The sequence below is a fragment of the Poecilia reticulata genome, chromosome 2, assembly GCF_904066995.2.
Source record: "Poecilia reticulata chromosome 2, P_reticulata-male-v2, whole genome shotgun sequence".
NCBI lineage: Eukaryota > Metazoa > Chordata > Actinopteri > Cyprinodontiformes > Poeciliidae > Poecilia > Poecilia reticulata.
Genome location: NC_088831.1, coordinates 42,157,202 through 42,301,380, shown reverse-complemented (window position 1 = coordinate 42,301,380; position 144,179 = coordinate 42,157,202). Strand labels below are relative to the sequence as shown.

Genomic DNA, 144,179 nt, shown 5'->3' with positions numbered 1-144,179 from the left:
TTTCCACACAGGCTGAAAACGTGTCGCAAAAGGTGGACAAAACATCAACTAATCACAAAATATTAAATGAATCAATATTAAAAGGCCTGATTTTGTTTTTTTTTATTTCTGAAGCACATTAACTTCTAGCATATTAAAATCAGATGAGGTTTCCACCAAAGCATCAGCTGGACGGTTTCTCTTTAAAGATTAATCTGGGTAAAGTGGAATCGGCTAAGAAAAACCAGGAATTGATATTAGCCAAAGATTTATTTTTACCTTTTTTTCTAGCTTTTAACAAAAATAGCAGCCTGGGTTATAGGCAGTGCTACCTTACTGGTTTCTCTGGGAACTCTGGCTTCAAAATGTTCCTGCATGATGCTGCCAGGAGATTCAGAAATAATCACTTCCTAGCGAGCGTTCTCGTCAATAAACGGGAATTATAACTGTTAGTGCAGCAGGTTGTTAAATGTTTCAGCAAAATGTTTCACATCTGCACCATAATTTGGTGCAGATGTTTGCAACAAGTTCTTCCAGAGGCTTGATTTAAAAAAAAAAAAAAGAATAACAAACATAAAAAAAAATCAAAATGGCCGCCAAGGTCTTAAAGGACAAATCATACATAATTGGACCCATAAAAAAGTCACATATATGTGACTTTTTTTGACGATTATTTAAGATGCACTCCATGGTCGTCTTCTAACTAAATGAATATGTTTGGTGTAGATATTTTGAACCATGTAGATCATATATATTGATCTTATTTCCTTTATCTGACTGCCATTCTTCAAAATGGCTGCCGGATTTTGAAAAATTTCACATTTTTTTGTTTTATTTCAAACCATTTTTCAAAATGGCTGCCACCATGATAGTAATGGAGAATATATGTTTTTACTCAAACTAGCTAGCTGTGTTGAGCGCAGCTAGCTAACAGGAATCTTAGCTCTGCTAAAGCTAAACAGCTAAACATAAAAACTAGCATAAGCTAATGCTAACATGAAGACAGCTGTTGCTCACCCTGTAAATTTCTACATATTATCACTTTAACGGTGAATAGATATGACAACTAAAGTTCCTCAAGTTGTGAATATTAGTAATATTTTACGCCATTTTGAAAAACGTCTGTCATCCTGAAATTTAATGGTAAAACTGAAAAATAAATGAGCATGTAGACGTTTATGCTTGGTTCCACATTTGAAACATTTTCTTTTCAGTATGTTTTACAGTCACATTCATCCTGATCAGCTCCTGGATTTGAATCTGTCTCATTACTGGAGGCTCGATAAGCAACACAGACGACTGTTTGGTTTGTGGATTCCTTTGTTGTGATCTCCTGGTGTTTTATGAAGGTTTTCACATTTTTAAAAATCATTTTTATAGCAGCTTTTTTTTTTACCCTTTTCGGCTCCTTGTTAGTTTTTTCGCCTGCTCCTCCCCACATACCTGGTAATCACACTCCCTGTGTGTCAGTTGTGATCCGTCCTCATTAGGAACAAACCCTGGTTTTCTTTGCTTCCTGTCAGATTCCTCCTTTTCCTCTCAGCTCTTATCTTGTGTTGTTGAGCTCCTGTGCTTTTTGTGTCTTTGATTTTCTGTCTTTGCAGCAGTCCAACCATTTCTCAACTGCTTCTTGCATGTGACGGTGTCTGTGGGCCCTTCGCCGTTTTCATGACGACGACTCAAGGGACAGGCGGCGGCGGTGGCGGCGTCGTTCCTCCTGCTAAACCTCTGCAGAGTTTTCTTCAGTGGCATGAGCATGACGCTTTTCCTGTATCTGTCATTGTTGGGCTCCTTTCTATGAACAAAGATTTCATCTTTCCATGTTTTTGAGACTATTTGATGCTGGTCCAACTAACCAAACATAGTGGGAATTGAGACAAAACAGAAGTAAGGATGCGACATTAACACTGTGTGTACATGAGTCCACACCAGCTGGTGTTAAAATAACATTTGTGAAAGTGTTAAAAGATTGACACCCATTATTTTTGTTAAAACCAGACATAAAATATTCAGCAATATTTAATAATGTGTCACATTAACATTACTCTGAGTTAAATATAATGTTAAAAGTAAAGCATCAGTCAGGGTTTTGGACTGTGGGAGTAACTTGGTGCAGATGTTCCCAGAGGTTTGCTTTAAAAAAAAATCCCTGTGAGCCACTGAAAATTCAAAATGGCCGCCATTTTTTGCAAAGGAAAATTTCTACATGCACTAAAACTGCGAATGTTTAACACAGATAAATACTTTTGGTGTAAATTCATACATAATTGGACCTATAAAAAATTAATCTATCATAATTTTTTGATCTTTAATTTTTTTTGGGGTGAAGGATTTTTCAAGATGGCCGCCTTGGTGTCCTGGAATTAGATTAATGTATTTCGTGTCCAATATGCATATTAATACATATTTTGAACCTTATAAATACATATATTATCTTGTGTTGTGTTAAAACAACCCACACATGCAGAAGATAAACCATTCCAGGCCGGGAATCGAACCCTTGACCTTTTTGCCATAAAGCAGCAGAGCTCTGGCTCTTTGTAGCTTACCCTGAATGTGGAGCGTGCTACTGATGACTGTCATTGCCATGATGCTTTAAAAATCCTTTTTTTTTTTTACCTTGTGTTATAATTATCTGAAAAGTATCATTGGAGGTTTTATCAGCCAAACATTTTAAAATAAAGAGAAATAAAATTTAGACATATATAAATGTGAGTAAGCTGGAGCTGTGTGATGAGTTTCTCTAGTTTTTGTTGAATTACTGCAACAAATTATTTTCTAGATCATATTCTAATGCCGTGAGATGAACTTAAACAAAGCAGTTTTTAAAAAATCACATTATTAGAATATCTGTCCAGAAAACAACCAGTTCTCTTTGTTTTATAAAAAAAATACTGCACCTAAAGGCTTAATTCTGTGGTAATTTCCAAAAACAAACACTTTTAATGCCATCTAACTCCCATAAAACATCCAAAGATGTGTAAACAGTCTGTCTTTGCAAACAGGCCGTAATGTTTGCTGAGCACATCCCTGTCTTAACTTTGACTTTACAAAATAATAATCACAAGGACGGCAGTAACCTCAAATATGCACGCAGTCGGTTGTGTGACAGCTTCAATGCTCCGCACACAACAAACAGCAGATAAGAGCTCCATGTTATATGAAATGAATCTGTTATTGTAGGGGAGGATTAAGAGAAACATTAGCGTGAATGGAAATACCTCCCGCTGTATTCATTTGGAGCAGTCCATGCAGACAAAGACGGAGTCATATATTAAGGGCCGCGTTCAGACGGATGATTTAAGACTTTAATTAACCAGCCGTCCAATCGGCCGCCGAAGCTGAGAGGAAACCGGAACGACTTTTATCCGTCACAAAGTGGTAAAAAGGACGACGAGCCCTCCAACCCGGTCCATCCTCGGCGTTTGACCAGATTCAGCGCCGCTGTGGTTCAGGCTGAAAGCAGCAGAGAGACGCCCACCCCATCATTGTCCCACTTTGGTCATGCAGGCAGGGCAGACGCTGAAAGTGAGCCAGCCTGTAACTGAAGCTCTCCCTGCTTTTAATTACGGTGAGAAATTGAGTGCTAAAAGCAATTTGCAGCTCCAGCCTGCCTCGTCAGACGAATGTGTTGAAATAGTGCTGCGTTTGCTGCCCTCCAACTCATTTCTCTCTACTGTTTCACCTCCTCATCCTCTTTTACTCCTGGGCGTTGGGAAGCTGTTTGAAAACAGCGCTGGAGATATTCAGAGAGGCGTCTGGCGGTTTAATTAACTCCCACTCTCCTCTCGCAGTTTTTCCTCTGTTTGTCTCCCACTCATGAACGCAGTGTGTTTCCTCTTACACTCTGAACAGAAACAGATGAGCTCAGCTGGACGGCTGCATGTCACTGGAGCTCACTGCTGTGCAACCTTTGCTTTAAATAGACAGGATTTTTAATCCCACCCTCCCATCCGACAGCTCAGCTCGATAGCTTTTATGGTTATTGCACATTGATCATAATAAATTTGGAAGTTTGGGAGATGCTACTCCGGTGATTGAAAAGTTATGTCTCTGACAGATCAATGGGCATTAGCATTCAGCCGAGGACGGAGCTGCGCGTCTCGTTTCTCCTGCTGCCTCCTCAGAGACGCATTTGGCTGGAGAGCAGATTGGAAACAACACTGGGCTTTGCATACCGACGCCCTGTAATTTGTGTTATTTCAATCGTTATTTATACCTAATAATTTTCAGAGTCGGCTGCACAGTGGCGCAGTTGGTAGAGCTGTTGCCTTGCAGCAAGAAGGTTCTGGGTTCGATTCCCGGCCCCGGTCTTTCTGCATGGAGTCTCCATGTTCTCCCTGTGCATGGTGGGTTTTCTCCGGGTACTCCAGTTTCCTCCCACAGTCCAAAAACATGACTGTCAGGTTAATTGGTCTGTCTAAATTGCCCCTAGGTGTGTGTGTGTGTGTGCATGGTTGTGTGTCTCTGTGTTGCCCTGCGATAGACTGGTGACATGTCCAGGGTGACCCCACCTCTCGCCCGGAACGTTAGCTGGAGATGGGCACCAACAACCCTCCTGACCCCACTGAGGGACAAGGCTGCAGGAAAATGGATGTATATTTAGAAGGGTGCAGAAAAATTCTAATATATTTAGAATTTAACTTTTTCTTTGGTTTTTCTTTGGTGGTGGTTATTGCATTAGGTTGTTTACTAATTTGGGTGCACACATTTAGTAAACACCTTATGTTTATTTAAGATCATGAACATTTTGTTTTGCTGAGTTTAAGACTGGCTGGCAGAAGGTGGTTGGTCGAAAGAAAAACCAGGAAGTGGAACAATCCATTAGGCTGCTGGAAGCAGGGGACTGGATGTGAAACGATCTGCCTCTTTCCACTAATAGCATAATTGCTAAAACCTTTTTGGTATTAGGTTATGTTGTGTTAAAGTTAAAAAATGTAAAATGTTTTAGTTTAAATTAGTCATTTATGTTAATAATTATTTGTCTTTGTCTCCTTCCCTGCCCCTCCTCGTTTGTGTAGACTAGCCTGTTTGTATAAATTCCTCTGTGTTCATTGTTAGGTCAGCTTTTGGTTTGTTATGTTGCCGTAGTTGATTTCTTTTGGGCCCATTTTGTTATATTTTTTTATATTTGTCGTTGAACCTTTTTGTTAAGATATTCTTTGGACAAAATATTTATATATATATATATATATATATATATATGCCTTTGTCCCTGTCCTTCACTGGTCGGACCATCAGTTTCCATCTCCACTTTGGTCTCATCTGTCCAAACATTTTTGTCCCAGAAATCATGTTTTTTTTTAAGTAACTTTTTCTTTTTTGAGAGCTAAAGTGTTTTGAAACAAATTATCTTACGTCACCTGTTTTGTAATAAACTTAAACATTTAACATGTTAGCTGAGTCAAAATTGCTTCAAAATGACTTTATTGCCTTTTATGTTTTTCATTTTGACACTTTGTTACCACAAACCTGAATGTGGTGATAGAGATTAACCTGCTTTATGCATGAAGAAAGGTAAAATATCCTTAAAGTATCAAGCCTAGACTGAAAACAAAGAACAGATAAAATCCTTGACATGTATCAGAGTAGACGGATAAAAAAGCTAACCGGGTCTAGAGTTAATCAACTCATAAATAAAAACACACTGGGAGGATTTCAAGTCCAAAACACGTCCGACAAAAACATACATGTATTAAAACTGAAGCTGTATTTACCTAACTGTAGCTTAAATAAATGTTCATGTTGTGAAAATAAACATTAAAGTGAAAATGCTTCTTTCTGTGACCTTAAACTTCAGTTTAACAAATTAAACATAACAAAGGAAACAATTTTACTCTGTTGCAAAATCAGAACTGAGTTATTGTCACAAATCAACATAGTAAAAGAAACTCGATAATAAAACCGCATAAAGAATCCGTGAGCCGGTTCTAGCTTCTTGCTGAGAGACCGTCAAGGACGATTTCATCTATTCCCAACATTTCCCCTCCTTTGTGTTTTATCAGCGCGGTCCACATGCGTCAAACAGGTCGTTTGGGTCATTATGAAGCTGTTTATGCGTGTGGCACTCAGCCGGATCACGTTTTCTCCGTCCTTGTTATCTTTTCTCCATTACTCCAAACAGTTTCTTCCTTCTCTGTGTATTTGTCCTTCTGCCACCAGCAGCATTTGTGGTGTTTTCCTTGACTTTTTGTGTCATTAGCTAACAAACACAAACATAACTCCAGTTCCTCCCCGACCCGGTGGAGATCCAACCAACGGGTCGAGTGAAGGGTTATAATAAGCTTCCTCTGCTGCGATGATGAGAAACACTGATGCCAGCGCAGAACGAAGAAGAAACTTAAAGATTCAATGATCTTTACAGTGTGAAGTTTTATTAGTCCAGTTTCAATGTCTGGCTCTAAAAACACAAATATTACCAATTATTTCTGTCTGGTTTTGAGTGCAAATGTCTTAAAATAAGACAAAACTAACTTGGCATCATATCAGCTTGTTTTAAGTCAACAGTTCTTCTAAATAGATTTTACAGAGCACCAGTTCCACTGGCAGATTATTTTCCACTTAAAGCAGGAAAAATGTCCCAATACATCTAGTATATTTTTATCTATAAATGAATTATAGACTTAAAACAAGTGCCTATATCTTGCTGAAAAGCTACTTTTAAGTTATTTTTGTCTTATTTCAAGTGTACTAAGATGTTTGAACTAGAAACTAGATGGTTGTTTCTGTGGCCCAACAGAACCAGGGCTGTTCCTCAGCACGCCGTGCCTGCAGCCCGGTTGTTTCTGTGGCCCAACAGAACCAGGGCTGTTCCTCAGCACGCCGTGCCTGCAGCCCGGTTGTTTCTGTGGCCCATCAGAACCAGGGCTGTTCCTCAGCACGCCGTGCCTGCAGCCCGGTTGTTCAGAACCAGGGCTGTTCCTCAGCAAGCCGTGCCTGCAGCCCGGTTGTTTCTGTGGCCCGTCAGAACCAGGGCTATTCCTCAGCACGCCGTGCCTGCAGCCCGGTTGTTTCTGTGGCCCAACAGAACCAGGGCTGTTCCTCAGCACGCCGTGCCTGCAGCCCGGTTGTTCAGAACCAGGGCTGTTCCTCAGCAAGCCGTGCCTGCAGCCCGGTTGTTTCTGTGGCCCGTCAGAACCAGGGCTGTTCCTCAGCACGCCGTGCCTGCAGCCCTCCAGGCCAGCCGCGGTTTTCTCTGGGCTTCGTCTCAGCTGACCTGCTCAATTTATAACCGGGACGTCGCTTTCGCTGCAGCAGGAGGGAATTCTCACGAGCTGCTAAACAGGAAGGAGAATCATATTTTGTCCAGCTTCCTTAAAAATAAACATCCACTGCTGATTACAGCTCAGGGAGAGAAGCTCCTCTGTGAAACCTCAAAGCTCGGCCTGCTGATTGTGGAGCCTGGATCCACGCTGGCAGCGAAACAAAGAGCGGCTCCGGCTTCACATGTGGTCGAGGACGGCTCAACTTACCGATTGTCCCGACCAATTACAGCCACGCATGAAAGGGCTTTTTAAAATGGCCGCTTTTCGTAGGTAGACGCTCTGATTGATGTTTATTTTAAATGTTTTTATCCCATAGATGAAAGGTCAAGAAATCCTGAATGTGTGACTGATGGCCAAAAACGTAAAACAATAACGGAGCGATCCGCCTACGCCCCGTTTCTGACAGTGATTGTTTATTTTCCCCACATTCAGTTTGACATCAGAACATCGGAGGAGGTTTGAAAGAATCCCTAAAAGTATTTTCTCGTGATTTAAACACGCAGTGACAACCCTGCAAACGCTGAAAGAAACCTTTAAACCACCACGGGGTCCCTTGTCTGTTCTTCAGCTTCCAAGTACATATTTTTGATGATGTTTCCATTGTTAACAACAAAAATCGTTAGCAGCAGCCCGAGGCGAGCAACAAGACTGATTTGTTTTCTTGGAAAAGGTAGCTTCAGCCTTAATGATGAGGAGAAGAAAACAGCCAGAGTGTTGTGGTTAAAGACTTTTGGAAAAGTAGTGTGCAGGTCTGAAAATAAGCTTGATCTCTGCGGCTTTTTATTTTGGGTGAATCTGTGTCTGCTTGCTGAGTTTGCAGGTTTCTCAGTGGGTTTTCCACACCTGTGTCCCGTCTCCACTCAGCTCACCTGCCACCGTCGGGAATCACCTCCCAGAACCAGCAGCCTGTTCGTTTTCCACTTAGTTTCCTGTTTCTGTTGTTCTGTGGTTTGTTTCTGGAGTCGGATTTAACTGTTTATCTTTTCATAGAAAGGAGTAAATTTTCCTTTGGCTCTCCAGCCATGACTTCAATCACATTCAGCATTTTGTAACCAAACTGGTTTCTTTACTTTTCAACCATCCAACCCAGGTAAGACCCAGGTATTGATTCTGAATGTCTTTAATGAACTGATAAAACACAAACAGACCTCTAAAAGCTGAGTGCATACATAAAACTGCATTCAGTAAATACTTAAAGTGAAACGAGGCTTAACATAAAGTTCAGATTGACGTAATTTGGCAGGACACAAACACAGAAACTCTGGATTTAATCTGTGATTAAAAGTCACATTTCTGAGGAAGGATAACAATTTTGACTTTTTCTTACAGAATTCTGAATTTTTTTCTCACATTTTTTTATGTTTTTCCTCAGAATTTACTTTTTTTTCCCAGAATTCTATCTTCTCAGAGTTCAGACTCCATTTTGAACAATCCGACACCTTCAGTCGTTTTAAAGTCCTGATCAGAAATCGGATGACCGTGACGCCGCTCAGCTGCTGAGCGTTTCTACTCGGAGGTTCTGGTGTCGCTCCAGGACTAAAACGTCTCTCAGAACCATCCCGGTTGTGATTCTCCCCCATCTGCTCTGCGGTTTCATTCGTCACACCTTCAGACCACCGGCTGCTGAATCTTTTAACCCGCCTGTAATAAATTATGATTCTTTGTTTTCCGCCGCTGGCCCGATCATCTCCGCCGAGGAAAAACACGGAGCTCAGCACTGCAGGGAGAAGAAGAAGAGGAGCTAAAAGGAACAATTACTCCGATTTCAAACTGGGGTGTTGAAGTGAAACGTTCATGAGACGGCAGCACAAAACCAGAAGGGCTTCCCGTCTGCAGGAAGCTGCACCGACGAGCGCAGGAGATAAAATCCACCTCGTAAATCTCATGCAGAAAAATAAATAAATAAAACTATCCTGGCCTTTGAAGCCAAACATCCGCTCTTAAGCTCACAACGGGTTTGCTGCAGCAAAGTATTTTGTATGAGTGGTCGTGCTTGGCTGTTCTGTTCTGATGGGTTCTGATACCGGGACAAATGGTAGTCAAGTCTGGAGGAGATAAAATCAGAGATAACCTTCAGCAGAGCCTCAGCGGAATATCAAACAGCCGCTGGAGGAGACGGGGAGTTGTTCCCGATCTGATGCTGCTCCTTCAGAACCACGTGGAGACCAGAACCGGGCTTTCTGCGCCTGTTAGCCCTCGCTTCCAGGAATTAACTGTTTTCATTTCATACCAAAGGAGCTTTTTAGCTCTCAGACTGCAGATGGTTTGGAGCTTCCAGAGGATTTTAAAAGTAGTTTATAGTTTAGTCAGTCAACCTGCAAACTGCAACTCAAAGAAATTCAAAAATTATTCATTTAGTTTATGAAATATTAACAAAATGCACTGAATCAACAACGTGAAGAGAATCAAAAAGTTTAAAAAGTGTGTAAATCATCTCATGAAGGTTTCAGTCAGATTTCAAATATTCCCTTTAAAACTGTTATAACTTATTTAAGATCTTCTGGGAAACTATTCTGCAGCTTGACCTCAACAAAAGAGACAAACGTAATATTTATACTTGGTTGTTTCTGTAAAATTGTTGATTTTTGTGTTTTTATGATTTAAAGCGGGTTCTACAGTGGCGCAGCTGGTAGAGCTGTTGCCTTGCAGCAAGAAGGTTCTGGGTTCGATTCCCGGCCCCGGTCTTTCTGCATGGAGTTTGCATGTTCTCCCTGTGCATGGTGGGTTTTCTCCAGGTACTCCAGTTTCCTCCCACAGTCCAAAAACATGACTGTCAGGTTAATTGGCCTGTCTAAATTGCCCCTAGGTGTGAGTGTGTGTGTGTATGGTTGTGTGTTTCTGTGTTGCCCTGTGACAGACTGGCGACCTGTCCAGGGTGACCCCGCCTCTCACCTGGAACATCAGCTGGAGAGGAACCAGCACCTCCTGACCCCACTGAGGGACAAGGGTGTAAGAAAATGGATGGATGATTTAAAGCTTTTTGATCTGCTTTGTTGCTGAAATGTTCTGAATAAACTTGATTTGTTAGATCATATCTCCCCTCATTGACTTAAGCTTTGTTGTGGTGGTTAAATGATAAACCACCACACTGATTGAACCAAAGCTAACCAGAGTTTTCCCTAAATTATTTCATTGTCGGCCATTTTGACTGCCAGACAATGAAAGAGGTGGGAATGAGTTTGTTCAGATCATTGTGGTTTAGAGGCAACTTGTTCAGTGGTTTATAAACTAGCAGCAGCATTTTAAAGTCTGTTCTCTCTGTGATGTGCTTTAACTTCCTGGTTTTAGTCAGAACACCAGCAGCAGCAGCTGGAGGATTGATCTGTTGCAGTGATCAATAAACACAGGATGAGTTTCCATATGTCTTCCTGTGACATTAACCCTTTATAATCCTGGAAATGTTCTTCAGGTGATAGAAGGCCGACTTTGTGACCGTCTTTATGTGGCTCTGAAGGTTCAATGTTGTCATAATCTTCAGGAATGTGTGTGCTTTCCGAGCAAGTTACAATCTGAGCAGATTTTTATTCCATTTGCAGTTAATCTGGGATCTTTTCAGCCTCACCAACATCATGGTGTTGGGTTTGACCAGGACAGTGTTTGTCTGGTCTGACCGTCCACTCAGCTCTGTGTGTCTGTCTGGACATCAGGTGTTGAGCAGCTCACCTGCCAGGTGTTCCCTCCAGTTCTCAGCTATCCACAGTCTGTTTCCTGTTTCTGGACTGGTACTTCCTGCAGACCTGCAGCCGTACCTGATTGAGCTGTTGACGAGAAGTCTTCACTTTTCCTGTAGCAAGTTTAGAAAACATTTCTCAGCCAGATTCTGAAGCATAAACTGTTCCAAGACTCTCCTGGTTGTTAATGCAGCTGCATGAATGCCAAGCAGAGCTGTGTGAAAAAGAAGCTGCTCACTCAGCAACTCTTCCCTGCGTAAAGGTTGAATTACTTATTATAACCTGAGCTATTATTTCCTTTCCCTCTGAGGCCAATTCATCTCAGAGTGAGACTCGTACTGGGGATTCGTTTTCCAGGGCCGATGAATGTGCCACCTTCCTCTTCCTCACTCCTCAGCAAGACACGCAGTCAGCATCACACCTTTTGTTACGACCCGACAGGATTCAGGTGAGATGAATCCAGAGACGCGTCGCCTCCTCAGACGATCCCTGCAGCTTCATGTTCTGATCCAGTCTGAGGTTTTAACTCTTTAATGTTGTTTTGACTCTAAACTGAACCAATTCAGTTCACTGAAGTTATGATCAATAACTTCAGTTTATTAAGGTTCAGTAACTAAATATGTAGTTACTTTTACTTGAGTACCGTATTTTCCGCACTATAAGGCGCACCTTCAATGAATGGCCTATTTTAAAACTTTTTTCATATATAAGGCGCACAGAACAGATGCTTCAGTTTGCCGATTTGTTACGTACTCTATTACTAAACATCCACAAAGCAGTGGTCCCCCAGTACTTTATATAGTAGGCTGCCCCAGTCATTGTTTCACTCACGGTGTTGGTGTTGCGATATTGTGCCCAACTGCATTCTGGGTAACATAGATCAACCGACACGCTGCCGCCGCAGTCTCTGTCCCCTCCGCCCCCCTTTTATTATCAAACTTTATTAACAAACCAGCGTTCTGACAACTATCCCAGCATGCACCGCGCGGTTCTTCTTCTACGAGGGAAAGTGAAGTAGGCGGCTGCTTACCGTAGCTGCTAGACCTGTTGTGGCTCAATATTGGTCCATATATAAGGCGCACCGGATTATAAGGCGCACTGTCGGCTTTTGAGGAAATTGAAGGTTTTTAGTTGCGCCTTATAGCGCGGAAAATACGGTAACTTTATGATGAAGCCTTCTGTTAAATTGAAACAGAAAGCAACATTTTATTTTGCCTGATTTTGTTATTTTTTGTTACTTATTTCAATTATTGTCATTTTTGTCTTTAAAATACCAAAATTCCAATTTAACTTAATATTTTGTTCAGCCTGATGACATTTTTAAGCATTAAATGGTTGAAAATCAGTTACTCAGCACTTTTTATCAAATACTTTTTAAATCTGACTTGAGTAAAACGTTTGGGTTCTCTTCTCACTTCTGTAAATATGTCACACCAATAATTGCCCTTGACGTAAAATGGAAAATAAATCATAATTTCCATTTGTTGCTTTCACAAATCCTCTAAAACGACTTTAATGTTGTTAAAACTTTCTGTATCTTTGTATTATTTTGTCTTTAGCCATTTTTATTAAACGGAAAATTAAGTCTGACATCAGTTTTATGTGAATATTGAACGAAACAGATAGACGATAATTATGCTTGCATGTTTTTCTCATGCATGCTGTGAGGAGCAGATGGTTCCAATGTTACCTTGTAAATAAAACCACCTCCATGTTTAGCCGCTTCACACTCCACGTCTATCAAATGTGACCATGAAAATCAGAGCAGATGGAGAAACTATATGTTAACATGAAAATGTGCTGAAACAATAAATAGATATGTGGCTAAATTAGCTAAACAGGCTTTATTTCAGTTAAAATAAGTTTAATTTGAACAGCAGCGATCGGCTCAAAAGTTTACTTTTAACTTCATCTTATAGCTTTTCTAAACTTTTTAAAAATAGACGAAGGTTCTTGTTACTTTACTTTGAAGTTATTTTTTCTTATTTGCACTAAAAGTTAGACCGAACTTTTAGGGTTTAGTGTTTCTGCAGGGATCTGAACAGGAACACGTTGTTTTCTCTGCAGAACGTTTTGTTCCCATGATCAGATTAGTGAAAAACAAGAGATGAATCATTCAGCTTAATAACAATCGCAAATAAATGGGATTATTGAATTTACTGACTGTTTCACAGCCTTGAAATCCTGTTGGTGTGACTTCAATAAAAACTAAAGCTGCTTTCAGGAAATATACAGCATCGTTTTCAACTGAGGTGAACATTTTTATTGCAAAACGCCAGAATGTGTAGAAGAGAAGCAGGTAGATGGTCTCTTCAGTTTAATAAAACTAATAAACTGCCGTGCAGGGCAGCATCCACATTCATTCTGCAGTATTTTCTTTATTTCGGGCCCGACAGTCACGTGTGTGAAAGGAATCAGGCCGGCGCTGAATCCGCTGCTAAATCACAGATTTACAGAAAAGCTCAGTGACTGACATCTGTTCAAAGAGTATCCACCAAGTCAGAGCCGCATCCTGTCCACCAGAAACGTGATCGGTGTGGCAAAGCAGCAATGTGTGAACAGAAACAAACTCCCAAACCTGATCCGCTCTGGTTCATGCCGAGACTGCAGACTCATCTCTCAGGCTGTTTCTGTTTCGTCTGCAAACTAATAAACCAATAACATTAAGAGCAGTTTTGTTTCTGGCACCCTGACTGACAGACATACTTCACGGCTGGCTACCGTTTGCAGTTAAGTGGATACCAGGAATAAATGCACGGTGAGTCACAGACACTGCAGAGTTATTTGTTCCCGTGCTGCCAGCTTCGCGCCACCGACAGGACGGGCCTGAACCTGTTACCTCCACAAGCAGAGCACACCGGCTCCCTGGAAAGAAAAACTTTCATTAAAACTGCATTAGTCGCAGTTGGGATGGTAGACAAGAGCAATATTTTCCAGCCATGCAGCTGAAGAAGTGGAACTAATGTGTGGGGTGCAATTAAAATGCAGCTCAGAAAGTTTCATTTGTTCTAATTATTGCTGCATAAGGAGGTCACTGAGGAAAGACGACTTCTGCAGCAGCAGGCGCCGTCGTTTGGCTAATTAGTGGGTTATTATTTAAAATATTTAAATTTTATTTCTGGTTTTTATTTTTTGCAAGATTTAAAGCGTAAAAAAATTTTTGAAATTCAAAAGAAACATTTAAGCCAATTAAACTGCATTCAGATTGTGACGTTACTAATTAGGTTTGTTAAAATGAAAGAAATATGGAAGTTATCGTTCTTTTAGCTCATCACATTGAAAGGCGTGCAGGGGATAAGCGCTCTCTGCATGCACAGATTTAAACACCGTAGTGAAGCAAAACATGGTCATGAATATAGAAAGGATTTAGTTTTACTGCTTGAAAACAATGAATAAATATTAAAATAACAACTGAAACCTTATAGAAAATCATCTTATGAACTGGAAGCGTTCTCTGCATATTTTCTTTCCCTTTCCACAGTAAGACTTTACTCGCTCTCCCAGGCAGCACAGAGGTTTGCAAATATCGTCTCACTGCAAAAACACAAAACCTTACCAAGCATTTCGGTCGAGTTTCAGGAGCAAAGACAAAACTAACTTACTGAAGTGACTTCTCACTTGTTTCAGGTGAATAATTCATGACTATCGATGAAAAGGTTCTCGTTCTGTTGGAAGATCATTGTCACATGAAACAATTCATCACGATTAATCAGGCCTAAGTGTAAGTTTGTTGAAGATAAATAAACTGGAAGTGGAAGAGATTTTAATTGGCCAAAATAACAAATAAAACTAAAACGGAAATAAAAACCACAAACAACCCAAACCATAAATGAAATGGATTATACATGTTTGCCCTGTAACAAATATTAATGATCAGAATGGTTTTAAAACTATTCCTGTGATTAATTGATTAGTTGATTAATTGCTCACTGATTGGCTGTAGCTCAAAGGAAGCCTGTAGATATTAGCTTCTATGCTAGTGCTAAGATCAGTGTTGCTGTGTGTATTCATGAATATTAAGGCATATTTGGTGTTTCAACTATTATAAGAGTTTTTTTAATCTCATTTGTGTCACATAAAATACCAATAAAACTCACATTTCCAGCAGAAACATGACAACATTGCGGCAGCGTTAAGCAGGCGCTTGCAGCAGGTGCTCCACCTGTTTGCTGCTGGTATTTTCACAGAAATAAAACAGAGTTTCACTCTAATGTGAGTTTGCAAACTTTGTTTCTTCCTCCATCCTCTGCCAACCAGAACCTGCTGCTAGCCTCTAAAGGACAGCAGCAGTAAGAGAACCTTAAACCACACGCAGGCTTTGTGAACACGACAAATGTTTGTGTTCTCGTGAACTTTTAGGGTTATCAATCAACTCCTTCTTTCAATTCACGGCCCCTCCGCTCACACTCCCACCTCCCCTCTAATCTCTGCGGCTAACCATTTCTTTGAAAAATAGAGAGAGAAAATTTCATGGTTGGTGGCAGCGCTGTGAAAATGTCACTCTGTGGGTTATAAATAAAGAAGTATGTGTTTGTCTCTGGGAGTCATTTTTTTCCCCCACTGGGATTTGTTCTGCTGTGGCTTTTCTTATTTCCAAGCTGTGAACTCTCTGTTTATTAATGTTCCCAAATATCTAATGTGCCCATGAAAAAAACACGCCCGCTTTTTTATCCCACAGTCCCACTGCAGAAACGTTTGAGTGCCTGGATTTCAGAGTCTGTATACAAAGCTTTCAATCACGCGCTCAATCGATGCGAGTTTTGACACACCAATAAAACAAATCGAGTCACTCTGGCGCCTTTCCTTCGCTCTGAAGTTGGAGTTCAAATGTTTAGGTGGGGATTATGTGTGGCCCAGTGACAGAGGGAGGGGAAAACTGGTGAAAAAATGATAACCTAAACATATAAATTCTCACATGAGCATAAAGGATGTGTGCACCCTGGGTCAGTCCAACAAAAGGACCTGCTGATGTCATATCCTTTCGAGAAACTTCCTACAAAAGAAATGTCTGCCTGCCTGATCTATCCAGATGATGGATTTATACAAAACCTGTGTCGTGTGTACTCACAGCTGCAGTGGACTTTGTATGTTGGCCAAAGGTTTGTCAAAGTGAGACTTAGGATATTTGCAGAGCTTTGTGTCGGCGCTGGGAGTGAAATGCAGAGTCAGATGTTAACCTGAAGCAAACAAGACTCAAGACAACTTACGTCTTAAAACAAAGAAGCTGAGAAAATCATAATTAATATTCTCTTTATGCAGAGACCAATATGTCAAAGGTGGTGAGAGAGAGGCTTTATCCAGCCATCTGTTCTGGTTCCTGCATAAACAAGACAGAAGAAAAAAAAACAAGTGGTGATGAATAGCTCAGTGTTTTGATCGAATGATGTGAAAAATATGCACTTCAAGCTGTTTTGGCGATTAAATTTGGAGAAAACAAATGTCTCCAGCTACTTTTGATGTTGCAATCAGTTGAATTTGTGTTTTGACAAATGTACTAAATGCAACACAAAAAGAAAAAGTCAAATATAAGTAAACTGTCACACAAAACGTGCAAACTCCAGACAGAAAGACCCCGGCAGGATGTCAGCCTCATTCTGCTACACAGTGGCCATATGGGACGTACACGGCAGGGATTTTCAAAATAAGATGCTGAATTCAAGTTGATCAGAGAAAAAAAAAAGATTCTGAAATTAAAGTCAGAATTCTGAGAAAAAAAATCTAGATTTTGAGATCGTAGTTTAAATTCTGAGAAAAAGTTCTGAGATTACAAGTCAAAATTTTGAGATTAAATTTGTAATTCTGAGGAAAAAAATTAAGAAATTTGAAATGACAGTCAAAGTTACAGCAAAATAAGAAAAAAGTTAAAATTCCGAGATTAAAGTCAGAATTCTGAGAAAAAAATCTAAATTTTGAGATCGTAGTTTAAATTCTGAGAAAAACGTTCTGAGATTACAAGTCAAAATTTTGAGATTAAATTTGTAATTCTGAGGAAAAAAATTAAGAAATTTGAAATGACAGTCAAAGTTACAGCAAAATAAGAAAAAAGTTAAAATTCCGAGATTAAAGTCAGAATTCTGAGAAAAAAATCTAAATTTTGAGATCGTAGTTTAAATTCTGAGAAAAACGTTCTGAGATTACAAGTCAAAATTTTGAGATTAAATTTGTAATTCTGAGGAAAAAAATTAAGAAATTTGAAATGACAGTCAAAGTTACAGCAAAATAAGAACAAAGTTAAAATTCTGAGATTAAAGTCAGAATTCTGAGACAAAAAACTTCAAAAATCTAAGAGAAAAAAAAAGAATTCTTGGAAAAAGTCAGAATTTTGAAAAAAAAAAGAATTCCAAGATTAAAGTCAAAATTCAGAGAAAAAGGTCAGAGTTTTCTTTTATTTTGCCATTAGCCCTTTCTCCTCTTCTGCACTATCTGCCTCACTCTGTGCAAACGATTAGAAATCCAAGCTTCCAGCCTCTCATAGGAAACGACATTGTGAAAAATACCTGCTTCCAAAAGGCCTTTAAAATCAAAGCAATTGGTTGTTTGTGCATGAAGAATGTCAATAACATCTGAAACCCACAGAAGAGTGTGACGCCCCGTGTTGGAGCCAAACATTAACTAAATGCAAAAAGCAGAAACACCAAAATGTAGAACAAGCTTAACCCGGAGCACAAATCCTTCCCTCTGCATGTTCTTGTCAGTCACTCCATTCCACAGTAATGTGCTGTGACAGTAATATCCCACCAGATATAAATCGGAAATTATCAGCAATAGATTAGTCCATACTATTCGTTCACGGCTGTTATCCATGCCAATATGTATAAATCGAAACTCTGAATGCCGTATCATTGCATTTCACGCCCCAGCCCAGCATTTAGCTGCTTTATCCTGGTAATCAGCCCCTCCCACTTCACCCCAGCTGGGGCTGAGATGCTGATGATACCGTTTAGCCTCAGTGGCATTTTCCCCACCCGTACTTTGATCCAACAGCCAACATTGTTCAAGTCTGGCCCCTACACGTGTCGAGGGGTTTGGACAAGCAATTGGCAGATGCCGTTGCTGGCTGGTCACAGCCTAACAGGAAGTCTGGGATGAACATGGTGCTTCGCACGCCAAGCTGGTGCAAAGTGTTTGTGTCTGGGAGAGAAGGACTTCATGTCTTCATGTTCATTCACCCTCGCATGTGATCAAGGGTCTGAGAAGTTCAGTAATTATGGAAACATGTCCATTTTTCTGCTTTCCTCGCAAAGATGAGTCGAGTTCATTTTTACAAGACAGACATGGGCACCGTAGTCGGCTTCCGATCGTGGCTTTGCCAGTGATGGACTCGGGCCTGAGCCTTCAGAGACACATAAAGACAGTAACAAAGTCGGCCTTTATCACCTGAAGAACATTGATTTATGTCATCCGTTGTCTTCGCCTCGGTCAGGTATGAAAGTTACTGTATCAGGCGTCAAAACCAAATTTCCCCTCAGAGAGAATAGACTTTAAAATACTGTTAGTTTATAAATCACTGAATGGTTTAGCACCACAATACATTAAAGATCTTCCAGAACCGCTCAGGTCTTCTGGTTCCGCTCTGCATCAGAACCAGAACCACGCGAGGAGAAGCAGCATTCAGCTTCTATGCAGCACAAATCTGGAACAAACTTCCAGAAAACTGGAAAACAGCCGAAACACTGAGTGCCTTTAAGCCTAAAGCACACCTGCTTAGAGCTGCTTTTGATTCATAATAAATGAAACATCGACCAACATATTTGATATTTATTGATGGAACTTGACAAAAATACAATGTCTAACGTTTTTAGGTTTTCGTGATGTAAAGCAGTTCAAACTGCCCTGCTGCTTAAATGTGATACACAAACATATTTGATTGACTGACTGGTTGCCAAAGACCTCCAAGAGAACCAACAGATTTTGAGAATTGTGTGTACGAGCGTAAATTTTCCTCGTTTCCTGGACAACCGTCCAGACACGACATGGTGGAAATGCTTTGTTTTGAATCCCCTCAGGTAGAATCCGTGGACGTATCGCCTTTCATGGCACTTTTCTGTAAAGGATACAGATGTCTGGCAGGACGGGGGGATAGCAGAGGCTTCGCCTGGGCTTGTCACACCTCACCTGTTCATGCAGTCTTTGGGTGTTTCACTCAATCTTCTGCTGAGACTAAAACAGCATCGGGAAACTTTCATCTCTGGAAAATTACCGTCACTTACCCCCACTGTCAAAACCATTTATCAAATTTGTCTCGTTCAACATTTCACAGAACTTACGAGCCGCTGCCTTGGAGGGTGGATGATGCACATCGACGGATACTTTAATAAAGCAGAAGGAAATCTGATAAATTTACAGCAGATCCCTGAAGCTAAAGCTTTTACAGATGTTTAGTTTAGGTGCAGCTCTAAACAGCTGTCCCCTTTGGCTTCTTTCTGAAACTGGTGCAGATCTGAAAGACTAAAACAAACTGATGTATTTCACTCCCGTCCCTCATTATCTGGCAAAGACATTGTTATTTACAGTCCTAATGCAAACAGACAACGATAAATCACCTGACGGTGATCTACCTCAGTCACAACTTTACCTGCAGTTTTCTGAGTTCACTGCAAAAACACAAAATCTTACCAAGTATTTCTGGTCCAATTTCTGGTGGAAACATCTAAGTGCACTCAAAATAAAACTAATTTACAAGTAACTTTTAGAGATAAAAATGTTTGATTTCACTAAATTCCTTAACCCTCCTGTTATGTTCGTTTCTGAGGTACAGCAATAATGTTCGTGGGTCAATTTGACCCGGGGAGTGTTTTATCATGCAATAGTGTCAGAAACCAAAAGGCCAACGGTTGATCACTGGACTCTGGATGCCAATGGCTAGCCTCTCTCTCTCTCTCTCTCTCTGGCCGTTGGACTCTCTAGATGCCAACAGTTGGACTCCATTGCTTGAAACCCACCATTCAGTCCTCATTAAATATCTCCCAACAATGAAAGGCCCTTGATTGTTACTCAGCTTTCTTAAATTTCTTCAAACTGACTCAACCCAAAGATATAAATATTGAAACTGCTTAAAAGTTTTGTAACTTTGTACATTTTTTGCTGCCAACTCCTGATCCTGAAGGCAAGCCTTACCAAACCGCCCACTCTCATTGAGACAACTTAGAAAACTGATTGTAAAAATGTTTATTTTAGAAACCACAAAGTACTAGTCAATACAAAAACGTATAAAAGTACAAAAAAAGTTGGTCTAAAAATATCTGAGATGACAATATTTAAGGTGTACTAATGGCACTGTGGTTATGAATCTGGATACAAAAGTTGGTGCAATCAAAAGAAATTCACATTGTAGCAGTTTTTTTTTGCAACCATCCTCTCAGGTCTGGAACATCAAGCTCCAGAAAATTAGCACTTAGCAGATGGTGAAGTGGCACACAGCTTCTTTTATTATTAAAAAAGATAAAGTATTCTTTCCACCGGCAGACATTGTTTCCATATTAAAGGTGGAATAATCTGCCAGTGGAACTAGGACTTTTGGATTAACATTAAGAAATTATTGGCTTAAAATAAACACATTTCTTGCTGGATAGTTACTTCTATCTGCACTATAAACTAGACAACAATTCTTGATGAGATTTTGCGTTTTTGCAGTGTGTTAGTTTTGTTTTTTCTTCCTCCACTGCACAATGCAAACACCTTTGTTTTATAAGGTTTGAAAAATATGCTGCTAGTGACCTGAAATGTATTGACATTGATGTTTTTTCAAAACTATTAAGCAACTTTTAAATCATTAGAGTGACGTATGTAATGTGCCAGTTTGATGCTTTGAAGCTTATCGGAAATAAGAAAGAAATCGAACAAGATGGCTGTTCGTGTTGATTCACTGTTTGGAAGAACACAGACTGAACCGCTGCTGTTGCTAAAACAATGCAGAAAATCAACATTATTGCTCACAACTTCTCCTGTTCGCTGATCGGCTGGGTAGACATTTTACCAGAGAAATCAAACTCAATGGGAGAAATCCCAGACGGAGCAGTAAAGAGAGATGAGAATTGCATTGGACAGGCTAGCAAATATGCCACGTCGTCTGGTTTTTGATCTGTGCCTACAGGTTACGTAACCTTGGACACATTCAGAAGGAGTAAAAACTCCAGTCTGTGTTTTGCAGGGATCCAGCTGACCAGACATTTTGTCTGTCAGTTTTCTTACATTTATTTGAGATCTAGTCCCGTCTTATGGAACCAGACTTGGGGACAGTTTGCCATTTGGTGTGTGGGGGTCTCGCCTTACGATGCTGAGATTTGACTCTTGGCATCATAACTCCAGCTTGTTGCAAATCAGATCATTTTCCTTCTTATCCAACGTCTACATGCGGAGCAAATTATCGCAGACTCAGCCCATTCTGTCTGAGTGCTGAGCTGTTTTTCCCAGCGACTGTACAACACAGTGAGCTGCACCGTCTCCTCAGCATGCCCTTTGACCCCTGGCTCAGCACTCTGCAAAATCCCATTTAAGTAATAAAAAAATGAACGTAAACTCTAACTTGGCCCACAACCCCGAGGTGTGTTTATATTCTCATTAATCATTTTGTGTAGGACTATTAATTGTCTTGTTTTCACGTGAAACTCAGAAATCGGTGAACTGACATTCCAAAAACATCAAAGACTCTTTATGGTTAATAAAAGTGGAACTTTTCTGAGAAAAAAACAGATATAAAGTGACGCCAAGAGGGGAGGAGGAGGAGTCCTGATCAATGCTCTGCAGGAGACAGAGAAGAAGAAGAAAAGATGTTCATAAATCAGCATTGATGGGGGTGTGGAAGAATCCCCTGCACCCACCCACACTGCCTTCCTTCCCTTATATTACTTTAATTGAAGTTGTTTAATAATTCTGAAGCTATTCTGCCCTGAGCGTGCACCCATAAATCCCCATTTCTGTACACACACTTAAGCTACACTTAACATTCCTCCATGCAACTTAATCTTTCATCTTCTCATCCATCCCTCTCTCCCCCCTCGCTCTTGTCTCCAATGGCCTCTCTTCCCTCTTGGATCCTCCAAGTCTACCTCCTCTCTGTGATTCCCACCCTGTCTGTCTACCCCTTCTGTCTTTTTCCTTTAATTATCCAAGCCTGTCGAAAAGTCTTCATCTTATTTGTCTCAACCTTTTTATTTCTGACGCTCCGAGGGCTCGTACAGCCCCGGTCAGAGGATTAAATGCGCTCATCATTAGCATAAATATAAAATCTGGTGGGTTTGAACTGCTGCCTGTCTGCTGGTTTGATTTTACAACACTAACAATGAAAATGTTAAATATTACACCAAATCCTCCCCAGTACTTTTGGTCTAGTTCCAGTGGAAACATCTTATTATAAGACTTGAAACAGGACAAAACTAACCTTTCAGTAAGACATAGGAGGTGTTTTAAGTCAATAATTATTTTAAAAAATGAGTTGTTAAACTGGCAGATTATTTCAATTACAGCAAGACATTTTTCCCCAGTTATGAGTTAAATAATCTATCAGTGGGATGAACACTTTTTCAATTATATTAAGGAAATATTGACTTATAAAAAGCTTCTATATCTCACTGAAACGTTACTTGTAATTCAGTTTTGAATTATTTCAGGTGTATTTTGATGTTTTCACTAGAAACTAGAGCAAAGAGACTTGGTAAGATTTGGTGTTTTTACAGTGTATTGTGAATCATCTCCACTCCAAAGAGGGTCAAAAATATAAATGCAGCCTCAAATATATGTGTATCCACTAATATTTGGTTATATTTCCTTTAATAAGTTGCAGAATTACACACAGTTTTATTAAATTAGATCTCACTTTCAAGCATATTTCCTACGTTTTCAATGGGTTTAACATCATCCACCCCATAACATGTTTATTTGTTTGTTTGTTTGTTGGTAGAGGAAATGTCGTCAAAGTTTTAGCCATCTGTCTGTGGAGTGAAGGTAGATTAGATCTGGCGATGCTTCATACTCTGTGTGATTTACCAGTAACATGACCGAACATAATATCAGATTCCACGGTTCCCGACACAATGATGTCAAGATGAACATTAGCGATAAAGCCCCACTCATTTTCAGCCCGTGGCTCCCAGATATGGCACCAGTACAAACAAAGCCAGCTCTGGTATGCTGCTGTTACCGCCAGAGCTGGCATTAACCAGGCTGCTGTAAACAGTACTTCTGGAAATTCCTGTCATCCAGAGAGCAGGACAGATAGGTGTTTTAAATAGTTCCAAACCTGCTTCCAGCCAGGTGCAGATTTGGGGTTTCGGCGATGATAACTCCTGGCTGTGGTCTGTCTGGCACAGCGGACCACAACCTGAGGCCCCGGAGCCGCAAAAACTGGAATGATTCTATTTAAAATTACTTTATTGGTCCCCAAAAGGAAAATAAATGTAGTTGTAACCATTAATTAAAGATTGGTGGGAAAGCTCTCCTGTAGCAGTCTGTATTGCAGTGAATTTGAAGAAGCCTCTGACTGAGGACACCGAGTAACGTTTTTAATTATAGGCATCACAACAAAGGCAGGTTTTTAGGGGCTTTTTTCTCTTTTGTCATGGAGTAATCGCATTGAATTTCCAGAATTCATTTATTTTTTTGTCTTTCAGTTGGAAACTGTGATTTTTTTTTTTACATCATTTACATGAAAATTTTTATTTCTTTTTTTTTTGCAAAGTTGAATTTTGTTCTTTATATAAAAACAGTGGTTCATTGGTTCGTAGGACACTGCAAACTTTTAACCCTGAATGTGTGCTGCACTATTATACGTTTATTTGTGTGCGTGCAGGTGTGTGTGTCGTTTTGGGAACTGACTGTCTGACGGGATACAGTCCCGATTCCCCAGTTCTGACCTCTGCCGTGACTTTGTTTTAATTTTTCAGTTTGTTTCTTAGTTTTTATCATCATCATCATCATCATCATCATCATCATCTCTTTATTCCAGACACAAAAAAGGTCCATAGTAAAAAGGTAAAAGTGAGCAAAATAAGAGAAAAATAAAAATAATTATGTCTTTTTCATGTATATACACACTTGCTGTCACATTAATTGCCCATTTGAATAAATCTGAATCTGAATTCTCCTGCGTGTTGTGCTAAGATCAAAACATCTTGGTACTAAACATGTTAACTGCGCTAGAAATCTGACTGGAAAGGGAAGAATTAAGATAAAACTGAGAGATTTTTCCAAATATGCCCCTGGAAGAATATTCCTTCCAGTTCATTGTTTCACCATTAAATTACAGCCAAATGACTCTGTCAGAACAAAATGTTGCCTTAATTAAATCAAGCGTATCCTCACAATTATAAGAAATACACAATACGAACACACGTTGTTCTAAAAACTCAGTTTTATCAGCATTTGTCTGGATAAATGAAGTAACTCTGCTGAAGAGGTGAGAGTGGTGCTTTAGCATGCTAATGTGGGAACGTCAGCTCCATTAAGGAGGTCCGCCGTGGCGCTGCTACCCCGTGCTCCAGAACATGGCTTTTCTGCAGGAAGGCCAGGTTTCCTTTTGATCAGCCGGCGCAGATGTGGCTGAGCGTGCATACATTACGTCGCATTGGGGCCCATTAGGAATATGTGTGCTTTCAGGTGCAGCGCTGCCTAACAGGCAATTACGCCGAGGAGCGAAGAGAAGTGGAGCCTGTGTCGTTTAGTACCGTCAGATGCTTTAAAAGTGCACATGTTGGCAATATTTTTCATGTTTGTATTCCAGTAAGTGACATATTTATTTAAATGAGTGTCTCATAATCTCATCTGTCCGCATGGGAAACCTTGGCTTCTGCCATCAGTGAGAACATTACCTTGACACGTAACACTGACCTAAGACATTTTCCAGCCATTGCACACCGTTTATGGAAACGGCCGTGGCTTCTTTCAGCATTCCTCCTGACAGAAACCAAATTCTGCAGGATTTCAGTCCCGTCAACCATCCGTGGGATGTTCTGGACAAACAGGACTAACCCTGGAGGTCTGTCCTTGCAACTTTCAGACCTTAACCCTCCCACGGTCTCAACAGGCCCAGTCATTCAGACCCCACAGGATTTTCACTCTGTGCGCAGTCCAGCAGGGTCGCACCGACCTGCTGTGTGCTAGTTTGCATGTGTGTGTGGTTTTGTAAACTGACCGTCTGACTGGACAACCTCTCCTCTTCCCAAATGTTCCGAGAATTAAAGGTGCAGTATGTAACTTTTATAAAAAATATGTCTGCCTTCTCCCAGAGCAAACTGCAGAAATACAAACTCAGTCAGAAACAACCAATCAGAACCAGGAGGCGGTTCTTAATGCCACCAATTACTCTCATGCTCCTCCCATGCCGGTTGCTTTTTACTGAGCTACAGCTGATTCACCACAACATAGCCTGCTACGAATGCTAAAGCTAGTTAGCAGAGTCACCAATGACAGCAGATAAACTTTTTTTCCGGAACAGAGAGTTTTTTTTCTCCACAATTAGCACATTGAGCAGCATACAGGAGGATGATTGACAGCGCTAAGACCCTCCTCCTGGCTCTGATTGGTTGTTTTTGACCCGGATGGCAACAGTAGCCCTCTGAGGAGGTGGAGGAGCTCAATCTTTCCACAGATTATCTCTGTCATATGACACTGGGACAGCATGGAATTTGTACTAAAGGTAGAAAAAACTTATTTTGTAAAAAGTCACTGCAGCTTTAAGGCAAGACTCAGACACCCTGTGGAGAGACTAACCCTCGTTCCTCTGGCCTCCATTCAGACCTCTTAACCATAACTGTTAACTGGAACATAGATTTTCCACTTATCCAAGAGTTTCGCCTTTTTTTTGTTGTTACCAAACTCTGAGCGATACAGCACTTCCATCAATCCGTCTAAACCTGCAGCCCACAGAATAAGTTTCATGATATGAGTGGAGAAAGTGAGCTTTTGCACTCCAAAAGCTAATCTCTCTTTCTGTATGCTGAAATAAATGGTTTTCTTTAAACCTCACCCTCAGGTACGCCACACACTGCCTTTAAACGTGAATAAAAACCACTCATAGCAAAAGTCCTGCAAAAACTCACGTTGTGGGCAGAAGGAAAATGGCAGCTAAACTGAAGTTAAAAGATATATTTTCTTCCAACATAGAAACAAATCAAATATAAAGGAAGGTGATTTTAGAGGTAGTGTCTCCAACTGTGTTGACTTTCACATAAAAGCCATTTTTTATTAAAGCAAAAAGGACTCTTTAAGATCTTTATTTTTGTGTAAAGTGTTTCTGAGAAAAGAGGGGAAAAAAAACAATAATATTAAAACCCTTTAGATGAAATGAGCCTCACTTATAGGTTGAATAAAAATAGTTTCACATCACCCCAAACTGTGAAGAGAAACACTCGGACTGGAGGCGCCATTTATCATAAACGCTTGGTGCGTTTGTGCATTAGTCCTGCCGCGGCGGCGAAGTGTCAGGAACTGATGAATAAGTCACAGCAGTCCTTCTTAAAGCCCATCCTCTGTTCCTCTGTGTGGAGCCGTGCATTTAGTTCACAGCTTCACCTGAATGCACCGCCGCCATTATTCTCTGACATGTAAAGACGGCTGGAAAGAAAAGAAAAATGGACACTTCAGGAGGAGAATGGGGCTGTATCACGGAGCACGGCATCAGAGATGCAGGGAAAATGGCTCCTCTGTTTAACCAACGCCTCTGAAGGCCAAACCCCTCCATCGTTTTCACACCTTTTCTGCCTGGACTCTTCGTCAAAGTGCTTTGGGAGCAGAAAACACGCCGAGTTTTTAAGGAAAACAACCCCACCTGCGAGGAAGACAGGTGGGCGGGTCATGGACAAATAAATGCGTAAAAGTTTTATTTGGTCAGAGGAAGTGTAAATAGAAAACGTTCAGATTTTAAATAAATAAATACTAGAGCTGGCCAAACTTTCTCCAACCATGATCAAAAAGTCGAAAAAATATTGGCAATTTATAATGACTTAATTAATGACAATATTTAAAATTACTTAATCATTAAAATATATTTTTTTTACATAAATTTTTTTAAATGCAAATAGAAAAAAACTTATTTTTTAAAATTAAATTAAAAAAATAAATTAAAAGCATTTTTTACTTTTATTTAGTATTTATTTAGTTTCATTTTAAAAGAATTTAATGTTAATTTAATTACATTTTAACTGATTAAAATGTAATTAAATTACATTTTAATTGTAATTAAATAAAAATGTAATTAAATTACATTTTATTATACTTAAATACCAGAGCTATAATTAAAATTTTAAAAAATGTACTTAAAAAAATATTTCACAAAATTGTTATTTTAAAAAAAAATTAACCAAATCTCTTAGTTGATTGAATAAACAACTTATTTGTATGATCTCTAGCATTTGCTTCATATATAATTCTCATAGCTTTAAGTCACAAACAAAGGTTTAGTGTTGGCTTTATATTTATTGCATCTATACAATTAAAATTCCAGTTTTCTTCGGATTCAGCAGGTATTGAATGTTTCTCCAGTCCTGCAGAATCCAAAATGGATGAATAAAATCTGTCACTTCATGAGGATCTTGAAGCCGTTAGCAGCTTTAACCCAAAGGGAATCTGTGTCTAAATGATGTTTCAGGCCAGTAAAGCCTGAAACATGACAATAAGGCCTTGCAGCTCAGACATGCTCAACAACCAACCTGTTCTCTTGTCAAAATGTCCCTGGGCAAGACGAGGAGCAGCACATCAATGCAGGAATGCTCAGAGGGATGCAGAAGAAGCAACTCATAAACGACGGCACAGAAAGAGTGCAAGGTATGAAAGTAAACGCAAAGCAGTTTTTAGACCTTAAAACAAAGTTAAAAGTTTGTCCTACAAGAAAAGCTCCACTAAAAGCATTAGATTGCTCCAAGGCCAAGCTGAGATGGGCTGGTAAAAGAATACTGAAACCTCTGGTGGAAAGACGTCAAAAAACGAGAAAGGTTTCCTCAAAGGAGCTGCCAAGGAGAGCCAAGAGGCCCGGCGATGATCTCAGAGAGTTGCCCCAATGTTGCCGTTTTCTTATCATGTAATCTATCTGAGCTTTTAAAGTGGTTTCTATTCAACCCTCTTTCTTCACCTCGGTGTCTGGATGCCAGTCAACTTCCAGCGCAGACAGTATGTGTCAGCAGGCTGCTGAGAACTGGGATCCTGTATTCCCCTGTAACAGATGGGGGCAGATAAAACACAAGTACCCTGCCCCATTACCACACAGGACAAACATCCACCATCTCCTACCGTCACCTCTTCGCTTCACATTTATTTGTATGCCTGTGTGGGAAACTGCAAAGGACATGTTTGGGTCTACATTGGAGATTTACTGTAAATATTTAGCATTTTTTTATTCTAATTAGCTGGACGTACAAACAATATTTTAGTTTTCTCCAGTGTTACACTGCAAAAACACCTAATTTTACAAAGTATTTCTAGTGGAAACATTTTACTACATAAGAAATAAGACTAAACTAACAAACAAGTAACTGTTCAGGAATATATATATATATATATATATATATATATATATATATATATATATATATATAGGAGCTTTTCAAGTCATTAACTCTTGAATATAGATTCACTGAAAGATTATTTCGCAATTTTCCCATGAAATAAGTGAAATAATCTGCCAGTGGAACTAGGACTTTTATATTGATTTATCATCTATATTTTGTAGATGATCTCAAAACAGATGAGTTTCCTAAAATCCAAAGTAAATGGATCGGTAATCGTATCCTGTAAGGCGTGGGCACTTGGGGTGCACAAAGCATCTACTTTACCCATTTTCATGTTCCGCCAAACACCACTTACCTCCTACTCAAAGCTAAAGGAAGACTAAACACGACAGAAGGTAAGATTTACTCTTCAGAAGCCAATCAGACAACACCCAGTCATTTTGTGCCAAGCAAAGTCCCAGCATGTAAACATGTGCAGTTTACATTAGTCGTCTTTAATCTCCATGTCACCACTGCAGTCAAAAATACAAAAAAAAAAAAAACTGTTTTACAGTTTGTCTTCACAACCAATGTGGGGAAAAAGACACATTTGGAACATTAAAGGGAAGATATTTTCCATCTGCCACAGTTTCTGAGGAGAACCTGAAAACAGTCCTGTCATTATGCTCAAGTCACTCAGGTCTGAAAACATCTTGTTCATCTCTGCAGGCGTTGGTTATGCCAAAGAATCAAACCATTCACGCTGCTTTTCTCCACCTAACTCCACCTTTTTCCTCAGGCTGCGTTCGTTCGCCGGCCCTCCAGTTGGGACTCATGCCCTTTAATTCTCATTAGCTTTGTTTGCTTATGTAAGGTTACCTGGTTTTACTGGAAACCAGAGGAATTTAGGTTCTGGAAAATCTGATCGGTTTAGTTAGTGCCATTTCTTGTAACCTTTGGAGTTACAAGAAATGGCACTGCTCTGATGCTAGTAGTTTTAGCATCAGGCCACGCCTCAATGATTATTTCCCACCAGTATTTTTATACTTGGCAGTCTTTGTCTCACTCGTTCAACCCACTCACTCTTTCATTTCTGATCCACACTTCCAGGGTTTCAGCTTTGAGCAGTGGAATACAAGCATTTTAATTTTCTGCTGCAATACGTCAAACTATCGCAGCAGAACTGGGTCTCAAGCTCCAGGAAAGTTTCAAAGTTGACAGGTTTCATTGGGAAACGATGGAGGCTAAGCTAGTTTTATCATGATGCTACGGGTTTATCAGCACACATCCAGGTGGGTTTTGTCCCGTTGAGACCGAACCAGGAGCTGTTCCAGGATGATTAAATGGAGCCAGGTCCTAGTTCTGGTCTGTAAGGCAGACACCCTGTTTACTTTTAAAACTAGACTGAAAACGTTTATCCTGACCCATTTCTGTATTATGCTGCCACTTTTTCTTACTTTCTTCTTCTGCTACTCTCCAATTTGAAGCTACGCCTGGTGTGGCGTTCTGTTTGTGCCGAGTTTCCCATCTAATGCATCTACAAGACAGTCGTACGTTTCCATTAACAATAAATCTGCGCAAATTGAAATTACGTAAATAAATTTGCTTAATGGGATCACAGTACTTTCTAAATAAAACATTTCTACGCTAGAATGAGGTGGACATAGATGTATTTCACAAAACTGCAATGGAAACACTTTTTTCACATCAATTGAGTCACATGATCAAATGCTTGCTGTTGCTACTGGTGGAAACAACAAAGAAGACAACAGGAAGTGGTAGTTGATGCTTTTCTGGACGATGAGCAGCTGGCTCCACCATAACTCTCACAGTTGTGTTCAATCCATAGCTGTTCTGTAAAATGGCTTTTTAGTATTTTCCTAAAATGCCATATACGTAGCTTCTCCCAAGTTTAAGCAACTTGTTGCTCCAACACCTGAACAAAATGCCAACGTCTCGTCTGATGTCTGAATTTTGAATGTATCTCATGTAACTGTTTACATTCGTCGCTCCCATTATTTTTAATGACTTATTACGCAAACAAGCTGGATGTTACTACTGGCGGAAATGACAAAGAAGACGACAGGAAGTAGTTATCTATGTTTCTGGGGGGTGTGGGGGGGTTGTCATTTGATTTTTTTTTTATTTATGGAAACACCACAATTTCAATTATTTTTTTACTTTAGCAAAACATAGACAAAGATTTGCACACATTTGCATCGGAAACACAGCTACTGTTTCTGTTTGCTGGCATTCACTCAGTTTTTCAGACGCTCGGGTAGCTGCTTGATAATCTCATTCCTGAGACACTGGATCCTTGAAAATCAATATTATGAATACTCATATAAACTGGTCTGCAAGTAAAACAAAATAAATTTAAGTTGAACCATCCCTCCACTTGAAAAATACCAAATCTTACCAAATATTTTTGTTTTTCCTAATACAAACTTGAAATAAGACAAAACTGACTTGTAAATAACGTTTTAGCAATAAAAAGTAGCTTTTTTATAGTTAATATTTATTTTATATCGATGGAAAAGTACTAGTTCCATTGGCAGATCATTTCACTTAGAACATGGGAAAAATCTCTTGTTACAAGTGAAATAATCTGCCAGCGCAACTAGTAATTTCTCATCAATATTGAGAAATGATTGACTTAAAACAAGCTCCTATATCTTGCTGAAAGTTACTTGTTAGTTTTGTCTTATTTCAACTGTACAAAGATATTTGCTTTAGAAATACTTGGTAAATTGTATCTGTAGTGAGCACATTGCAATCAACGTAAGCATGAGATCATGTTACTGTCAACACGTGTGCAGGAAATTGTGAAAATAGATGTTATCCATAATAACGAAACGTGAGTATTGCTTTATCTCAGGTTTGCATGCTGAAGTTCCTGGTTCCTTGTTCCGTTTGTGTTTCAGTCAAACTATTTAAGCCGGATCTTGTTATTATCCCGCAGCAAGATGATAACAAAAACTCAACAGTTGGGACTTTATCTGACATTTCGACATGAAACGACATAGAAACAAACGTCACAACAGCAGTGCGCCTTGATACAATTCATTCTGCCGTTCGACGATCATCCGTAAGACGCAGGCTCAGATTTTCATACAACAGCATGTCTAACCTGCTCCCAGATGCAGCAGTCGTGCCTCATAAATATTCAGGATACAGCGTTTCTTATCTGATTGCTCTGGTGGAGCAGTTTATTTCTTTAAGCCTGTTACTAAGAGCTTAAAGATGCAAAGAAAGATACTGGCAATCATAAAACAAGCACTCCCCACGCAACATCACTTCAAGTGCTGATTACTTTCATTACAGGGGAGTAATTAGCCCCTGAAGGGGAAAAGGTAGCTTCAGAGATTTGATCCCATGGTGATTTTTAAAGCATTGGTTTAATCTCACAAGAGTTAGAATAAATTAAGACTTCTCACTGGGGGAAGCGCTCGTTATCAGAACAGACACTTATTGGTAAAAGCAGTTTAAATCCAAGCATCCAAAACAATGCCCGGATTAATTACACACTCTCTAAATTTATCACCCAAGCACAAAATTCCTCCGTGATGAAGTCCAGGAACGGTAAAATCCAGTTAATGTGATTTGGCACCAAAACTGCAGCAGAAGATCATTTCATTCCCGTGAGCTTGGCCAGCTGGAATCGGACCTCTTCCAGAAACTTCTCTAAGATGCTGTAGGTGGTCCATGTTGATTTGCTTCATGGCTTTTACCAGTGTACTCTGTGAAAATCATCACTTTCAGTAGGAACAAAAAGTCATTTTATTCGACCAGAAAGAGGAATAAAATCAAACAATATCAAACAAAGGCTATTTACTGAAAAAAAAACATATTCAGAGCAGTAATAAAGCCAAAACTGTACAAAAATATATACATTTTGCATGTACAATGAAAATAATTTGTTTTCTGCAAATATATTTGAACAGAACTCCTCAAATAGCAGATTTAGCTTCACCTGTTTAAAAAACTCCTATTAAATGTTGACATCCACACTGTAGGAAAAAGTATATTTATGCCGTGTAAATACGGCATAAATATACCGTATTTATATCAATTTCTGGCAACCACAGCTGCTGGTATTTTACCATAAATTAGAGACGTTTGTTTTTTTTTTACAGTGCATTCATCTAAAAAATAATCCATGCATTATTAGACATCAAAGTAGGTGCAGATGCATCATTTGAGGCAAATAATTGAGCTTACTAATGCTTAACATGCTCAAAATAATCTAGAAATGAATACAAATTTGTAGAAATTAATCACACTCAGAAAAAGTTACCTCCTATTGGCCATCAAGTTACTTAACTCCAATGATCTTCCCACTTATACTGTCTGAAATGCAAAGATATGTATTTAGCAATATATTCTTCTAGTTCTTTTACCTGCTGTATTGATCCGTGTTGATCAAATTACCACCACATTGTCTGAATTCACACCACGTGATTCATAAACAGCCTTAAACCGGAGCAGCAATAAAAACGTACGGAAGACGAGATGCTAACCAGTTTTTTCCATACATGCTAGGCTACATGACGGTGCAACATTGTCTCCATGGTTACCAATGGTTAGACACGGACCTTCTCCATATTGCGACATTTTACATCTTTCTAATCATGCCTACATATGAAGTATATGCACTTTAACCTTCTTACCGTGTAAAAAGTCTTTGCTGTAAATCCGTGATTTCTGTCATTATGACTGACAGCTGTTTATCCATCGCCGCTGTATCTTTCCTCATTAAAAGTTAGAAAATAAATTGACAAGTCATTGGTTTGCGTCCCTGTCTGTTTCCGACCTCGCAGCGTCCAGTGACCTGTTTTAAAGTTAAATCAACTAAATAGAAGCGATTTTACATGTGTCTGTTTTTAGACGAGCTTTAAAGGAGCGCGTTCGTTGTTTCGACGCGCGTCATGGCGGAGTGGGCGGAGTTCTAGAGAGCATGACGTCACATGCAAAGGGTCTACATATGTATTTACACTTATAGTTTTTGAGTAATTTTACTGTGTATTCTGGTAGCCAAGAAACATTTCCTTGATTGTTATGTTTTTGTGCAAGAAATAAAAAATAAGTCTTTACAAATTCATTCATAATTGTCTTTATTCCAAATCCGATCCTAAAATTAAAAGGTCCTGTAGAAAATGCCTGATATTTTCTGAACCTGTGACTCTTACCAGTTCATTCTGGGGCAGCCCTCAGTGTTCCCAGCCCAGAGGGGATGTGTAGTCTATCCACCGGGTTCTGGGTTTGCCCCAGGGTCTTCCCTCAGCATGAAATACCAAGAAAACCTTCAAAGGGAGGCGTCCAAATCAGATGCCCACGCCACGTCAGCTGTGGCTTCGCTCTGCGTTCTGCCTGCATGACACAGATCCTCACCTTATCTCTGATGTGGTATTTAGACCAAACGCAGCGGGAAGCGGTGAGCTCCGTTTCTCAGTTGCATTTCATGTGTTTAGAGGAGAGAAGAGGCAGTAGCATCATTTCCATTACAAATGTACACAAAACGTTGCCTAAAAAAATACATTTTGTAATTCAGGGGTTTCCATTAAATAAGAAATTAAAACCATAAATAAGTTTGTTCAGGTTATAAGACACTTAAAAACATGCCATGCATTCATCCTCCAGCGACTTCCTGTTTTCTTCTTTGTCGTTTTTGACAGAAGTAACAGTAACAGTTGTTGGTCACATGACTCGTATGATGTGAAAAAAGTGTTTCCATTAATCAACATTTTGATCCTTAACAACAGCACTTGACAAAATGTTAAACTTCAAATGTTGACTGTGTGACGTGTTTATAATGTAAAGCACCAGGAAAATAAATAAATTTAAACTTCATTGATTGATTGCAGTTTTGCAAAGTACACTAATTTTGATACAGCCAAAAAACCTAGTGCAAAAATGCTATATTAAAAAAAAAAGATGTAACACTATCAGGGATGATTAAGTGTTTTGTCAATAGAAGGCCTTCTGCAAATGTCATAAGGGAGAAAAACCAATTTTAACTCACCTTTTATTTCTCCAAGATTCAGGTCATGAAAGATAAACACTCCAAGCTTGGGACAAATTATACATTAAAGCTCATCTTTATGAGCGCTGACAGAATAAATGCTCACTGCACATGTAAGAGGAAACATAAATAAGTTGGCTTGAAGCAAATGTCAGGTTTGTGTACCCTCAACAGAGAGTCAAGTTTCACTTTTAATAAACAAAGACTGTAAAACGATGCAAGAAGCGAGCAGATGCAGGGGCTTGTCGTGTTAAAGCAGAACTACAAAAGTATGTGAAGCTTGAATCTGTTGGTTTATTTATACCTAAAGATCCATGGTGCTGAGACACAGAAAAAAAATGAGACAATCTTTACCAGCCTTTTGCTTGTGCTTTTCAGACATTTTGATAAAAATGTCTCAGATTAACTGTCTCTGGAAAACAAGGTGCATTTTCACAGAATAAGATGCAGCAAAAAACCTCAGAGGAAAACAACGAAAGAAGCAAAAGATGGAGATGAATGCTACCGATCAGCTCATCTGCTTCATGTTTAGTGGATTTTTAAGTGTTGGTTTATAATAACGACTAAATAAAGATCTATTCAGCTGTTTAAGAATGCAAAGTGAGTGTAAAACTCAGCTTTAGGGAAGAACAGAGCAGCAGGTGATTCCAGCAATCAAACCTCTGAAACAGACATAAAACGCTGAAGTGTTTATGCAAAACAATGTTTTTCTGCAAATGAGGCCCAGCAACCTGTTTATATTCTCAAGACGCTCGTTTCACACCATCACAGCAGAGAGGTGCTCATCATTTCTGTTTTTCAGATTCAAACAGTTTCTAAACTTCCCGTTGACCACAGCTCAAACGAAAAGCCTCACTTTGCTTTTTCTGCTCCACTGCAACACAAAATAAAGCTTGATTAGGTTTTTTTTTCTTTCTAATCTTGCGCCTCATTGTGCTGCTTTTCCAGGCTCTGTGTCGCAGTTAAACCTTTTAATATTGTGTTTAATATTTGCTGATTTCATGGACAGGCCACTTTAAGAGATGCGTAAAAGTAAATCAATAAGTTAATCACAAAATGCTGCGTTATGATTCAGACTTTAGATTTGGGGTTATCTGTATCTTGCTAAATATTTAACAACCATACATATTGGTTCAGCTTATATTTATATTGCATCTAAGCTCTTTATATTTAGTTTATTTCATGAAATTTGGTTTGAATGGTCTCATGTCTCCACCATAATACCCTTATAGTCATTTTTTGTGAATTACTTAGATTTTTTTTCTGCTCGATTCAAGATACTTTGACAGTCTGAAACATGATCCTAATGAAATAACTGGACGTTTGTGGCTGTAATGTGACAGAATATGAGATTTAAGTGGACAATGAATATTTATATGGAATCCTGAAGGTTGTGGAAAAATAAAAAAAGTCAAACTGAGCTGCTGCTATCGATACCAAATCATTACCAGTTTAGTAAAAGTGACAAACCTCATTTCAAATACACCTCTTCCTGTGATTAACTGTAACAGGAAGTCGTGTTCATGCCAATCTGACCAATTTAAGTTCAGCGCTCCCGTGGTAAAAATGGCTAATTTTTATCAGCACCGGCTCATGGAGGAAATATTTTCCCGTTTAGCTGCTAAATGCTCCACTAGGTTCAGCAGCTGCTCGTTAGCTGTGTTGCTGCTCGGCGCTTTGAGGCCAGTGTGCTGTGAGTTTATTGCAGCTGTTCTTAAAGCCCTGCATCACACAAATTAGCCCTGCAGGAAGAACCTGATTTGGCAACAACAGCCCAGTGTAAACATGATGCTCATTTCTTTAATATTTCACTAAACACAATAATCAGGGCACAGAAAGTAGGTAAAAGTTTTATCTTTAATCTACAGTAAAATTATCAGTTGAAATTAGGAAATAGATTATGTAGTAAAGATTTTAGAGAGGGTTTCCATCACCAGCTGCATGTGCTGCTGCAGTAGTTTTGAAAAAACTGTAGACGTTTCTGGCAAAAATCTTTTTGGCAAAAGACAAAAGTTTAAAATGTCACAAAGGTTTTCAAATTGTGACCCTACAGCAAAAATGTTCAGGATGTGAAACATTATTATGTTTCTTATGTGCAAGAGAGATTCAGGAACTTCCATGTTTCCTAACCTTTTTCTTCTGTAAATTATCATAACCGGTTCCAATTAGACACATTATCAACCTAATCACATATCCTGTATTCAATAAAAGCTTCTGGCATTTAAAACGCCTGCTCTCATTTTTAAGCTTTTGAAAAGTTCTGTTGAATTATGATGATACAAATTATTGGTTTCGTCTTCCTAACCATAAATATCTCAGCTTAATTAGAAAAAATTCAAATTTACTGACACATTTAATACCATTTCTCTTACAAGTTTTAAGTAGTTTGTTTTTTGAAATAGGAGAAAAAAACTGGTATGAATAAATAGTTAAAAAATGACTTTAGCATTAGGTTTACGGAACATTTCGGTTTTAACAATTAAAGCTTTTGCTATTTTCAGCTTTTTGGCAACACTGCTGGCTTAAAAAAAACATGCAGCCACATGCAGGCTCGCTGCTGAGGCAGTTAATCGGTGTAATTAATTAGCTTGACATCAACATGCTATTTTACAAAGAGCAGAATGTCAGAAAAGGGATAATTTTCTGCACAACAAGTACCTTCAATTTAGAACTACAGCTAAATTTATCTGCTGTTTGTTGGCTGGTTTTCTTGCCACAGTGTGTGTGGCTCAAACAAAACAAAATTACAATGTTTTAGCTTCGTCTACTGATACTGGAGGTATTAGAGGCATTAACTTAAAGTGGAACTTAAGAACAAGTCCTGTGAGGACAAGAAAAAGCAAAATCCAACAAGCAACAACATTATATCTTGTCAAATGCAATCATCAAAATAATCAAAAATAATCTGGTTCTGGGGATTCAGAGCCGACCAGAACCAGAACCAACAACAACAGATCTTTCCATTCAGTGACTTATAAACTAATAAAAACAGCAACAGCTTTCTGGATTTTTGTGAGGACACTTTCAATGCAACTAAAAATAAACATTTGATGAGTTTCTCTAGATGTCGTTGCAACATTGACCCTTTAATCCTAAAAAATATTCTTCAAGTGATAGAAGGCCGACTTTGTAACCGTCATTATGTGTCTCTGAAGGTTCAGGTCTGGATTGTTCCTCTTTAGGTCTGAAGATAATCATTTAAATGTAGTTTCTGTTCAGCTGGAGAAAGCTGTGGCTCATCCACACAGTCAAAACGTTTCTCAGTTCAGAAACCAAACTGAAGACGTCAATGCGGTCGGCCATCGTTAAAATTTAATTGCTGAAACAGCTTTTTAAATCAATTTACTGATAAATGGCGGTTGGATATTGGCCTGTAATTCTGAAATGCTTGTCTAAGATTGGTCTTTTATATTAGTGGTTTGACAAGAGGGTTGAGGTTAGGTTAATCCTAACTCTAATAACCGTTCAATTCACCACTAAACTGCAAATTACTCCAACGCAGCGCTCTGGTCCAGTATAGCAGGATTCAGTGTAATAAATTAGGATAAATAAAGGGAAATGTAGTTTATAGCTGAGGAAACACCCAAATCAATAAAACTTGGTATATTTTGGAAGGCCTTGGATTTTATTTCCAGTATAAAGCGTCTCAATAAACTACCAACAACCTCTGCTGAGCAGGAAGTTACAATCGGTTGCACTGTTAGCAGATGAACACCAAAAAGCTGTGGTGCTCTAATAAATATCTGCCCACTTTTTATTGGGAATGTGTCAAAGGCTTTGTGAAAATAAACAGATTTCTATTCATTCAGAAAAATCTGTGTTTCTGCTTTAAACCCGATTTTCCTCCCTGGGTTTGGAAGCCATTTTTATTTGGATTTGAGTCGATCCAAACCTGAGGCGAGGCTGAACAGTCAGACCAAGGCAAATGCACTTAGTTTATCAGTAATAATGTTTTCTCCTTTTTGTGTTTTCATCCGAACAGAGCATCTGCTCATGTCCACAAATTATATTAAATCCACAAATGCTGCTATTAAATGAAATCATTTATAGTCAGATTATTCCTTCTGGATCTCTTGCCTGTGGGTGAGTATTTGTTAGTGTTGAAGGTTATTTTTTTCTCTCTCTCTCTCTTTTTTTTGCAGGGAAACTGAGATTCTTTGTTTCCAATCAACACACCTTATCTTTACCCGTGCAATTTTGAAAAGCGACAGCCTATATTTTCTATGCGGCCGAGAGAATCTTGGTTTAAATCGGAGCCAAAGCACAGATTCAGCGTTGAACTAAATTCTGCTTCTCAGTGGGAAGTTGCAGTTTTTCTCCACATTAAACTCTCCAAGCTGCCGGTAAATTTGTCCCAGCGGAAACCAGGCCGCTGCGGACCGCAAGACGCAGGATGAAAATGAACTTTCTCCGTCAATCAGTTTCTCTCCAGAAAGACAGCAGTCTGCAGTGTATGATTTCTGGAAGGGCAGGGAAATAAATAAATAAAAAAGCACAGATCATGAGTGTTTGTATTCATGAATGTGGCAGCGTGGGCGAGTGAGTCTCCAGAAAGTGACAAAGATAACAGGGCGAGGAAACTGATAGACAATTGCTGGGTGACTTGGCTCCTATTTCCTGCCTGTCCCCGGTGATTACCTCGGCCTGCTCTGTTTTTCTCTCTATTCCTGTGCACATTGTCAAACAGCATCATCTTGCAAAGCCTCCCTGAGCCCAGATGAGAGATGGAAAGATTTATGTAAACAACATCTAACACCTCGACATGCTGGAGAGGGACAGAGGAAAGCGGGGCGAGGTAAAAGGAAAAGGCAGGCTGAAGCACATAATTCAGACGTGGAGGTGTGACAGAAACAAACCTGCAGAATATTGCACATTCAATTGATTTCTTTTCACTTTTTCTCTCCTGCGTCTGTCGGTGCAGAAAGTGCTTATTGTCACTGCGTGGAGATCAGGAGCTTTGGATGCACGGTAAAGACAGACCACCTAGTGAAGCAGACAGCGTCCTGGACTTTATGAGCGGTTCGAGTGCTGTGTGAACGATCTGGGCGAGCTGGGCCGGCGGCCAGCGCCGATGACACGGCAGACGCTGCGCACGGCATAAAACGTGTCTGCTGCAAAACTGTTTTCTTTATCTGCCAGAAAGTAAAAACTTGATTGGGAACAGAGGTGCCTATTACAGTCAGAAGTAATAATAGGGTCGGGTGACGGCGTACATGACAGAAGACTGGGAAAGAAAAAAAAAAAAGGCCTTCTGGCAAGCATTGTAGCCGAGCAGGGCGTGTGCAACGGCGGGAGTCGCTTGCGCTGTTTGGGTGCTTATTTACTGCAGGAAATGGTAGCAAGGTATGCAAAAAATGAAGAAGAAGAAGAGCCAGAAGCTTTACAGACAGACAGACAGAATCACTGTGATGATTGTTCTGTCTTTTGTCACACACACAGCAAGCCAAGAAACTGTGAAACTGACGTCTCACAAGGGAGGTTTTGAAAAGAATAATGCTGTTTTTGACGGATCTGAACTGGTTATCATCGAAGCTTTTAGAGAAAAAAAATGGCTGCTGATGCCGTCCGAGGTGAAAAACAAATATGCATGTAGAAATAGTCAATTTAGTGAAGCTCATTTTCTTTTGTATGGTTCAAAACTCAACCACAGACATGTGGCCCGACTCCAGTGGTTCTCCATGTTTGCGGGCCACACCCCACTTCAGCGGCAACAAAACATCCAGACCACACCGCGTCAAGAAAGCGGATCAAGAAACGGGTCGTGTATAATTTCTGATTGGAATTTATTCACCAAACACTTTCCCCTCCATTTAAGACAAAAATGTCTCGCGTCTAAAGCTGGCGGACCGCTAAAGAGCGGACCCGGCTCTGCCGCTTTGACGCTCCCAGGCGCCGCTCTTCATACCATAATCCCTAATCCTAACCCTAATCATAAACTACGCTTACAAGTCATAGAATATAAACTGCTTGTTTTCCTGTTTACTGTGTGTCTCAGAAGCCACCTACAACTGTTTAGGGCTGTCACCATGGAAACAAGATTGGTCGGTTCAACCCTTTGCACGTGACGTCACGCTCCTTTAAAAACAGACACCTGTAACCTCACATCTCTTCTATTTAGTTGATTTCACTTTAAAAATTATCACAGGACGCTCGTTTTGTTTTTTTTTTTGTTTTTTTTTACAAGGTAAGACAATTAACGTTCATATACTTTATATGTAAGCATAATTAAAGATATCAAATATCGCATTATGGAGAAGGTACGCTGCGTCTAACTATTGGTAACCATGGAGACAAGCCGCACGGTCATGTAGCCTAGCATGTATGGAACAAAAACTGGTTAGCATCTCGTCTTCTGTACGTTTCCGAGGCTGCTGCGGTGTAACAGGAAACGTCGTTTATGACACAGTGATACAAGTCATGTGGTGTGAATTCAGGCAAAGTTGGTATTTGATCAACACGTCAGGAGGGAGGAGGAAAGGGTCGGTGTTTGAACGCTAGCTGCTCCAAACTGCGTTCACAGACACATTAGCTCGACTCGAACAAGTAGAGGCCATGAAAAAACTGGCAAAAAACAACTTTGGAAAACTATTTCAGTCGCTCTGTCCAAATATTTCCCGTCCCTCACTTCCGGTGTCCTTCATGGCGCCTCCAGTAAATCCACATCATTCCGACTCTCAGGATTCTTTATGAGCTCCAGAATACAGAAGTTGCCATCCTTCCAGTTTGAGCAACGTTTTTCACCAGTGATTGTTTCAGGCCCATCCTTAGTCTGTAGCTTTATTTCAAACCCAAAAGGTGGAATAAAAATGGTTTTGACAGCAGCGTAGCACTGCAGACTTCCTGTTCATCCTCCTGCAACATCCAGGCAGCTTGATTTCTACTCTGGTTTTCACATCACTAAATAATTTATAGACTTCCAGGTGGACTTTGCATTTACGTCTGTGGTTCCAACATGACAGTGAATGTTTCTGCACTGCAGAAACCAGACATCCAACTCAGAGGCGTCTTCATTTGTTTGGACAGCATTTCATAAATGACCTAATGAGAAATGCTGCAATATTAAAACACAAGAGTAGTTCCTGTCAAATACAAGCTGTCTCTCAATGGGTTAGTATGTTACCGCCTGGTGATATAAATATTGGAGATGAAGCTTGACATATTTATGTCTAAGGCTCTTATTATGAAGTAGGACAGGAAATAGTACTTGAGTTGGGTTAATAAAGCTGGTTGGGCAACACGCCAGCATTTTAAATCATTTTGGTTGCAGGATTTTGAGGTCCCAGTAGAAAATAGAGTTACTGTACAGATGAGAAATGATTTATTTTAAAGCAGTGTAAGGAAATATTTCAGCTGCCTGGTGCATAGTTTAATTTAAAGGACTATTTCACTGTTTTTAGAAAGCTGGAGTACATTTTATACACTCTAATTAAATATTCAATTGATTGAGATGTTTAATTGCACACAGAACAGATTGTTAAAGGTTAAACTGAGTTTAATTTAACAAAAGACCATTTTTAATGCTTCTTTGGCAGAAGAACCGACCTGCATGTAGGCCGACACAAGCGTGAAAAGATAAGAATATTTAAAACATAAGTTTGTAATTTGAAAATCCTCTTCTTCATTTAATGATTTTCAAAACAAAAACAGAGCAGAACAGCAACAGAAGCTGAATATGTTGTTCCAACCCTATAATCTGTCATTTTTTAAGAGTTCTTCAGGTTTATATCAACAAATAAAGCTGAATAAATAAAGCAATCACATCGCTGAAGGCCTCACCTTTGAGATGTTTTATGAAATGTATAAATGAATATAAATACTTAAAAAGCCTGTTTTTTAGAATGAGAAATACACTTTAAAACACAAAATCCAGGTTTAGAATAAATCTGGTTTATTTATGTCACATCAATATGCAGCAAATGTCTCCAATCAGATTTATATACAAAAAGATATACCTATAATAAGATCAGGCTAATTATATGGACAAAGTTAATTTAAATACATCTATTACAGTTTGATCCGAGTGATAATATGACACAGTTATGATCATTTTCCCAGATTAAATAACTAAAGAAACAGTCAAATAAAAGTGATGTAATTCCTTTCTGCAGGAGCATTTAGCATCAAGCTTACTGTTCATTTATTTGATAGAAATAATAAATCTAAATGTTCTAGATTTATATCGGCAGCATAACCCTGATGAAATCTGAGTTTTCCTGCCGTGTGCTGAAACATTTAGCACTGCGTTGGCTCAGCGCCTCTCAGACGGAATAAGGACAGAACATCCACAACACGGTAATTAGTCGCCGTGCAGCTGTGTGTGGTCTGTTTACATGAGCCCGTAATGTATTGTTGAAACGTACCTGAGCGATGAGAGTTTCTCATGTACAGCGCGACACGCCGCTGTGAAACGTTGGGCTTTGATCCTTTAATGCGGCCCGGTTTTAGCGGTAAGCTCCTCGTTTATCCGCTGTGAGAAAAACTCTGAGGCGCCTCCGACCTTTGACCCGCTCAGGTTGGCTCAGGAAACCCTCCGGTGTGCAGGCATGAGCGCAGCGCAACACAGCGAGCTATCAAACAAAGAGTGAGACCAAAACAATTACACACAGGTGTCATAAATAATGTCAGTGACAGCCCAGATGCTCAGCCATCCCTGCTCCACTCAGGCCTAGTCAAAGCACATTAAAGCTGCTTTGTGTCGCGGCACAAGGCTGAGCATTGTTCTTTGTTCAGTGCCGTCAAACTGGAGGTGTAAACAGAAAGGTTGGCTTACAGCTGGGCTCAGGTGTTCAGGAACAGAAACATGCGACTCTGTCACCAGCAGACTTTATTTATTCAGAACAAAAGTAAAACTGTTTCCATCCGGAGGCGTCAAGGAAAAGCGTTAATTATGTGTCATGAAGCTTGAGATCAAAAATAAACAAATGAAATTAGATTTTTATAGCAAACATAAAACATTCCTTCAACCAGAGCTGGAAGTTACATTTAGTTGAAAAAAGTAACTTTTAGGAGTATTTTATACGTGTTTTTAAGTATCTCTGCTCTTACTTGAGTAAAATTTCTGGATTTTCTACCGACTGAATGAAAAACAAACATGTTTTAACCAAAAATCCACCAGACAGACACAGACACACACCTGCAGCTTTTATTAAAGTTTCATCTTTACTGAAAGAAACTGATTTGATTTGCCTGATTTTAATATTTTTTGAATTTGTCATTTCTGTCCTAAAAATGCAAAAATTTCCACTTAACTTTATATTTTGATGATATTAAATGTCTGATAATTTCATCAGTTACTCAGTACTAGAGTAGATTTTTTTCACTAATTTCTTGGTACTTTTTACTTTTACTTGAGTAAAAATATGTTGAAGTAGTTCTAGACTTACTTAAGTATAGTTTTAGTTACTCTGCCTTCAACCAAGACTAAAAATATCCTGACATTTCAAATAACAAGGAGCTAAAATTGCCCCAGTTAACTTTTCCCCTAGCAAACATACTTCTTGACAAAACCCCCCCAAACCTTCACAGCTGTAGTTTTTGTAGTTTCTGCTGTTTACCAAATAAACTGACTCGCATCAGGACTTTATGACGGTTACCCGAAGCCTAACTTTTATTTGCTCTGGTTTCCAGTTCGCTGCTCCAGTAAACATGCTTTGTTCTCATCTGCAAAAACAACCGTGTCCTTCAGGAACCATCTTTGAGTTTAATCAAGTCCAATAAATGGGTGTGACCAAGGCAGCTTTAGGGTAAAAAAAAAAAAAAAAAAGCACTAAATGTTTTAGATTTTAAATAAAACTAATCAAAAACATGGCTAATAAATAAAAGGAAAGCTCTTTGTGTTTCTAATGTTTTCCATTTAGGGAGATCTAAATACATTATGAAACGTTTTCATCTGCATCAGCTCCATTGGATGAAGTGCTGAATTCTTACATTTCAGCCACACAAATTATTCATAGGGACACAAAATAACAAAAATAATTAAAGCTTTTCCATTTAGACGCCAACAGTTTCATCTTTACATTTACATTTCATACATGAAAACCAATTTCACACTCTGTCCTCCTTTCACCTTCCTCTGCTAAAATACCTCCAGTTTTCTTACAAACCATTTTAAAAGGCTGACTGAACACAAATGAACTCCGTTTGACTCCAGTTTTCCATTCTGAACAAAGTTTTCATGTTTTCTCACATCCTTACATTCTTTACTTCAGTAGATACGTTTATGAAAAAATGCTCCAGTAAAAGTACAGGATGAAGTGTTTTAATGAAGTAAAAGTAAAAATGTTTTGAACTAATTTTCACCTTCAAGAATACAAAGTGACTGAAATACTTTAAGTTCTACTCAGGCAAAAACATTATTTTTCCTTTTTGCTGGTAACATCTGTGTTGGTATAGAAATAAAAATAAACACTGATATGGTCCAGTTGCATCCAACTGAATGGAGAATTACTGACACTATTACATGTTTTTTGTGCAACCTGTGGCTTTTTACTGTTATTAACGAGCCGTGCCTGAAAATAAAAGGAGTAGAAAGTACAGATATTTCTCTTAAAACGTAGAGAATAAAAGTAAAAAGTCACCAGAAAGACAAATACTCAAGTAAGGTGCAGATACCTGAAAAAACCACGGTAACAAAGTACACTGGTAACTTAGTGTTTTTAATAGTTTTAATACCAAATAAACCTTTAAATGAAACGCTGGCTCTAACGCAGGAGCTAACATTCGTCGTCTTCATCACTTTTTGGGGCGACAACCAAAAAGTGTAAAATCACAGGTGAGAAAAGTTGAATACTTCTCCTGGATCGGCTGTTTTTCAAACGATAGCCAGTAAGAATTTCAGCGTCCGAAGCTGAAATTTCTTTAAAATATTTTTTTATATAAACTGCAGAGAAATTCATGAATCTGTGAATCCACAAGCAGGTGAGAGTCGACTGGAGTCGGGTAGAAATGAAGAGTCAAATCTCCTCCATGCTGTAGATTTATGAACGTTTACGTGGCCACCTGACACTTCTGCCCTCAAAAAGCAGTTTGTAAGTTTTTAACTGGCTGGTTGGTTGAGAGTTTACCTGGTTTCCCTCTGAGTAATTTAAACATTTCAACAACAGAGCTAAATTCCTGACAAGCTGCATGTTTTCAAGATTTCTTTTGGTAAATTTATAGGTTGTGATTTTAGCGATGTTAGTTACGAGTTTGGAAAATGTAAGTAAGGATTTGGATTATGTATTCAAAAGATTTAATAGTTAGACACTAATCAACTCTCCCTCAACATTGTGAGGATGTTCAGATGCATGCAGGATTGTTTGTTTTTCTTTAACCTGAGGACATTTTACGCCTAAAAATCAACCAAACAGAGACAGTTTGAAGCAGAAAGAGGTTTAATAAGCTGAGCTTCAAAGCTCAGCTTATTATTAAACCCAGAACCAAACCGATGCAACCTTTTCTTTTTCCTCCATCCTACAGCTGAAAATTACTTCTTTTGTCAAAGTAAAATGAAGTCCTGGATTCTTCCATTAACTCATTTTAATCTCCAAGTTAAAAAAAAATTCTAATCCAGTTTTGGCAAACTTTTTTGAACTATTGGGGATTGAGATAGTTAAACAAAAATAGAACATGTCCAGCAATAATGTAAGGCCTCACATGTGCAGCAGTAATGTGATGCCTCAGAAACACATGTGCAGCAGTAATGCGCGGCCTCAGAAACACATGTGCAGCAGTAATGTGATGCCTCAGAAACACATGTGCAGCAGTAATGTGATGCCTCAGAAACACATGTGCAGCAGTAATGTGAGGCCTCAGAAACACATGTGCAGCAGTAATGTGAGGCCTCAGAAACACATGTGCAGCAGCAATGTAAGGCCTCAGAAACACATGTGCAGTGTGTGAGTACTCAGACACATGTGCAGCAGTAATGTAAGGCCTCACATGTGCAGCAGTAATGTAAGGCCTCAGAAACACATGTGCAGCAGTAATGTGAGGCCTCAGAAACACGTGCAGCAGCAATGTAAGGCCTCAGAAACACATGTGCAGCAGTAACGTGAGGCCTCAGAAACACATGTGCAGCAGCAATGTAAGGCCTCAGAAACACACGTGCAGCAGTAATGTAAGGCCTCACATGTGCAGCAGTAATGTAAGGCCTCAGAAGGACATGTGCAGCAGTAAGGTGAGGCCTCACATGTGCAGCAGTAATGTAAGGCCTCAGAAGGACATGTGCAGCAGTAATGTGAGGCCTCAGAAACACATGTGCAGCAGTAATGTGAGGCCTCAGAAACACATGTGCAGCAGCAATGTAAGGCCTCAGAAACACATGTGCAGTGTGTGAGTACTCAGACACATGTGCAGCAGTAATGTAAGGCCTCACATGTGCAGCAGTAATGTAAGGCCTCAGAAACACATGTGCAGCAGTAATGTGAGGCCTCAGAAACACGTGCAGCAGCAATGTAAGGCCTCAGAAACACATGTGCAGCAGTAACGTGAGGCCTCAGAAACACATGTGCAGCAGCAATGTAAGGCCTCACATGTGCAGCAATATAAGGCCTTAGAAGCACATGTGCAGCAGTAACATGAGGCCTCAGAAAAACATGTGCAGCAGTAACGTGAGGCCTCAGAAACACATGTGCAGCAGTAATGTAAGGCCTCACATGTGCAGCAGTAATGTAAGGCCTTAGAAGCACACGTGCAGCAGTAATGTAAGGCCTTAGAAGCACATGTGCAGCAGTAATGTAAGGCCTCAGAAACACATGTGCAGCAGTAATGTGAGGCCTCAGAAACACATGTGCAGCAGCAATGTAAGGCCTCAGAAACACACGTGCAGCAGTAATGTAAGGCCTCACATGTGCAGCAGTAATGTAAGGCCTCAGAAGGACATGTGCAGCAGTAAGGTGAGGCCTCACATGTGCAGCAGTAATGTAAGGCCTCAGAAGGACATGTGCAGCAGTAAGGTGAGGCCTCACATGTGCAGCAGTAATGTAAGGCCTCAGAAGGACATGTGCAGCAGTAATGTGAGGCCTCACATGTGCAGCAGTAATGTGAAGCCTCAGACTCATCTTTCCCACAGATTGGCCTTAATGACCGAATGATTGACACGCCTGTTGTCTCTTTTTCCACTGACAGAAGTGCTGAGCGGACGTGATTTCCTGGTTCCCAGCGCTGGTTCTGTCCCGGAGGCAGGAAGAGAGGCGCGCATGTTGCAGCACATCGTCACCAGGTTTCCCTCAATGGCTTTATAATGATCTTAGGCAGGAATTCTTTTGTCTATCCTTATGGAAACAGTGTCTGTTGGTGTCTGACGATGACAAATGACCCGCATACCGGCTCTTCTCTCTTTCGGAAACTGTTTTGAAACTTCACACCGTCTTGGAAAAATATCCTCTGCTTTGTTTACAGTTTGTGATGGTGAGTTAAACAAAACTTAAAGTAAAACATAACGTACGAAGAAATTCTTTACGGTATTTCAGTGTTTTAGATAAACGTTCAACTAAAATGAAGACAAAGGGAGCAAAAAACGAAGCACTTAGTTTTGTTGAGTGAAAACACAATAAAAATTAGTTTGACTTTAACCATTGTTTAGGGTCTTTTGTGGAAATAAACAAAAGTGACTCAGAATCTTAATTTAAAACCAAATATTACTTTTAAATTTGAAAGAACTGTCAGTTTACGCACAGCATCATTCATGTGCCAAGAGTTTTGCTTTGCTCAAATGAAAACCGTTGCCTGTGGCTGAGGAGTTCAAGTGCCTTGTTGTGTTGCGATACGGCGAAGCCACACAGATCCAGGTTTCATCTGAAGTAATGAGGAAGCTGCTCCAGTTTGCTGTGGCGAAGGAGGAAGGAAACACTTTTGATTTCCTGAACCATCTGCTCTGAAACCCTCACTAATGGTCATGGGACTCTGAACATCTCCAAAAGAACAAGATCTCAAACACAAGCAGCTGAGAATAACGTTGAGAAGTGAAGACCTCCATCATAAAGGAGGAGCTTAAAGAGGAACCACCGATCTTTCGGGATTGTTGAGGGGATTCAGACGTCTGATTGGGTCGACTTTATTTGGAGGTTTTCAAAACAAGACTCTAAAAAAGCTCCTAAAGTTTCCTGAACAACCAACAACAATGCAGCAACTGGTTTCTGGATGGTGATTCTACAATAAAACACTTGTCTTTTCCAGCAGCCGTTGTACAGAGTGGTTGTTTGTTTGCAAACACAGCGGATGGCGTAGGCCATCCGACTCTTCCTGCAGTCAAGCTGCACAGTTGTAGTTACCTAAATGTATCTTGATGTTTTAGCATTAGCTAGCATGTTGTTAGCATGCTACAACTGTTTATCACCATGTGATAAAATAAGTTAAGCTACTAAATGTATATTTTTAGCAACCCGTAAGCATTGAATGCAGGTGAGTCGATAAATGAGAAGAGAAAATAACCCTAACATTGGATTAAAAAAAACAAAATCCATATTTAGCAGGGCAAATAAAATAAAATAATTTATTTCTATTTTGGTCACAATTAGAAGGAAAATGAACATGTAGCTGCATCCGTCAGGGCAGCTAATCTTTCAGAAATCCTAAATGGAGCAGGTTGAACACGAGGCAGCGTGAAGTACAGAGACGATGTGCTAAAAATAAAATCTCTTAACAGCTGGAGACGCCGCAAAGCTTCATGAGGGAGTTACGCTGGACGAAGAGAGGCGATCTGCGTGGGCTGTGAGAGCTAAATGATTTGATCGTTCTCATTGTAAATAGTTTAAATAGAATAATGTGTTCCTGCCTGCTTTCTGAAGGCGACACGCAGCAGAACGGCTGTTGACGCAACATGTCATTAACTGATAATCCCTCTACAGCGCATACGGCGGTAAAAACACCCCCCATAAAAATAGTGGTAAAACCAGCTGACCAATCGTGCTGGAGTTCCACTTTGGTTGCTAGGTAACATTGGAGAGCCTGTCGGTTGTGACTTTACAATCAAGAAGTTTTTGAAATGGCATATTTTCCAGACACCAAAAACATTTTGGCAAAAAAAACTGAAATATTTGCATTTTTTTGCACAAAAATGCACAAAAATTAATAATTTGATTGTGTGTACACAATCAAATATTCAACATCCTGAATATTCTTTCTAGTTCCATCTAAATTGCGCGGGTTGCTTCTGAAAAGTGGATCCAAACTCTCCGGTAACGTGACGTGAAATGGCTCCAGGTGCGAACACCTGCATCTGCCTGTGCAGCAGCTCCGTCTGCGCTGCTGCTGTCAGATCCAGGTATGGCTTCATTTTCTCCTCTGCCCTTTCCCCCTCAGCACGTCACTTCAGCATCGCACTTATCTCTTAACTTCAACCCGTCTCTGGCTCTTTTTTTGCCTTCCCCGCTCTACCCGATGGTTTGACATTTCTGTCTGTCTGACAGATAAAATAACCTCCTTCCTCTCTCCCACTCCAGCTCATTTTATTCTGCTCTCTCTGTGCTGCCAGGGCCAGTCAGTGTCACTGCTGCCTGATGTTTTCTGACTGTGCCTTATCTCGTCTCTCTCTCGCCTGCTTTAATCTAATACTGCACAACATGCACGCACACATGCAGCCACCAAAACACATTGTCCTTTTGCTCCCCAGTGCTGCAGGCAGATCCGTTTTCACACGAGGCCACAGCCACATTGTTCTTCTGGGCCCGAAGAACAACTGGGGCCCATCCGGCGGCCCGCCTTTCTGTAACCTTGTTTTCTCGCGCAGGTTAAAATATTTTCACACCAGCTCTGAGCCGGGGTAGATAGAGATTCACGGGGCAGGAGGTGAGGAGCGTTTCCGGCTCTCTGGTCGGAGCGGCGGCGCAGCGGGGCCGATAACAGACACCCCGAGGGAAAACAGCCAGGCGGCGACCGGCTGTGTGATAGTGAAAAAAAAAAAGAAAGAAATAAAATAAAGATTCATGTGCGCATGTGTGGGAGTTTGGCATACTGCACTGCAAAAACCATCAAATCTTAGCAAGTTTTTGTCTACTTTCTAGTAGAAATATGAAATAAGACTCGAAACAAGACAAAACTGACTGACTTGTAACTTTTAAGGAAGAAACTCGTTTTTAAGTCAATAATTCTTAAAAACTCTGCAAAAACACCAAATGTTAGAGTGTTTTGGTCCAGTTTCTAGTGCAAATGTGAAATAGGTTTGAAGTAACTTACTGTCAGAAAGGGAAGAAAAACCTTTTTATTTAAACTGTGACGTAAAATAATGTTCATATGATGCAGATTGTTTCTTATCTTTTCACTTTTTACATAGAAAATCCTCCTGACCCCGTGTGTCTGTCCTCTCCTGCAAAAACACAAAATATTACCAACAAGTTTAAAATATTTTAGTGAAATGAGAGCAAACTAACTTACGAGTAACTTCATCAAGACACAGCAGCTTGTTTCAAGTTAATAATTCCCAATATTGATGAAAAAGTTCTGGTTACGTTTGCAGATTATTTCATTTATAATATGGAAATAATGTCTTGTTGTAATTGAAATAATCTGCTAATGTAACCAGAACGTTTTCACCAAAATTAAGGAATTATTTACTTAAATCAAGCTCCTACATTTTGCTGAAACGTTATTTCTGGTTCAAATGTCAATAATATCACTCATAAAATAGGAAAAAAAAAATTAGTCCTGTCATGATTATTCTTCTGGACAATAAACCATCCAAGAAATGATTGTGATGAACAATAATAATGTTGTTTTGAGACAATTTTCATGGTATTATAATGCAAATTCACTCTCAAAGATACATAAACTTTAATTTTATGGAAAAATACTTAACACTGGAACTGGAAGAAATTTAAAATTACCACAAAAAAAAAAAAGAAAAACACCAAAAATAATAAATAAAACAAATAAAAAGCACAAACAACCACAACCATTAATGAAACAAATTATGAAACCTCTCCAACCAAAATGACCCTTCAACAAATATTAATCATCGGAGTGGAAATTACTGAGCTCGGTGATTAATTGATTAATTACTTATGGTGACATTTTATCAACAAAAAGAAAATGTCAGACTAATTGACTTAAAACAAGCTCATATTTCCTGCTGGAAAGTTTCTTCTAAGTTAGTTTTGTCTTATTTCAAGTATTTGATCTGGAAAATAAACAAAAATACTTGGTGATATTTTGTGTTTTTGCAGCGTTCGCCATGTTTCTATCATTACCTTCTGCTTCGTGGGAGATTTTGTCACATCTGGGTAAAAAGCTGCTCTGATATTTTTTTTTTAAAGACATTATTTTGAATAACTGATGCAATTGAAGTTTAATTTCCATCTTCAGTCGCGTCGTTTTTCTTATCTGGTATCGATTCTTGGAAAACTTCATTACATCCCAGAGATTCTCATTGACGTTTCAGTCCCATCCACCGAGTCGCGTTGGAAAACGATCTTCCTCTCCGCTCTGCGTTCCCAGATGAAGTGAATCCTGGCTTCGGATCAATCCCTGCCACCCTCGTGTTGGGAAAGACAGACTGTCCCGAGTGAGGGAGTTTGTCAAGGACTCTTGTTCATAACTGGACAGCACAGAGCAGCAGATCGATCAGAGATCAGTGGAGCTGAAATGAAAAGGTTTATTCCTCAACCTGGCCTGCATCCCAGCTTCCACCTCAACTCAGAAGATCATTAAGCAAAACAAGATGCAGGCAAACGTCAGGAAGTTAATACTCTAATTTGATATATCTACGCTGGAAAACATCTGAAGGAGGCTTAACTTGAAAATGAAACTTTTCATCAATGTAGTTTTACTCAATAAAAGCTCAATTTCTTACTAAAAAGTTACTTATATGTCAGCTTTGTCTTATTTGAAGTGTAAGATGTTTGCTTTCAGAACTAGACAAAAATAAGGATTTTGTGTTTTTGTACTCTAGACACAATTAATCACTATGCTTAACTTTGTACGCTTGAAATATAAATATGCACAAAGTTATGTTTCTTTCAGTAATGTTGCCTCCAACCAATTAAAATGGAAACAATTGTCAGATGTTTTTGTAATATAATCTCCCAGCACTCAGGAAAATTTACTCCACTGCGCACTTTTATTTTTAAGCTCTGGTGTGCCTCCCCCCTTTCTGATACCACCCTGGGCAACTGCCCATATCATGCACATTTTCAAAAAAGCTTAAGAAGATATGTCTGAAGATTGTCAGTTTTCCAGGTTTTAATATTCATTATTATTTTTATTTTTATTTTTGCAGAAGTGTGGCTGTTGACTCCCTGGCAGGTTGCCTCTCTTCCCCTTGTTGCCAATAAATCAGCACAGACGTTGAGAAACACATCGGAGTGATTCTGCTGGCTGTACCGGTCCACATTAAAGACGGAAGGACCGGTGAAAAAGGACGGCTGCTTTTTCACACAATCCAGTTAGCACAGGATGAGAGACTGACGTCTAAATTACCCACAAAGTGGTTCAGATTAATCATTCATTCTCCTGCAAGCCCCGACAAGAAGGCACAACAGATTATTCACACACACACACACACACACCAACTGCAAGTGTCACCAATGTTACACAGCTACAGCAGGCCTTCAAATACGAATATGTTAATAGTTTATGTCCATATGTGGCAGCAGAGACTGAAGGTCTGTGGAAGTGGTTGGTAAATCACTGTGATCCTTTTTATGGTCCAACATAAACAAGAAGTCAAAGTGGCGCAGTAAATCAGCAGAAAACACGCATCTGTGTGATAATGAGGTTTATGTTTTCTCATGATTACTGCAGTTTAAATGGTGTCAACAGCTCCGAGGTTTGGGCAAGTACAAGCAGATACTGTTCAGTTCGACGAGATAATGACTCACGTTATTACGCTTTAAAGATGAGGAGCATCAAATAAGATCAGGATGAGCCAAACCAGGCGCCCACTTCCCTTTGTTTACCTCCATCAGGCAGCCCAGTGTTCCCAGTGCGCCCATCTGGTCAGTGAATGAGAGAGAAAATGACTGAATATGTTCAGAGGGATTCTGTAAATTTAACTCCAAATCTCTTCATCCCTCCACAAACAAAGGATTTCACCTGATCCTGACAAAAACTTATTTATCTTCTGCAGGTTTGTTGCCGTTTGGTTTAAATTAAATCATCCAGCCTGTTAGAGCAAGTAAAATAAAAAAAATTAATTCAAATGATTTCACTACAGATTCTGAAACTACTGTTTATATGATTTCTAACATTTTCTTTAAACAGTTTCTTAATACTGCAGTAAATGTAAAAAAATGTAATGATTTGGAAGAATTCAACACCTGAAAATCTATTACAAAATCATAAAAATGAAACCTGTTAATTAGCATATTTAAAAATAATAATTCTAAAATAACCCTTATTTTCTGTGAAAACAGAAAAAAGACAGAATTAGATTAAATGACTACAAAACAAGTTACAATAAACATTTTATTATTTGTTTGTTTGCTGCAGTAATTCAGTTTAAATTTAACGTGTAAAGTTTTGACATAATGAAAAAGGAATAGTTTGAAGAACAAAACTCAAATAAACATCAACCATCCATTTTTAAACAGGCAAAGTATAAAGATAATAATAAATAAAAAACGTATATTACTAATGTATCGACTCAATACTTCATTACACCTTGGTAGAGAAATATATTTTATTTTATTAAAAGTAAAAACTGTCTTTGGTTTCTGTGGACAGATCGTTAAAACATTTCCAGGCTACGTCAACAAAGCAGAAAACCCAAAACAAACTAATTCCTTCCTTCAAAGAAGCTTCAGTTTCCCCACCAAACATTTCAGTCCTCAGAGTTTAAACATTTTCCTGCCTGTATTTATTTCTCCGTTTGTGTTTCTCCTTTCTCTGCCGTCAGGCTGTTTCCAGCTTGTTAACACTCGCTGTCGACTCGGCCCGTTTGCCCAGCAGGCACATGAGCGGCCACCTAAAACACGTTAGGCAGCCATCAGTCGGCGGCCGGCCTGCTGAGGAGGAGCGGCGGGGCCAAAGCGGCGGCTCCTGGGCGTCGACTTGGACCTGCGGGCGAGCGACAGGGACGCAGACAGACGACACGACGGGCTGCGAGGTTTTCTGTTTCATCTGAACCCAGAGGAGCTGAAGACACAAGGAATTCAGATAAACAACCTGTTAACACCAAAAACAAAAATAATTCTTAGCAATCAATCAGCTGAAGTTACTCCAGGGTTCAGAAAACATGTCGGTTTTTATTCACCTTCACATCTCAAACGTCTAAAATGTTCATGAGGTTTTTAAAATCCTCTGAGATGAAATCATATCGCAGCAGCAGATTCATCAAGACTTTCTTTTGTTCGGCTTTCACAAATCAATACTTGATCAATTATAGATGACAGTTTGTCTGGAACAACCTTCAGATGTCCTGTAAACATCTCGTCTGCATTTTAACCTCCATCCTCTGCTGGGTTTTACAGGGACAGTTTTCATATGAGCCAAAGTAACAAATACTAAACAAAGATTAGTATTTGAACAATATTTAAGTAATTTAAGCAAATTGTTTATTCATGACAAAAATGAAAGTAAAATTAGTAAAAATATTAAATATTGTTTTCATGTGCAGTCAAAGTAAAATAAAGTAAAATTAAAATAATAAAAGTTAAGTTTAATAATAAAAAAGGAAACTCAAAATTAACAAAAACATAAAATACTATGGCATTTTCATCTGCAGTCAAAAGTAAATTAAAATTAGCTAATATAATAAATTAAGTAATTAAACAAATTAAGTGTCTTCATAACAATGAAGAAACTCAAAAGTTTATTTTTGTTCAATTAAAAAGCTCAACATTAATAATTGATGAGATTAAGATAATTATTTTTAATTAAATAAGAGACTAAAAAAAATAAACGGCTTTTCTGTTGAATGTTTTTTTTTTTTAGCTGTTTTGACATTTTATTAGTTATTTCATTACTTTTCCATGTAGTGCTTTGTGACACTTCTATGTGTGAAAAACTGAAATCAATCAAAAAGGATAATTTCCTGGTGAGGAAAAATAAACCAGGTTATGTTTAAAGGGGGAAACCGGATTTGCGGTGAAGTGAAACCGGCTGCTGCTGTTATGCAACGTTTTCTGCTGCTCTGCGGTTTAACAGTCGTTTCTGTTGAAGTTCATCTGAATGTTTGCAGCAATAAGACGAATCGCCGCTGCAGCAGAAAACGTCTCCGCGTGGAAACAACGGAGGCTCAGACCTCAAAAAGGTCTTCAATTTACCTCCAGTTAGCAGATTTCATCTCCATATTCCTGATATTTGCCGTTTGTTGCTCAAGCGATTGATGGAAATGAAGAGGAATAAAGTCGAGGATCTGGATGTTTTAGTTCCTGCTCTCTAATAATTCATTAAATCCAACAGCTTGAGGTACAAATGTCATCAGTCTGGGTTTGAACAATTTGCTCCACAGTAAAATTCAAAGGCTTTTCAAATACTTTCAAGGTAACTTGGAGATTAAAACAACATAACTTAACCACAAAAGACATTTATTACTTTTATTAATAATGCCTTAAGTATGTTCTGCAGCAGGGATAAAGTAAAATAAAAAACAAATATGTCATGTTTTGAAAAGTCTCACCATCTACACTAACAAATAAAATCCCCCAATTTCAGTAAAGTTTAACGTATAAAACATAAGACAACCTTTATTTTAATTACACATATTAATAAGATAGTGAGAAATTAAGAATAGTAAATATTCCAAAATAAAATAAATATTTTTGTTACGTTTTCCAGCATTTAGCAAATATAAATAACTCAAAATAAGAAACATTTTGTCTGATTTAAATTCAGTGAAGTAAAAAAAACAAAGCCTGTATTTTTTCATTGTGTGTATGTAAATATATGATCCCAACTGTAAATAACTTTTTCCAAATTCAGGTTTCTAATCAGACGTTAGATTTTACGTTACCAAAAAAAAAACCCTCAGTTTGAATGTGACGCTCTTTCCAAACCTTGAGAACATGGAATCCAAATTCCAGATTTTCAAGGATTTCAAGTACCAGTAACAATCCTGTTTAAAGAAGTTAAAGGGAGATATTATGATTCTGTTACAAGAATACAAAACTCTCAACAGTAACTGGAGAATAGTTTCTGAATCTGATCAGACAATGTTTGTGACAATTTAAAAAAAAAGAGAAAATAATTTTATGATGTTCATCCAATTCTTGCTTTTAAAAATTCTTCCAACCTGGAAAAAACACATTAAAACCAGTTTAACAGTATAAAACCTGGTCACGCAAAAACACCAGAGACTTCCAAGTGGAAACTTTAACTAGGTCACAGATGACTTTGATAAGTAATGAGGAGGACGACAGACAGACTGCAACACGAACGTTAACCAGGAAGACTGAAAATATCTTCCCTACCTGTGAAATGAGGTGAGTTATTAGGCTCCAAATCTGTGGAGATGGAGTTTCTATGAATAGGCCCCCACATGGATACACATCAGGCTACAGCCACACTAATTAATGAACCAAATTCATTATTATCATTGGCTCCAATTGAGGTTAATAGAGAATTAACACTGAGGAAGAGGGAGATTCACTGGAAATAATCTGAATACTATTGACTGGTTTTGTTCAATTGCCAAGTTGTTGCTGATTTTTATGTAAAACTTGGTACTTGGGGTTAATTTTTATCTCATATTTATGAACAAAAGAGGCCAGGAGATTTGGATTATGAAGGTCAGAAGGAGTTTGGCCTCTTCTGTCGTCCGATTCCCAAAACCTGAGCGACCACCAGAGAACCAGCAGCTCTACTTCAACACGTTTTTACTGTTAAAAGTGAAAAAGTCTACTGAGTAACTGATCAAATTATTTACTATTTAAAAATTGCATCATCAGACGGACCAAAATATAACGTTGAGTGGAGATTTTGGTGTTTTAAGGACCAAAATGACAATAATTCACATAAATAACAAAAAATTAAATCAGGCAAAAGAAAATCTTTCCAACTCAGTTTCTTCCAAACTTTAACAAAAATGTCTGTCTGCTGAATTTTTGGTTAAAATATGTTTGTTTTTCATTCAGTGGGTTGAAAATCCAGAAATTTACTTGAGTAGAAATACTTCATAATAATAAATTACACAAAGTACAGCATAGTGAAAAGACTCCTAAAGGTACATCTTCTCACAAAAGTTACTCAAGTAAATGGTAACTAGTTACTAAAGTTACTCAAGTAAATGGTAACTAGTTACTACCTAACTGGCGGTCAGACACAAGCCTCTGGTACAACAGGTTTGGTTGTACAGTGCGTGGCAGCAGCAACACACAACCTGATTTCATTCATTCACATCCATCAAGACCAAACCTGAGTTCAGAGTAAACAAACATGGCCGACCGGGAGGAAGCCATGGCGATGGTTAGAGGACTAAACGTAACAGAGACGTCTACAACATCCACCGGACTTTCTGGCTGTTGTTTTGTTTTCTGTGTATTTTTAATTTCTCTCTGTATTTCCGTCACTTGGTTTTCTGAAGCTGCATTCACACCAGTTCGGTTAAGGAGAAAATCCTACAATCGCTAAAATCCGACTTCATTTTTGTTTACGTTTTGTGAAGAAGGAAGTTGAGCTCAAGCGTCTTCAGTGGTTCTTGGTGCAGCGCCCCCACAGGTGAGGAGGGGAACAGCTCTACTAAAGGGTTTGGATCATTTGACACGTTTGCTGATATTAGCGTTGGGGACATACTGTCCCCGTTTGCTGCAATAGGTTTCAGATGGTTTGAATAGATTTGGTGATGGGCCAGCTCCTTTTTGCATAATGTGATCACATTAATAGTCTTTTCCAGTGCAGTGTGAAAGCAAACCGAAGCAGCTGAGAATGTGACAAATGTTGCAGCTTTGCTCCCCAATCAAACCGAATCCTCTGGACTATCTTTCCTCAATCTCCTTCGGGAAACCACACGCTACGATGAATATCCCAGATGTTAGATCGGAGTGGTCCCGACGTTCTTCACACACGGCAGGAATATCCGACCTGAAGAGTCATCCTGATATCTGAGGGCCCTTAAGGGAGAAATCGGCATGAAAATCTTGTTTACGTCTGTCGCTGCCATGATGTTTAATAATTTAAGAGAACAAGCTTAACCACTTAACATGATTTTAATTTAATTTCCGATTGCAAAATTATAGGGATCTTTACATGACGAGAATATAGACGAAAATGTTCCTATATGTGTAATGAAAGCGATGATCAGAGTATTGAAGGAGAGCAACCCAAACGAAGTGGGCTGACAGCAGCAGACGGTAAATGCAGCCAGATGGCGGCGAGATTTTATTTTTCTGAGGTAAAAAACTTATAAACTGTTTCCTCCAGTGCTTGTTGCAATAAATAAAGCGGTAACTGACTCCATCAACCTTTTATCACTGCTTCCATTACAGCGAGAACAAGCATCTTCACACCGTTCAGAGGTTCTGGCACGCTCCAAATGATTCCAGCAGCAGAACAGTAGGAGTGAATGGATCCTTTTCCCCCTCCTGTCTTCCTCTGAGACTAAACACCAGCAAACCGCAGAGTGGGATTTTTCTGAGTCAACCCCCCACCACTACCACCTCCAGTTGGCACAAACACACACACAAACACACACACCACCCTGTACACAGGAATCAATCTCCCCAGACATTTTTACTTTTATTACTCCCCTGCAGCTACTACAGCCGGCTCCGCCTCGCTCATATTTGATCAAACCAAAGAGGAATATTGTTTTTGTTTTTACCTCAGTGCAGCCGGATTCCTGTCTAATAAGGTGGAGCTGTGGGTTTGTAGCCATGTGTCACCGTGAGGGAGGGCGAGGAGCAAACATGCCACATCATTCACGCAGAAGCAGTTGGAAACTTTATTGAAAGCAAAGCCACAGTTGTGTACACACAGCCGCTTGTAAAACTCTTGTTTGGGGTGTTTGCAGGAGTTTCTGGAAGCTTAGAAACTTCCTTAATCTGCTGACTCACAGCGCCTGGGTTTGGACCCGATGTGGCGCAGCCAGGCTGACATGTTTTATTTTTAAATCACAGCGCATAAGCATTTTCTGAGGAGCAGCAGGCCCTGCAGGATAATATCCCACAGAGGAGCAGGAGGGCGCATTTTCCATCGGATAAACTCCACTTGTCGTGTCCGGATTGGAATATTTCGCTCAGCGCTCAACGTCGTGTTTTACAGTGTAAACGGAGGAACAAACGGAGTCGTTTCCACCGTCTGCTGCGTCCAGACTCTGGACACAACGGACATAATTACGTGTGAGAATCAGGAGATTACAGGTTTTTATTCAAATCATGAGGGTTTTAAACGAAAAGTGAATGTGTAATGGATTTCACATAAAACTGAAAAATAAATGTTTAATTCTGCGAGGATAATATCCATAAATCAGAGTCAGTAAGTAGAGCTGGAAACTAGAAATCAGGCCTGAAATCTGGCTGACCTGAACCTTCAGAGTCACATAAAGACAGTTACAAAGTCAGTCTTCTGTCACCTGAAGGTCATTTCCAGGATTAAAGGACAAAAAGAGAAACTCAAGTTACTGTCAAAACCTACAAGGAATAAAAAAAGTATTAAATTTAAATAACTGAAGTCTAAAACTGCAACACAAATCCATTCATGTATTAAAAATGGCCGCTGCGTGTCGACATCAAACACTCATGAACTTCATTAAACACGTGATTATATTGACTCGTTACACTAAAAGCTTCTGGTCTGAAACTATTAATCCAGAAGCTTTATGGTTCATAATCTCACAGATTATGCAGCAATGATAAAAGAGCAAATTCTATTGAAACAATTGAAATGATTTCACCATATTCATCCTGTCTTCTGCTGTTGGCAACAGATGAAAACTGAAACATTCTGATTCACTCTGGGTTCAAACCGCACTGACCAAAACTTCACAAGAACTTATCCTGTCATGCTTTTTTGTAACTAAGTGGAAAAAAATCAGTTATATGAGTTTAATGAGTTTCTTAAGAGAACATCTTGTTACAGTTTCTGTCATCAAAACAAATTTATTTACAGCCACTATTGATTCAGTCCTACAGCAACACGACCGGGAAAGAAAGTCGTACTCAGATTAATCCACCGGGATCTTAGACAACTTTAAAACACATCAACATGTTTTTAAAGGAAGAGAGTTTCTGCTGCTCAGGTGACTGGGTTGGTTGGTGAGCCATCAAAATGCTCTGTTGCCTCTAAACGAGGAAACTGACCAAAAAAGAACAGAAGGGAGGAAAACAGCACAAGTGAAAACCTCCAATAAAACCAAACTGCATGAATGTTTCAGTCAGTAAACGTGAATCGTTTTTTCCTCTGTCAGCGATGAGTGGATAGCAGCCCTGATGCGACGCTTACGACGCTTTGTGTCTTTAATACAAAGGAGGCAAACAGCTGAGAGGAAAGGTTATGCTACAGGAATATCCGGGATAATGAGCCCCAAAACACACACACACACACACACACACACACACACACACACACACACACACACACACACACACACACACACACACACACACACAGCAGCCGATCCGCTGACACAATGCGCTGCTTTTTACACAGTAAAGACTCCTAATACATTTATTCAAGATTTCAGATATGTGCATGAGCCAACGCCAGCCTATTATCTGGGTGTCAGATTAATGCTTTCATTCCTCCCTCTCTCTCTCTCTCTCTCTCTCTCTCTCTCTCTCTCTCTGCCGCCGCAGCTCAATGGCTGCATTGTTCTGCCATCAGAAGACAGATTATAAAACGGGTTAAGTGGCTCCCCAGTCACTGGGGAGCCCATCTTTGGCTAAAATCATTGTTTTCGTGTAATTAATATAAAATGAGGTTTTCAATAAGAGAGCGCAGCAGAGATAAGAGGTGCTGCTGTTTGTGACTTCCAGGTAGGCAGCGTGGCGGTCGGCGGGCGAAGCGGAGCGGGACGGAAAAGGTTCTGCCAGGTCGACCCGACCGCGACGCTTCCTCCTGGGTTTCATGTCCTCACTGAGGGGAACCAAAACGATACTAAATGTTTTTGCATGATGGGTTTTTTTTTAAAAAAGGGACAACTGCAGCGTTTTTCTGGTTTCTGGTTCAAACATTTCTTTAACGTTTAACTCATTTCATCTCTAGAAGCAGAAACCAGGCTGACGGTTTAAAACGTGAAACAGAAGGAAGCCAATCGGTTTGAAGTAACAAAAATAGTTTTCCTATAAAGACGACATGATTACAGGGTTTTTGTTTAGATTTGAATAAAGAGCTAAAACAGTTTGATATGTAAATCATCCTGTAAATTTACCTGACCTGGAAAGTAAATCAATAGATAGTTAATGTACTTTACGTTGTACAAAGTTAATGTGCGAAGAGCTTTGCCCTGTAAAGTTACTTTAATGTGGTAACTTTACATGTTGACATTAAAATTACCATGTAAAGTAACTTTACATGTAACAAGTAAAGTTAATGCAAATTACACAAACTTTACATAGTGACGTTTATTGTAAACATGTACATGTTACATTGTAAAGTTAATGTAAAACATTTACATGAACTTTATGGTGGAAAGTTACTACATTAAAGTATCTTTACCCTGTAAAGTAGCTTTACAGAGTAAAGCTACTTTAATGTAGTAACATTACATGTTAACATTAAAATTACCATGTAAAGTAACTTTACATGTAACAAGTAAAGTTGTTACATGTAAAGTGAAAACATGCAGTTTTTTTATGACTCCATGTTTTTGTAAAATCACAAATAAGAATCAAAACCTGGACTTGTGAACTAAACTGCAACTATTTTCACCTTTTTTCAGATATTATATTACAATAATTATAATTTATGTTATTCTTGTTTTAGGATAAAACAGAAAAAGACAATAAAAGTAAAATTGGTCATATTTGAATTGTTATTGTGCAGGAAAACTAACCAAACTGCATGTAAACAGTGAAATGTACCAGATTTAGAAATCAAACAAAACGCCTCCAGGAAACCACAGCGGAAAACGGTTCCACAGTCTCAGATTACGGAGATTTGAAGGAAAATTAATAAAATCCAGTGTGGATTATGAAGTTGTGTTTTCTGATTATGCAGCTTAAGGCTTAATGATAAACATATTGTTGCTGAGTCAGATCCATGACTTTCCCACTACTTCAATGTTTATTTCTGGCTAAATTAGATTCATATTTAATCCAAATACCAACCACCGACATCCTACATGTTTATAGATAGTTTAAATTGAGATCTTTTAAAATCATTGTTTTAGAAATCATTGTTTTTTAAGGAGCTTTGACAGATAATCTAAAATAAAGTCAGGTGGATTCATTCAGGAGAAACGTTTAAATAAAAGAGCCTCATCTTTTATTCTTTATTTGTCTTTCAAATCTGATTTACATTAAAATGGTTCTTGCAGAACTAAACTGTTTAAGTGTCAAATTTAGGATGTAAAAGAAAATGTTTTGTCTCGTTTTCAACAAAAACGAAAAGTTTTTCCCACCAAATTTTGAAATTAGTAAGTAGGAATCTTAGATTTTTGTCCCAAAACAATGTTTTTATTTACAAATGTTATGAAAAATATAACTTGAACTGATCCTTCAAACAAACTAGGAGGATACCTAAATATAAATATAAAGCCCAGTAAAAGCTCTCCAGCATTTGAGCCGATCTTCACGTATCAGTTTGTCTCCTAGATGATCATCATAAAAACACAAACAGAGAAATATTCACCGTTTTGCAGGAGCAGCTGCTGGATGGACTAAAAACACTTTGCAAAGGAGGAGCTGAGGATGCAAATCAGGAAACACGACGACGTTTCTGGCACAACTGTAAAGGTGGAAAATTTACAGCGGCCATATATTTGGCAGTAATTGTTCACCTGACAGTGATATATCTTTTATTTTGATTTTAATTACCATTTTACACGAGTTTTCCTCTTTTCTCTTCTTGACAAGAGGCAGATTAGCAAGGTGTGCTGACGTAGGGCAGAAACGGTGGTGCTTTCAGGTTGGCTCCGACGTCAGGCGCCTCATCTGGCATCCGACTCGCTTAATGAGACTCTGTCATTGTGCCGCTTTAAGCCGGGGGACTTTCCACTCTCTGCAGAAGTTGGAGCAAACAGAAAGAGAAGAATGCTCTCACGTCAGCACACGCCTCGCTCTTCAAAGACACATTCGACTGCAAGTGTAAAATGATTGCTTCTCAGTTTGAACCAATTATGGTTTGCATGATTGGAGCCGTAAAAACCTCCCGACACCAACCTGCGGGGCATTTTCTCTTCTGGTCCCGTCTCGGCGCTTCGCTTTGAGGGACCGCCTTTTTCTCTCCCTCCTTGTTTGACTTGAACAAGTAAAAACATAAATGTAATCCGCACTTTCTCATGCAAACAAACGGAGGTTTGGAGGATCAGAAAGCGGCGCTATAGATCACCCAGGGATCCCTCCCAAAAGCGCGTTGGTCTCCTTATCTGACTCACTACACGGATCTGGGAATTCAGATAATGGCTGTAAAGATCAGGCTGATTACCAAACCTCTGTCCTGCAGATCGCTTATACCATTTATGTACAAACTGCCAGAGTTAGACTCGGTTCAACACGAGGTCAGACAGTTAAACTAATCAGGCCAGCTTATATGTAAGTACAAGTCTGCTGAGTGCGAAGTTTACACACACTGAAATAACTACTGTTAACCTCTGATTTGGTTTGGAGCCTATAATTAATGTGGAAATAACGTTTTAACTGCAAGCTTTACCCAAATCAACCCACAGAGAGTTAAAACTGAGAACCTGACAGAACTGCCACCGGTTTTTACTAAACTTCATCACTTCTGGCTGTAAAAGCAAAAAGAAACATAAATATTTCTACAAAACCCTGAAATGTGTTGGTCGAGTTAATAATGCAAACATCTTAGTGCGTCAAAAATAAGACAAAACTGACCTGGAAGTAACTTTGCAGCCAGATTTCAAAGTTTTAGTAGAAAAAAAAAAGTTTTTTTAAATGTTAAAATTTATAGGAAAAATGTCTTGTTACTTTTTCCATCAATTTTAACAAGATCCTATTCCTTGTTAAAAAGTTGCTTGTAGGTCAGTTTTGTTATATTTCAGGTGATCTTGGATATTTGCACCAGAAAAGTTTATTTTTACAAAATTCATTTTGTTTAAATGTTTATTTAAAATGTGAAGAAGAAAGCAGCTGGTTATAAATTAGCGAGGGTTGAAGCATAGTGCAGCTCTTCCCAAACATAAAACACAGAGAATTTCCCATGAATCCGGTGAAACGGATTAGAAAACGCTCCGAGGATCAGCCACACTTTTCAGAAAAAGCTCCCTGCAGTTTGAACAGGTCCAGGTGTCTCATCTTTACCTGCCTGTATTGGCATGTTGATCCCTTTAACAGTTTTATAGTGATCATAATTTATGATCAATTATCATTTCTGAGAATTTTCCAAGGAACGATCAGGTCAGATCAGGTCTGCATGTTTCAGCTCTGAATCAAACGTCCGTTTCCACAAACTGAGGATCATCAGCTAAAGTAGAAAACAACGTGTTGTTAACTCATCATTATTATCATCATTTCAGTCTCTAGTTGACTTAAAGTAGTAAGTTACCTAGTAGGTCAGAAATTAAACAGAAATGTCCAAGAGTTGAGTAGAAACTAGTCACATTTAGGTCAGTAAATAATTTACTTTTAGGAGTATTTTTACTACGCTGTACGTAATTTCATTATGAAGCATCTCTTCTCTTACTCGAGTAAAATTTCTGGACTTTTTTACTCACTGAATGAAAAACAAACATGTTTTAACCAAAAATCCTCCAGATAATTTTGAAATGTTTGAAATAAACTCATTTGGAAACATTTTCTTTTGTCTGATTTTGTTATTTCTTTGCTACTTATATGAATTATTGTCATTTTTGTCCTTAAAATATCAAAATTTCCACTTAACTTTATATCTTTGATGTAATTTTTAAATATAAAACGACTGATAACTTGATCAGTTACTCAGTACTTTTCACCAGATTCGTTTTTTGAGTAATTTCCTGGATGTTTACGTTTGACCTTTAATTGAGTGAACATGTAGTGCTCGTCCCACCTGGTCCAGGTTCTGGTGCTGAACCACCTGTGGCTGCGAATGTTTAGAAATGAATTTTTCTGGCTGCTTTTTGAACAGCGGCTGTTTATTTAAGGATTAAGTTCCTGTCTGTGTTTCTGTCTGCCTGTCTGGGGAGAACAGTGGTGCTGTGGGCTCGCCCCTCCCTCTTGCTAAACAAAGAAAAAAAACAACAACAAAGGAAGTCGCCATGGCAACCAGTGACCCAGAATTACTGGAGACGTTCATTGGGCAGGTTCTTGTCTTTCTAATTTCCAAATGATTAAAAACGTCAAAAAACAATAATAATCGAAGGTTGCATTAGTACCTTTAAAGAATATATCTATTAGAAAACCGGATTAGAAAACCTAAAGGTTTTGTTGTTTTTCCAAATATAACTCCACGTTACCAATTTAGAGAGCGCTGGCGTCTTAACCTGACATGTTTCTGTTTTTTCTTATGACAGTCCATGATAGAAATGAAGCAAAGCAGATCTGATTACCCGCATTGTTGGAGAAATGTGTTTTTTCAGCGCAGTAGGAGTTGTTTTGATTTGTCTGTCAGTCGGGGCGTTGAATTAAAGAGTTCATGTGAGGTGAAGCGTGCAGAAAAACTCCAGGCTGAGCAGGACGCAGACAGACGGGTGGACGGACTGGAGCACAGCATCCTTCAAATTTAGGTTTTAAGAGTCAGGAAGTCATAGAAATGAAAGATTGAGTGGAATAGAAAGAAATGATGTTACACGGTTATATTATCAAGCAACACGCTATAAGTGTCGCTTTGCTGTTCTGCAGGATTCACGAATGTCAAGAAATGAATTCCAAATGCAGCAGAAATCTGAGAAAATCCAGCAGATTCTGGACTGTGCAGAACAACAAGCTAAATGCTAATTAATGTTCACAGCAGAACAACAAGCTAAATGCTAATTAATGTTCACAGCAGAACAATTACAGAAACACTGTAATTGTTTAATTACAGAAATAATTACAGCTTCCAAACTTCCCAAGCAAGTTAGTAAGAGTTAAAGAAAAACATTTTTTCAGGAACATTGGTTCCAGAAATATCCTTTGGGCAGCTGTGAGAAAAGATAATTTGATCACAACCGTCTCTCACTTGTCCACGCTTGTCCACTCGTTAATCCGTACAACCCAAACGTGTTGTACGGATTAACGAGTCCAGAAAGGAAACACAGACGTTCCTTGTTCTACATTTTGCTTTGTACAGTCTGGATCCTGGACTCTGACGAAGCTTTAAATGATTCGATCTGATTTTACTCATTCGCTAACGTCTGGTCGTGACGTGATGCACCAACCGTGAAGGAAGCTTCGCTATGAATCTTAGCGGGAATTAGGTGAGCTATAAACAACCACCCTCCACTGCAAAGAGCGTGAAGAATGACATCTCTGTCAGCAGCAAAATATCTAAAATATTCATCTTGCTTTGACTTTAGTTCGGTTTTGGATTTTAAAGGTGACCTATGACGCTTCTTTCAACAGATTAGCGTTAATCTATGGGCGATACAAAACAAATTCATTACATTTTTTGCACAAAAATGATTCTTAGATAAGGAGATTTTAGCTGTTTAAGGGCCTATTGTTACTTTAAATCCAAATAAGCTGCTGCTGACCACGCCCCCAACTCCATGGTTACACCCGCATGTGAAAAAGACTGCAAACAGAATGCTTTTGAAAAGCATTAGTAGCGCCTCCTGCTCAGCGAGTGGTTTCTGGATGATAAGTCAACAACTAGACACTTTTCATTTCCAGCAGCCATTGTACAGCGCACACAGCAGTAAAACCAGCTGACCAAACATGCTGGATCTCAGCTTGGGTTGCTAGGTAACGGGGCAGAACTCAGGCAGGGTTGCTAGGTAACAGGCAGTGCCTGCTGATTTGTGAAGCTACATTCTGAAGGTTTTTGAAACGGCTCATTCCCAGAAATGGTCTGTGCTGTCTAAAGAAGGAGCAGAAACCCAAATTAAAGTCCAAAAACATCCAAAATGTGAGTTTTGTATAATAGGTCTCCTTATTTCTCTGTTTTTACGATGCGAAGCACTTTAAACTGCCTGGTTGGCAAAATGTGCTGGACAAATAAACTTGATTGATTGGTTTACGACGGTGATGAGAACCAAATACTTAATCTTAATAAGTTTGGGATCGTAACCTAACCTCACCTCACCTCCAGGTCTGTCAGAAACACATCGTTTGTCTCTTAGTCACATTTTAATCGTCTTTGGAGGAGATTTTCCATTAACAGAACTGAGCGGCTGCTGTTAACGCCACCCCCTCCTTTATGTGAGCCACAGTCATTAAAAGTCATTTAGCTACTGTACCACTTTTTTCCTGTTTGCTGGAAGGAGTGTGTGCAGACATGTCCGACACGTCAAATTCAAACATCGTCAGACGTGAGCGAAAAAGGAAAAACAAGAGAACGACATAGATCAAGAAACAAACGACAACTAAAACAAATGTGGCGACTTGCTGCCAGGAAAACGTCTCTCCGCTGTGAGAGCATCGAGGTCAATGCGACATTCCTCGGCTGTCGGTTCTGCTGCGTCTCACCTAACATGGAGTCTCATTTCCGCAACTTTGAATTTGTTTCATCGGTTCCCATCCGCTGACACTGAGCAGCCTCTCTTGGCTCTCTGGTCTCCGGCGTCGGCGGCTCCTGCCTCTCCTCGGCTTGATTTGCTGCAGGCTTTTGGCCACACTGAAGTCTCACCTTTACAACCTGTCAATTAAACGTCTGCTTTCTGCAGCTGCAGGGTCGGGAGACAATCCAGGCCTTTCAGGAGCAACCTGGGGATGGATGCAACACGTCAGCTCGAGTCCGGCGAATGTAAGGTAGTTTAGGCTCAAGGATCAGAGGTGAGCAGAAAATCAGGACCTGCCACCGCTTCAGTTTCTTCCATCCATCCATCCATTTTCTTGCGCCCTTTTTCCCTCAGTGGGGTCGGGAGGGGTGCTGGTGCCCATCTCCAGCCAACGTTTCGGGCGAGAGGCGGGGTCACCCTGGACAGGTCGCCAGTCTGTCGCAGGGCAACACAGAGACACACAGGACACACAACCATGCACACACACACTCACACCTAGGGGCAATTTGGAGAGGCCAATTAACCTGACAGTCATGTCTTTGGACTGTGGGAGGAAACCGGAGTACCCGGAGAAAACCCACGCACACACAGGGAGAACATGCAAACTCCATGCAGAAAGACCGGGGCCGGGAATCGAACCCAGAACCTTCTTGCTGCAAGGCAACAGCTCTACCAACTGCGCCACTGTGCAGCCCATCAGTTTCTTCCAATTACTTTTTTTTATTCAGTCTTTACTCTGACTTCTCTCCCAGCATCCAAAAGCTCACTGTTTTTATACAAAATTGGCACCACACCTGTGCTCGATTGGACACAGCCACCAAGGAACAGGTCAAAAACATTTAAACAGAGAAACACAAAAAACTACAAATCAATTTACAAACTCCTACATAATGAAGTTATCTGCAAAATAAATTACATAATACAAGATAACTCAAAAGGTTATTTTTAAAAGGAAAACAAACAAACAATACACAAAAGAAAAACCCTCTAATTGGTAGAACCCAATAAGGTAATCACTGACATCATCCAGCCATTTAACCAGGAAGTACTGGGCCGGCCTCTCCCATACTCCTGCAGATCTACAAGGACAAATGATGTGAGTACAAAGAAAAGTAAATACACCTTGAAACAACTTCAACCCATAATCCAGAAATAATAACTTTAACCTAAACAGATAGATCTTGCAACATAATGCCAACACAAACAAACCCGGGATAGTAAGTGAAGCAAAATGGCAATATTTGAATTAATTATTATAACCAAATATAAAAATAAGTGAATGAGAAAGAATAAGGGACAAGTGGTGAACACAAACTGAACCACTTTGTCACAGCGAACCCATGTAAACTAAACGAGTTTGGCTGCTTTTCGTGTTTCTGTCCCTCCATCCGTCAGACTGGAGGCACAGAGAAGCAGCTGAGCCAGGTGAGACGATGTAAAACACCAGATGAAGAGGATTTATGTCACTGAAACTATATTTTTATATCTTCAAACTGGGATGGAATCATTAAAACATACTAAATAGCTGCAGTATCGGTTTTACCTTGTCGTAAACTTTTACTCTGCTGGTCTGGATTCTTCAGATTTCCAACTCACAACTTCTAGTGAATTTCCTGCTGAGGTTTTCATCAGCGCTCTCAAAAGTGATCACATTCTCTACTAAAGTAGAAGAACAGATACTTACATGGGAAAATAGTCTAGTCAAAGTAAAAATATCGGCTGGACAAAAAGTAAAACTTCAAGAAGACAAAATGACTTGATAAGTTTAAAATATATAAAAAAATCTTCTTCCTTTTTTCTTTTGCTCTGTGTTGGTGTAGAAATGTAAGAAAAATACTGACACTGTCTATTTTATATTCAAACCAAATGTCAGGATCATTTAGATTGAACTTTCGTCACTAATCCTCTGTGAACCAAAAACATGGAAGGTCTTCAAATTAAGGAAAGAGACGGGGAGAATCCTGCGTCGGCCATGTTGGTTGGTGTTCTTCTTCTTCTGCTCTGCTTTAGTTGCATTAAACTGAACGGTGAATTTCCACCATAACACACTTTTTGTGTGAGCAGTGGATTTTTTCCATCAATATTTTTTCCATCATGCAAGTAAAGAGCCATATGTGAAAATGTAAGGAGTAGAAAGTACAGATTACAACATTAAGAGTAAAAGTAAAAAGTTGTCAGAAAGATAAACACTGACTCTAGACAGTATTGTGTTTCCAGCTCCTTTTAAAGGTGACGAGTTCATACTTGAAATGAGATTTTCTCCATTTTGAGGAGCTGGAACGCAGCATGTGGCCCTGCCGTCTCCCTCAGGTCCACCGTAACAACTGGAAAACCACCGTTCATAAGACTGAGGGTTAAAAATGAGGTCTAAGGGGCAAAAGGGGGATTTAAAGTCAGTCTTTCTGACTGTGTGGAGGGAAATTTGGACAGTTAGCTTCCAGAAAGGATTAGATGTTTGTATGGGATGGTTTCTTCTCCATGAAAAGGGATAATGCTCCCCTTTCTGTTGCTTAAGTGGGTTTTTAAATGTGGGACTGAAATGAGTCAGCTTTAGTAAACGAGTAATAAAGAAGGAACTTGTTGCACCAGCAGTGGTTTTGGTGTTTGTGAGTGTGAGTGTGTGTGTGTGTGTGTGTGTGTGTGTGTGAGGGGGCAGGGGGGTTGATCCAGCTCCAACCACCCTGAGGGGAAGGGCTGGGTTCCCTCTGGAGGAGAACGCATTCATGCATTTCTCATTTTTAATTAAAGCAAATGACTGCCAGGCTCTTTTATCAATCAATCATGATAACGGTAAACCGTGCAGGAAGGCCTTCTCGGGTTGTTTTCACACCTGATGGTCCGGTTGGGAACCAAAGTTGAAACATTTGTTGCATTTTCAGCTGCTGCTGTTCACTTGCACAAAATAACTGTTCCCCTCTTCGCCTGTGGGGGCGCTGCACCAAGAACGACGCGAAAACATCTGAAGACGACAATAAGTGGCGCCAAATTTTGAGCGATTGTTGGATTTCTCTTTTGTCTTTCGTAGAAGACGATGAGCCGTTTCTCTCCCTCTGGCCCGTTTGTTTTGCTTGTATTTACCCAGAATGCCCTGATTTGTAGTCCACTTCCTGCTTTTGGAGTGGATTAAACAGGACTAATGTGAACGCACCAGTGGTACCAAAAATTGTACTGAAGTAAGACAAGAACTACTTCAACATATTCTTTTACTCAGGTAAAAGTAAAAAGTGGCCGTCCAAGAAATTACTCAAGAAAGAGAAAACTGTACGGAGTGACTGATGAAATTATCAGTCAATATTTAAAAACTGCATCAAAAGTACAAAGAGGAAATTTTGGTATTTTAAGAACCAAAATGACAATAATTCATTTAATTAACAGAAAATAAAATTACGCAACAGAAAATTTTTCTAAATCAGTTTCATTCAATAAAAAATAAATAAATTAAACGTTAACAAAAACTGCAGGTGAGTTTGTTTCTGTTGGTTAAAACATGTTTGTTTTTCATTCAGAGGGTAGAAAATCCAGAAACTTTACTAAAGTAAGACAAGAAATACTTCATAATAAAATTACTCACGTAAAAGTCAAAAGTACAGCATAAATATATACTGAAAGTTACTCAAGTAAATGTAACCAGATGTAACTAAATGTAACTAAATGTAACTAGATGTAACTAAATGTTACTAAATGTAACTAGATGTAACTAGATGTAACTAAAAGTTACTAAATGTAACTACATATAACTAAATGTAACTACACGTAACTACACGTAACTAGATGTAACTAAATGTTACTAAATGTAACTAGATGTAACTAAATGTAACTAGATATAACTAAATGTTACTAAATGTTACTAAATGTAACTAGATGTAACCAGATGTTACTAAATGTAACTAGATGTAACTAAATGTTACTAAATGTAACTAAATGTAACTACACGTAACTAGGTGTAACTAAATGTATCTAAATGTAACTAGATGTAACTAAATGTAACTAGATATAACTAAATGTTACTAAATGTAACTACACGTAGCTAGATGTAACTAAATGTAACTAAATGTATCTAAATGTAATTAGATGTAACTAAATGTAACTAGATATAAGTTACCCAACAGTAAAAGAAATGAGATGAAACAGAAAAATGCCTTAAAAAAGAAAACCTGCTTTGGGTAATGAAAAGTTGAAACTGCGTTGAATTTACATCGTAATCGATCTGAGTGGAGATGAAGCTCATCCCAGTGTGTTTTGTTTTCCCAGTGATCCCAGTAAAAAGGAACCAAACTGCTGTGAACACCAGCAGAATGAGCTCCCCCCCCCCCTGAACGCCGCGTTCGCCTTGGACCGTCTCGCTTTGATGACAGTAAAACTCCAACATGGCCTCACTGAAAGCTGAACGGCCGACCTCTGACCTGCCAATTTGGAGCGCTGCCCCGCGGGTCGGGGACGAATGAGGTGTGACGACGAGGCAAAGCAGGAGTGAAGGAAGGACGTTGATGTCTGGGATTACTGCAGCGGGCTGGAATGTGACCTCATGTTTACCGTTTTTATGGATAATTTGAGCCTAATAACGGTTTGCGTGGGATTAAAGCTCTTTTCTGTCCTTCGGAGAAATTGTCGAGTTCAAGATAAGTTTCAATGACGGCATCAGAGTAAAAGAGACACTGAACCTTGAGACTTGACTGGGAAAAAGTAAAATATTCGGCCTGAGATAGACGAGAATTTCAGGCACTAAAAATGATAAAGTGCAGTGAAGAAAAATTCAAAGACTTTAAAACAGTAAAATATCTGTGTAAAAACTCAGTAAATTGTGCTTCATTTTTAAAGTTTTTAAACTTTAAAAATGAGTTTTTAAAGTTTTTAAACTTTTAGGATTTTAAAAAAATCCTAAAAGTTTCTCTTTTTTCCAGCAAATTTTTTACTTTTCAAAGTATTTACCAGTTCTTTATTTTCTGTTTTTGTTGAAATGTACTCCTCTTTTTTTCCTGCAGTTCAAAACAAAAAATGTCCATAACTCAACATGTGTGAGTGACATCATCACACTCTGAGCTGAATGTTTTGCCATAAATTATAATAAAAAAGTTGATTTGAAAACGTGGAAAGGAAGTTTAAAGTATCAAATTTATTCAGATAAATTAATTTCTCTGTTTTTTTAACTTTTGCATGTCGTTTGTGCAACAAAATACAACTGAGCCTGTTTACTCTCAACTCTTCATCAAAAATATAATTCATGTCTGTTAAAAAAAAACAAATTAAGTTTATTACTTAATTAATAAACACTGTGTGTTGCAACCAAACTTCACAGCACCAACCCGCATGTTTGGTTCCGTCACAGAAAAATTTAACAAAAGGGAAACAAAACTAAAATGTTTTAATGTTTTTAAGTTCTCAGACTGGAATCCTGAGAATTTGTTCACCGTAAGTCGGGAACGTCTAAAACCAACCGAAACTATTTACCCTGACGATCGGCGCTGAGGCATCCATCCCTACCAGGAAAGCTTTACTCATCCCCGGAAACGTTTGAACGGCGTCCTGAACCGCTGAACTCAAGCCTGAGGGATGTTTAGTGCAACTTACATGAAGTCATGCTCGCCTGAAACTAAAACAAATCCTCTGGAAACACGCAAAGTCCTGTTCAGCCTGGTTACATCACATTTTGCATTTTAAACATTTCACTGCACACGGCGTACAGTAACCTGAGCTACATATCAGAAATATGCATATGAAAACCAACACAGCTTGATGATTACACCCTTAAATTGAGAAAAGCGTCATTTGGAGACGCAGCCATAGATCTCCATGGTAACGATGAATCAGCTGCAGCGAAAGCATCCCAAAAGACGGTGGTTACACACAGTGACGACTCAGATGAGATTAGCATAAATACTAGCCGCGTTGTTGCGTTTCGCGAAGAAATACTTTAAAGTTTTTTTGTGATACTACTCATAACCTTTGCTGAATTACTGTAAAAACATAAAATATGCAAAAATAATGTCAAAGATGAAAAACGAGGACTTGGATAAAAGTTCCTCCATATTTTATAGAGGATCTCTTATGTGAAATTCACATTTGTCACGATTTTTAGTTCTATTTGGGTCTTTTTTGCTTCGAAAAACAGACAAGTGCTTAAAAAACAATAAGTTTAGCAGTATGTTCATTTTTTTGGTGTCCGGAAAATGAGTTGTTTTAAAAACCTCACATTTGTTGAGCTAGTCAGCTGGTATTATGCGCTGTACAATGGCTGCTGGAAAATAAGTTTTGCTGTTGACTTACCATTCAGAAAACACTTGCTGCATTCTTGTTAGTTGTGCAGAGGGCTCCACTTATGCTTTTCAAAGGTGTACGGTTGTATAACTACGCATCTGTTGGCAGCCATTTTCATGTAAACGTCGAGTTGGGGCAGCTTATTTGGATTTAAAGTGACAGGAGGCCCTAAAACAGGTAAAATATCATCATCTAAGAATGACTTTGAGCAAACAAAATGTAATGAACATGTTTCGTATCGCCCATAAATCTATCCCGACTTGTTCAAGGAAACATAATCGTCCCCATTTTACCAAACTCCTTAAAATAATCCCACTACATAAAGAGACAGCAGCCGCTTTGTGTGCTTTAGCGTTACAGTCATTAACGCTCAACTCTGTTTATGTCAGCAACAAACTTGTCACCCCCCGCCTTCCTTTAGTGGCGCTTTCACCACCTCTCACCTCAGTCATCTGCCAGCTAAAATTACCTCCATGTGACACACGCCGTCACGCCGAGCCACACCCCCCGCCCCGGAGCGCACAGGCAGACTGAATGATGGCTGCACAAATGCGGAGCGTCAGCACATCACCTGACAACTTATTAAACCCCCACACAGGAATCCGAAATAACCCCGGGCCTTTCGGTAATTATACGCACTTATTAGCTACTGTGTTCAGAGTGTGAGCATCAGCGCTCCACCCTGGAACCGTTTCTGAGCTTTAAGGGAAACGTTTGGACAAATAAGACGATTAGTGGAAAAAAAACAACAAAAAAAAGAAAACGGCGAAGTTGAAGCTTAAAGCAGAGCATGCATTTAGATTTTTATCATATCACAATGTTTTCACTGCACTCAAGTGTCCCAAGCAATCATGCAGCACTCAAGCTGTTGGTGTTGGCAGGACAGATTAGGATCTGTGCACGAGGAAACTATTTTCTAATCATGTTGAACGCATCAAACTCTTGTTGATACACACACACACACACACACGTTCCCATATGTCTAATCTCAGCGATGAGGGAGTCTTTCGCCAAGCATGCACCTCGCATTCCAGGATTCGACATAACAAGAGCCATACGGAGAGCTTGGAGAGCGATGAGAGGAGCCGCTGACGGCCTGACGAATGGAGCTGCAGATAACCGCGGCTCTGCTCAGACGTGCTTAGCACCGATCACACAGCGCAACACAGGAAAAGATCAAATATAGAATGTCTGTCTCAGGTCCTGTCCTCTGATTTTTCTCTATATTTGGTCTAAAGTCTTTACTTTTTTGGTTTCAGAGAGATTAACTTTATTTTGTAGATGCAAAATAAAGTTTATGAAAGATGATTTATTGGGTGTTGTGTAGTTTTGGCCTGCTCTTCTTTGCAAAAATTGATTTTAAATTCAGTCATATTGTAGCATTTTTAATCAGAAACAAACTATTAAGATTATGCCACAGCGTCTAAATGGGATTTAGGTCTCTACTTTGACTAGGCCGCCCATCAGTTAAGGCTGAAGAAAACATCCTAAAGCAGATCATCACACTCCCACCACAATGTTCGGTTGCTATGATCGTCTTTATCTCAAGGATGTTTTCATTGTAAGACAGAAAAATCTCCGTCTGCGTGTTTCTGGTCAGCAGTAGCTTTGGATCTGGAACTCTTTTCTGTTTTTGCTCAGTTTCTTTTTGCTTATTGACTGAGGCGAGTAGTGCCGACACTTTTCATTATTTTCTTTCATATGATTTAGTGACGATCGGCTCTCGTTGTTCAATACCTTTAAAATCCATAAACAAGACATCATTACTTCCCTAAACACTCCGAGGTCATAAAACGTTCACACGTCAGTTCAATTGGGGTCGAATTTAATAAATAACTCTGCAAAAAATTAGATTTTAGTCAAAAAAATCTGAACTGTGTCAATAAGGAAGCTCATCTTGGCTGCTTAGTTCCTGGATCTTGTTCTTTTGGTCATAATTCATAAACCATAATCATCTGAGTCTATAAAAATTACATTTATAACATTTTATCGTCATTAACAGAACAAAAAGATACAATTAATGGGGAAATATTTAACATTGAGTGACACAATCTCGGTATGAAACGATACTGGATCAGGCGCAGATGATGTCTGCAGCCGTCTTTGTACAAAAAATGGTTTTTATTCATCTTTTCTGGTCAATATAAGAAAAACAGCCAAAATAAAACAGTAAGCTGTTCACGTTCAATGACCACGCTACACATCAGCGCTCCATTACAACTCTCACTGTTGTAAAATACATGGTTCGCTTCATGATTATTGATGCGTCTGCAGCTCTTTACATGCACTTGACCTTTGACCTCATGAGAGGTGACCTGTCTGCTGGCGGATCTGTAAAACTTGCCGTTGTCGTCTCCTGGCAGCAGACGTCTACTACCCAGAAACACTTCCAGGTCTAAAAGCGAACACGGAAAAACGGAGTCGTCTGGAACGCATTCTTTACTAATGAGGAGAAAAGGGAAACCAGTCGAAGTCTGAGAAACAAAGACGAGGCGGCGGGCTCATTATTTTTCATTTTCCTCATCAGAAACACTAACAAACATTGTCTCAGCTCATTTCCACTGAGCGGTGCGGCAGCGTGTGTGGGTGTGTACCTGTTCCTACACATTACGCCCCACAGCGTGATGTGAGCATACGATACTGCATGTGCGCATGTGCTTTCACGCCTGAGATTTCACATGAGCATGTGTGAGTATGCTCACTGTGTTGCAGGAAGAATACTCTTATTGTATTTCTGACATTCAGGGTCACAGAGGCCAAATGTTTGTTTGTCTTCAGGACATTGTTTGTGTGGCAGGGTCCTCCATCTGAAACCTAAAGCTGCTGCTGCTGCTTTTCATTCGCTTTACAGCAGTGGTTCTTAACCTTTTTTGGAGGTACCGAACCCCCCAGTTGCATATGCGCATTCACCGAACCCTTCTTATTCCAACCCCCCGACACACAAAATACTTTGCGGTATTCTGATTTAGTAATGTAATTATATTAGCTGTGTTACCACCCCCACACCACTAGAGGCAGTAGCAACCCCGAAAAGATGCGACTAAGGAGCAGATTTAGACTATAGAATTTGGTAAAAACTGAGCTTTGCTGAAGTAATTAAAGACAAAAGTTCAAATCCATGCTGAGAGTGGAGCTCCTTCAATCAGGGCTCCTCCACAGCTCTGATTGGCTAAGCAATGTAACGTGATCCTCTGATTGGCTAAGCTATGTAACGTGATCCTCTGATTGGCTAAGCAATGTAACGTGATCCTCTGATTGGCTAAGCAATGTAACGTGATCCTCTGATTGGCTAAGCAATGTAACGTGATCCTCTGATTGGCTAAGCAATGAAACGTGATCCTCTGATTGGCTAAGCAATGTAACGTGATCCTCTGATTGGCTAAGCTATGTAACGTGATCCTCTGCAGCAAGTGATGGCAAAGCGTGGCGTCATCACGACTTACACAAGTGTGTCTTTACCTCCGTAGCAGATGCTCCCCCGAACCCCTGAGACCGACTCATCAAACCCCTGGGGTTCGATCAAACCCAGGTTAAGAACCACTGGTTTACAGTGAACTCCATCCAATCGGAACCCGGTCTGTTGATTCGTTAAAACAGCAGAGAAACAGATACTGAAGGAAAAGAGCAAAGTACAGATTTTATTTTTTATTTCTCAACACAAACCTACAATCACTGAATTCCTATTGCTCAATTTCACATTTTGAAAATAAATGTACTTAAACTCGCTTTGGTCGTATTGAAATTAGTTTGTTTTGCAGAGCTGCAGTGGAAACACTTTTCCCGCATAACACAAGTCACATGATCAACCGGATGTTACTACTGTTGGAAACCACGAAGAAGACGACAGGAAGTAGACGCCATGATTTTCAAAAACCTATCGCAACAACTCTTTGAAGAGTCTGAATTAATATGAGTTACATTTAGTTTTCCTTTGGGATCAATAAAGTATTTTTGAATTTGAGAATGATGTTATTCACATGTGATTTTAACTGGGTTTCTTATTTCTGTTTTTTATCAACACTAATGATTAATCTCGAAACAAACACACCTTTTCCATTCTCTTGCATCAAACCAGTGACTTTTACTCAAATGATTACTTTTAATTTATTAAACTCAACTAAATTAATAAGTAGGACCTAAATAATGATTCAGTGCTCAGAATTTACTAAATTTAGTAAATTTATTCTCTAATTCATTCCTAGAAAATTTGCAAAATGTATTTTAATAAGGCAAACTCACAAAAACCCTTGATAAGATTTGGATCTGTAGTAATTTACACATTGATTTCAAACAAGAAATCTGACAACTTTACATGTTTAGTTAAAGTAGTTAAAGTATTACATGTTTAGTTCATTGTTAAGTATTGATAAAACAGCTGCGTTAAAGTTTTAGGAGGTATTTTTTTATCCCACTGCTGTTTGTCCCAGAGGCTCAGCCGCATCAGTGACAGTAAAAGTTACACCTGTACACTGAAAACCTTCAATAAATGTAAACAGCGCCACAAATTAGCTTAGCATGGGAAATAAATCTGGTGTCACACTGTAAATAAATGACCCAGCAGTTTTCCTTTAGGTCTTTATTTCATTATTTCTTTCTGCTGACTGCTTTGAAAAACCTCTTTTAATGCTGCAGTGTCAATTTTCCGCATTGTGAGTAAACTAAAAGCTCATAAAATGTTCTTTTTTTTCAACCAAATGTCAAGATGAATACAAAAGACCAGCAAAACTTTGGGTTCCTTATAGAAAGAGACACATTTAGCACTAAGAACAACATCCTTAGAGCAGACGTTCCTCCCAGCCTTGCAGGCTCGTCCTGGACGTGTGATGCCCCTTTTCCCTGCAGCTCAGCGTGTTGTTGTAACCAAACCCTCTCTTCCTCTCCCCTCCGTTTGGGTAAATATATACTGGCCCGGCCTGTCTGTCTGCCTCTGAGAGCATGAACTGCCCTGCCCTGCTAAACAAAAATACTCCCGTTCTGCAGCCTGGCTTCTCTACAATAACTCAGCAGAGCAAAGGCTGCCATGTTCTGGTTGTTAAGGATTAGATGTCAGTCAACAATGATGGGGGAATAAATATTATGTTTTCAATGTTTGTATAAATTTAGCTTCTTTAAAGGTTTAGCCATTAACAGAATGGCTGTTAAAGCAGCTGTATTTAAGTTTTATAAAATATAATTTTTACATATTTGTTGAAACTGATACTGTGTCATAACGGTATGAGAAAAGATCTGGCTGCTCTGACTTCTCCCAGAGCTAACGAGAAACGACCAATCAGAGCCAGGAGGCGGGTCTTAGCGCTGTCAATCACACTGTTCTGAATGCTAAGCTAGTTAGCATAGCCACCGATGACGGCAGATAAACGGTTTCCCTGTAACGGTAAAATGTTTTTCTGTTATAAAAAAAATCATAAAATAAAATGAAGCAGAATAAAATAAATTAGCAGCTTGAACATGAGCTTGATTGACAGCGATAAGCCCCGCCTCCTGGCTCTGATTGGTTGTTTTTAGTCGGGACCGGCGCATTTCTTCAGACTGTGGTTAAAAAAACAAAGCAATCTTTTCACAGATTATCTGTCAAAACATGGTGACAGTTCAAAAAATATGTAAAAAAAAAAAAACCCAAAAAACAAAATTTTCAATAAAAGTTACATAAAATAAACTTGGATCTTGCTTCTGTAACAGCAAAAAAAAAAAAAAAAAATTTAAAGTAAATACATATAGAGGTTTCTATTCAATTTTATACATCACTGATATACAATTATATTGTTATATATATTTTATTATTCAGTTCGGTACAGATTGTTGCTGTGCTGCTGTAACAGGCGGGTTTTCCCCACTTGATAAATAACTATTCTGATTTAATACATGATTGAGCAGCATTTTGATTCACTTTCATTTTGTTCTTTATTATGATTCCTTATAGCTTCCTACTTATCTTTTCTTTTCTTTATTCTTGTGTTTATTTTCTATAATTGAGCCTCATTAGTTCTCTGAGCCAGTTTTCCTCAAAACGGCCTTTTATCTCTGTTTATGAAATCAGAGATATCTAAAATAATAAGACGAATCAAGAAGCATACGTACTGCGGATCGTTGCATTTTATAGTGTTACATTTCCTGAGGAGACATTTGTTTACCACAATGAGACCAACAAACCGTGTGCAATCTGGAGCTGAGAGAAAGAAAATAGTCAAACTGGGAACAACAAGGTGGATTGATGGGTCTGGCTGCTCGGATCTTTATGGATCAATTTGTATTTTGCTTATTGAAGAAATAAAACCAGATGTCTTTAATTATTAAAGGATTCATGAGTGACAATGTACGAAGTACTGCAGCCCCAGACTCGGGGCAAAGCTGGACTGAATGTCAGCACAGGAAGCAGTAAAGTCTGGAGGTCGCTGACGTTGTTTGAACGGTCGCCAGAGCCAGAGCACCGAGTGGATGAGATCTTCCTGCGCTGTTTTCCCATCTGACGGTCTGGTAGATTCAGCTCAATTGGGGGCCAAATTTGCAACATTTATTGTGTCGAACGATCAAAACTAATTGAAAAACCTGTTTCCCTCCTCACCTGTGGGGGCGCTGCACCAAGAACCACTGCAGGAAACGACACGAAAACCTTCAAAGACGACGTGAGGCCAAACTTTCTTCTTCGTACAATTTAAAGATTTTAGTGGTTGTAGGATTTCATTTTTGTTTACTGTAAAAAATAAGTCATTTCTCCTGCTAGCGATCGGCTAGTATGTTTGCTTTAGTTGTATTTACCCAGAATGCTCTGCAATACGTACAATGTACAAACTCCCTGTGTGAATTAAAAAATACTGTTGCTTCATGTCCGTCTTAGCTAGCAGATAAAGCTACATTAGCTAAGCTAAGGCTAATGTAAAACGAGCAAAATAGTGCTACATATTAATATGCTAGTATTAAATATGAGTATTTTACCCATAATTCTGCATAGAGTACTCCAAAATTGTGATTGAGTAATAGTTGTACTGTACTTATACTTTTTATAAGTTGGATAGAAACAAGGCGAGAGCTACTTCTAAGCTGGTTGTCATAGCAACTGCCTGCCAAGATGGCTGTCAGTTACAAAGTTCCTGGACTTTGTAACTGTGTGTATTAAAACAGTCTCTGGTCCACTTGCCGTCCAATATGCATTCGAACCGCGCCATAGATCACTTCAGCCGAACCGAGGCCGAGGTTCGTAGGCGGACCAGAGTTTGTTTTTTCGGTCGATTTCATGTTCCTCCCAAAACCAAACGGACCTTTTGAGAGAAACCAAACTAGAGCTTGATTAACGCGGACCGAAGACGCTCGTGGTTCAGATGTTTCTTCCATGCTGCATACATGACGGGAACGACACCGGGGTAGAAAGAAAAGGGAGCAGAAAGGGACCTTCGGCCTCCATGGGAAACTTTATTCTCAGGTTACGAGATCAACTGGATCTCTTGGATTAAGGAGGACCAGATCTGTGGACCGCTGAGCGGGTTTGGGGGAGTTTGGTTCTCTGGTCCAGCAGTGTGCTATGGATCTGGACCAGGCTTAGGTTTGGGACCTCGAGGCAACCTGTAAGGGGATGCTGTGGGAGTGGGGGCTGTCGGGTTCTGGTGTCATCAGATTAAAGCTGTTAAAATCCAGTCAGATTTGAGGACAGGCGGTAGAGGAGGGCGTCTTTAGCAGGTTTGGTCATTTCACTCCTCATTTGGACCGGAGCGGGCCTTCACAGGGAGTTTTGTACCAGTCAGTTGACCCACCACTCTCACATTTTCCATCCACTTTTATGAGTTATTTTCTATAATAGGCTGAAATTCAATGTCAGTAAAAGTGTTTTCGTGATTTAAGTACACGACTGTCACCCAGAGGTTGCTTAGAGTTGCATCTTCTTTTTATCTGCATTTCCTCAACTGCATCATCTTTTTAATACTTACATTTCTGTGTTTTTCCCTGTTGGGGGAAAGTTTTTTTTTTTCCTTAAAGCCATTTTTTTTGTCTTTGTGAGTTTGTTGTTTGTAATTCTGTACAACAATTTGATCCGATTTTATAATGAAAACTGCTTTATGCTAGTAAATTTGATTGCTTGATTGATTCTGGTTTAATTAAGAGTCTGACTGGAGTCTCAGCTGCTCCCCAGGAAAACAGGAACTAAAAGAAACAGAAACATTTTAAAATAATAAAATTATGAGGATAAAGTTGTACAAGGAGATCGACGGAATAATACAAGAATAAAGTCGTAATATTAGAAATTTATTCTCGTAATATTTTTACTTTATTTTCATAATTTTATTTTATTATAGAAAACAGAGTGTTGAATATATATATATAGATTTTAATGATGTGCAAATTAATGAGAAAGTACAACAGATTGGGCAATTTTTCAGGATATTTATCAACTTAATGTATAGAAATAAAGAGAAAAAAATACATGTGTAATTATATTGTCCCTCTAGTGTTTAGAGCAGTGGTGTCAAACTCATTTTTATTTTGGGCCGAATCAAAAATCTGAATGTTCTTAAAGGGCCGGTTGCACCAGAATCTATTGATAAAACCAATAAAACTGTTAAAATATCAATAAATAGCTGTTCCTCTGAGATTTGTGATTATTTTAGTGTTTATTTTTGCAATCAAAATGACAGATTTTGTGGTGAATATTAAGAAATATTTGTAATCGTTATTCTTTTACAATATTTACACTAATGTATGATGTCAAATGTGACTATCACCCGTCGTATCAGTTAAGGATTCAACGTTTTTGACCAATTTTGAGAAAATTAGCAGTAAAATCAGGAAAAAATGTGGAAATTTGTTGATTTTGTGTGATTTTTGCAGATTTGTGAAAAACTGGAAGGACTTATTGATGTAATTTGGAGTCCAGAGGGCCACATAAAAAGCTACAGCGGGCCAGATTTGGCCCCCGGGCCTTGAGTTTGACATCTGTGGTTTAGAGGGACAAAAATGGCAACATTTATGAAAACATTATAAGAATGTGAAAATGTTTGAACTGACCTATTTCTGTATTATTCTGTTATATTTGAGCATCTATTTGACTGGTGAGGATCAGAAACCCTGGAGTAAAATGTATTGTCATTTTTCAGAATTAAACAGGATCTCTGAGTGAAACTGTTTAACAGCAGCTGGACGTCGTCCCAGTAACAGCATCCACTGGTTTAATTGGCGAGGCGTTCTACTGGTTTCTGAGTCGAGGGATGAAGTGAGAATCCACGTCCAGCACCTTCCTCACTGCGTTTTAACTGCTCTGCCTCATGAAGTCGTACGAAGTGTGAAATTTTCCAAACTTACCAAACAGCTTTAGTAACGAGGCCGTAAGTGTCTTTACTTCTGCTGCTGGGACAGACGTTTCACCAGTGGGTCCACTGGGAATGATGGGAAGAGCCTGGAGACCAGGAGGAAGAATTCATGAGAAAATCAAACGACTGCTTTGCATTTCTACGTTTGAAAATGCAGGTGTGTTCGTTTAGAGTGCACTTTAAAAATGTCATGTTTTTAATAAAATAAATTTATGTTTGCAGAAGAGGAGCTGCTCTGCTCAGTCATAAGTAAGTAATGGTAACATCTGACTCCTAATTAACTCCCCAGAGAAACCTGATGTTTGCTGCTGGCCTTTAGACACCAGAAGGTCAAAGGTCAGCGCAGTTCCCTAAGTCACTGCTCCGTGGGGCGAATAGCAGTTCTTTCATTTTCCTATTTTTGCCAACTTAAGCTATTCTATACTTTTAATTTTGTTACTATGTAACAGCATGTTGAAACATTAAACTAAAACGTTTAGCTCACAACTGTACAGAGTATTAAATGTTAAAAAATTTGGAGAAATGTTTGTATTTGTACTCAGATAAATAAGTAAAATTTTACTTGCTGAACCAACATTTATGTAAAACAACTTTTGCACCATCAAAATAGAAAAATTATTAACAGACTTTAGCAAGATGATGCAAAATCCTGGTTGGATGTTGTTACATGAAGGGGGGAACCTTAACTTATATAGGAATTATTTATTTTAAAAAGTACATAAATGCACACTGCAAAAACACAAAATGTTACCAAGTAATTTTGGTCTATTTTCTAGGGGAGAAACATCTTGCTTAAGATTTTCAGCAGGATATGTGATCTTATTTTAAGTCAATAATTCCTTAATAATGATTAAAAAGTTCTAGTTCCACTGGCAGATTGTTGAATTTATAACATGAGAAAAATATCTTATTACAAGTTAAATAATCTGCAAGGGGAACTAGTTCTTTTTTAAATCAATTTTAAGGAATTAGTTACTTAAAACAAGCTCATATATTTGCTGAAAAGTTTCTTCTTAGTTCAACTTGTCTTATTTCAAGTGAACTAAAATGTCTCCACCAGAAGCTAAACCAGAAAAACTTTGTAAGATTTTGTGTTTTTACAGTGTGGAATGAAGGAAATGTTTCCCTGCAAAAACACCAAATCTTACCAAGTATTTTTGGTGAAAACATCTCAATACATTTAAGATAAAACAAAACTAACTTACGAGTAACTTTTCAGTAAAACACAGGAGTTTAAATGAATAATTATTGAATATGAATAAAAATCAGCAGGTTGCACTGACTGATTATTTCAAGTGAGCAAATATTTGGTAAGATTTGGTGTTTTTGCAGTGCATCAGTTGTTTTTCACAACGGTTTCTCTGTAGAACACGCTAACAGTGTGTTCTGTGTTCTTGTAAGACGATGATACCCATCCAGTCCCCCTTACTCCACCCTTCCTCTCCACGCCGCTCTCTAAGGAGTCAGAAATAAATAAATCCAGCAGACAGGAGCCCAAACCCGTCATCAGCGAGAAGGAGAGCCCCTGGTTAGAGTCTGAGCAGAAAACGAGTATAGTGCATCGGAAAAGCAAAAAAAAACTCCCAGCATCCTTGACCAAGCTCCAAGAAACGATGAAAATCTTAATTTGTTGGAAGAATCTCATGAAACCCGCAGCGGGGAGCGAACAGGTTGGTGTTTGTCAGAGCTGCAGGATGTTTCACTGTGTGAGGGGAATGTCCTCCAGAGGAGAAATCAGGTGGTTTTTATTGTTCCAGCAGTGATGGCTGTGATTGTGTTTGGCATACTGATCAGCACAGAATTCCCCAAATTCATCCATAATTCAGGTTAGCATGACAGACGGGCAGGTTTACTGTTTTACTGATGTGGTGAAACGACCAGATGAAGTCAGGAGACGTGAGCAGCAGAGATGTGCTGAAACACTGGGTGCCTTTAAATCTCAACTTAAAACCCACCTGTTTAGAGTTGCTTATGGCTAAATTAGGGTTAGAGTGCGGGTTTTGATGTCTTCCATGTTTTTATGTCTTTAATATTTTTAATTTCTTTTTATTTCTTGTCTATGTTTTAATTATGTAAAGCCCCCCGGAAAACGTCCCAGTTAAACGACGTTTAACTAAAGTTCTACGGGGTTTAGAGTCCCAGTTGACAGCGTTTCAACTAAAAACCTAGAGGTTGGAGTCCTTGTCAAACGGTGTTTTTGACTAAAGTCCCTGAGGGTTAGAATCCCAGTTAAACGACGTTTAATCGAAGTCCTAAAGGGGTTTTAATGTTTTTATCTCTTTTTCCTCTTTCTCACCGTTTATTCAATGTCACATGCTGTTTTTATTTTAATTATGTAAAGCACTTTGAAATGCCTTGCTGCTGAAATGTGCTATACAAATAAAATTTGATTGATTGATTGATGTGCTACATTTCAGAAATTAAAATGTAACGTCTGGTGCAGCGATTTCAAAGAATATTCACACTGCTTTTAAATATTCCACGTTTTGTCTCATTACAATCATTTTTATTTTAGCCAATTAGAGTGGAGTGAAAGAAAAAGTCTGAAATTTAACACCAACTCTCATACATTTAGACTTTGACTAGGCCTTTCTAATACCTTAATATGATTTGATGTAGATCGATGTGGCGTTGTGCGAGTTTTGTGGTGTTAGGACATTTTGACTCAAAAATTAAAGTCATCCTAAATACAAGATGCAACTCAAAGCATTAGTCTTTTTATTTCCATTTTTTCTGCTTTTATTTTAGTTTCTGCAAATAGGAGGAATTCAAACGAAGACTTGGACGCACCTTTTATTTCTAACTTGGCTAATTGAAACTAATTTTTTAGAAGAGGGAGCATATCCTGCTTTTGTTGATTATTATTGCATAAAAATGTTTTCCAAGATCATCAATTAAATATAAACTAAAATAAAATCATCTACCCCAAAAAATAGGAGACTGCCTGCCGTTTTTCAGGCATATGTGCGACATTTTTAATAAATAAAAATAGGTGGATATTAGCATTTCAATGATTTGAGTCTTTGGGAAATCACTGTAGCTGAAATAAGTCTGGCTTTTTGGTATTAATCGTTTTATTACTTTAACAAACATAATTTTAATTAATGTTGATGTTGTGATAGTTGCAAAGCACTATGGTCAGCTCAGGTTTTTATAAATATTATATATAAACTTTGACTTATAGATTCCCTTTCAACAAAAGTCTAACTTAACGCAGTTTAAAAAATCCAAAAATGCACTCCAAATTTATTCTTGCATCATTTTTTCAGGGTCTTAGTGAGGAATTGAGATTTCATAGCGTAAACCGTCTGCGCAGCGTTACTGTGTGGGTCCAGTGTATGCAGAGCGACGGATCTGTCAGGGTTCATCCCTTCCCATGTCAATAAAATCTGAGTTTGTACCACAGGAAGAGGCAACAGATCGATGAGTCCTGAATATGAACTCTGCTTCGTTTGGGTTGTTCATGTTGTTGCCATGCATGGACGGCGTGCATCTGAGCGAGCGGGTCAGAAACTCGCTGCGCTCCCAGCCACAGATCGTGACCTCTGCTGCGTTTACTGCAACAGCTCTGTTCAATAAAACATAACGCCTCTATACACAACAGACACACAGTGGAGAATCCAGAGCAGGTACAAGAAATAAAAACCGTTTGGAGGCGTTAGCCTTGATCCCATCGTTCATTTTAATCTCTAAAGCAGTGGTTCTTAACCTTTTTGAGGTACCGAACCCACTCAGATTCATATGCGCATTCACTGAACCCTTATGTAGTGATAAATAAAATATTATTGTTTCCCCCCAAATTCAAGACATATCATTTTAAGATCACCAAGTCTTCCTAAAAGGTGGAGTCTCTGAGAACAGTTCTTCAAAATATAGTCAGTGTTTTCAGCAAAGTTGAGCCGACTGTCCATGAACGACCCAAGGTATTTAAAATCTGCCAGTTTCAACAGGTTGGCCATCGAGAGAAACTGGAACCACTTTAAGGTCTTGTTTAGATTATTTAATTAGCTCCACATTCTTAAGAGAATGAAAAATTAATAATAACTAATATAGACTTTGTGGTATTCTGATTTAGTAATGTAATTATATTAGCTGTGTTACCACCTCCACACCACTAGAGGCAGTAACAAACCCAGAAAAGATGCAACGAAGGAGCAGATTTAGAAATACACCGAAAGCTACAGAATTTGGTAAAAACTGTGAGTTTTGCTTCAGTAATTAAAGACACAAGTTCAAATCCATGCTGAGAGTGGAGCTCCTTCAATCAGGGCTCCTCCACAGCTCTGATTGGCTAAGCAATGTAACGTGATCCTCTGATTGGCTAAGCAATGTAACGTGATCCTCTGATTGGCTAAGCAATGTAACGTGATCCTCTGATTGGCTCAGCAATGTAACATGATCCTCTGATTGGCTAAGCAATGAAACATGATCCTCTGATTGGCTAAGCAATGTAACGTGATCCTCTGATTGGCTAAGCAATGTAACGCGATCCTCTGATTGGCTAAGCAAGGTAAGTGATGGCGAAGCGGGGTGTCATCACAACTTTACAGAAGTGTGTCTTTACCTCCGCGGCAGAGGCTCCGCCGAACCCCTGAGACCGACTCACCGAACCCCTGGAGTTCGATCGAACCAGGTTAAGAACCACTGATCTAAAGTGATCATCTCTCAATGCTCACCAAGCTAATCTGCAGTCATGGAGAGTCAAACTTATTCCTGCGGAAAATACGACTGATGTTTGCAACTTCCGATATGAAGGCAGAAACTGCAGCAAAGCAGTTTGATTTGGGATGTAGTGATATTTATATTAGAACAAGTGGTTACACTGCAAAAACACAAAGTCTTACCAAGTATTTTCATCTAGTTTAAATCTCTTAATTCACCTGAAATCATACAAAACTAACTTACAGGGAACTTTCCAACAAGATGCAGGACCTTATTTAAAGTCAACAATCCCTTACTATTGATGAAAAAGTACTAATTTCATCGGCAGATTATTTCACTTATGGGAAAAATCTTATTATAAGTGAAATAATCTGCAAATGAAATTAGCATTTTTTCATCAATAGTAAGGGATTGTTGACTTTAAATGTATGTATATCTTGAAGAAGAGTTACTAATAAGTTAGTTTTGTCTCATTTCAGTTGAACTAGGATGTTGGTGCTAGAAACTAGATGAAAATATTTGGTAAAATTTGGTGTTTTTGTAGTGTAACACAAAGTCTTACCAAGTGTTTTGGTCTTGTATCTTGTGCAGTCGTCTTAATACACTTAAAATACGACAAACCAGTAGTTTTTCAGAAAGATATAAGATTGTTTTATGTGAATAATTCCTTAATATTGATTTTAAAAAATTTACTACTTCCAATGGCAGATTGTTTCACTTTTTCCAATTTTATAAGTGAAATAATCTACCAGCAGAACGAGAACTCTCCATCAAAATTCAAGAATTATTCACTTAAAACAACGTTCTATATCTTACTAAAAAGTTAGTTTTGTTATATTTGAAGTTTATTAAGATGTTTCCACGTGAAAGTAGAGCAACCATATTTGGTGGCATTTTATGTTTTTGCAGTGTAAGCTTGTATTTCTCGTCTTTGGAGGAATTAAATCTTTTCCCAGTTACGAAGAACCACCAAAGAAGAAACATTGGCTTCCCTAAGGAATACGCAGGACTGAGAGTACCGTAGTTTTGGAATGAAAATAGGTCTGAGAAATAAAAAGTATGGATTTCATCATTTTTATGATCAGTAATGACTCAGTGCTGCGTGTTCAACCCTACAGTAGAAAATTACCAATCATAAAAAGTCAAACACAGAATGCCAGAAACATTTTCTACATCTGCTCTTGTCGAAGTTAGTTTCTTGTGGTCACCTTCAAATCTGTCAAAGCTCAAAGGACCGATTTAAAAAGTACAACCATTACTTGTTACTTTTACGGTCCTTGGACAGAACACCAGAACATTTCTGATTAAATTAAAGAAAATTTCAGGAATAATCACCGTTTACCGAGTATTGCTGTGCTTTGTTGGCTGGTAGGTTGATAACTGCACTGCAAAACACAAAATCGTACCAAATGTTTTGGTCTACGTTCTAGTGCAAATATCACAGTACACTTCAAATGAGACTAAACTAACTCTAAACTTAACTTTTCAGCAAAATATACAAGCTTGTTGTAAGTTTATAATCTCTTAATATTGATAAAAAGTTCTAGTTCCACTGGAACTGGAACATTTTTCCAGTTTTTTTTCTGCTTTAAATAAAAAAATCTGCCAATTCAATTTGTACTTTTTTCATCTATATTCAAATGAGTCTTATTGTAACTGACTGTTGTTTTAGGTGGATAATCAAAAATGATGAGTGCCCACAAAGTGCCAACTTTGCATGATTTTGTAAATTATGATAATTTAATGCAAAGTTGGCATTTTTAATGGACTTTCAATGCAACTTTTAGAGCAACTTTGCATTAAAAGTGTCTTTATTTACCCAATGACACTTCATGACAACTGTCATAAACATTCATAAAAACATTCATTATGTTCATGTCAGGTGTTATGCCATGTTTATGACGGTGTCATGTCAGTCTTATGGTCACCCCTTCAAATAAAATAAATCTTTACTTGTGCTTCCAGCAACTCTGTTCACGTTGAAATTAGATTCGTTGAGCATCGATTAGCATCGCGACGTTTGTTTTGTTGCTTTTGTAAGTGACAAAAAGAGGTGGAGGAAGGATCAGCACTTAGGAAATAAAAGTCCTTTTCACAGACTGACTTAATGTCCTGTGTGTGTGTGTGTGTGTGTGTGTGTGTGTGTGTGTGTGTGTGTGTGTGTGTGTGTGTGTGTGTGTGTGTGTGTGTGTGTGTGTGTATGAGCTGGTGTCGACTCCAAGGCATCAGAATCAGCTGAATCTCTGTTTGGGAGTGTTTGTGTTGGTGTTTTAACAGACTCTGGTTGATTGTTTTTCTACCTTTTTGTATTTTTTCAGGTGGGTTTGGTGTGGGAATCCCAGTGGGAGGTCAACGCGAAAAGCTCGCGAGCACACACACTCTTTACCTTACGCTCCTGGTGTAAACAGTGGCGGCGGCCACTTCGCTGTCGTCACAGTTCGTTTCTGTTGGGGCGCCTCACCTGTCAGCAGGCAGATGGCTGTGGGGGGGGCAAAGGTCACAGCGGGGGGGTTACAGAGGGTTCACAGATGAGTGATTAGAAGGAAAGAGAGTTACACTGAGGTGTCAGTTTGCCGTTTCTTCACTCATCTGATCATACTGAACAAAAACGACTCTTAATCTGAATGTTTACAGATAACTTATCTTTCACTAAGTGCTACTGATTCTTGTTTGCCGCCATTATTGACAATGAAGGCCTTCACTGCCAACAGATCCAACCGACTGCAACAGAGTTCAGAACAAATACTGTGTTTTCATCTCCCACAGCATGATTCCACCACTCCCCTGCTTCACAGTTGGTTACGCTTTGCTTGGTTTGGGTTGAAAGTCTCATACAGACTGCTACAAATATTCTCCATTTCTTTATACACAGTAAAAATGCCAGTATTGAATTAACACCCAAAAGTGTCTATATGTGTCCAAGTCAGTAGGTGTTAAAGTAACACTTTTGAAAGTGTTAAAAGTTTGACACCCTTTTTTTTTGTTAAATTAACATTAGTTTATAAAACTGAAATGGGTTTAAGAAAAGTTAAACTTTCCATTTCTGTGTATTATTTTGAATTTTTTCCACTGGATTTGATTGATGTTGACATCTTGTGGCTCAATTATTTACTTTTTTAACACCACATTATGTTTTGTGATCAACACTACACTGATGTTACTTTTAATGTATTTTAACACCAGCACCGTTGTAAATGTTAATGTGACTCTGTATTGTTGAATTTAACACCTGACTTGGACACATATTGACACTTTTGGGTGTTAATTCAACACTGGCATTTTTACTGTGTAACCAAAAAATAACTCTTTGGATTTTTTGTCGCATTTCTAATATAAATATGCGAAAAAACACAATTTTACAATTGCAGTGTTTCCGTTAAATAAGAGATTCAATTAAAACGTGAATAAGATGAATCATTAAACGTCGTTGTAGTGATGAATGCAAACACAAGAGATGTTTTAACATTTCATGTCATCATCAGAGGAAATGTTAACATCTTTGTTTTGTGCTGGAGCCTCTTGGGAGTTTCTGCTGCGTTTTTGGCGATTTTACATGAAAAGCTACGGATTCAACATTTTCAAATGACAAACTTTGTGTTGCTCTCATATTGGTGGAACTAGAGATAGAGATTTATCACAATATTTGCTTGGATGCATAAAAATATTCCAAAAATTTAGGGAAAATTAAGTTTCAGTTAAAAAGTGTAAAAGGAATCTTAATTTCAGAAATGTCGAGTACAAAAATAAAACTGTCGGACAGACTTTATTCGATTTAGTAAAGAAAAACAGTTGCTGTTCACCAGATAGTGAAGGAGGAAAAACCTCAAACTTGCACCTAGTTTTACTGAAACACATCCAAACTCATCCTGGGATCCGTAAATTTATCTAAAACTTAAGCATCCATTCCTCTCAAAGCCCCAACCCTAATGAAAAGCATAAACTTTATATGAAATGAAACAATCCTGCAGATAATTTCAGTTTCCTGATGGCTATAAAAAGTCGGTTCAACTCGCTTATGAACTAAAAATAAATGTGGCGTATAGCTGACTGTGTACGAATAGTTCTGGCTCTGTGTATATTAGAGAAAAAACAAAATAAATGACCAACCTTTGCACCGTATTCTTGTATATTTTCTCCTTTCCGTCCCTCATCTTCCTGTTAACACTTTCCTTCCTCCGCCGCCCCCTCTCTGAAAGCCCATTCCTGCAGATAAAGGGGTAGACCCCTAATTTACCATCTCCTCTGTTCCCACAGCCTACCAACACTCCCGCTGAGGTCAGAGGTCAAACCTAAATGCTGCCAGACTATCTGGGAATCTTGTGGGCAGTTACATTTTTGTTCAGCTCAAGTCAAATATAGTCATGGGTGGCAACTGCTGAAAGTGCAGCTCAGTAAACAAAACAAAACAAAAAAACCCACACACCCATAATCAGACTTTATTGACTCAAGTGCAGCCATTAGCAGGAGAAATAATCAAAGAGGTTCAGACAAAGGCCCCATTTTCCCCGTCAAGGTGTTGGAGCAGAACATCAATGCTTCTTTGATTACAGCCTGAGCATCACCTTCAGAGCTGCACAACAAACCACTGGAAGAAATGTTTCACTTGCAGAGGATTTCAATAACTCAGTTTGTGCAGCTTGTTTGCAAAAAAAGTCAAGCGGAGGGACATTCCAGCGAGACTCCTCTCCTGGAAGGAAGGACGCCACAGGAAAACACGCTAGATTAAAAATAAAATAATGCTGGGGCATTCATGCCAGACCCTCCAAGCAGCGCGCATTCTTCTCATAAGTGCCCTTCATTGATCGAGGCGGTCGGCGGCGGAGCGCTTCGTTTTCACCCCCGTCACTCCGGCTCCGGCTCTCGTCCCAGACGGACCAGCGAGTCAACAGCTCCGGCTGCGTTTTTAAGTGCTTCCCGGGTATTTGTCGTCGCGTTTGCCCCGGCGTTCCTTCGCCCGCGTTAGCATTCAGTCCGCATAGGTCAGCCTTTGTGCTCACCCGGCCGCCGCGTCGTTACAGTTCATGTTTGGGTAAACAAGCGCAGAAGAAAGTCAATCGAAGCTGAAATCGAAGTGCACACACACACACACAGAACCTGTTTGCCAAAAACACCGAGCGACAAGGACGGAGAAGAGGAACTTGGGGGTGAAACAGCCGAGAGGTAAAGATTTGTGAGATCAGGTTAAAATAAATCGAAGTGAACCAAACATGGAGAAGCAGCATTCAGTCGCCAAGCACCTTTAAAAGGATACCCATGTATGGATATCAAATATGACTTAAAAGAAATTTGACTTCGTAAATTAGGACTCTGTCTCTTTAAGAATCTCCTGCTCTTTCTAAAACTCCGCCTCCAGAAAGTCATGGTTCTCCTATTAACCCTTTAACATTTTTATCAGCGTTTCACTGAGAAGTAGCTGCTATAATGAGCTCAGCAGATGCAAAGCTCCACCAGGTGTTTGCTGATTGCTGCTGGCTAGTCTGAAGGAGCTGAGAGGGAGATTCACAGAGAGAGCTCTTTGAGGAAACGGCATCAAATTGGAATTATAAAAATAAATTAACTTACAGGAAACACGTCGGTTTAGAAGAAACTTTGATAAAAAAAGTTTTTGTTCTAGGCTGAGTTGGTTTTTCAGTTGTATCAAAATTTGCAAAACTGCAATAGAAACACTCTTTTCTCGTCACCTGATCAACAACGGGATGTTACTACTGGTAGAAATGATGAAGTACAAAACAGGAAGTTGTAGGAGAAAAATGGAGCTGCTTGTTTTTAAATGACTTGCGTTTGAATAAACGTACTCACGTTTCTCATTTAATGGAAATGCAGCAATTTCAAAACTGTCTTTTTTGATGCTTGTGAAATATCAGAAAACTTTGCACACATCTGTAATAGAAACACAGCAAATAGCCAAGCATAGACCAATAAAAGGTTTGTCTTTGTGTGTCTTCATAAATCCCTCTAAGCTCATCTTGGCTGCCAGATTACAAAAGACAAACAAGATTGGAAATTTGAAATATCATACCAAACAGGAAATAACCAAATCCCGTCTGCAGGGATGATCCAAAGCTGATTAAATGAAAAACTTTCCTCGTTCTGAGTTTCTGCTGACCCGTCTGCTTTGCCTGTCCTCGTTTTCTGCCTGCTTCAGCGCCAACATAATGAGTCACACAGTTAATTTAAAAAACAAAGCAAACAATTGTTAATATCCAGATTCAGACGTTCATAAATCAAAGACTGAAATAATCAGGACAAGATTTTTATGTTGCGGTACAGCAAACTGCACCATAAAGTGTGCAAAAAGTTAATTAAATTTTACAAATATAACTTTAAGAGAAGCTGAATGCAGCACAATGAGATGTATAAATTGACAAAAACAATAAATTGCATGAAAGAGATCCCAAAATCATAAGATCACATTATTCTGCAGCCAGAAGTCAGGGCTTAAGGACTCCATTACAGGATTTACTACAGAGGGTAAAAATCAATCTGTGAAGTAAAAAAATGTGCTTCATACAGAAACCAAAATCCTGCAGGTAGAACGTCACAAAGCCCTGCAAAAAGAAGCTTCTATAAGGTCATTTACCAAGCATCCACAGATGAAGGTAAACATTAAAAAGCTTTTTTTTTCATGCGGTGTATTTATCCTCCACCTCTAAAGCTCGAACCTGGAGCTTTCCCGTGTTCCTCAGCCAATCAGCAGATTCAACGTCCCGCCATAATTCACTGGCTTTCCATGAAGCTCCAGTCATTTCTAAATCCTTCCCCCCAAAAAACCGACTTCACAGCCGAGAGTTTATATGCAGGTTGGACAGACAGCAGCTCTCCCCATGAAGAGCTGCATCAATTCACTGAAAAAACGCAAAATCCCAGTCTAGGTTCTACTGCCAATGTCTTAGTTCACTTAAAATAAGAAAAAATGAACTTAGAAGCATCAAAATATAGGAGCTTGTTTCAAGTCAATAACTCTTGAATATGGATGAAAAATTCCTAGATTCACTTATTTCACTTATAAGACATTTTCCCCATGCTATGAGTGAAATAATTTGCCACTGGAACTAGTACTTTTGCAACAATATTAAGTAATTATTTACCTTAAACAAGCTCCCTCATATTGTGGAAAGCTTACTTGTAAGTTAGTCTTGAAACTGGACCAACATACTTTGTAAGATTTTGTATTTTTTGCAGTGTAGCAGCTCAGCTACATTTCTTTTATCTTTTTTAATCTGTTGCGATAATCCTAAACCCACAGGATTAGCTCCTGTTGAAGCTCAGACATGTGAGAACATGCTCTGTTTGTGAATTCACCTTTTAATATTCATAGGACTGTTGGATAATTCTCCATTGGTAAGATCAAGACTTCTACACTGCAAAAACACAAAATCTTACCAAGTATTTCGGTCCAAATATATTAGCACACTTGAAATAAGACAAAACTACCTCAGAAGTTACTTTTAAGAAAGATACTGGAGCCTGTTGTAAGTCAATTATTCCTTAATATTGATGATAAAAGTCATAGGTTCATTGGCAGATTATTTCACTTTTACCAATATTTTTTTACGTGTTAATAAAATAATCTGCCAGATTATTGAGGAGGAATTATTGACTTAAAACAGGCTTCTATATCTTGCTGAAACGTTCAAACGTAGTAGTACATTTGCATTAGAAACTAGACCAAAATCTTTTTGCAGTGCTTCTCTCTCACACTCAGTGACTCTTTCGTACCTTTTTCCAGCGGTACGCCGACACGTCCTTCGCTGACCTTTTGACGGGCGCGCCGCTGCCGTATCTCCTGAGCAGCAGACGCCTAATTATTCCTAAAAAAAGAAGCGGCTGTTATGAACCAACAACAAGCTGCAGAGAAGCTCTCGATGCAAATTAATCGGGCCGTCCGCGAGCGCCGAGAACAAAAACAAGTCCGTCAGAGAGCAAGCAGGAATATCACAGGAAGCTAAATTTAAAACAGTGGAGGACTTGGCATCATCAAGCTGAGGAAACACAGAGCGACAGCTTGATGTGGCTTCAAAACTTTACCATACTGGCACTTAATGTTTGGACAATATGGCAATGCAGTAAAGATGGTTTAGATAAAAAAAAAAAAAAAAAACGTTTCGCAAAAAATGTCTTAGGCCATTATTTCAGCAACTTGACAATATTCATACTGTACAAACCAGGGGTGTTAAAAATGGGGTCCCGGGGCCATTTTGGGCCCCTGGACTGATTTTGTGCGGCCCCCCGACCGCAATTTAAGAATGAATGAATTCTGGTTTCTCTCTGTTGTCTTTTGTTCTTGTTGCCATAAGAGTCCAAAATTTGATTTGGCATAGTTTTGTTTTTTTAATCTTTTCCAATTTTTTTAGTTTTTGTTTTTATGGTTTTTAATATTTTTGAACTATACCCGGCCATTTTGAATCATGTTACGTTTAAATATTTATTGTGTGTCACTGTAAAGTTTTCTGTCTGGCAAGAAAGTTGAATATTTTATATATTTTCTCTCTCTTTTTTTTAATTGTGTCCAAATTAAAAAACAAACTGGGAGACTTTTATTTAAGACTATTAAAACTATTCAATGTTCTGGATCTATGATCGTTGCATATAGTAAAATATAAAAAAAATAAAAAAAAAATAACGCTTATTGAAGGCTAATTGTAAGACACGGTGGTGGCAGCAGCATGCTGGGAGGATGCCTTTTTTCCTGCAGAAATGTGAATAAAAACCTCTTAGAAGTTGCAGAAGGTTTGAGACTGGAACAGAAGAAATGGTTTAAATCAAAACATGTTCATGTGTTTGAATGGCCCAGTCAAAGTCCATATCTGCATTGCATTGGTACGAGTTGAAAACAGACTTTTTCCAACCTATTCGCCTGAGTTTTGGTCATTTTGTAAAGAAGAATGGAAATGTTGTTGGCTGTACTGATGTAAGAACTTGAACACAAACAAACTGCAAATCACTTTCCTTCAACTTGACGATTATCTGCCACTTTGTGTTGGTGTGTTGCATAAAATCCCAATAAAATCCCAATAAAATACCTTTGAAGTTTTTGTTTGTAGAGTGATACGGAAACGTAGAAATACTTTTAAAAGTCACAGTAGATTGATTCTGTTGGATTAATTTGTAAAGAAAAAATAACGTTAACATGCATTCAGATGTCAAGAGTATTCCTAGATTGTATCAAGCTAAAACATTAAAGAGTTTTAATATTAAACAGCATATAAAGCATGTTTATTTAAAAAGCTTTCTCAGAATTTAATGACTGATGTGGTTCTTCTCCAGAAACTTGTTTGTTCTCTGTGGTTTTTATGATGAAGAGCTTCTCTCCAAAGACTCCTCACAAACACACATTCTCTGAGCGTTTACATGGAAACTGTGTGTTTGAATCAAGAACAGAAAGTTAGAGGATGCCACTGTGAGGTGTGTGTCCTCGCTCCTGTGTGTGTGTGTGTGTGTGTGTGTGTGTGTGTGTGTGTGTGTGTGTGTGAGAGAGAGAAGCTGTGTGATCAGAAGTCTTTGAAGAAGAAAGGATCTGTTCGCTCTGTAAGTCTTCATTCCTCCAAACACACTTCCAGCCCCGGAGCCATTCCTCTGATATCACACCAATCTGCCTCACCTGCCTGTCCGGGCCGCTCCTCTTTAGCTGTCCTAGTTATCCCGCGCTGCTCCTCCATAAACTGACTCCACCGCTAGCCGATAAAAAGCCGTCGCCATCAAAGGGCCCCCTGGGTGCTCAGGCTCCAGTTCTCCCCCAATCTGCGTCTTCCTGCGCCGTGATTGTGTGCGAAGGTGTGATTTGTGAGATTTTTGAGGAGCAGACGGCGCTGAAAGATGAACTTTGGTAGGTTGCTGTCACGCAAGGATTATCGTCACTCAACGACAGCTGAAGGCATCGATGTAATGTCAGGATTACACTGGTTTTCTGGAAACAACAAAGAAAAAACCATGAGAGGATATTAATGTCACATAGACTCAAAAAATGTGGATTTTATTTTAGCCTTCATTGGTTCCAAGAAACCTACATTTTGTACATAAGCGGCAACCTTTCTGAGCATTTTCTTTCCAAGTACTAATTTAAAGGGAACCTATTATGCAAAATTCACATTTTGCATATTTTTGTACTTCCATTTGGTTTCCAACTACATCTAAAAACAGTGAAAGTGCTAAAAAAAACAACACCTAGCAATTCTTTTGGCAACAAGTTATTGTTTTTTTTAAAGTAAAGTCAACTCAGCCAGCACTGCCCGTTACCTAGCAACCCTAGCAACCCTAGCAGAGTTCCGTACGTTACCTAGCAACCTACACTGAGCTCCAGCATGTTTGGTCGACTGGTTTTATCGCTGTTGTGCGCTGCTGGAAAAGACGAGTGTTTTGTTGTTGACTTATCATTCTCGTTGGTTGTGCAGGAGGTTCCACTTCTGCTTTTCAAAGATGTATAGTTGTATACTTGTGCATCTGTTTGCAGCAAACGATGAGTTGGAGGAGGCATTAAGCTAAACAGCTATTTAAAAAATTCTTAAAAATAAAAAAAACTGATAAATACAATGAAGGGCAGATGATCAGCTCGACATAAAAGTTTAAAATATTTTTGATGAGTCGAACCTGGACTTAATGAACAGATCCTTAAAAGTCCAAGTTTATTTATATAGCACAATGACTACAACCTCAGCTGACTAAGTTTGGCAAAAACAACAAGACAGCTACAAAAATGGCAGGAAATACTAAGAGCTAATAATATGAATAAAAACCAAGAAATGCTTAATTTTAGCTGCAGCGATTTCCCCCCCAAAAAAACTCAATTCAGTGAAGTACTAATATCCCCCCTTTTTTGTAACTAGTGTTGAAAATGGATGCGCTTTCAGTCTGGACTTAAACTTAAACACAATCATAAACCCTGTTCTGAACCAAAATCCTTTAAAATGTAACGATAAAGTGAAATAACACTGGCAATCTGAAATCCGCCACTAATTTCTGATTAGTGCATCCCATGGAAAAGTAGCAGTTTTCTCACTTGACAGATAAAAACTGGTCGGATAAGATAGAGTGCAGAAAAGATTAAAAACAGCTGCTGGATTGTTGGGATTGATGCTCAAGAAATTTATGGGAACACTTTATTTTTTTTCTGGCCAAACATATTTTAGGAAAAGTTTTCAAAAGGGAAAACCGTTTTTTATCAGGATGCTAGGGCTCTGAGGATCACCAGGCAGATTTAAGGCAGAGCTGTAATTGTGGTTATATACTGTACACTGTTGATTGATGCCGGACAGCAGCGCTGCTCAGAGGAGCATTAACAAGCTTTCACTTCATAAAGCCCTCGTCTTCCTGCACTCTATTTAAACTGTACCGTAAACGGCGTTTAGTCACGCTGGCTGCGTTAGAATGTGAGAAATGGGACCAAGTTGTCCCACATCATATACACTGACTCAGTCTGGCGGTGATAACGTCCCTGCGCTGACATGTTGATTCATCTGTTGCTGAGGGAGACGTTTCCAGACCAGAATCAGGATTTAATTAAATCCAAAAGGAGGATTTCTGGACTCTAAGTGACGGGATGGAGGCGTGCTCGCTCCGTCTGCAGCTCCAACACCTCGGGGTGTTTCTCTGCTGGTCGAACAGCTCCTCCTCGCTCGCTGTAGTTTATTGCTTTCACGGTAACCGCACTTTGAGTCCCGCGCCCTCACACTGACAGTAAATCAGTTCAGGAATGATCAGCAACAGAAATACTTCAGATGTTTTCTGCAGCATGCTTCGAGATCACATTAGAAACTTTGTGCCTTCATGAGAAACTTGGGAAGGAAATTAATTATAAACACATTTAAAAGATCTAAACAAGAACCAACATGAAAATACGACTGCAGGAGGGAAGACGCAGGGGACGACCTCTGACCTTTTAGCAGAAGAGCAGCAGAAAAAGTTAAAACTCATAATGAAACTACGACAAATAAAGAAAGCTTTGTCTTCTACTGCAGCAGTTTTACATTTTATTTTTTAGTTTTAAATGCATATTCTTCTATATGTTTCTAAATCTGCAGATACTTCTGCACCTTTTGCTGCCAATTTCTCATACGAATGCAAAAAATGAGTTTCCACTCAGTCTATTTGGATTTAAAGTGACAAGAGGCCCTAAAACAGCTAAAACCTCATTACCCTAAGAATGATTTTGTGCAAAAAAAAAAATCTTATGAACATGTTTTGAATCGCTGATAGACTGATCCTAACTTGTTCAAGGAAGCATAATAGGTCAACTTTAAAACAAACACTGAACTCACTGGAAAAATAAAATTAAAATGTCAATTTTCTGCAATTTTTTTTTCTGTTCATAGCAAAAGCAATCTCAAGATTTACTGATCAGAAACTCAAACTAAAGGACAAGTCAACAACAAAACACTTGTCTTTTCCAGCAGCCATTGCACAGCGCATACAGCGGTAAAACCAGCTGACCAAACATGCTGGGGATCAGCACATGTTGCTAGGTAGTGGGGCGGAACTCTGCTGGGGTTGCTAGGTAATGAGTGGAACTCTGCTGGGGTTGCTAGGTAATGAGTAGAACTCTTCTGGGGTTGCTAGGTAACGAGTGGAATTCTGCTGGGGTTGCTAGGTAACGAGTAGAATTCTGCTGGGGTTGCTAGGTAACGAGCATTGCCTACTGCTGGACAGTGACGTTACATTCTGAAGGTTTCTGAAACAGCTCATTTTCCAGACACCAAGAACCATTAACTTATTGCCAAAAATCCTCTGGGTGTTTTTAAAAGCAGTAGAAACCCAAATGGAAGTACAAATACATGCTAAATGCGAATTCTGCATAGTAGATCCCCTTTAAATGATCATGACTTCATCATTGATCATCAACTCCAGCAGGTCTACGGATCTTCACTTCCGTTGCTATGGAAACGATACGAATCCCCTCCTCAGCAGAAATTTAGGAAGTCGCAATAAATGTTAGGAATCTGGTGACACAGGTCGTTCATTGTGGACCTCACAGAGGGGTTTCTCTGCCGTCGGATAATGGGAAGCTCCGACGGTTTTCACAGCTATGAACCGGCGCAGTGTTCGCTCAGGCCAGAGGAATGTGTGAAACTGGCAGATTGTTGCATCTGTGAACAGTTGGGGACGTGTGAACGGCATTTTTTCCTCCTTTCTCTCCTTCCATTGTTCCACCTTCTGGTTCGTCAGCCCAGGGTTAGTTCATGTTTGCAAATATATTGTTTTCCTGCATGTTTTAACCGCCTTGGAAACGTGAGGCTCCAGACAGGTCACAGTAAAACAGAATGACTGTGTGAATCACTGTGTGAGCAGTCAGGAGGAGTTACGTGTCAGGAAGGAATGGGGGTTTTATGATTTGACCCGGGGAAAAAACTGGGGGGATTTTCTTAATGTGAGTGGACATGCCAGAGTGTACGCTCTAACTTTTTACAGGCAGTGGATTTGTGGTTGTCGACAGAATGTCTGATTTCAAAACCTCTGCAAAAACAGACAGTTGGGTCTCTTTCACTAACTTCCAGATGCATCATAAAGAAGTAAATGCATGAAATACCTGGGAAGATTTTGCCGTTTCAGGAAAAATTTACGAGATGTGTGGGAGATAAACATATTTCAGCTTTACTGCAGAATGAACTGAACTTAAGGAGGAATTTTAGTCAATTGAATTAAAAAATATTTAAAACTTCACATTTCATATTCTGCAGTAAAATTATTTCCAGATTTAATCATAGTTCAGACAAAGACCCTTAAAAATATTATTGTGGTTCAGTATTCAAAGATTTACCTATTTGCACATTTCTCTGTGGAACAAAGCCATTAATTATTTTCACATAACTCGTCTGTTTGTGGATTTTCTTCTGGGGAAGCGACATTACCAAGGCACAATGCTTACTGACACGCCATTGGCCCAAATCTTTTGAGCAACCTGTTCCCCTCCTCGCCTGTGGGAGCGCTGCAGCAAGAACCAGCGAAGAAAATAACACAAAAACCTCTGAAGAAGACACTGAGCACAACTTCCTTCTTCACAAAATGTAAGCAAACATGGAGGATCATCAGGATTTTTGCTTTGTCTTTGACAAAAAACCGCAAACCATTTCTCCCACTAGTGCTGGAATCGTTTGTTTTGGTTGCATTTACCCAGAATTCCCTGCTTCCTGCTTTTGGAGCGGTCGCCAGTCTGCTTGGTGGTTACATATGCATTCGAACTGCAACAGAGTTAATTTCAACTAAAACAAGACAGAAGTTTGTAGACATATCAAAGTTTGCGTTGTGGAGTTTGACTACGCGTTCACACCTCCCCAAACAAACCGAACTGTCCAGGCAAATGGACTGGAGTTTGATTAATGCGGACTAAACAGGGCTGGTGTGAATGCACCATTAGTGATTGACTGAAAAGTTTATTTTGAAGAAACTATGGTGTAAACACGAGAACATCTGATATACACGAGCGCATATTGATATGAAATCACCTGGTATTCTCTGCAACGAGGATTTGCCCTGGAAGTTTTCTATGTAAATACTATGAAGATGTGGTATTTTTAATCAATGTTACCATGTTTCCCATAAGGACCAAGCGATAGGGCAGCACTGACTTTAGACTTCATGTCACTGAGCCCATTCACTGTCCAGTTAGCGCTCTGTGTAGTCCAGTAGCTTATCGTACTTACTCCCAGTGGTCTGCCCTTTTGCAGGCTGACTGACTAAAGCAATAACTCCAGCAGCTGTAATAGTGTTAATCAACTTCTTTCATCGCAATAGCAGATTTAACAAGAAACTTTAGCTGCCAGATTTCCTCATATAAAGTCTGAGGCTTTTTATTTACTCCTACCAGACCTTTATTCGTCAGAACTCTTTGGAGTTTGTCCCAATCAATGAATGCTGAAGGTTTGTAAAAAATGTCTCTCTGATTGGATTTATTGTTGGTTTCCTCAAAAGTAAATGAGGTGAAAGGAATATCTGATAAAGATGTCATTTCTGGAGGAACTAAAAACTCCCTGATTGTGAGTAAACCGGATTCCTGACCAGAACTGGACGTCACTTTTCCTGCTTTCCAGTGTTTGAAGGGCAGGAAGCTCTCTTAACCAGCTCTTAACATTTCTGTCCTGCTGGCGTGATGAGAGACTCGCTGACAGATCCCTCACAGCCAACACACACTCCCAACACTCGACACTGAACCCAGCATTCCTCATCGGCCGGTTTTGTTTTGTCAACAGTTCGCCCAGCTCTCTCGCCTGAGCTGCTGTCATACCTGTTCTCCATCATCTTTCTGAAGAGTCCATCCAGCTCCTCGGGCTTCTCCCACCCACTCACAAACCGCCAACCTCAAGGAGTTATTGTCCCTCCCTATACTCCAAACTCCCGCCGTGGGGACGACAACGCCAAGATCTCTGACCTTTCCCAGGATTCTCCTCGGCTGCCAGCCTCTGGATAGACTTTTATGCTCCATGAAGGTCTTTTATCTCACATCTGCAGACAAAAGCACATCATACAGTCAGAGCTGATGCTTCTGACAGATTTCTGGTGTTGCATGGTGACGTTACTGCAGCTTCTCGTCTGTGATGAACTCTAAAGTGACATGAAGGACTTTTATCACCGTAGGGGCTTCAGTTGGAACTACTGTCTAAGTTGTGTCCAGGGAAGGTTAAAACAGGCCTCTGCATTCCTGCTTGTAGTTCAATAATAATATTTTAATCTGATTAATCACAAGGTTTCTGTGAACTAATCAAGATTAATTAATTGTTAAATGTTTTTATTACAAATAAATTGTCTTTGATTATGTGTTTATCGTTGTTTATGCTCTTTATGTTCACAGTTTGGTGTTGCATCAGTCAGTTTGACTTGCTGCGTGTAAAATTATGCTTTGCTACGTTGTTTTGTCTACAACAGTAAATTAATTTTGTGTTCTTCCTGTGGAGGAGAGAGTGGAGACGTTTTCTGAGATTACTTTTTAAGAAACAGAAGATTGGCTCCATAGAGAAACAGCTGAAAAAGAAACAGAAATTACACTCAAACTGCAGAACAGATGATGTCCAAAAAACACAGAAACATGTTTAAAACATTTATACCGTTAAAAGAATGTGAATTAACGCATTCATTTTGACAGCCCTATTAGTTTTTGCTATCTTCACTTCTGTTTTCTCTGCAGTTATTTTAAGCCTTTTATTTATTATTGCACAAAATCTCACAGTTCAGCCACTGAGATATTATTTGGATACATTTCAAGAAGCTTAACTAGCTCAAGGCGTTTCAATTTTTCACTGTATTTTTAGGCCTGAATAAAACAAGGCAAAGTTGTGAAAGAGTCAAACTGAAATTATACATCAATCCAATATCGCCTGCCACAATACAACGTAATCAGCTTTGTTTTAGGACATTCATGTTTTTGATATGTGCAACAGGAGTGAATGTAGTATTGGTGGTCAGCTGATTGTTCAATTAAAGGAAGATATGTAAACAAAGTCATAACACAAAGATCAGCCAGCTCTTGCTGCTACGCTCTCCTGTATGTAGCTCTCAATGCTAACGGCACAGGCTTGGTTTCACAAACTGATGAAAATTAGCTGTCAGCTCTCAATAAACTTCTTCCATTCACCGTAGAATTAAACAAATTGAAATTACAAAATAAATTTGCTTAATAGAAACAAGCCAATTTAAAAAAAAACTCCAGTTTTTCGATGGAAATGACAAAAAAAAAAGAATTCTTCTGGTGGAAACACACAAACGGAGGACTAGTGTTCAGTTAACTCCAATCACTAATCATACCAGGATGGATCAATATCACTCAGGATTTGATCCAGATCTTCGTTTCCGGTGTAGCAGAGAGAGTTATGGAAGTTGTAAAGAAAAGACAACACCGGAAAAAGTTACTCGACATACAAGTTTAATGTTTTTGGTAATAAAAACAATACAAAACATCTGTGCCACCACCATAAGTGTTTTTTTGTTTTTGTTTTATATGTTCCTTATGAGATTGATCTTAGAACTCATAAACAGAGTAAGAACCAGCAATAAAATGACTGAATCCAACGCTGCAGCCAGCTCCCCCTGAACTCAGCAGGGAGCGCTGCTCAGCATGAGCAGCAAACAGCAGGCTGCTCACATCAATCTATTCTCCAGCTTCCCTCAAGCATGCAGCAGTCATGCAGCTCCATGTGCAGACCTGCAGCTGCGAGGGAGCCATTACTGTACTAACGCATCATAAACACCGTGATGAAATGTGACTGGAGAACATTTCTGATCATTTCTGATCATTCCAGAGATGTAAATGTGGTCAGGACCTCCTTAAATCTGTTCCCCAAAGTCCTCAAAATATCTTTCAACTCAACTCATTTCAACTCTTTTCAACTTATTTATGTGGCGCCAATCCACAAAAGTCGTCTCAAGGCATTTTTTTGTTTAATTCAAAGTCAATAACTTCAGTTACAACTTGATCCAAGTTATTAAAGATTCACACACTTTGAGAAGCTTGTAGCCACAGTGGATGGTCACTAGCTTTGTAGCTATCCCTCACAATGAGCAAACTAAAAGTCATTTCTTCTGAACAAAAAGTCAGCAAGAAAGTTTCTTCCCATTGTTTAAAATATAAATAACTTCCCACCTATTCACAGTTTAGTATTTGCAAATATTTATCTGCAACGTAAATCCATATTATTTGTGGTAAATTCATAAATAATAAAATTGTTTTGGTAGTAGAAAAATACATTTTTTGAGCCTTTTCCACAACCAATAAGAACGCAGCAAGTGGTTTCTGGATGGCAAGTCAACTGGAGCTCAGCTTGGGTTGCTAGGTAACAGGTTGGGCGTGGCTTGGGATGCTAGGTAACAGGCTTGGGTTACTAGGTAACAGGTTGGGCGTGGCTTGGGTTGCTAGGTGACGAGCAGTGCCTTCTAATTTGTAAAGTTACATTCTGATTTTTTTTTTTTTTAAAGGCTCATTTTCCAGACACCAAAAAACATGGATTTACTGCCAAAAGAACACACCCTGGTTTTTTTTTTAAACTCTTGGACTATTTTTAGAAGCAGTAGAAACACAAATGCAAAAACAAAAATTTGCAAAATAAGAATTTTGCACAATCCGTCCCTTTAATAATTCTGGAAACGGATGTAAAAAGTCTCTGGTTTCCAAGATTCACAGCTCAGGTAAGAGGATTTGCTAAGGAAAACTACTGGAACACACTACCTACCCCAAAACAACACAGAGCAAATATTATCAAGTACTTTGGTCTAGTGGAAATATCTTAGTACACTTAAAACTAGCTTACAAGTAACTTTTCAGCTAGATATAAAGTAAATAATTCTTTAATATACATAAAAAATTACTAGTTCCACAGCCAGATTTCTTTCACTACATTTTCCCACGTTATAAGTGAAAAAAAATCTGCCAATGTAACAAGTATTTTTATCAATGTAAAGGAATTATTGACTCAATAAACTCATGTATCTTGCTAAAAAAGTTGCTTCTAAATTAGTTTGACCTTAAGTCAAGTGAAACTTGACCAAAGTTCCATTTGTCCAGCAGACAGAAGGAAGCTGGTCCTAGTTGATGGAAAGTTGAGCAGATCTAAATACAGAACAGTTTTTGGAAGAAAACGTTCAACAGGCTGCAAACCTTTGAGACTTGGCTGCATGACCATGACCCTGAACACAGTCAGAGCTGCAATGAAATGAAGTAGATCAAAGCATATTTATGTGTTACAACGGCTCAGCTAAAAGTAACTCAATGTGAACCAAAGTCTTGAGACGGGCTGCAGTTCTGCTTTTTTTTTTTGTCCTGTATGCACTTTTGAGATCATAACTGTAATATTTTCCATCTAAGGCTCTGCTCAAAATCATTTCCTCATTAAATCTTTAAGCTGTGATGCTTTCAAGAACTCCGGGAAAAAAAATACATAATTGGGATAGTCATGCAAAGTTTTCTCATGAATATTTAATGAGAGCATGAACGTGTATAATTGTTCATCTGTGCAGATTTTTTTTTACGATCTGATGACATGCAACAGCGAATTGACCAATTAACACACATCCGCGTCTGCTGTGATCCAGTTCAATCCTGATCAGTGTTGCATAAATGTGCAAAACAATTAGGATCCGTGTGTGTCTGAAGGATACAGCATATTTCCATGCGTGCAGGCTGTTTTTAAATACCTGCTAACGATCCACGAGTCATAAAACCTTCAAGGCAAACCAAAGAGGCCCAGCAGGCAGCCCACAGAGCGCGCAGCACAACCCCGCTGGCCAGGAAAAACACCACATCCTCCGCTTTCACACAACTTTCACAACGATGACTCACTGGCTGATATTAATGATATAAATCACTAATGCAGAATTAGAGCTTTCCATTTGGTTTTGTTGGAATTTATTGTGAAGGTAAAGGACAGGCTGAACTTTAAATTGGGGTATAATGTAATAAACATGCAACTGAGGCTTGAAAACAGGCAGAAATATGAGGTCAGGACCTGGCTGAAAGGGTTCAGATCCGACATCAATCAGCATTAGTTCCAGTGATCATCACAGCCAGGCCTGAAATAAAACCTAAATCGCTTTTCTAAAACAATTCTGAAGCGTTTGCCGTGGACCTTAATCACGAGGAGCATCATTAACTGTAACGCATCGTAGGAGGGACGAAGATTTAGTAAAACAGTTACGCCAGAAAATCTGCAATTAAAAACTTTAACAAATTATTTCTGCAGTCTGATTAGTTTGTTCTCAGTGGGTGGATTCATGCACATTTAAAGATCTCTTCAGCAAAAACACAAAATCTTGCCAAGTATTTGTCTATTTTCAAATGCAAACATCTTTGTACACTTAAAATAAGACAAAACTAACTTTTCCACAAGATACAGGAGCTTGTTTTTAGTCAATAATTTCTTAGTACTGATAAAAAAAGTGTTATTGGCAGATTATTTCACTTATAACATGAAAAAAATGTCTTGTTATAAGTGAAATATTTTGCCAGCGGAACCAGTACTTTGTCCAAATCATTATTAAGTACTTATTTAATTAAAACAGGCTTACATAGTTTACTAAAAATGTACTTATAAGTTGGTTTTGCCTTATTTCAAATGAACTAAGATATTTGCACTTGAAAACAGACAAAAAATCGATTTTGTTTTTGCAGCGTTCAGACACCTCTCCCTAAAACTGGGTTACACCAACTATTGTTTTAGGCATAGTTTGGCTATTGTAGATTAAAAAAAAGAAGTAAAAATCTCTTCTAGAAAAACAAGGAAATTTCTGAGCTCCAAAAGTTACAAATTTACAAAAAAAAATATCTCCAAAATTTTGAGATTCATCTCAGAAATGTTCTAGTCAAATCGGACCTCCTAAAGATGAACATTTTCAACTTTTGAAATACAAAAGTTTCTAAATTATTTTCTCACAAATTTTCAACTTTATGAACTTAGAAAATGTCAATGTTTTTTGGTGGAAATGTATGACTCCTTTTTTCTGTCTGTAACGTTTATTTGTTTAACCTTTACTTAACCAGGCGAGATTTTCAGATTCTTACTGACGATATCGACTTGGCGGGGAGGGAAGAACACATAACGACACAAATTTGCCGTTTTACATCCAAACTGAGCATCATGAGCAATCATGAGTTTAATACTGAGCAGCGCCAGGAACATTTGCGTCAACTTTTGAAACAGGAAGATTGTGATTAACCAGCCCTGCAAGCAGAACGTCTCTGGAGAAAACGGCACAATAAAAAGCAAGAAACGGCCAAGACTGTCTGGTTAGTGTTCTGTCGGTCTGAAACACTGGATCTACATGACATTAGCTTGGCATGATGTGGATTTTTTTTCTGTTTGCAGAAACATCTAATTAAATATTTTCATCCTGGTTTCTGGTGGAAACAGATTACTACGCCTCAAATAACACAAATCTAACTTACAAATAACTTTTCAGCAAAATATAGGAGCTTGCTCAAGAATTCTTGAATATAAAACAAAATGGCAGATTATTCCATGTTTAACAAGACATTTTATGGGTGACATATTGTGCCAGTGGAAGTAGGAATTTTTCATAAATATTAAGGAATTATTGGATTAAAACAAGCTCCTAGGTCTTGCTGAAAAGTTAGCTGGAAGTTAGTTTGGTCTTATTTACAAAAATATTTGAACAAGAAACTAGATCAAAAACACTTGATTTGTGTTTTTGCAGTGTGGATATTGATGTACATCTTTTAATGTTCACTTATATTGCGTGTGTTTACAATATAGATTTATACGCATAGCAAACTAATCCACTATAAGCTGAGTTGTTTTCATCATGTTTGGGTCAGAAACGAATTTATATGAGACATAATTACATATCTGGTTTATTTGAGTTCATAAAAACCAGGACCTTGAGGTTCTCTCTCTAACCGGTTAGAGGGAGATTTGAAAATTATATTCATGTTTGTCCTGAATTTCTCTATTAATATTTCTCTAGTAATAAACCCAGTTTTGTTTTTATAAAAAAAAGAGACTTTCTGGGTAAAAAGGAAACTCATAAATGATTTTTATTAGCGATAGATTTACATTAGCACTCTTTACAAGCTCATTTTAATATACATTTTAAAAGTTTTTAATGGCAGGTTCTCTGTGGAGTATCATATTTCTGCCACTGAGGCTCATGCATGACGAAAACATGAGCAACAACAGCTTTACCGCAAAAGAGAGAGAGAGAGAGAAATGAAAACAAGATTTTCTGGCAATACTGCAGCATCACAGAGCCAGTTAACAAAAAACCCGAATAAAGATCAAGATTAGATAAAAACGTGAAGTTGTTAGAAAGTGTCAGAGCAGCGTTAGGGGAATAAAGCAGGGCTCTCTGTCTCATGGACGCTTGTTTCCGCCATGGCGTGTCCAGTTGTGCAGACAGCATGCGTCTCCTCTGGCTAACTACCTGACAACACAGAGAACCAGCACAGTGCCAGTGCAGACATCAAACGGCCTCCACGGTGGAGGGCCGCTCTCCTCAGAGCTGCAGGCCTGTCAGCAGCGACTGCCAAGCTGAGAAAGGCCGAGTCGCTACGACAGGAGGAACAAACTGCAGCGGCAGCGGGCGCCATGTTGGAGGATCAGTCAGAAGGCGGGAGACCAAAGTCTACCTGCGAATCTAAAACCAAACGTCAAACAAGCCGGGAGCGGTTTCTCAGTAAACGGAGAAACTAGCAGGCTTCGCTTTAAGAGTCACTGAGAGGAGACAATAAACCGGATCTTTAGATGTTCTTCTCTACTGCTGGGACCTCAATGTCTTCTACTTTTCTTAAAGGGACAGCGATATGTAAATGTAACTTTTTTGTGCTTTCCATCAAGTTATAATGTTATTCCCTCACCTGTAGTGTTGCTTTGATTCTTTCATGTATGTTTGAGAAATCCTTCAATCCCCTGTGGCAACCAGTCAGCTGTGCAAAACGCCTGGTTGGACCTAGCCCCGCCTTCGAGACGCAGCTCCTCCCCCACTCAGCTCGTTCAGACTAGCCAGCAGCAATTAGCAAACACCTGTTGGAACTGCACATCTACTGAGTTCATTATATGAGCTGCGTCTCTTAAAAAGATGTTGCTAAAGGGTTAATAGAGGAATCATGTAGTGATGACTACATGAAGGAGTTTCAGAAAGAGCAGGAGTTCTTAAAGAGACAGAGATCTAATTTCAAGTTGTCAAATTAGGAAGTCCAATTTTTTAAGTCATATTTGATGGATATAGCAACAACTGAAGGTAACATAATTACTTGATTGTGCTATAAAATGGAACTGTGCCTGAAAAACACTTATTTTGACTTTTAACGTCATTTTAGGGATAAAACCAGGATTTATTTATTTGGACATAATCATCTGTCTAATATGGGAAACCTTTAAGTCTACAAAGGTTCATTCACCTGCCATCCTCTGATTTTCAGAAATCAGGATGTGCTGATTATAACTCCTGGACAGATTAACAGACTTCACTGGTTCTGTTGGATCCAAAGAAGCCCTGAAGGTCAGAGGTCAGACAGTCTCTTGAGACAGTTCTGGGTCTGTTCAGCAAATGACCGAAGACCCTCCAAATGGAAACCTCCAGAAAGCATCCAGATTAGATCCCTGAATCAACACAGCTGATTCCTTTCAATGTAAAGAAGAAATGGCTCCACACTGAGACTTTAGAAGCTTGTATCCGATCCCAATATTTCAGTACTGATCCAAATCTCATGACCAGAACACTCTCATTACTTCAGAAGAAAATCAGATCAGTTCATCTATCGGACCTTAAATGGAGAACTATGATCAGAATCCTAGAGGTGCTAACTCTCATAGTTCAGTGTCTCAATGACTGGCCAAGAAAATTGGCCTTAGAAGAGATTTTGGACCAAAACTCTTTGTAGAAATACCACAGAAAACCAGATGCCTTATCTTGAAAAGGAAAATCAGATTCCCAATGGTCAGTTGACTCAGCTGATCTCAATCAGTCTCAGCAGGAAGGTTGTAAAGGCTTTTCAAAGTGGTTTAAATTTAGCTTTTTCATCTTGGTGGTTGCCGATAATAAAAATGTCCGATTATCCTGGATAATTTTCCTCGTCTTTTAAAAACTCTAACGCTGGTCCAGTCTGTTTAATGTTTAATTGTTCCAGTTATCAGTAGCTCCGGTTGGTTGAAAAAGGCTTTTGCCTCTGATGTTGTTCCAGTTTTAAAGCAAGCAGCTGTTAGACTGTTTCTGTGAACCAGAAATATTCAGAGCATTCACTGAACACAAAATATCTTCAAACAAGCATCTTCACAACAAAAAAAGAAAAAACTTCCAATGGAAACCAGTTTTTAAAAAATTTGTGTTTTTGGCAGTTTTCTGATTAATCTCTGGGAGATGAAGTGGAACTAGGTTTCTTTATTTAACCTCATTTTTCATTATGTCTCTGACATTTTGTCAGTATTAAACTGTCCCTAATATTTTAATTATCCTCTCAGAGTAGGTCAGGACAATTATCATCAGGCGACAAGTTTAATCACTGTCACACCAGGCTCATTTAATATTGTTGCTCCTGCGTTTAGGTCGCGCGATTTGTAAAAAATTAATAATACAACAGCTTTTTTGGCAGGAAAATCTTGAATGTTTTGTGTGTGTTGTATTTTTAATGGTGTGGTAAGAAGGCCAAGCCGATGTTGCCTCGGAGGAAAAGGAAGGAGGAAAGAAGGACGGGTAGGGAAATGTTTTAATCAGAGTTCAGCATCATTTTCTGTTTCTTTACCACTTTATAATACAGAACTTCCCTCAGAAATGTTCAGAGATGGGTAAAGTATCCAAACATTTTATTCAAGAGTAGCACTTCCTCAACATATTTGTATTCAAGTAAAAGTAAAATGTACAATAAATTACTTAAGAGTAAAAATTTATTTGGTAAAAGGGCGACTCAGATTCCTAGTAACTGATCAAAGCATCAATGGTCTAATTCTTGAAGAGGACATATTGTGCAAAATTTGCAATTTACACTTTTTTTTACCTCCATTTGTGTTTCTACTCCTTTTAAAAACAGGGTGCAGTCGGTTTTTGGCAATAAATTAATGTTTTTGGTGTCAAAAACGTCTGGAATGCAATGTCACAAATCAGCAGGCACTGAAACCGTTGCCTAGCAACCCCAGCAGGGCACCGCTCGTTACCGAGCAACCCCGGCAGGGCACCGCCCGTTACCTAGCAACGCAAGAAGAACTCCAGAACTCTAGCACCAAAAAAGTATTAGTAGCCATACCCCATGATAAGTAAAACATACTTAAATACTAAAATAGTAAAAATGCTTCTCAAAGCAGTTTGTTTTTTTCATACATTTAGTAAATGTAACTAGTTGCTACCCAACTCTGGAAACGCTAAATGAACTGCTATGAATTGGACTTGTTTACTTCCCCTGTAATGTTCACTAAGGGAACTTTTTTCTAGGTTTACAGACTTGAACCAAACTCTTGATCTGGCTCTCGTTTTTCTTCATTCCTTCCAGATTTCTCTGTCATCTTTAAAAGAGATCTTGATCTACAGTTTTTTTTGCCGGTTTTTCTCTGGACATTAGCGCTTCAGCTAGGCTCCAAAGCTGACAAATGTTGCTGATTGGCCTGACAAAGTCGATGTCAGGAGGAAATCAGTTTGATGCATAAAGATGAGGGTTACATTTGCTTTGCTTCTGGAGCAAATTAGGAACATGAACTCACTCTGAGCTCATGGATCCCGGGATAGATTTTATCATTTCAGGGCAGTGATCCTGCATAATGTTTTGGCTCGGCTTCCTGACTCACACATTGGAGGAACACTGATGTTGTTGACAGATGTGGATACTTTAGACTTTAGTCTCACGTCTTCAGTCTACCACTCAGTATTCAAACTATTTCCTCTTCTGGATTTCTTTAATTTGTAAGTCGTGTTGGTTTTTGTTTTTTTTCACACTGTTGGATCATTCAGTCCACATGTTTTGTGGATCTGGAGAATAATTGTGAGGCATTTGAATAGTACTTTATTAATCCTGTGGGGAAAATAGTTGAAGTAACTCATGTAACCAGGAATGGCTAAACCTGTGGTAAGTAGGGATCTACTGCAGCGGTCAGTGTTGGAGTCGTTTCTGTAGACTTGTTGGAAAGAAAATACTCATGGTTGTCTGTTGTGTTTTTGATTTTATGATGAATCTTCGGTTGAACAAGACCGGCCTTCTTTGAGCCAAACCTGTCAGTTTCTTTTAGTCTGTGACTCTGGGGTTGCTCGTCCAACAGTTGACAGCAGATGCTCACCAGAATAGATCATAACCGCTTATAAAATGCTAATAAACATGAAACACTTATATCTGCCTGTTTTAATGGATAAAACACCAAATACACCTTATATGATTATTATGCGATTAGCACGCACCATGGAAACTGTCTTAGCACTACAACAGAAGCTAATCTCCACCCTTCAGGGTTCAGCCAATCAGTGAGACTTGAATGCTCCAAAACTGGTTGCTTTTGAAATGCTAACCAAAAGTGTGTGAAGTACCTCTACATCTAGGTTTTTTTTTTTAAACTTATTGCATGAACAAACTTATTCACATGGGCTTTTAATTGCTGAGGTTTCCATTGCTTATTTAATGGAAACCTCATTTTCAGTTCCTCTTTGCTGGTTCCTCCCATCTATTCCTGTTTAATCCCATTATTTCCGGTCACTTCTTCTTTTTTTTCCCTGGTTTATGTGTTTTTGTTCTTCTCTGGCTCCCTGTGTTCCCTGTGATTTTTGTACGTTTTTACTTTTCATTAAATCTGCAATTTCAATGTCTTGCCTGCTGCATTTGGATCCTCATCACCAACACGCCTCATGACATGTTCCTCTTATTTCAATCCTCCAACCACCTACGCTACTTTTGACCCATAAAGTGTATGAAAACATTTTTGCTTCTCTGCGCTTCCATATTAATCTGATTATCTCTGATTTTGTTAATGTGCTTTAGCGTAAACTATTTGGTTACAGGCATGTTGCGAGGAAAGTCCCAACCGTTAAAGTTTAATGTTAAAGTTGAAGATGCAGACTCCCTAAGGAGGGTTCAGCATAAACATTTTAGAGTTTCCACCCGGTGAATGTACCATAACATCACCAGTGTTCCCTGGAGTCCATGCTAAATAAAACTGGGATCTGTTCTCGTCTAAGCATTACAGCAGAGTCATTCGCACAACATTCATTCATATTTAAACAGCTACGCCTCGTCGTTTGCTCTGTTTTGCAGTGCCACATTTACATCTTTAAACAGTTTTTCTTTAAGTTCAGCAACAGCTCAGCAGAAAAGCTGCAGCGGTATATCCATGCTGAATGTAGGAGCTAAATGGATATATTTTTTTTTATTTAAAGTATTCTGAGGGATTATGTAATAAAACTGGTGGAGCAAAACCTCTACATTTCTCTGCAAACTCAAAGTGTCTCTATTTGACCCTTGCAACGCATTAAAAAACAGATTACATCTACCCATTTGGAGAAAACACAGCACCTCCATCTATAATTTATGACTAAGAAAGATAGCAAAAGAGGCAGAAACTATGCTTTTTAGCAAAGGCTCCAGTGTTTTGCAATTCTTAAGTCCTTCTATAATTGAACAGCTCTCAAATTCACACGATTGCCCACATGATTTCCTGGTACCACAATCACTGAGGATAAACGGCGGATGTTGATCATTTCAGGGAGAGCACATCGTCACTAACATCTTACAGTGTTTTTTCTGGCATATTTGAGCATAAAATCTTTAGAAAAATTAAATATAAAGTACAATTTCTGGTGAGGAGCAGTTTAAGATAGCCCCCATATTTATTCCCATCTGAAATGGTGAAGAAAATCACAACACAGGCATCAAAGGTGATTTCAAGAGCATAAATCAGCATATAGACCAGGGGTGTCCAAAGTGCGACCCGGGGGCCGTTTGTGGCCATCGGAACAATTTTGGGCGGCCCTTGATCACAGTTCAAAAATAGCCTAAAATTGGTTTGCCAGTCTCTCAAAATCAATTTTGGTGAAATTTTCACTGATTCCAGGATGTTTAAAAGAGACACAGACAATTAAAATCTAAAAATGGAAAATCTTACAAATCCATCCAGGATTCTGGTTTTTATTTTAATTTATTAGTAAAGGGACCCAAAGCATCCAGTGTTTTTCACAAAAATGCAGACTTGAGTACAACCATTTAATAAACTTGGAAAAATAAAACAAGAGTGAACCAAAGAAATCTAGAAAAACATAAAAAACTTTGCATATGGTTTACCATTTTTTGTTCTTCTTTTATAATCTGACAAAGCTCCACGACCCTGTTTTATTTTAGATATCCGACTGCTTTGCATAGTTCATTAAAATATTGTGTGCTTAGTTTGTTTATTTAGCAAGGAAAACAAAAAAAAACTAAATCATATTGCAAAACGTTTGGACACCACCGATATATTTGACGATATTTTTGTTTAACTCTTTAAAGCTGCAGTATGTAACTTTTATAAAAATCTGTGCAAAGACGAATCTTTTCACGGATTATTATCGAAGAAACTCAACACCTCCTGTCTGAAAGTGACTGATCTCAGAGTAATTGTTTAAACTCAACCACCTTTAATCACAATTTGAACATTTTCTATGAAAGAAGTTATAATTTAACTAAGCGTTCTAACTATTTACCATGAATTTAAGGGCAATGGGAGCATTAGAAGTGGTGGATGCTCTTTTTTACAACACAGCAAAAAGCCAGCGGACTCCATTTCACAACTTTTGGTCACACTTTAGGCTAAGTAGGGTGTCGAGTGCTCAGGAGATACTCAGCTTCTCTCTGTGGAGTGAAGTGGAGCAGTGAGGCTCCATGAGCAGCTTGAAGTTGTGCCATTTCATTAACATGAGAATGGGTTGAGAAGGAAAAGAGAACAACTGTTCACCTTTGAAATGTGGTCAAGTCTCAGGTTGAATTACAAGGCTTTCCCAGCTAAATGCACAGCCACTCCATTCATTCCTAGCTTCAGGACACAATTTGGAAATAATTTGGTGATTATATAAACTGTTCAAGGAAACATAAACAGATATTTTCTGACTGCAGAGTCGTTTTTCTGTCTGATTTTACATCATTCTATCTTTAAGAGTTGCAAACCTCACTGGTGATAGCAAGTTTAAAATGATCCAGCAAAAATAATCTACGATGGTCTGGGGTAAAAAATTAAAATTAGCCCTTTTTTCCCCATTTCAAAGTAAAGATATGACACATTTTGTCTAATTTTTCTTGCTTTTCCAACAGTAATCCATTCAGAGAGTTGATTCAGGTTTCGTCCCACTTTGTACTATTTCTATTATTTTATATGGAGTTGATAAACAATCCTATGAAGGTAAAGCTTGGTTAGAAGAGATGGCAGCAGTTTGGGTTTGTGCAATGATAGAGCTCTAAGGAAGTGACAATTGCTCTTAGAATGACAATTACATGTAAATAGGACATCAGAAGTTGTTTTTTGTCTAAAAAGTAGGTGATATTATTGCAAAAACTCAATCTTACCAGGGATTTTTTGTATAGTGTCTAGTGAAAATATAGTTTTACATTCAAAATAAGACAAAACTAACTTAGAAGTAACTTTTCTGCAAGATGTAGGAGTTTGTTTTAAGTCAATAAATCCTTAATATTGACAAAAAGTTCTACTTTTACTTTAGTTAGATTTGTTCACTTACAACATGTGAAAATGCCTTGCTGTAAGTGCTAGTAGAACTTGAACTTTTTCATCAATATTAAGGAATTATTGACATAAAACAAGTTCCTGCATATCTTCCTCAAAAGTTACTTGTAATTTAGTTTTTGTCTTATTTCATGTGTGTTAGCATCACCTTCCTAAAATAATGGCCTAAAGTGGAAAAAAAAAAATCAGCATCTCTTTCTTTCCTAATGATGTTAAAGCCCATTATTTTAGGAACATGATCACATTTTCAAAAGAAACTGGACAAACTGGTAAGAATTTGTGTTCTTGCAGTGTATGATGCCAAAACAGTAACTGTGGCATTAAAAAAGGGACCTGGATGTAGATCGACAAGTAACTCCAACGCTTCCAATGGGAGCAACGTACTGTTTTGGTAGACTGTAGCTTGTATGCTGACCCGGGGCTGATGGAGCTGACCATTACTGATCTGGTTCTGCTTCCTTCATTCACAACACAGAATCAACACGGACCACTGAGGGACAGCTCAGGAAATGCAGCTTAATAATTCTGGATGAGTGTTGGCATGCATCTACAGTAGCAAATCTGCAGAGTGAAGAGCGTTTGTGAGTGTGCATGATGTACTTACACGCCGACATGCATTCAGTCTCAGCCGACCAATCAATAAAAACGCCATGAAAGATTTATGAGTCAAGCATCAGCCAAGGACCTGCATACATGAAAACACCTCTGCAGAAACAGGCCTGGGTTGAAACCCACACTGATTGCTGGTCAAGTCTTTGGACTCACACCAGCAGAGTTTCTGCTTACATACATTTCAAAAGTTGTTGAAACTCAACTTTCTTCATTCTGTTCCAGACCGACTTATTCATGTTACATTATTTCTAGCTAGCAGTCAGCTGGCATTCTTTCATTCCAGTACTTCCCAAAATGCAGAGAGATTACAAATGACTCCAGAAACCAGAGATTAGTGATGTTCGATACCACCGGTTTTCTGTCTGATCCAATAAATTCAGGGTGGTGTCAGTAATACAGATCCAATACTGATACGACCAAAGCAAATCCAGATAATGTGTCCAGTAAATCCAAAGGAAGTGTTGCTGTTTTACTAAAGAGGATGACTAAAGTTGAAATTGGCAGTGAAATATTCATTGCACAGGTCTGTCAACGTTTACATTTCAAAAGTTTTAATTTAAAATGTGGGTAAGAGCGGCAAACTGCTCTTACAAATTATGGACTTCCCCAGGCAGGAGGAAAAGTAGTTCACCGCCAACCAACGAATTTAGACAAGCGCTCAATGGTTCAGTTTCTGTCACCTCAAATAGTCAAAGTATCAAAAGTATGAATATTTTGATTTGAGAATTGATTACAAACCATAAAGACTTAGGATTGGAGGTATTATTTCAAGATTGATCCACATATGACTAGTTTCGTTCCATCTTTGAACGTCTTTTAAAACGGTGATGAAAAAATCCAATGAGCAGCCATCATTCTGACGGATTACAATTTGCACACTAGTCCACTTTGTGAAGACATGCAAACATTTTCAACTTTCATCGCATCTCGTCATCTGGGAGCTGAAGCCAAAGCGTTATGACAGGATGGTTTGGAGTGCGTCCAGTGCAGGAACGCATTCTGTGGGAAATGTTCCCCGATTTCAAAACTTTGGCTCAAGTGGTGTTTGTAATTCCTGTTCAAAGTGCAGCAGCAAATCGCAGATTTGTCCTCCAAATCGACATCAAAACCACATCTAATTACAGACAACGGGTGAGTAATTCATGTACATGTTCATAATTTAAGTGTGATTGTTTAAAATCATTGTCTATCTGTAGCTACTGAGGCCACAGTCAGTGATGATTCTTTCACTGCATCCAAAACGTTACATGTATTAATCTGCTTGATGTGTTATTGCACAACGTGGATTCTCTGTTCAGCTTGTTAAATATGAATTGAACTGAATGAAATGCAATTTAACGTCATCATTTTAAAGAGATGGAAAATGTTTGACTGCGTCAGTCAAAATGAGAATGAACTCTGCAAAAACACAAAATCTTACCAAATATTTCTGTCTGTTTTGATTTTTTGTCTAAATAGTTTAAGTATATAATTCTTCTACATAGATAAAATATTTGCACTGGAAACCAGACAAAAGTAGATTTTGTGTTTTTGCAGTGAAAAAGTCAAACTTGACCTCTGCCAGAGGAATTTCTTGAACAGAATTTTTTTTTTGTTAGATAAATTTGAGACTCTCTGGCTGACATAACGTTACCAAGACGACTCTGCAGACGATAGCAAGGCAGACAGTGGTAAAGGCAAAGGTCACAGCAGAGTGCATTACATAAGGATGTGATGAGGTCAGGTCACAGTGGGCAGTGGGTGCGTCCCCCCAGCTGTTTCTCTGTGTGATCTTTCTGCTGAATTGTGTGACCCCAGGGTGACATACCAGCAGAGTCACATGACCGTCTGAACTGTAGCGTGAAGCATTCGTGTTCAGAGTTTGGCCTGCAGCCGTCCCACAAATAAAAACTGTCATGGGTTTGGTGTAGTTCCTGCTGATCTGAAGAGACTTTAATGTGGGGTGTTCTCTAAATGCTCTGAGCGTAGTCTAAAAATAACAGCAGGTAACCACAACCTGACCATTCACATTCACAAGTCTTTGAAATCTTCCTTATAGTCACAGTTTGACCCATTGTCTGGGTCCAGTTTGCCTGAGGGAATCCTATCATGAATTCTGTACTCTGACAAAAAATAAACCCACTGTCACTCTAATCTCAGCTTTATCTAATAAAATACATCCTCCAATCTGTTGTGGTGAAGAAGCAGCTCTTAATTTACTGGCCTTCGTTCCAGTCTTCGCCTATGGTCATAAGGACCATGACTAAAAGAACAAGGTAAAAGCATCTGAAATGAGCTTCCTTTGAATGGTAATAAGTTTATATCCATCTAAAAATATCAGAAGGTAACCATCATCTATCTGGCTAGATAGCTCGTTTTGAACAAATATTTACTTACTTATAGCTAGCTAGATAAAACTAACTTCAGGTAACCACCATCTATCCAGCCACCTCACCAGCTACCTAGATAGCTATAAGAAGTAAGGACATGTGTTCAAAATGAGCTAGCAAGCTAGTTAGCTTGTTTGCACACGTATTTCCTTACCTAGCTAAACTTATTACCTACCTAGACAAAAATAACAACAGGTAACCACCATCCACCTAGCTAGCTTTCTAGATAGCTAACTAAATAGCCATCCAGCTAGATAAAACTAACATCAGGTAACCACCATCTATCCAGCCACCTCACCAGCTACCTAGATAGCAATAAGAAGTAAGGAAATGTGTTCAAAATGAGCTAGCAAGCTAGTTAGCTTGTTTGCACACGTATTTCCTTACCAAGCTAAACTTATTACCTACCTAGACAAAAATAACAACAGGTAACCACCATCCACCTAGCTAGCTTTCTAGATAGCTAACTAAATAGCCATCCAGCTAGATAAAACTAACATCAGGTAACCACCATCTATCCAGCCACCTCACCAGCTAAATAGATGGCTATAAGAAGTAAGGAAATGTGTTCAAAATGAGCTAGCAAGCTAGTTAGCTTGTTTGCACACATATTTCCTTATCTAGCTAAACTTCTTATTACCTACCTAGACAAAAATAACAACTGGTAACCACCATCCACCTAGCTAGCTTTCTAACTAGATAGCTAACTAGCCATCCAGCTAGATAAAAATAACAGCAGGTTACCACCTAGGTAACTATCTTAGATAAAGAAAATTGAATTTTATATTCTGAAGTTGGTGGAGAATATGTCTCTAACTGCAGATATCAAGCAGAGATTCAATCTACTGTAGGACTGAACGGTATTGATGTCTTTATGATTCATGATGAGATTTGTTTTTACCTGTATCCTAGCACAACCATTGTAGAGAAGCTATCAAAGCAGAAAGATTGTGTCTGTTCGACTTACCCATCAATCCTGTGTATGGAGGATTTTGGATCAATAGGACGTTTAAAGGCTGGATTGTAAATCTCTGAGGTCTTTGGAAGCAGGAGTACTAACATCCATTTTAAAGACATCTTCATTCAGAAATTGATTCATTTTTAGATATGTTGCTGATAAATAGAGTTGGGTCTCAAGAGCATAACAAAGAAAATGTGTTTAAATCTTCACAAACAGTAAATGGTCCAAGTCCAAAACACTGTAGTGCGCCATGTTCTACGTATAAATATACGTGTATCCTAACGTAGTGGAAAGCAAGTGTTTATGATCCAACTGCTAAGTTAGAAAAGTTAGTTCTCTTTCTTTTCAAAACGATTTTACAGCTACTGTTCACATCAGTTAAACTCCTTACACCGTTATCATACTGTAGACTGGACCAGCTGAGGACGGCATGGGGATGAATTAAATCACGGCCTAATTCTCTGCATGTTCGCTCAGGTTGTTAGCTCAAACATAAAACCGTTAACACTAAATCACCTTCCTCTCTCTTTTTATACTCCCTCCCAGTTTGTCAGTAAGCTTACTTCTTCTCAAATACATTTACTTGAGCAACGTTTTTGAATAAATGTACTTTTAGGAGTACATTTCCTCACGTAATTTCCTGGATGGCTAAATTTTTACCTTTGAGAAAGTTTCTCAGTGAACTTCTGGTTAAAAAAGTTTGTTCTTCATTCAGTGAGGTTATTCACAGTCGTACTTTGGCTTATTTATGTCAACTATTTCATTTCAATTCCCACAATACTTCATATTTTGGTCAGTCGATGTCATTTTTAAATATTAAATGGTTGACGTTTTGATCAGTTACTCAGTACTTGAGAAGCATTTTTTAAATGTTCAGTTGAGTAATTTCTTATGGCTACTTTTTACTTTTACACGAGTATAAATATGCTGAAGCAGCACTACTCTCACTTCAGTACAAGTTTTGGGTGCTTTATCCACCTCTGTTCTAGACACATTTGGTATTATTTGCGTCAAAAACCATTTTTAAGCCCAAAATGTTCTAAATTCATGTTTTAACCCCAAATATAGCACACCCAGTGTGTGTTTTCACCTCTGCTGATGAGGAGGCCTACTTTTCTTGGGTGTATGGTAACAACGAAGGACAATGAGGATTGTGTTCTGGACCGTGTTTCACCAACCCGCCTCTGGCAAGGACGAGAAGTAATCAAGTCCACTCGCTTTCCCTCCCAACAAGCCATGCGTGTAATTTAAGAGTAACGTGAAATTAGGGCAGCGCGCACGCAGCAGAAACAGGAACAGCGTCGATGCTAAGGTGATGCATTTTGTTGACTTTTCATGTTAATGGATAACCATAAACTTTCTAAGATCTGAGCCTAGGGGAGGTTTTGGCAACACTCTGCAGGTGAGACACCTGAGCAGGAAAGTCAGGGTGAATTAATGTGGGGGTGTGGGAATCTGTCACTCTGTGAGGGGAGACTTAGCTCTTATTACCAAACAATCAGCACCTAAACCTCGTAACCTAAACCTTCCTCCCTTTTTCCTTTCACTTAAATCCACACCTCAGATTTATGGACACACTTTCTGAGACAGACAGCATTAAATGTTCTGGATTGAGGGGTTTTTTTTAGTCAATTTTACCAAAGATTGCACATTCTGGATCGTCTGAACAGTGAAGCACATTATATCTATAATTACAGGCACATCTTAGTCTCCAAAAGAGGCTTAGTTGCAGGTGTTGTTAATTCCAGCGTTTATTTATAATGTCTTTTCGATGACGTTTTATGTAGAAAGAAAAAAAATAAATCTTCATCCATCCAAGCACTGAAATATGTAGTTTTCGCAGCCAATTTCAGTGATAACATTTCGGAAGGGAAGACTGTAATATTTCCAGCCAGTAATTAATGTCTCAACCATCTGGACATTATTAATTCTTCTTCTTAATGGAGCCATCATCCAAAACATTCTATCTTGAGGAAATTCAGGAAGCAGCTTGCAGGGGAATGACAGGAAATTACTCTTAAAACTGGGATTTTTTTTTTCTCTCGCTCTGATGCTAACGTGCTTTGCTCCATTTGTCCAAATTAAACAACGTCTTTTACAAATTATTTGCACTCATATTTCTAAAACTCAAAAATGATACATTTTGTGTTTTTCTTCTCATGCAAAATAAGCAGCTGAGCCCTTATTTCTCCTGGTTCGCAACAATATTTTTGGAATCAGGTGGTTTTTCGGTTGTGTCAAAATTTGTGTATTTTGCAAAACTGTCATGGAAACACGAGTCATCAACAACTGGATGTTACTACTGGAGGAAACGGCAAAGAAGACAACAGGAAGTGGTAGGAAGATGATGGTAAAGCATGTTTTTTAATGATTTATCACATGAGCATTTCTTATTTCATGAAAGCACTAGGTTTGTGAAGTTGATTTCTGACATTAGTGGAACACTGACAAAGTTGTGTTCACATTTGTAATGGAAATGCAGCCACTGTCATCAATCTCAAACCTTTTAGAATCTATCAATGCAACTACATGTGCTGCTTTTTGAAGCAGCGTTTGCAGACTTCATGAGTCTGCTTATGTTAACGTCGATGCTCATAATAAATAAGCATAACGCTGATAATGTGCAATCAATGGATCGAAGGAAGCAGAGCAAAGAGAAGAGGCGTGATAACAAGCAAAAAGGTTGCAGAGTTCAGATATCTCAGAGAAGTTCCTGCTAAAGTTTGACTTGTCAGCTAACTTCCCTTAAACATTCAAAACTGTGGAGGAAAATCATCCTTTGATGTATGCAGAAATTAAAATGAGTTTTCTGGCTCCCATCTCCCTCAGCTCTTTTGCAAGAAACCAACATCAGGGACTAGCAGTGACAGCAAAGCTCCCTCTCATATTCTCTCACTGAGCCAGTCACAAATACTTTACGGTTTACTCTGATACACTCCAACTACAACATGGTGCTCCCACAACGTAGGAGGAAATGAAGAAACCAGATGCTGCTAATTAATGCACTGATTAACTGGTTAATCAGTTAAAAGTTGACAGCTTGTTGGGTGTATTGGTACAATGGTAGAGTGGAAAGACATACAAAATGACATTAGAGAAAACAATTGTTGCCTCCCATCAATCTGGGAAAGATTTGGGGACAACTTCTCAAAACTTTGAGATTCATTACTCTACAGGAAGAGAGAGATTGTTCACAAATGGAAAGATTTTAACTGCCTGCCCAGAAATATAGAAAATAAGTTAAAGACATACATGAAACAAACGTGATCGCTAAATTAGTAAATATAAATAATTCTGGTAAATTTGCTAACCTAAAACTAGACAAAATTTGGTCTCATTTTAGTTCAGACAGAAAAATAAAATTAAAATGTTTTTTTAATCGGTGTATGTAAACTTATGGTTTTAACTTTCAGTGCAATGTTCAAAGAAACTGCCAAAAAACGAAGAACTTAATCAGACTCCGAGTTAAGAGTTTGGTCCATGACAAGATAGTGTGAAAAAAGACTAAACAGGTTGGTTTGTTTGGAAGAAAAAAATCTCTTGAAGAAAGAACAGGGCAGGACGATGCAGGTGTGCAAAGTTGAATCTAAATTATTCCAGATCCTCCTGGAACCATGTTCTCTGGATAAGTGAGACCAGAGTGCAGATTGATCTCCAGATTTTAGTGGTTCTAGGATTTCTTTTCTGTGTTTAGAAAAAGACAACAAGCCATTTCCCCCGCTAATGCTAGACTAGCGTGTTTGTTTTTGGTTGTATTCACCCATAATGCCCTGTGCTGTAGTCCACTTCCTGCTTTTGGAGCGGTCTCCGGACTGCTTGGAGTTCACATATGCATTCAAACCAGACCAGTTCACTTCAACCCAACTGGCACACAGATCTTACGGGCAGACAAACTGGAGCTGGATTAAACTGGACAGGCTGGTGTGAAAGCACCAAGAGTTTAGAGAGATATTCCTCAGCAGAGAAAACATCCCAGCCAAACTAACTAGCATCCCACCAACCATCAATCACTAAAGATACTAGGAAACTACTTTCTATTTTACACAAACCTGCACGATATGTGTTGAGAAAAATCCCACACATCCTCCACAATGGCAGCCATACCTACGTAAAAGGGATTTAGCTGCTGGCTTAACCCAAGACAACTTGTTGATAAAGCAGTAAGATGATGTATAGCCATGATGATAACATTCTAATACTCCATGAATCCTTAATCAAGGCCTTGACCAGACGATTCCACCGAGCCACGACGGATTAACATTCCAAAGGCTCCACCACGCCTGATCCCATCTCCTCTTTGCCTCTCTATGCCACTTCACCCCTGACGGCCATGATGAGCCTGGGACACGGAGATAAAGGAGGCGAAGGCGGTGAAATTATCGCACCAGTGAGCCAAGCAGAAGCCAGAGAGGAGAACAGAGCTTTTCTCTGGATGGCGTCTGTGTGTTTCACTTGCCTTTGACTTCACCACTTTAAGAAAACAGGCAAGAATTTAAACCAGTTGATTAATTAGCGGTGATATCTTTTCTTTTTTATGCTCAGAAATTAATCAAATATTCAGTATTTTAATGTAACAAAGTAGAAAACTAGAGTATTTTAGACAGAGTTGTGTAATAACTAGTTACATTTATATGGTAACTTTATTGGGAAAAAAAGTACTTTTAGGAGTATTTTTACTACTTTGTACCTTTCATTTTAAATTTCTGAATTTTCTACCCACTGAATAAAAAACAAAATGTTTGAACCAAAAATCCACCAGACACAGACGCACACCTGCAGTTTTTAATAAAGTTTAATAAGTTTTTTACTGAAAGAAACTGATTTGGAAACATTTTCTTTTTTCTATTAATTTTTTGTTACTTATATAAATTATGACTATTTTGGTCCTTAAAATACCAAAATTTCCATTTAACTTTATATTTTGGTCCATCTGATTATATAACATTTAATATTAAATGGTCAATAATTTGATCAGTTACTCAGTAGACTGTTTACCAAATACTTTTTTACTTTTACTTGAGTAAAAATACGTTGAAGTAGTTCTAGTCTAACTGGAGCACAATTTTCAGGTACTCTGCCAACCTCTGATTTAAGGTCTGAAAGGTCCGAGAGGAGTCCTGGTTCCTGGTTTTGTCTGTTGCCCGACTGAATGATATGATAGAATATGAAATGCCAAAAAAACAACATAAATGATAAAATGAAAATGCTTTGTGTACAACCTTAAGAAACCCTCAATTCTAGCGCTAGCGAAAGAAATTACTCACTAAAAACAAAAGAGAAATCCTTCAACCGCTAAAAATTATGACGCTACTCCATTTTTGTTTTCATTTTGCGAAGAAGAAAGTTGCACTTGGTGTCGTTTCCTTCAGTGGTTCTTGGTGCAGCGCCACCACAGGCGAGGAGGTGAACAGTTCTTTCATTAATTTGAACTAACACAGAGCAGACAGTTCAAAGACAGAACTGAAAATGTAAAGAAATGTTACAAACTTAGCGAAACTCAGACAAATTTTCCATCAGCAGTCTTCTCCAAAAGAACATTTTATTTCGTAAAAATACTTTTTAATTGTTCTCATTTCATATTCAAATTCTCAAAGAAAATCATTTTTGGAGGGTTTATTGTTGCAACTAAAACCCTCCAAATGGAATATCTATTAAATCTGTCGGCAATGAATTGGTATAATTTATCTTTCTGAAAGTCAGACCATGTGAATTAGTGAAATAAATTACCTTTTGAATGATGTTCTCATGTATTAAGTGCTGGTCGATCCTCATAAACCTCCTCCTCTCTGCCTTCCTCTCCTTTCTCATCTTTTCTCCGCTGGCTGTGAGGGCGAGGGTCCTGACTGGTCTTGCAGAGTCTCTGCAGAACACAGAACAGCAGAAACACACACTTCAAATCAATGCGATCTGCAGGAACGCATCTCGCCTGAGAGTGCGAGACAGGAGGTGGGTGGCAGCAGCTGAGATGCAAAGCCACTTCTCTCCGCTTGTTCTCTAACGGGGCTGACAGATGGAGATCAGATGATCGGTCTTTATCTCGTTCAAACATGGCTTTGTTTTTCTGTTTTGTGGAGTTAAAGACACACTGTGGGGGTGTGAGTCGAGTCTTTGGGAGGCCAGGAGTTTTCTCTCAGTCATCTGGAAAACAGAGACTGCATGTGTTTGTTGTCTACGGCGGCGTATTGGGGCCGTTGGAGAAAAAAGACAGAGGAGGAGAAAATTTCTGCTAAAAAACACTCAAGAATTTGAGTTTTGATGAATCTCAGAAATTTTCTACAAAAATAATGACATTTCCGAGTTTCAAAAGTCAAACCTTTTCAGCTTCGAAACTCAGTAAATTTCCAAAAATCAACAGTTTTCTTCTAGCAGACTTTTAACTTTTGAAACTCTGAAGTTCCAGGGTTTTTTTTTGTTTTTTTTAGAAAATTTCTGAAAGCAAATTTTTGACTTTTTAAACTTAGAAATTTTCTCTTTTACTACAAAATTTCTTAATCTTAAAATTAAAAAAATTTTCCAGAAATTTTTTTGACTTTTGAAAATCTGAATTTTTTGCTTTTTCAAGTTTTTTTAAAATTGACATTAAAAAATCTTAGTTCTTTGTAACAAATTCTCAACTATTGAAATTCAGAAATACCCACTTTTTCTTTTTTTTAAGCAAAATTCTGAGTCTTTGGAAACAAATGTTTGACTTTTTCAAGTTTACAAAAATTTCCTTGTTTATTTCTCAGAAAATTTCTGAGATTAATCAAAAAATGTGTTGTTTTTTGCAGATATTTACTTTTTTTTTCATTTTTTTATAAAACGATAAGCTGTCATAGCGCTCCAGCTTTCATCTGTGTATTGAAACTGGAACTGTTAAATGCAACCGTTCTGCTACGGACCGGTACTCCCATTATGGAGAAAGTGCTTACTGAAGAATGGAAACCAGTGCAGTATGACGACAGCTGTGAAAGCTATAAAATGTTCATCATTTCACTGAGAATGCAACAATACCCAAGAGTGATAAAATCTGAAACTCAATCAGACGTGTTTATTAAAAGTTGTGTTGGCTTCTTTTTCTTTTTTCTTGGCTGCTTTATTCCATCTTCAATTGGTTTTATTCAAATTAGAGCTTTTTTTCTGTCACAAGCCAGACGACAGTTTGACAGTCGGCGTTCTCTCAGTCTGCTCTTTGATTCATGGCTCTGAAATGAGGATAAAAGTATCAATGAAATCAGTAGAAAATTCACAGCATCCCAATGAGAAACTGATTAAAACCGACTATATTAACAAACTGTACAGTTTCAAACTGTTTGATCGTCTTCTGAACAGACGTAAATGGAACAAATTTATGTCCTCTATGGCGTGTGTCAGACAGAAAGAGGGACAGTTATTATTCACTAGGAATATTGAGTAAAACAGAAAATTATTCCATGTCAACGTGAATACGAGTTGATGTTTTGAACCCCAGAAGAGAAGCGGAGCATTTTTGCATCATTCTGTCAGGTCATGAGGACAGTTGTAACAAATATGAAAAAAACTTTTGTGATTTTTTTTTTATTTATGTCAAACTGGTTTTTAAAAACAGGAAAACAAGAAACCAGTAGGACAGAAAAAAACATGTGAATGCATAACCAAGAACAAAATAATTTGTACTTTTGTGTTTATAAAGGAGTCGGAAGAAGTGAAAACGTATTTAATTTCACTCTCAATTTAATGAAATACTTACCGACAAAAATGTGTAATTGAAACCATATCATAATGTTAATGTGCTAAAGATCCAACAAATAAATTATACTACATAAACAAAATTATTAAAAACTCTTATAATAATAAAAATCTATGGATACATAATAATAATAAAGACAACAGTAAATAACAACTGGACATAAATTCTACTTAATCTGTGTTATATAACAATAAATAAAACAAAAACTTAGACAATGATGACAGTACAACAATGAGTTACTAATAATGTTAACAGTAAAACAGTAACAGAAGGAAAATAACTCAATTTGTGTTAATTCCCTAGTTTTGTAAGTGACATCATCCTGCAGCTTTCGACTGGTTTCTATTCATAGCCCTGATCAACTTGATAGAATGATAAAAAGCTTTCAATCAAAATAAATAATAATTCACCTCCCTTGATGCTGATGCCCCTAAATTAAATGCACAGCAATTAGTTACATTCAGTAATAATAAATAGAGTCCATCTTGTGTTCAAGTCCATATTTAAAGGAAAATAAAAGAAAAAAGCATTTTCTACGTCAGTAGTAAACCCCTCTCTGGATTACGTTCCCCCTCCAGCAGTGAGCTACAAACCGGAACGTCGGCCCGCCTGGCCCCTGCCCCACGGCCCGATCCATTATCTGGACCGCCTGAACGCGGCGCGCCGCTGGGGCCCATTTTTATGCTTGTCTGCAGGGGCCCCATAAGCTGCTGGCACACTATTGTATCATCCTGACCCTGAATGACCCACCAGGTAACACGCTGCAAAAACCCACAGGCCGATTCAGGAGGGCAGGGTTAGAAATGACCGTAGTTCAGTTTTAGTTTGTTGTGACTTTTGTCTAATTCAGTTTGAGTTTGTTTGCTAGTTTTTATTAGTCATTATTAGCTAAATATTTCAGTTTAGGTGCAGAATTCAGAAAGGTTGACGTATTATGGCTGAGTAATGAATACTCAACAGAAGATATTATTTTCAAAACATTTATTCAATTATTGTTGAACAACCAACTGACTGATGTTTTATCCCAACTTCTCCTGCAGCCATTTTGTGGTTTCACCAGGAGGAGCGCCAACATTTGCTGACAGCTGCTTAAGTGGGAAAAGAAATCTAATTCTGTTCAAAATGCTAATCAATAGATTCATGAACACAATGAATCTACAGAGAGGGATACAATCATTGGAAATGAAGGATATCACATCTCTAAATTCATCGTGTTTTCATTAGTTTTTATAGCAGAGTTGCCAGTTTGTATTAGTTATAAGTTAAATGTTGTTTAGTTTTTATTAGCTATAATAATTTTAGTTTTTGGTTAGTTTTTTAGGTGCAAAATTCAAAAAGGTTGAAGAATAGTATTATGATTATATTGATTGGGTAATTTTTCTATTTTCAAAAGATTTATTCAAATTATTGTTGAACAACCCAATGACTGTGGGGTTTTCTTCTTCTGTAGCCATTTTGCGGACTAGCATAGCGTAGCCGCCACGAGGAGAACGGAGTGCCGTAATTTCCTGATAAATGGCGTAACCTGCTTGTGTGTGGAGGGGAAAAAAATCTATTTTAAATCAGTTAAAAGGCTAACAAACCCATTCATAAACACAAAAACAAATGATTTTATGTCTCTAATTTAGTTCCAGTTATTTATAGTTTTTCCCCAATAACCGCTTTTCTTTATTTAAATTAAGAAATGTTTTCTCAATTTCAGTTTTTGTTGTTTTTTTGTTGCAGCAGAGATATGAAGTTTGAGCTTTCCGTCGTACTCAGCAGTTAATTCCTGTCCCTAAATGACCACGTTTGCTCCACACAGATTGAAGAAACGCAGGCATCCACTGAACGTGGATGGGGCCTGAATAAACAGATCCAGCAGGAAGAGGCGGCAGGAAGGAGGAGCGAGAGCAGAAACGACAGGAAATACGGACGATTGGCAACTATTGCTGAGATAAGAGGGTGGAGAGGCGAAAAGGAGCCGTACAGAAAGGAAACGCTCGTGGCTGAGGATAGACTGCTGGGTTTCCATGGCGACAGTTTCCTTTTTATTTTTCCATACTGCGTTCATAACCATAAAACTGTGAGAACTCCTTCATTTGTGAAAAGCACATTTTTTCTCGTGTTTTTACAGGTGCAAATGGCAGGTTTGATTGCCTTATTCATTGCCTCAACATCTCAGACACGGTGACGTTGCCACCAACGCCGGTCGTGAAATTAAAGTCGGTATATCGGTACGTCTGCGTCCCAGGAAGGGGTCACGCCAACCCCCAGGGGTCCTGCAGAGGGGTCAGACCGAGCAGCTCCAACATTTCAGAGTAAACACCAGCTCAGGAATTTACTTTATTTAGGAGTTCAGCTATTGGAAAACATGAAAGCTAGTGTTTGCATGTTGATTTACTCCCCAAAAAATATATTTATCCAAACTTTATCCTGCCACAGTTTATCCACAATTAAATGACTCGTTATTTATGTAAATCACAGCGAAAAGTCGTTTTTTTAACTGGAAACATTTAGCAACTCCTGCAAGCTGGCTGTAATTTTGATGTAGAAGAAGAAAATGAAAAAAGTGACCTGCGAAACTTCTGGCATTTGAAAAAATGAAAATAATTTTAACTTCACGTCAGCGCTTTTTATTAGAGGTGTGTGATTCTGATACCTTATTATTTAAGTTTTATTTATTAACCTCTGACCTTGAGGTGTTTTGGTGACTTTTTTTGTCTGAATTATTGAATTAAAACTAAGAACATTTGGATAAAGTTTACAGGCGTCTACAAAATGCTTTAATAACATTTTATCACAATAAACAGAAACAATGGAAACAACGTGTTTTTTCTAAATAAATTTTTAAAATATCATTTAAGAGCAAATCACTTTTTTAGAGTTAAACTATTTCATATACAAAAACGAAATAAAATTTCAAGAAGTAACTAAAGTATTAACCGATTCGAAACAGATACCGACTTTGCATCAATGCTATCAATATTTTGGATAAATTGCCAATTTTCTTTTTGTTTTGAGTTGAATATTGATTTTTCTATATCCTTTTAATCACTGATGCACCGGCTGTATTTTCTGACAGAAACTGATGTTTTGGTGAGAACAGTTGCAGTCTGATGCTGTTAATCGCTGATTACTGCTGACCTTGTTTTCACCTGCATATCATTGGAGTTATTTGTTTTATGAATAAAGTTAGAGCAGATACTTTTTCAAAACTGTTTCTACAAAGAACCACTGCACAGTTAAAGTTAAAATACACACACCAATGAACATCTGAACACCTACTACATAAAAAACAATCATTCCAGTTGTTTTTGAAGATGTTGCAATATATATATCTAATTATGCATAAATATGAAATTAAATTGTTAATTATTAGCTGCCACTTTCCATTTAAATCAAGGTTTTGGTGGTAAATTGAGAAAACCAGGTCATACGTGTCAATGTAAGACGTGTTGTTTCAGAGATTAAAGGGGGAAATTCCACGAACGCTGCCTGTGGCAAGAATAATGTTTGGGGTTATCTCATGTCACCATCATGAAAATATTTCACCCACATTGCCCTCATATCAACACCTGCATGACTGCTGCCAAACACGCCAGAAGTAGCTCTTTTAATAAAGAGTGAAAAGCGTTAAAATGTTGTCTCATCGCTGCTGCAGGCTCAGGATGTATCTTCAGATAAGCATCAGATGTTTCCCCACAGGGCAGAGCGAGCTTTCTGTTGCTTCTCCGTGATTTTCCTTTGAAATCACACTGGAAACAGTGATTCACACGTTCTGGATTCGATCCATTTACGGTTGACTTTAATAAAACGCAGGTGTGCTAATCTTGAGTCATTTGGGTCACTTTGTTAGGAAACGGTCACATTAGCAGATGCCGGCACAGATGAAACTTATTTTTTAACAAAACACACATACACACACACCGTTAGTGAGCGAAAACCGTTGAACTCTCTGGTTAGACTCAGATACATCTGTCCAATTTTGTACATTTTTGAACTTCCATTTTCATTTTGACTGTTTCTAAAACAGTCCAAACACTTTTTTTTTTAAAAGCAACAAAAAACAGTTGTTTTTTTGGCAATTTTTTTAGTGTCTGGAAAACTAACCATTTCAAAAACCTCCCAATTAAGTCAGATACCAAAGGCACCGCACGGTTACCTAGCAACCCCAACAGAGTTCCGCACCGTTACCTAGGAACCCCAGAGTAGCTCCAGCACATTTGGTCACCTAGTTTTATCACTGCCGTACAATTGCTGCTGGAAAAGGCAAGTGTTTTGTTGTTGACTTACCATCCAGAAACCATTTGCCGTCAACATTTTGACTGTGCAGGAGGCTCCACTTCTGCTTTTCAAAGATGTATGGTTGTATAGTTGCACTTCTGTTTCCAGCCATTTTCACTGGCAAGTGTAAATGTTGACTTTTGGGAGCGTGGCCAGCAGAAGCTTCTCTGGATTTAAAGTGACAAGAGGCCCTAAAATAGTTGCAGAGAGTTCATAGGAGAGGATTGGTACAGCTACATTTTTAAACAAAATTTCAATGAATGTTCTTTAAAATCAGACAAAGAAGGAACATCCCCAAAGGAAAAATTATTTCCAGTTTTCTAACTCAGTAACATAAGTCAGATTTGTTACACAAGGCCTTTCAGACACACCCCTGTTGGATACGATTACAGGTGAAGCAAAAACGAGTTTCATATCAAGTTACCGTTTATCCCTCATGAACTTTAATATGTTATAAAATAAAGCAATGAAGGCGTGGTAATCGTGACTGGACACTAAATTAATCCACAAATATTTGCAGAATCTAAGATATTCCATTCTTATGGGTTGAATAAAATGACTCACAACTAATTCTGCTCCTGACTGTACTTGTTGAGCCTAAACACTTTCTGTTATTTATAAATAGACAATTAATTCAATAAAATTAGCTTAGCTGAATGGCATGAGCTTCCTTCACATTATGCTAACCAGTAAGACCAGTTAAGTGCTGCGCTTTCTCTCTTACTCAGCTAAGAGGAGAGTTTTAAGCAGTCAAAACAAACATTAAGCGGCAAAGAAAACTCGCTGAGTGTCCTGCTAATCCTGTGGTCAATATAATCCCAAGGGAATTATTGATTTTATTAGCAAGGAGAAAGAACAATGAACTATAAAACATGCCTTCATCTTGAGAATATTAGCGTAAAGGTCTAATCTGAGCTCGATTTTGATTTAAATTAAATTCAAAAATACATTATTTCCCAAAGAAAATTAAATGTCATAACTCAAATTATCCAAGTAGCTTCAACATTGCATAAACATTTGGCTTTGCAGTTCGCTTACAAAAAAAGTCCAGTATGAAAGCAAACCAAAAAGATAAAGTCCAGTTTTGGTCTGTTCCAAATTACACCTTTAAATTCAGATCTTAATCCTGGGAAATCTACAGAAATCTCCTTTTGCTTTCTTTTAGCCTGATGGGACATTCAGAAGCTTTTAGCTAAAAGACAAGTATTCACATTTTAGACTGATTTTAATATGTTATGAAACTGATCAGTTTAGGACCATTACTATAATCTAATGCACTTTTAACTTCATTACGATTTTGACAAGCGTCCCCCGTTTCCTGCAGGAATACAACATGATGTTGAATTGTAGCAGGATGGAAATGAAGATGCAGCAGTTGCATGACTAAGGTGGTTCTGTCAAGTAACACAACCATCCAGACATGATCGGATTACTGAGAGATTTAAAGGCTGAGGAAGCTGAAAACAGACACCCTAAAATACACTCAGACGTTTCTTCATTTCCATAAAACCCCTTTTTTAAATAAAACAGAAACTAAATAAGCAGAACATATCCTGATTGCTTGTTACTGAATTAACCTCTGCCGGCGGAGGCGTAACTAGAAACCATGTTAGGTTAAACAGGTCGCACCTGTTTATTAGCATAGCTGTATGTTGGGAGAGAACTGGTTGGGTAAACACAAACAGGTGTTGTGTGTTTGCTCACTGTGACTCCGCTGTACACCGAGACTTCACAGATCTGTGTTTATGCTAATTTGGGAGAGAAAATATTGCAGTGTTCGGACGCAGCTCTGCGAATCGTTTCCACGTGCCAATGCCGTAGTTTTGATAGCTATTTATTAATCAGTATGCTGTTTTGATAGGTGATTGTTTCATATAACGTGTGGATTTGCAATAATTATCTCCAGCTGAGCAGAGACAAAACTGAAGATGTTATCTTTGGGTCTAAAGAGGAACGATCTAGAGTCAACACCCAGCTTCAGTTATTATAGCTAGGAACTGGCGATCAGGCTGAAATCTAGATGTAGTGATGAACTCCGACCTAAACCTTCAGAGCCACATAAAGACAGTTACAAAGTCAGCCTTCTGTCACCTGAAGAACAGTTCCAGGATTAAAGGACTAATGTCTCAACAAGATCTAGGGAAACTGATCCAGTCGCATTGATTACTGCAACAGTATTTTCACAGGTCTGCCTAAAAAAATAATCAGACAGCTGCAGCTGATCCACAAGGTTCCTTTAAATCTAGACTAAAAACACACTTGTGAGCTATAAATGTGTCTTAAAATATTTTAAAAAATTAAATAGTCTTATTTCACAACTTGTTAGCTCTTAGAATTATTGCTGAAGCTTATTCAGTCAGTGGCTTAAATATTTACAAATTCAATTGAAATAAAAAAAAGAAAAGAAAGAAAAATATTGCTCACCGATTTCATAAGAGGGAGCACAACAGAACAAAATGGCGCCGCCTCTGACCAAATACTCTACAACCAGAAGTACAGAGAAGCAAACTTGTTAATATTGGTGAACTAAACATCGTTCTAGCAGTAAACATACATACAATTATTCTGCAATGTTTGCCAACTATTGTTTTGTTTTCCATGAATCTCCTGTTAGCTGAATATCTGCTAGCATTCAGTTAGCCACCAGCGTCAGAGATGGAGACGGTGGGCGGGACAATGCGCCAGTTAGAAGCAGCTCATTGGTTAGATGAAACATGTGACTTAACAGTAAACTCCGGAAGTACAGAGTGAACCGAACTAGTTAATAACGGTGGACTTAGCTCAATTTTCTAGCCCGAAAACATGATATACATTAGCAACGTTGCTAGCTATTAATTTTACATCGTTTTTATACTTGTTTTCCGTGAATCTCCATCATTCAACAGTTAGTTGCTCAGCTACCACCGTCTGACATGGAGGTGGTGGAAGCCGCTCATTGGCTGGATGAAACATTTTACTTAACAGTACTTCTCTCCTACTCCTGAAGTACGGAGAGGACCAAACGAGTTAATAATGGTTATCTCATTGTTCTAGCCGTAAACATGCATAAAATCTGGTTAAGCATTAGCAACGTTTGCTAACTACTAATTCTATGTTGTTTTTGTACCTGTTTTCCATGAATCTCCGTCTCCTTCACTCAGTTAGCTGCTCAGAGCTCTGAGACGGATGTGGTGGGCGGGACAATGCACCCTTTGGAAGCAGCTCATTGGCTGCTTCTAAGTGGCATCAGCCAATGAGCCTTCTACAGACTTTAAACTGAGATCAATCAGATGTGGAACCGATTTTGCCATTGAAATGGTTTCATTTTGACTTAAGTCTGATTTGTTTAATTAGATGGGTCAAATTTGAAAGTAACTATTACTGTGAAATAAAATAGTTAGTGAGAAACTATCACTACGGGCAGGTAACAGAGAAAAGGGGAAGCCCACAGTTTATCCCTCACTGTCGCCATTGATTAAATTAGCAACCGGCAAGCCGCCGATTGACTGAGGAGGCAGAGTGCAAGCAGGCACTCCATTAATATCAGCCTGTGCTCGGCTCAGCTGTAACTTCACTGTTTGCTTAACAACAGCCATTCATCCTGATGTTTCCAGAGAGCAGTGATGGAGCGCCCAGGGAGGGCCGCGGCGCCCAGCGGGTCAGCCGACAACCGCTCCGTTCGTTTGTGTCACCGTGGGAAGGAGAGATGGAAGAAATGTGAAAATAAACCAAAACCAAAGGGGGGGACTTGGTGAAAGAGTGAGATGATGAGATGGCAGGGAGAAACTGAGAAAACAAGCAGAGGAGAGCTAAGAGAGGGAAGATGGAGGGCGAAGTGGATATTTCTGAGATTGGTTTTAAAGGAGTGCTAAGATAATATTTGAATATGTTCTCACAAACAAGTTTCTATATCATGGAGACTGTGAGAGGGAGTCAAGTGAGGCAGAAAAATATAATTTTATTGATATTTTTACAAGAAGTTTTAAGACGAAATAAATTTGCCCACACTTCAGTTCAACTTAGCAATATTTTCAATTGATTTTAGGTGCAAAAACCTCAGTTTTGGTTTGGTTGAAGTCACCTCTGTTGCATTTCTACTGCATGTGTAATCAGAGACCGTTCAAAAGCAGAAACTGAACTACAGCGCAGGGAATTCTGGGTAAATATAATCAAAACAAACGCTAATGCTAGCAAGAGAAATGGCTCATGAATAATCTTTTACCAAAAACGAATGAGAAACCCTGAAACTTGCATTTTTTTACATTTTGTGAAGAAGGAAGTTGCGCTTATGTCTTCTTCTGAGGTTTCTGTGTTGTTTACTTCAGTGGTTCTTGGTGCAGCGCCACCACAGGCGATGAGAGGAACAGCGTTTTCAAAGGAGTTCAGTTCGTTTGACACAATGCAGTGTAAAAGTGAACCGCAGCAGCTAAAAGTGTAACAAATATTGTAATTTTGAACTGAATCTCCCAGACTATGAAGTGTGAAAACTCCCTAAAAGAGATTGATTTTTTTTTTATGGAGTGCTATGGTAATATTTGAATATGTATTCACAAACGAGCTTCTATATCATGGAGATTGTGAGAGGGAGTTAAGTGGGGGAGAAAAATGAATTTTTATTATCACTTTCATTTCCTATTTACTTGCAGGGAGTTTTAAGAAGAGGAGAAGCAGGAATCTAATCAGAAAGCAGAGCAGGAGGCAAAGTTAATTTCCCAAAATGTAACTCTGGACATTCTTCACACTTTAGCTTGATTTAGGGACATTTTCAATTGATTTATTGTGATGGAAAGTTCTTTCCTTTGGGGATTAACTGTTCAAACTGAATTTTTAATTTACACACAGCACCTCTGCAGTGCTGCCAGCAATGAGGTGATTGTTGATTCGTGCGTGTGGACGTGGGTTGAAAAGGACACGTTTGGAGCACCAAACAGAGTTTAAGGGGGAGGCGTGGGGTCACCAGAGGGCTGTGAGGTGATGGTTTACTTTGCACAATTCCAGGGGATTACAGGCTTCGCTTACGCAGGGAATGCATGCAGATCCTAATTATTCAAAGTCTTGCAGAGGATTGATGACACGTCGAGATCACACACCACCTCCGGAGAGAAAAACAAGCAGGAGCGGAGGAGTGAAAAACTTAGGGAGGTGACTGGAAGGCTGGGGGCGCAGAGGAAAAAAAAAAAGATTTGAGAATGAGAGTGGATTTGGAAGAAAGAACGAGAGGTTAAAATGAAAATAAGTGTCACGCAGAGAGGAGGAGAGGGAGCGTGGTGGTGAGAAACAATAAAGAGGAGAGACGGAGAGGATTCTGCTTTTTGATTATTTAAAACACAGCCAGGTGTTGAGACGCTGTCGCCTTCGCATCAAAGATTTACACACAAATAAAAAACAACATTCAGGTTCAGAACTGCCAAACAAAGACATTAAAAATGTGATATGCAAAGTTTGAAAGAAAACAATATAATTCAAGTTTATTCACACTCCGCTGGTTGCAGGTTAAAGCTGAATTTCTGAACTACGTGTTTTTGTTCCTTAGTGTAAGTAAGAGATGCATATTTGTCCGGAAACAAAGCAACACCGCAGCATCGCACAAAATGGAGAGGCGATTTTAGCAGTTTTAGGATTTCTGTTTAGTCTTTGGCGAAAAAATTTCTCCTGCTAGCATTGGAGCCGGGTATTTGTTTTGGCTGTATTTACCCAGAATGCTATATGCTGTAGCCCACTTCCTGCTTTTGGAGTGGACTCCAGTCCTCTTGTTGTTCACATATGCATTCAAACCGCATTGGAGTTTACTTCCAATGTAGGCGGACCGCATCAGAGTTTGGTTACAAATTCACACCTTAAAAACGACTTTCTGGACAAATGAACTGGAGTTAGATTAAAGCCAGAGTTGGGTAGTAACTAGTTACGTTTACTCACATTTAAGATTACATTTATTGGACCTGTTACCGTGGTAATTTCTTGGGAGCCTACTTCTTACTTTTACTTTAGTAAAAATATTTTGGAGTAGAACTATTCTTTCTTTCTTGGGTATGTTTGGTGTGAATGTACTCTCAGATTGACTGGTCAGCTGAATAATACCAACACTCTACACCGCTGGGGAAATAAACAAAAGAGAAAAACACAAAAATGACTCACATTCACAAAAACAAACAAAAATAAACAGAAATTCTGGTTCATTGCTGTTGAACTCCCACTTAACTCTTATTTTTGAGAAAATCTTCCACACAACAAAAGTCCAGCTTCCACTACGCTGTGCATTCATTGAACAAAAGCTCCACTGTGGCGTACACCACAACACGGAAACATGACTCCAGTCTGGATTTTCATTCCTCCTGAAAAAGAGCTCAGCAGGCGATTCAAAGCAAAAAGGACACAAGTAGACGTGTGTGCGTGTGTGTGTACACCCACAGCACATACTGGGTGGGAGTGAAGGTGTTTTTCAGGTGATGCATCTCACACACACACATACACACACACACACAGATCAGTTCCACAGGAGACGTGTGGATCTGATCATTTTTCAACCCCTAGGAGTCTGTCAGTTGTTGGACTAAATGTTTTGGGAAACCACCATTTGAGAGAATAAAAAGAAGTGTGTTAATGTTATGAGTGTTTTCAGTGCTAAAGTCAGCTGCAGTCAGTAGCTGGTTTTCCATTACAAATGTATGCAAAACTTTGTTAATATTCTGCTAAAGTCACAAAAACACAAATTTGAAACTGCTGTGTTTCTATTAAATAGGAAACTCAATTAAAATCACACATGAATAAGCTAAAAAATAAATTGCGCCATTATCGACCTACCACTTCCTGTTCTCTTCTTTGTCATTTCTGCCAGTAGCAACATCCTGTTGTTGATTATGTGACTCGTGTCATGCGAAAAAAGTGTTTTGATTGCAGTTTTGCTGGATAAACCCATTTCAATATATCCTATCCTAGCTAAACGTTTTATTGAAAACGTAGAGTTTTATTCTAATTTTTGTAATGGTCAATGTAAACGCAGCTAATGAAAGTCATGTGAGATTGGGGCGGGGGGGGGGGAGTTGTGGCGAGCGGAGACGCTGAGAGAAATGACCCTGACTCCAACTGACATGTATCCCCTACTCAGACTCACAAATGACTTTTAACAATTGTAAAACACACACACTGAGCGCTTTGTGCACACACAGCTGATCTGAAGGCATTTTGTGCGTGACGGGTCGACACACGGTCTCGCTCACAGTCTGCACTCAGCAAAATAAAAATCTCATTATGCTCATGAACCTGAAGGTATGAGAGCAGTCTCTCATCTCAACTCATGGCCCAGAATATTAAAAGGCTTTCTGCTTCTCCCCGACTCTCCCACACGCTCCCCCAGCCCTTTCTCTCTCTGCATACATATGACTGAATCCCTGCATTTCCATTCTTGCTCGCCTTTGGGATCAAACGCACTCACAGTACCCCAGGGGCCCGGGCTGGAAATGAATTGCAATTACAGCCCTCTTTTTCTCACAGTCTTTTCTTATTATTTCATTGGTGTCTTCCCTTTTTTCTTTTCATTCTGCTTCTCGACTCCTGCTGAATCTTTTTGTTTGCTAATATATGTGACTGTGAATGTGTGTGTTGGTGGGTTTTAGGCGGAGTGGAATGTGTGCTTTAGCTTTTTGCCTCAGCTGGGACTGCATATTGACCACATCAGCATGTGGTGTAGTCAAAGGGTTCAGATTCTGTCTGGCTTTAACCTCTCATTTAATGCATCAGGACTCAGAACTCGTCTTTTGTTTTTTTTCCTCTTCTTGTTTTATGTTCCGACACACCCAAACTAAATAGCTGTGCTGGCAGGTTGCAGATGTCACTTGCTGGGTGACGGATGCACTTTGAAGTTTGTGCGGATCAATAAACACAACCTTGGATGGACATAAAAGGAAAACAGATTCTGACGAGGAGCTATGCAAACCTATCAGTGAGTAGTCATCAAACCTTTAGTTTTACTTACAGAAGTCCACCTGTTGTCTCCAGATCGCTCAGCTATTGGTGACAGGGGTTCAGTCAAAGTAAATTTACACATACATCAGTGGCATGTAGAGTTGACTTCAGGACATGTAGGTGGATAAAACTGAACTTGAGAGCTTGATGTTCAGTTAAGCTTCAAGAATCTTGTTCTTTAGTTGGAGTGGCAACGATCATACCATACCACTTTATTTATAAACACTTAAAATACAACACATTAGCTACCAAAGTGCTGTACAAAAACAAAGAACAATTAAACAATACGACAACTATTATCATGATGTGTGTTTTGATGGTGGACCCAAATGCAGAAAAGCAGAGACTTTGAATAAATGAAGAATGTTTCATGAAAAAATGATAGACCTACAAAAACATCACAGGGAGCCAGAGGAGAACAAAAAGCATAAATTCAAGGTAAAATCCAGCAGAGGACACAGGGAGGAACCAGGGAAAATAACAGATTATGACAGGAGGAAAAGAAGTGTTGAAGTACCAGGAAAAATAACAATGTAACACTAAAGAATAACTTGACTTAAACTAGAGTAACGAGGAATAACTAGAAACAAGACATAAACTGGAATCACTTAGAAAAACTGAACTAAATAAACAGAAACGAGACTGGTCTAATCAAAGGAAGAGAATCAGAAACAGAATAACAAATTTCAAAACAAAACAGGACATAACAACTATTAGAAAATAGAGATCAAAACATCACAGATACAAGGAAAGAGGACAACATTAAGACACAGATGCTAGCTCACTCTGAGTTTTTAAAAGACATGGTGATGACGGAGCAGTAAATCAAAATCTTCCCCTCTTTCTCCTTGATCTCCAGCCCCGACCCGTTCTTCTCTCCGTCTCTCTTTAAGCGTCTCTCAAGCACCAGGCCTGAGATATTCGAACTCCCCCACCAAATTACAGCTTTCACATGTGGAAGAGCTTCAGGAACTCCTTGATCCTGGTGGGTGTAAAAGTTTAGGATAAAAACTGAAGGCTGCTTCTCCATGTTTGGTTCTGGTTCTGATGCAGACCAGAACCAGAAAACCTGAAAGGTTCTGGAAGGTTGATACAACAACAGCAGGACCTTAATGTTTTGTGGCGCTAAGCCGTTCAGTGATTTATAAACTAACAGGATTTTAAAGTCTGTTCTCCCAGTGAAGGACTTTAGACCTGGGTTGATGTGCTCTGTCTTCCTGTCTTCCTGGTTTTAGTCAGAACGGCAGCAGCAGCGTTCTGGATCAGCTGCAGCCTCAGGATTGACTTTTTAGGCAGATCTGTCAAGATGTTGTTGCAGTACTCGATGCAACTAAAGATAAATGGATGAGTTTCTCTAGATCTTATTGGGACATTAGTTGTTTAATTATGGAAATGTTCTTCAGTTGATAGAAGGCCGATTTTGTAACTGCCTTTATGTGACTCTGAAGGTTAAGCTAAGGTTAAGCTCAGTGGTATCCAGGAACACAAGAGTTAACAACTAAAATGCTCAACAGACTCTAAGGATTTAGAAAATGTATGACATACCTGTATTGTCTTTCTATGGGAAGCGATAATGAGCTGTAATTTGAAGTCACAGACTCTAAGCTCGAACCTTAATGGGTCTGTTTAATCTGCTTTTTGTTTTTTCTCTTTGGCAGCAACGTCTCAGTCAAAGTTAGTAGAACTTGGGTTGTCATCTTGATCTTGCGATCAGAAGTTGGGGAACCGTCTTCACCGATACGACTAGAAAAGCTATCTTCAGATCTAAAGATGAGCTCACCATGTATTAATTCATAAAGTGGTGGTGTGAGGACTCACGGTTGGGTGGGCATTAAAGGAAGTGTGTGTGTGTGTGTGTGCGGCTGGAGTTTGGTGAGCTTATTGATCCTAAATAACGACCATAGCACTCTGTGATCTCAGTCAGATCCATCGCCCCCCTGATGGAGTGAGCTGCAGCCGTGACCGGTCCCCATGGAAACCAATCGCTGCGGTTACTACGGGGCAAGAATGTGTGTGTAGGTGTGTGTTGGGCTGGGACATTTCTGGAGATTTCGGATCATTCCTATCTGGTACCAGAGAGTTTATCGGCTGCTCTCCTGGCTTTGTTTGGTCCCAGACCTCTAAAGACCTGCTTCCTTTGGTAAAATTAAATCTCAATGTTGGACAGTAGCTGCATTTCCATTTACAATACAGCTCTGGAAAAATAAGAGACCTCTTAAAATGATCAGTGGCTCTGATTTTACTTTTTATAGGTATATGAGTGAAATGAAAATAGTTGTTTTATTCAATGATCTGCTGACAACATGTCTCCAAAATTCCAAGCAATAATGTAGCATTTATTTGCAGAAAATGAGAAACGGTCAAAATAACGACAAAGATGCAGAGCTTTCAGATCTCAAATAATGCAAAGAAAACAAGTTCATATTCATTTAGAAACAACAATACTGATGTTTTAACTCAGGAAGAGTTCAGAAATCAATATTTGGTGGAATAACCGGGAGGTTTCCAATGGGGTTCAGTGCAGTGGGTTCTGGATAATTACGCTAATTGAAATTACAAAAACAAATTTGTTTTTTGGAAACACAAATTAAAAAAAAGCCTCAAGATTTTGAGCTGGAATGAGGTCGTTTTCAGCTTCATCAAAGTTTCACAAAACTGCAATAAAAAGACTTTTTGCATCACCTGAGTCATATGATCAACAACCGGATGCTACTACTGGCAGAAACAACAAAGAAGATGACAGAAAGTTGTCAGTAGATGATGGTGCGACATTTTTAAGAATGATTTATCACTTTAACAAACTTATTGACGTGTGATTTTTAATTGTGTTTCTTATATAATGGAAACAATTGCAATGTCTTTTTTGACATTAGGGGAATATTGACAAAGTTTTGTGCACATTTGTCACTGAGAGATTTCCTCCTGTTACAGCCATGCTGGTCCTGTTTTGACTGCAGGCATTAAAAACACTTACGCTCTTCCACGTAGTTTATGTTTGACTAATACAAAGTTGGTTTAAGGACTATAAAAACAATGTTTAACTCTGCAAGCAGTCAGTCCA

At 38.8% G+C, this 144,179-nt stretch overlaps 3 long non-coding RNA genes across 12 annotated transcripts; 1 reads left to right on the top strand and 2 right to left on the bottom strand.

The window, feature by feature from the left end:
- Nucleotides 1-31,711: 31,711 nt before the first annotated feature.
- LOC103461798 (uncharacterized) lies at nucleotides 31,712-33,286 on the bottom strand. The gene is made up of 3 exons (XR_533196.2): nucleotides 33,003-33,286; nucleotides 32,630-32,682; nucleotides 31,712-32,072 (listed from the first exon to the last, which is right to left on the bottom strand). It is a non-coding gene; the product is annotated as an uncharacterized LOC103461798 (long non-coding RNA).
- A 5,252-nt stretch (nucleotides 33,287-38,538) lies between these two features.
- Nucleotides 38,539-54,255, top strand: LOC103461796 (uncharacterized). 6 transcript variants are annotated; one of them, XR_014086669.1, is made up of 6 exons: nucleotides 38,539-40,538; nucleotides 47,462-47,555; nucleotides 49,462-49,598; nucleotides 51,767-51,921; nucleotides 52,548-52,800; nucleotides 54,165-54,255. It is a non-coding gene; the product is annotated as an uncharacterized LOC103461796 (long non-coding RNA). The 6 variants fall into 6 exon arrangements; XR_014086664.1 differs by having other exon boundaries at nucleotides 38,543-40,538; nucleotides 47,462-47,743; XR_014086666.1 differs by lacking the exon at nucleotides 51,767-51,921 and having other exon boundaries at nucleotides 38,545-40,538; nucleotides 47,462-47,743.
- Nucleotides 54,136-136,450, bottom strand: LOC103461797 (uncharacterized). Of its 5 annotated transcripts, none has more exons than XR_533194.3 (13): nucleotides 136,284-136,447; nucleotides 135,602-135,658; nucleotides 133,187-133,368; nucleotides 126,931-127,063; nucleotides 103,371-103,588; nucleotides 97,758-98,063; nucleotides 95,876-95,967; nucleotides 92,264-92,359; nucleotides 90,543-90,635; nucleotides 83,487-83,580; nucleotides 63,181-63,364; nucleotides 62,996-63,091; nucleotides 54,136-54,403 (listed from the first exon to the last, which is right to left on the bottom strand). It is a non-coding gene; the product is annotated as an uncharacterized LOC103461797 (long non-coding RNA). The 5 variants fall into 5 exon arrangements; XR_001777247.2 differs by lacking the exon at nucleotides 136,284-136,447 and adding an exon at nucleotides 135,736-136,256; XR_014086663.1 differs by lacking the exon at nucleotides 103,371-103,588 and having other exon boundaries at nucleotides 136,284-136,450.
- Between the last annotated feature and the right edge of the window lie 7,729 nt (nucleotides 136,451-144,179).